The 138,085-nt window shown below is 42.3% G+C and overlaps 1 long non-coding RNA gene across 2 annotated transcripts; it reads right to left on the bottom strand.

Annotated features, from left to right (window-relative positions):
- Nucleotides 1–19,094: 19,094 nt before the first annotated feature.
- On the bottom strand, nt 19,095–108,777 carry LOC113955899. 2 transcript variants are annotated; one of them, XR_003530690.1, is made up of 6 exons: nt 108,720–108,777; nt 101,577–101,649; nt 101,377–101,486; nt 39,863–40,187; nt 29,701–29,801; nt 19,095–19,171 (listed from the first exon to the last, which is right to left on the bottom strand). It is a non-coding gene; the product is annotated as an uncharacterized LOC113955899 (long non-coding RNA). The 2 variants fall into 2 exon arrangements; XR_003530689.1 differs by lacking the exons at nt 19,095–19,171; nt 29,701–29,801 and adding an exon at nt 32,963–33,193.
- Between the last annotated feature and the right edge of the window lie 29,308 nt (nt 108,778–138,085).

Here is a 138,085-nt window from a genome sequence, read left to right as displayed (position 1 = left end):
CAGTTCTACCAGCTCCCCAAATCAAAATGCACCAGTTCTACCAGCTCTCCAAAGCCTCTCAGGGTTGAAACCAAATATGAACATCCTACCTACACCAATACATTTCTCAGAGCAAGGGTAAACAGAAGAGAGAAGTGAGACACGGGAGTTTTAGGCCTGATACTCATTTCTTGGATAATCTGCAGTGCCAATAGAATTTGCAGCATCTCTCTGCTCTTGAGAGCAGATAACATGTGACTGACAGAAATCCATGACACACTGTCAAATACTCAATCTCTTGCCTCTGAATCGGTGGAATTTTATTCAAGTTGAATACCCAAAGGATTCAATGTCACTCTTGACTTATGAGTTTCAAATACCAAATTTTATTTTCTGAAGTTTAATCATCTCAGTTCTCTTCTTCCAGAGACCTGTTGCCTCTTTTTGAGAGCTTCCTTCCTGATTTTCTATCAGCTTTTCAATTCTCCCCAACACTTTCCTGGCTTCTCCCATCCCTTCCTGTGTGTGTTGCCTCAAGGTTGTACGATTTGTAGGAAAAGGGCAGAGGGGGAGGAGAAAAAAACCAAAGGCAGCTGCTCACCACAGACAGAATCCAATGGCTGAAGGAGCAGGTAAGAGTCTACAAGTGGTCAGGAAATTTTTTTGGCTATGAAGTTAAGGCATTCACCTTTTGGATTTATTTTTCATCTGAAGAGTGTCCATTAGTAACAAAAAAAGGCAAATTATAAGAGAGGATGCATAATTTTCATGAAATAATAATCACAAGTGCAAATCAAGTGATGGCAACTTCCAAAGCTCAGCTAAGCCTTTTTTTCCTGTTTGTTGCTCCCAGGGCATCACAAGAAGCTCCACTGTGTGGTGTTTGCCACAGGTTTGTGGAACACAGCTGAGTGTTGCTGTAGCACAGAGAACTGTAGCTCTTGTGAAGGCACTGGAACGACTCCTGTCCAAGCTAAGGCCAATTCCAGGTGCAGTATAACCCTGCAGCAACTGTGTTTAGCACTAGAGGGGCAGTGCCATACAAAGAAAATAGTGGGATGCAAGGACATCCCCCCTTTTTCATAAGCCATCAAAAGAAAGATTCTACACTGAGCAATGTAAGCAGGTACTCATGTATCCTGTATGGATTTCAAGCCATCCCTTGACTAGCAAAGTCAAGGGGAAATGAGTTAGATTCCCACCATCCAGCCAATGCAAATAGTTTAGCATTCAACTAGAATGTATCTTTCTACCTTCTTTAAATCAGTGGGCAGATATGTGGGGCCACTCAGGTACTAAAATACACAAGCTAGTGCAGCACAGTGCCAGCTCACTGGAGTAGGAGGGCATAGAACAGGTAATGCAATTCCCAGAACACAGGGGGAAACTGCAGCTCCGAGATCCAGAACAGTTCTTGTGCTACCCAGGGGTTTATGTTAAGCAAACAGAACTGTGATGTGATGTGATATTCCAAGTCTGTGAGATGTATTCAGTAATTCTGGCTACTGGACATTTCTGAAAAAGACTTGTTACTCCCTGTTCCTGAACCTGCCCCAGGTTTTAAACAGAAAAACCTTCTCTTCCTGTAACAATTGAATGATACAATGGGGGGAAAGGAAGAGCATTTGAGAGAGAAAAGGTGACAACAGTTCAATGTGAACACAGTCACCTACACTCTGCCACCCCTTTGACCTATATAACCTCATCTTATTTTTTGTCTGTCAACTCTTCTGTCTGTCTGGACTGGCTTTCTCAGCACAATGGAGTGAAAAACAAATAGCATGTCTGAAAATTAGCAAGAGCGTGTATCTCTAAAGCCAGAAAGGAATTTGCTTTGGTGAAGGATAAACTTTAATTGTTTCCATTCCTCTTACAGTCCACGGTAATCTCCCAGAGGTCTTGAAGACTATACTTGCCTATTTCTTCATGAATGTGTATCAAGAATGAAGGAAAAGGTTGCAGAATAGAATGGAGATGAAGGATGAGGTTATGGTCAAAATACAGGTTATTTGAAACAGAAAAGGGTCATGGAAATGTCCTCACTTTCATCATCTAAGGGATGAACAGTTTAGCTCCACTTCCTAAGCAAAGCAGTGCCCTGCTCAATACTCAGCCCACTGTGGGGTTGAGATATGAATACTCCCAATATCATCCCGAGGCAAAAGGCTCATGGATACTTACTCACATGGAAACACTGATTTTGACAGTCAGCTGTGCTCTTCAGAGATTACCTCCTATGCACTGCTACCGCTGCTGCCGGAGGGCACGGAAACCCCTTAACCTGAGCAGCTTCAGAAAGCCCCAAAGACACCTGCCCTGAGTGTGCCTGTGCTGGGGGACTGCCTGCAGTGCTGGGGCACCTTGGCAAAGGTGAACCACACCAAACGAGTTCATCCTGAGCAGAGCTGGCTCACAAGGAAGGCCCTTCACTCCCTCAGCCCAGCGCCATCACAGCCTGGCCAGAGCAAAGCCTGTGCTCCCACCAAACCAGACAAGGCTTTGATCTTCAGAACTGCCCTGCTGTGTGCACCCTGCCAGGAACAGTGCACAGCTCACCAGGACCAGCAAGCACCACTCGGTAAAGTGTCCTCTTGTGAGCTGGCAGCCACTGCCAGCCACAGCCAGGACAAGATTCCCTTGTGGCACTTAATGCAAGCCTTGAACGGGCAAACACACCTGGGAATGAATCCAGAGCAGTCACTGCACACTGCAAAACAGGGCAGGGAATCAAGCAGTCAGTGCTAACACGGTCTCAACTGAGGCTGGTAGCAAACAGCAAAGTATCTTCTGGAAAAACCATCATTAGTGAAAAGTGATCAAGAGAGGAAACTGCAATGACAGCAGGAGCTCCCCCAGCCTTCCAGTGGCAATGCAGTTTATGCCCTGGGTATGAGAAAACACAAGTAAATAAACACAAAGCTTTTGGACACCACTCATGGAAGGCAGTAGACCAAAATGCCAGAGTTTTAAAGTCCTGGCCTCAGTCCAGATCCATGCTTCTTCATCAGTTGTTTCACTCTAAGTAGCAGAGTTCTCTGATTTAGCTTAAGAATCCATTTTTCTGCTGTTGACTGTCACAAATTTTAAAGCAATAAAATTAAATTTATTGCTACAACTGTAACTTATTCACCAATGTCTTTATCCTACACGGCTTTCATTGAAACAAGGCTGTTGTTTTTGTTTAAGGAAAACATGACAGTTACAGCTACCTCTCTCTGGATTTTCATAAATCAGAAGTTTCCTTCAATATATTGACTTTTTATAATCCTGCCCTTGATTTCAAGAGTAATGTTAAACATAAGGAGCAGGAAAAGAAAAGCTGAATTAATACACAAACTGCCAAGTCCTAGAATACAGATCTGACTGAAATCCACAAAGGTTTCAATGAATCAGAACAAAACTTCAAGTTTGGTCTGAAATATAAGAAAAAACATGCTAAATTTTGCTTAAGGGAAATAATATAAAATCATATAAAATCAAATTTCACTACCTTTTATAGAAAAAAAATTGCTTTTCGCTTTTTAACATAGTCAGTTTGCATTTGAGTTCTCATGTTTACTAGAATTCAGAGCCCAGAAAGAAGACAGTCTGTATGAGCAAGACAGAAAGTGTTGTGCCAGACTAAAGCTTGTGAGTAGTTTTTAGGTCTGATGCACAACTCTCCCACGTTGACAGCCCAGGTCCTGCCCTTCTGTAACTCCCCTAACAAACCCAGAATGAGTAGGCACACCCAAATGAAATGAGGTTTAATGCTTTAGAAGGTAAATGAGAACCAAAGATTGCTGAGGTGAGTCCTGGTGGCAGGGATCTGTATAAGGAGAGAGGTCTCAGATGAGAAAACCCAGACTCCCAGCACCACAATATTCAATGGTTACCCACAAAGAGATTCCATGCAACACGTGCAATAAATTTAAGCTACAAATCCATATCCATTTGGTTTAAACTAAGTACCTTGGGACAGTAAAGCAGCCTCCCTTGACAGAATTTGTTTCATTAAGGTTTTCCTAAACTTTACACAGCACAGTAGGCATGGTAATTTTATTTCCAAATGAGTTAAAACAGCTTTTGATCTGGAAGAGGTACTTAATTATGATCAGAAGGGCAAGAAACTAAAATATATGTAAGTGTGCCGGCCAATTCATGTCATTTCAGCATAATTATCCTACCTCGGGGTCAGCTCAAGCTGCTCCCAAAAAAGCTAACTTCCTCTGAAGGGCTATTTGTCATGGATGCTTGGTTCTTAATCACCTCATCAGATCAACTGCAGCTCTGCCTGTCCCTGTGATCATCTGGAAGGTTTCAGGCCCCTTCTACTGAAGTTAGTCAGCTCCATTCCAGCTGCCAGGCTAAAAACTTCCTAAAAACCAAACACATTTACCAATGTTTCAGCTGAGGCACAAGAGTTGTGATATGTACTTTCAAACAAAAAAACCAAACAAAAATAATATTAGACAGCAAACCTTCCTTTGATGTGACATGACTAAATTCTGTGACCCAGAGAAGATTTTGGACCTGAGCTCTGCAGCTGCCAACTGCAGACAACAACACTGTTGTGTTTCTGTATCCTGCAGGTCGTGCATTCCCAGCAAGGCTCCAGGCCCCTTCCACATCTGGCCAAGGGAAACTTTGCAAAATTTATTCCCATTGTGTCAACCCTCTGGAGTAACCACAGCCACTCCACACAGGGAAGACTAACAGAAAAGCCTTTGGACAGGATTCCTAAAAGTGATTTTGAACCCACCCAGTGAAGAAGTTTCTGGTGGGGATTGGCTTGTTGGGGGCTGGGCATGGAAGGCTCTCAGGGCAGTGCCCATCAGTGAGCTCTGACCTGGACAGACACACAGAGATTGTGGGTCACAGAGTGCATTCCTACAGGAAAGGGAGAGAACTTCCTCCTGACATCTCTGTACTTTGAAAAGCTGGTATTTTAAATGGTCATATTCCTAACACATTTTGAAACACCAGGGGTGACAGCAATCTGAACCCCACAGTCCTCTGGATCAGACACTCCAGGACATCCCAAAGCACAATGCTGGTTTGCCACCCATCCCCAGAATGCCCCTGGATGCTCTGGAGTGTCACTATTGAAACACTAGTGCAGGGGAAGAGCTGCACTGAGGTACCATACCTCAGTAATAACATGCAGCTTAGTTTCAGCTTTTCAGGTAGGTCATAATTTTTAATTATAGCATTTGTATTTAAGCTCTGCACACAACACCTAAATTTTAGCTCCGCAATATGTGCCAGACTACCTCTCAGTAGCACTGGAAAAATAAAAGGGAAAAAAACATCTAACAGCTGCCTGCATATTCCCAGTAACAAGAAAACATACATCAAGCCTTGACACAAACAATTCTTATTTCTGTTTTATCTATTTATTCTCCTAAAAGCATCATTAAAACAATTCACAAGATTCATAATCCAGAAGAAAAGCAATTTAAGCCCACATCTGCAGAGAAATATTAATTTATAGAAAACAGTAATCTACCTAAAACCTCCTTAGGAAAACACTTCTGCAAATTCATGTCATAAGCCTGTGCCCCAAAAGAACTGAAAAATGTATTATTCAATTGTTTGTGCTTTCTAGGTGTAGAGCTGCACGTGTAAAAGAAGAACACGGGCACAAAGCCAGCAGGACACATTATCAGAGGAACAGTCCCTCAGAGGCAAATCCCAACTGGAAAAGCATCCACAGGCTAGCTGCCAATAACACAGCCCCGAGCCCTGCAGGTACAACCTGTGCTGTCACACTGCCCTGATCTTGGGAGTGAAGCAGTTTGGCAGCAGAGGCAAACACCACAGCTGCCCAGCAAATCCAAGAGTTTAGGGCATTGTCACAAGTCCTGTTTGTTTGAGAGGCAAAAGCTCCATTTGCTTTAGTTCCTTTGCCTCGAGCCCCAGGGACACGCTGCCCAAGGATCGGCCACGACGCCACAGCCCTGCGGTGTCCGCACAGAAACACAACGATCCCAGCAGTTGCAGACAGCCTTCCATCCTTGCAGGGCTCTTTGGCACAGAGTGAACAGCACGTGACCTTCAGGTCAACACTTCAGAAACGTTCAAATCCCAGCGTTCCCCGTGGATGTCTGCAGCTTTGTTCCTGTTCTTCCAACGCTCCCCGCCGAGCTGAGCGGGGCTGGCTGAGCCCCCGCGTGCCCTGTGAGCCGCATACAGATGCAGCTCCCCAGGGTTAAGTGCTGGATTGCTCTTGAACTCATTTCCACTCACATCTCTCTCATGTGAGCCCTCCAACCCCCTTCACACACGCCCAGAGCCTTTTGTGTACTGCACTTGCCTTGCAGAAAACCCCAAAGCCTCCTTTGTTCTTCCACTCTGTTCAGGTCAAAAGACACCTTAAACGTGACCAGAGATGTTACACCCCTGGCACCTTCTAGTCCCCCTTGCTACAAGGATCATTCAGTGACTCCTCCCGAGGAGCCCAGGCTCCAGAAGAACACACAACAAAAGAACTCATGGATGGCCAAAGGCATCCCAAGTGTTTCCTCCTCCTTGAACTGTTACAAACACTCCCTTCCCTTGTATGCTTTTGGATGTGACAGGAATGGAATTGGATAATCTTCACTTTGAAGACAACTATACTTTCAAAAGTTATCTGAGATGGAGACTACTGCATGGCAATGATTTAGCTGAGCTCCTCTGCAGAACATTGTCACATGGTTTTTCATTTTAGATGTTAAAAAGCCCTTAGTCTGTCTCAGTGCTGGGGAGGAAAATAAATATGGATGTGTTAAGGGCACAGGAAATAGGGATGGACACTTTGCATGGCTGTATTCTCTGCACTCACTCTGGATTCACACTCTGGAGTGTGAGTGGGACTCACTTTCCTTTGCAAAACTCCTGGCTTCCAGAGATTCTCAGGAGACAAGCAATCACAGGGAAATATTTCAGTTGAATGGCTCTCGCAGGTATGTTTGCTCTGGAATAATGCACTAAGCTATGGAGCAAAAGAGGGAAGAGCAGACTCCTTGGGTGAGTATACTTGCAGTTTCATGGGCAATAGATCTAAAATTTCATATTTTCATTGATAAGATGAAGGCAATATTTGCTCGCCTGTGTTCCCTTGCCCGGTCCTTTCTTCCTTCTACCCTTGCCAATATAACATTGGCAGCAGTGCCAAAGAAGCACATCAGTGAAATATCAATACAAATACATGCAAAGAACTCATGGAAATATTCATGGCTAACTTTAACTACTGCCATGGTGAACAAGTGACATAAAAATAAACCCCTTCGGGCCAAAGACCCGATGCAGCAGCCACTGGCCATAGCAGTTCTTGTCCTGGGGGATGTACAGAGCTCCCCTCAGCCTAACACTGCACACAAACACACCTGCCATAAAAAGGTAAAGAGGGCACAGAAGTGCCAGGGAAGAGCACAGACATCATCCAGCACAGGAAGTGTTAACCAACTTCACACTTTCTTCCTCTTTTCTAATTAATAGATTGTAACTTACCTTACATGTTTCAGCAGGAACCTGCAGAGTTTTCTAGAAGTTTTTAGCTCTGAAATGATTTTAAAGCACCAATATGATATGAACATAAAAACAATCTTTAAATAATCTGTTAATGCTAAATTAAACTTTCATTATAGTAAGAGGAAGCTAAACTACATAAATGAAACCACAGCAATTAGGCTATTTAAACAATGAACAGAGAGATGGAAGCTGACAGGATACCAAGTAGCATCTAGGCTTAATTATGGAAGACTCCATTCCTCTGCCCACTATGAAGGCTGCAAAGGCTACTTCAAACAACGATTTCAATCCACTTTTGTATAAAATTACCCACTAACAGAAGAAACAGGAAGAAAAACACCACTTGGGGCTGCCTTCTCATCACCCGCACTTCTCTTACCAAGGATGCTCACATCCTTTTCAGATCTTTTGTCTCGAGCTGCCTCTAGCTGCCAGTGCTTTGCTTTACTACACTTCCACTCTAGAAGGAACCAAATTTCCTCTTAAAATGTTCCTAGGCAATATGTTCAGTAATCCAGGCCAGGATGGCAGTACCTTTTGGTCACTACAAGAATGACAGCTCAGTGCTCCCTAGCTGTGCCTTTGAGCATTTCCTGAACTCAAGGATAAAGTCAATGATCTAGATATTCTACAAAGAGTCTCTGTGGATAAAGCATGTTTTTCTTGCTGCTTCCTGAATAGGATTCTCACACTTTTCATTGCTGTAATTACCCATTCACTGTGAGGTAGTAGTGCTTCCCCTATTTCCCTTTCTCTGTCCAAAACGTGCGTTGCAGCCACCTCTCCTAATGAGATGCACATGCACTGAGCCATGCAGCTTCCTCGTTAACTTTCCCAGTTATGGGGAGCAAGACTTTGTCCATCTCTGTCATTCATAAACTGGCAACACATTAACCATGGAAATAAGCACTAACTATGGCAAATGCCTGTTTTCAGCCATCTTTCGTAATACGCTGCTCCTAATCTTTTATGTGATCATTTTTCCTTAATTACATCCATTATGATTATACTCATCCTCCTCCTGTCAATTCCTTAAATTACAGCCTACAATGTCTGTGAGGAAAATTATGTTTTGTAAGAAGAAGGAAGTAGACAAACAGCTTTTCTACACTGCAGGTAGGCACTGTTGAGATAGTCTGGAATGGCACACAACATGCAACCAGGACCAATATACCAACATCCTACTGGGTATTCCAAGACCCTTCAAAAGATAAGGCTTGCTCTCCACTCCTCTCCAACCTCTGCTACTGAAAAGCTTCCTCTCATGCCTTTGATTTCAGGGCCTTGTGTTTTCTCCACTTTCTCACACATTTAGACCTCATGGTCTCTGCTGTTCTCCCATCGCCAGCAATCCTGTCAGGAAAGGAGATTCTCCACCCAAAACTCATTAGCAACCTTTCTGAAACTCAAATTTATCTGCAAGACCCCTAACTTGGCAAATTAATTGAAACAGGTTCCGGCTCCAGCCCCATCCAAACCTAGATGAGTGCTCAGTGAGAGTGCACTCAAACCAGGCTTTGGCCACGGATGCTATTTACACTTCTCAGTGCCTCAGACCCAGCTAAATCAGAGAGCTGATACAGCTGCTCTCCCACTGCTTCCACCAGGGAAGGGAAATAATCATCCACAGAATCACTGGGCTCCCACCTCCCATCTCCTCCTGCTCTTCTGAAAGGCCCTACCCAGCAAGCAGCCTCTCAGGTGAGCTCCAGCACTCCTCAACCACCTCCCTGGCCACGGCCCTCCGGCCTCAGATTTTTGTGTGAGACTCAAACCCTCTTTGCTGCCATCCTGATTTGGAAAGTTTTGTGCTGCAGTTGAGTTCCCCTAGCAGACTTTTCTCCCCTACAGCTCTGCAGGCCGTGCTTGCTCTGCTCACACAAGTGCCATAAAATAATCATCGCCCACCACAGGTGGCTCAGATTTGTCACAAGGCAGCCACATTATAAGGGCTAATTGGCCAGATTAGCTATTCTCAGTTGAAACCATTATCTGAAAAATCTATTCTTATTCTGTCTGTTTATGATTTTGCACTGAACCAGCATATCTATTCCCCAAAATACTTTTTTGTTCTTGCTGATTCTGTATTCCAAAAGCATCTAGAGCAGTTCACATTAATAGAATCTGCAGATTTTCTGATTTCTTTAACTTTTCAGGAGCTGGCTCACAGTGTAATTTAGTTGAACTGACCTTGTTTAGCTTCAAACAGGACACTGACACCAATTCCTAGCTTGTCCTTTTCACTGAAATAGCTTATTCCATTTGCACAGGAAAAATGTTTGTTTTTATCTCAGATCTGGGATGTATCATGTACTCAGCAACATGTCTGAAACTAAACAGAAATGACAGAACTATAAGGCTTTAGGTGCAATACACACAGTTTTCTTTTTATCTCCAGTCACAGAGATAGTTAATTAGAGTCAGTATATGGAACTACCAAGGAGTGTCCAGAATCACCATTTGTGATTTCCAGAGCTGGGAATTATCAAAATAAAGAGTTTGAATGCTTAATTCCACTGACTGAATGTGATATCCCCATATCACACCCGGACTCTGTGCTCTAGGATGCCACAGCACCCTGGGACTCCTGTCATGCCTCACATTCCAGACATTGCCATGTGGCTGCAGGAGATATTGGCATGTTTGGTCCTCCCATCAGTAATTTCACCTCTGTTCCAACACACTGGTGCTTCTCATGAGCAAGACAACAGGAATTGTAGGACACTGCTGTCTGTGGCAAAGTCAAGTGCAATACAGAGGCCCCTTTTGTCATGGTGGGTACTGATGAGAGGTTTCAAAGCATGCTCTTAATTTCTCACCCAAGTTTTGTGAAAGACCATCCAAGACAGAGCCTTCTTAAAGAAGTAATGGCACTGCAGAGCTGCACAAGTGCACTTCTGTGCTGGGAATCCAAAGTGAAAACGAGGAAAGATGGTCTTCACACGCAAGGTGAAGACACAGAGATCCCAGCGCAGGTTTGAGCCCACCTCTAATGTAAATATTGGGCCCAAACCAACTCTTTCATATCTATTGCTGCCAGGTATCGAGAACTTCATTTGCTGAAGTGCCTGGGAGATGTCCAGATCCATCCGAGTGCAAACACAGGCATTCAGGGTATGATCTTCAGAAGTGTTCCATATCCAAGACTACTCTTAAGATTAAGAGAAGATGCTCAGTGCTTCAGAAGAAAAGCTGGGAGACTTGGACTGAAACATAACTGAACACCTGCCACAAACTGACTCATGCTTCAACATTCAGGGGCACAGACTGGTCTCCTTCCAAAGCCAATCTTGTCTACATCATTTCTTCAGGAGGCCAGGGGTCAGTTCAAGCCCAACAGCCACACAACCAGAAACTCTTTCACCCATCAGACAAAGTCTTCCCCACCACCAGGCTCAAAATTTGGACACTGTGATTCCTTGACTTGGAAGGACGTATCTGACAGTCTGGGAGGAAAAGCCTTAACTCAGAATTGCCAGCTCTGCATCTTTCACATTTTCAGATAAAACATTTCTAGCTTTCTGCCAGGTTGCCACTTACATGAGGAAGGAGCTTCCCCAGAAAGCTGCCCAGTCTCCTTTGTACCCTCAGTGTCCACACAGAACTGCAGGGTGAGGTCCCCAGTGCCCTGCATATAAATGCCAGACAACAGGGCACCTCTGGGGCTCAGCCACCAATACAGGGCAAACCCACCTCTCTTCTGGGTGGCACACACCTTACTGATGCACACAATAGCCCAGAGGGGAAGAGAGGCAAAATAAAGCAAGGGAACTGCTGGATACCCCTAACTAGCAGAACTAATTATTCCATGGAGAGCTTCCCAAGGATGTCAGGATGTACATTCAAGGGACAAGGCACTGATCAGTGGAAATGATCAAAAAGGAAGAAAAGCAAAACTGTGCTCTGAAAAGCCAGAAGAGATAAAGACATGGACAACAAGCAAGGATTAACAACATGGCCCCAGGAAAAGCCAAAGATGCAGCTTTTAAGTGAGCTTTCTTGAGTCCTGCTGTGTTCAGGGACACAGGTCTTTGTAAATCCTTTATAAATACATAGGGCTGCATCAAAGTCACCCTTAACTCACCAATTTCTCATCGTAAGTGGAACAACTGACAGAAAACTTCCCTCTCCAGACTTTTTTTATTAGCTTCTTGGGTCAAGAGAGGCTACAGTAATAATTACAGCCTCAGCAAGGAGATGATAGCTTGTGTTACAAAACATTATTTGAATCAGGACTGAAGGGACAATGCTTTTCTAGCAGCAGTTAGGTATAAGAGGAGATGATTTTTTTCTTATGAAATACAGGAGGTTTCCTCCTCTTTTGCTGTTAACATCCTGATATGTGTTCTGGTCCTGCATTTGTAACACACACACACACACACATATATATATAGGCTGACTGGCTGATTTGCTCAGGATTTAAATTGTTCAGGACAATCACTTCTTTTAAACTTGTGATACCTAAAAAAGTACCATGATACTAACAGAGAGATGATTGCAGGGTTTTGCTGCAGTAAGGCTTGCCTTCTTCTGTCAGCAAGCACTGACTGAAGGCACGTTGCTCCAGTTCTCCAGGGAGCAGAAGACAGAAAAAAAGGAACTGGGGACAAAGGGAAGTGTTTTGCACAGCATCACAGGGCAGAGCAGAGGCAAAAAAACCCATGCCACATGTTAATCTTTGTGGCTCTAGCCCTGTAATTTGTCTCTGAGCTCAGCACTGGGGACAGTTCACTCCCTTGGACTCCTGTGTGGTGGGAGTTTCTGTTCTTGCTTTAGAGGTGCCCCCATACATCAGGAACAGTCCTGTTGTTCCCAGTTCTGCCCAAGGAGCCAGCTGGTGGCCAAGGGCCAGCTACCCTGGAGCAGGCTTCCTGCCACCTCCCTCACTGCCCAACAGCTACCTGAGGAGCACCTAAAATACAGGATCCCTGCTTCAGTTAACTGAGTAATAAAATTAATTACCTTCATTAGAAACACAGAGTCCTGCTGAGCTGGGAGACATCATATCCTGGAGGAGTTAGCAGTGAAGGCACAGCCAGTCAGGACACAGCCGCACGACACACGTGATATTCCCATGGGGAGGAATGCTCCCAACTTCATCTTCCCTTTAGGCAGAGTCATGGGTGGGACTGAGGCCTCTAAACTCAACCTGATTGGTGTATCTGTGGAAAAGGACACTAAACTGGGAGCAGAGCCTGCCTCTTGCTTTTTGTTACAAGATATGAAAATATTTGAACATCCAGAGTTGAAAGTATTTATTTTAAAAATACACAGTTTAGACAATAACAGTATGAAGAGGATGTGGATATAACTGCGAGAGCTTGCCTTTTTCAGAGCTTTCCCCAGTTAAAAAAACCATAAATATTCACTTGGAATTTTCCTAAGCTTTGAAAGGGAGAAGCTCCACCACACAAAACTGATACACTGCACTCTGATGGATGGGGGGGACACACGCAGGACACAGCCCATTTAGCAAGAGAACTGAAACACTAACAAATGTTACTGTGTGGGAGGAGAGAACTGAGTGCACACACAGACCTTAAGAGAACCCCAGCTACAGGGTTAAATTAGATTGACCACAGGGAAAACCACAGCACTGTTAATACTGCTTTGCTGCAAAGCTTGCCAGCTGTGCTGCCACGGCAAAGGTCTCTGATGGTGGTGGCCTGTTTAGAGTGAGGCTCTTGGTACCCAGAGTGGGTTTGACCTTCCTCACCTAACTGCTCCAGACACCCTAGGGTAGGTTTCACGATCTTACTCAAGACAAATATTAACTAACTCCTCAAAGATAAAAGTATTTGGCCCCTTCACTCATTCTGACCCGAGAGAAGCATTTCATTCTGCAAAAGTTATGCAGAGCAAAAAAAAAAGAAGAGGCTGATTCATCTGCAATGCAGCTCCCCCTGCACTGCTCACTTGCACTGTCACGCTCTGTGCTGGCACTGCTAACTTGCTGTTTGCTGTTTTGGCTAATTATATAACTTTCAAAGGAAAGACTGTTCTTACAAAGCACTGCAAGAAGGGTGGGAGGCATTATATCAGTCTACTGCACATCTCATATTACATATAACGAGCCTCCAAATTCTGAGATGTCTCAGGAGATTACATCCACTCGTGGCAAGGCTGGATCTGCCCCAGAACACGAGATTTGCAGGGAAGGCACATCTCGTCATCTTTCCTTTCTGCCCTCTGTTGTTAGTGTCCAAATGAAATCCAGCAAAGAAACACTATCTATTGGCAGGACTGACAAGTGCATGTATTCAGACTGTCCAACGTTATTAAGCATATGAATAAAAGCACTGGAGATAGAATCCAAGTCCCCGCTGGCGGAGAGGCTGTTCATCGGCAGCTGGGGACAACTGCACCGTAACTGAGATCTGCATGGCCCCAAATTGCCTCATTTGAGATGTTTAGATAACAGAGTCCCCTGAGTTCTTCTATTCAGCTCAGTGTGCGGCAGCACGACGGCCAAAGAAAAACTCAACACACAAAGGATTAAGAGATGCTGTTCCTACACAATACAAGGGAAGATGGAAAATGCTGCAAGGTGGGAATGGCTTGCCCTTGTCTTTACAGCTTGTGAGCAATCAGCACGGCTGTTGGTATTCAATACTGAGTTTCATCCAAAGCACAAAGTATGATTAAGCCACTATAAAAAAGCTGGAGAGTATCCAGGGTTTAATTACCCTCATATCAGACTTCTAAATGCTGATGAGAGCAAGTGTCAAACAAGAAGAACGGCATGCAGTACAGTACACCTTGGGGACTGCCTGTGCACAGGGCTGATGAGTGCCCAGCAAACCAACTGCCAGAGGGAATTACAGAGCTTTAATATACTGAAGAAAAACAGAGACATTAATTTACATGGGTCCCAAACAGCAAAGCAGATAAAATAAGAATCTAAACCCAAAGATCACTTGCATTAAGTATAACCCAAATCTTTTCTTTCATTTCAAGGAAAAGATCTCCCAGAAACCTTTTAACAAATGTTCCCCCAATGACATTAGCATTTAGGCTCAACTATGCCTAGAAGATCTAACCAAATTCCAGTCCCTGCTGTTTTCAAGTTTATATGTCCAGACAGACAGTGATGTGAAAGGGACTGAGAAGGACAAGACAAACAGTGTGGGAAGTGTAAATATCTATTTCTTTTTGCATAGGGACAACAGAAGTGTGGAGATACGGTGCATGTCTGTACCCAGTGGTGACAGTTGCATAGCTGGGCCTTGCTGTGGACTGTTCCAAAAACATGTCTGTGTCACAGCCACAAAGACTTGAACCTTGCCTCTTCCTACACTTTGTAGAAAGATCATATACAGGACATCAAAAAACCCCACACAGGAAGTATATATAGGTCTTCCTAAGAACAAACCAAATATCTTTATCTGCAGACATTTTCATAGGCAATTCACAAATTTAATATTATGTCACTCTGTATCTTTTAAGCAATTCTGCATAAACCATAATCAGCAAACATTTACCGTTCATCCACTGTGACATCACTCAGCACGGCACTCAGATACATGGGGTTTGCAAGGTAATCTGGGCTAACCTTTGTGAGAACATAATTACTCCCACTCTTCAGTCTGCTTTTATGTGTTTCCCTCTCCACTGCCACAAACACTGAAGAATACTGCACGTGACAGCCCAAAGAAAACAGATTGGTGGAGTAGAAGAATAAATTTCTTTAAGATGTTCAGAGTGCAGGATTGGTCATTCACATAAAGAGCCCATAAATCTCTAAACCCAGAGGAGATTGCTCTTGGATACCTCAAATAGTTGTGCAGAAGTTGAAAACAGCAGTTTGCTTCTGTGTGCATGCAATCATCCAAAGCTCTGTAACACAGAAGCCTTATGGGAATAACTGCACCAGGGTGATTTTGGTCAGGCACAGCTTCAAAACCCAATCTCTGTTTTACTAGCCTGATTGATGCCTGGAGGAAACATTGCAATACCTCCCCATATCCTCCTCCTCCTCCTCTAGAGCTACCCTCAAGTCCAGCACTGGCACTTGAGGGCTCAGTAAACATGCAGCTGCACTATCACTCCAGTACTCTCTAACAGCAAAGAGTCTGGTCTCTCACTAGAGGAAAACCTCTGGATCAACCTGTGACACAGCACTGATGGAACACAACAGAGCGAAGGTGCCGTGGGTCAGCACACCCTCCCTGCACTGCAGCTCAACCTTCCTGCTCCCAGACACCACAAGGCCTAATCACACACAAGTGCCCACACCTACTTTACCACAAGGGCCCAGAACTCCTCAGAGGGCCCAAGCCCTGTCAAAGTCCCTTAAGGCCAAAACAAATCAATATATTTGACGATTCATTTAATCAACGTTTGATCCAAATTTTGCTTCCTCTAGATTGCTCTGAACAACTGAAGAACTCTTTTGACTTGAAATGGGTCATCAAAGCCAACCCAGCTCCCGCCTCTCCCATGGCCAGGGGGTTTAGTACAGGATGATTTATCTCTTGTCAAGGCGATTTATTTTCCTGCTGGGAAGTGCTGATGTAAGTACTCATGGATGAAGTATAGGAAGGGGTCCCATACTCCTCTCTAGCACCTCTGTAGAGTTTTTTTCATCTACCATTCTCTAGGCAGAGGAGCATATGGAGCATCTTGTCTCCAAACACCTACTCTGCTGACACATCACCTCCTGCACTGCAAGCACCCCATTAAAGCTGCTCTTCATATCTGTGGCAGCTAAATCACTTCCTAACACAGGACACCATAGTCAAAACCCTAATCTCTCATTCAGGAGTTTTGATGGCACAAATTTTGGTCATCTCTCTGCATCCTCTAACCACCCATCTCCCTGGTGTCATCCTAGTACAGCAGAGAGCTGGGGAGTGAGGGAAACCCTCATCTCAGTAGGTGGAGTTACTTGCCCCATGTTAGGGAGTAAATAAGAAGCTCCACGTTCAGAGACAAATGCCTACCAACAACCCTCTAAAAGATGTGTGTTTTACTGGGTTAAATTCAACACATCTACTCCATGTGTTGATTTTATACTTCCCCCCCCCCCTCCCCCCTTCATTAGACTACAGGCAACCCCAAATCATTTTTGCTTCTTCTTTTGGTACTGATAACAGACCCTCCAGTATCCAGTTTCTCCTGTGCAAATTTCTATGGACATGATATAATTGTGCCTCCCCATCTGCAGGAATATGCCATCCCTCTCTTTTGTGCACTGGTGATCCCTATCCAGGAATGTTCTCCTTCCCCATATGGCACAGATCCAGTAATTTGTCATGTCACAGTGTTCAGGGAATTCTTCTTCTCCTGCTAAGAAATGATCAATCTGTTTTCATTTCCCTTGAGCCTTTAGGAAGAGATAACTTAAACTTTTAACTTCTGATTAATGTCGCTTCCTTCAGTGTAAGGTACAAAAACGGGGAAAGAAATAGTAAGTCAACAATAAAGGACAGGCTTTATCAATTATTTAAACACTATTCACACATGAAAGATTCAACGAGACTTAATACCTTTTTTTCCCCCCAACGGAATATCCCGTTATGAAAGCACCAGAGCTGTAAATTAAGTCTCTACCTACTCCATGAAGTTATTTAATTTTGGGGGTTTTTTTGAGTCAACTGAAATTACAGCCAAGTTTTACTAAAACATGATCTTGGCTGCCACAGGTTAACACTAATAGGAGGTTATGAAAGGCTGAGCTGTATATTCTGAGCATCTGTTCTCATGAGGAGAGGTTCTACACTTGCCCCTCTCACACCTGCAGAGAGACAGGCACGTGTCTCCTTTCTATAATGCAGCATTTGTACAGGACTTGGACCAAATGTAGGTCAAAAAGGAGCAGCTCACTGGGATGATTGTCAGCTCCATTCCATCACACCCAGCCCCCAGGGAAGTGCAGAAACATCCCATATTAAACCTGCAAGTATTGCCCAAGGTCGCTGTGGCTCCTCCGTCTGTGATGGACATCACACAGAACAGCTGCAAACAGCACATGTTGAAGGCCAGAACCACGTTTTAGGGTATCTCAGGATCTTTCCAAGACTGAATTGTGAATAAAAGATGTTATAGAGGCAGATTAAGGCAAACCCAACGAATCATTGGAGAAGAGGATTTAAGGCAGGAGTTCTGAAAAATTTAAGAATTAAATGTCTCTGGCTCTCAGTTATGATACGTAGCCTCTTGATCAAAATCACCCTGGTGCTGTAAGTGACAATATGATACCTGGAAAAAACAGGGAAAATGTGGACTAATAAGCCTAAAGACTCTCCAAGGCAAACACAAAGAACAAATGTAACATTTGGGGAAAATGCTTCACAGATGGAAGTCAAGCTTCACAGCCCAACTGAAATTCCCTGGACAAGTGAAGAAGAGAAAGGAAATCAACTTTCTACTGCACTCAGCGAGGTCCCCCAGCAGCAGCTTTTGAGGAAATTAAGCAGCCATATAATCAGAATAGAATCAGAGGTCTCAGATGGATACATAATTGGTCAAAAGACAGAAAACTGAGTAGGAACTGGCCATTCCTTGCAGCCAGGAAATCACCAGAAGTTCCCCAAAAGGACACATACTGATATCTGGGTTCTTCAAAACTTTCATAAAAGTTCACAAAAGTTTCAAAAAAGTATGTGAAAAACACAGTTTGTTGATACTAAGTTGCTCCAGATGGTAAATAAGGCATCACTGTGAACAACTGCGGAATAACGTGGATCAGACTCGACTGGGCTAAAACAATGACAGACGAAATTCAGTGTAATAAATGTTAAATTCACTGAGTGGGGGTTATAACCTCCCTGCCAGCTGAAAGCCAGATAAATTGACTTAAACCTTGGCTTAATCTGCCTATGGAAAGTCAGAGTGGCAGAAAAATCCAGAGCTGGAGTTGTCCCCTTCCCTTAAATCTCATCTCCTAGAAAAACAAATACTGTTAAATACTTGGAAACTGCTGGAAATACTCCTTGGGTACACAGATCCTGCTAGAACTGGAGGGATCTAAAGTGCACGTTGGACATCAGGCAGTCTGCACTGCAGCAGCCAGGAAAATGGACATAATTCCTTCCTATCCTTTACTGACAATTAGGGAAGTGAGAACCAACTCAGGGAGCTGAACTTGGCTGACTGGTTCAAGGTCATGCTCAGGTAAGTCATGGCAGGCCTAAAGAAACAGCTATTTTATGTTTGATTCACAACATACCATCTCCTTCTAGTGCTCACGTGAGTAAAGAGCTGCAGGATTAGCATCTGGAGAGAAAAAAACCAACAGAAATTGGCCTATCAGTTACCCCTCATTTTCCACATTACCTCTCTAAACCACCAAAGGGCAATTCCCTTCCCTGTTTCACAGCTGCTGCTCACATACAGTCAAGGTCTGTAGGACTGACCAGAGTCTGACCCTGAAATACTCTTCCTCATTTGCAGTCTCAGTTGCAAACACAAGGTGAGAATCCAACTTTTGGTTTTAATTAGTTGGTTTCTCACTTTTTGGAGGTCATTTGTGTGTTCTCAAATTGAAATACTATGCATATCATTACCTCTGAGGGTGGCCTGGAATGAATTTTGCTGGTCTGCTAGATCTAAGTCTTGCAAGAGGAGAGGAGAGCTCCACATGCAGCAGCGCTTTCAGAGACGAGAATTTGCTGGGCAGAGTGCACATATGCATTTGATGTGACCTTCTCATGAAAAACTGATGGGTTTTCCCTCCTTTTCATCACCTCTTTAATTGCTGTTAGAGAAGTGGAAGATTTCAGGACTGGAGCTATGGTTAAGTGTTTGTGTTAAATTGCATCGTCTTACTGCACTAGGAATTGACTGTGTGTGCTCCTTCCACTGCAGAAGGAAGCAGGTTTTCTTGGCATTTATTTGGGTGCAAGCCAGGCATAAGATGGAGTAACTTTCCTCTGGAACTTGCTATGAGCTGATTAAGTGCAAGTTTCTACAAATAGTTCTACCACTAACGAACTTTAGAAGGAGAAACATTCCTGCATGAGGATTTCCAGTGGGTTGCAAATATGTCATTCAGGAGGAGCAGTCTGCTAACACACATTATCCCAGACTGCCTACTCCAGGGTGTCAGGCACCAGCACTCGTGCAGGCAGCCTAGATGGGATGCTGGCTGCCCCTTAAATCTTCCTCCTTCTGCATGGGAGGATGAGCACTTCCAAGCTTCAAGGCTGAAGACTCAGGCTGAGCTGTCTCAAAGCTTTGTACAAGCACATGATACTGCCCAGAGTGCCCCACATGCTCCTGGGGCACATGCTGAGGGGGGATAGGACATCCAGCCCCATCTTCAGGTGTGAGGCCAGATATTCCAAGGCTACTTCTCACCAGGTGTCTTTTTCTCTATATTTATCCTTTTCATTCTTCAAGCAAACATCCCTCATCAGTTGTTTTTACACTGGTTTTGTATGTTTGTTACAGGGGGATGATGGATGGAATGAGCTTCCTGGCAGCCCAGAAATGGATGTTCCATCTCAGTGTCCCCACCATGCTGCCACATGTGGATGTTTTGAGAACCGTGCCAGAGAGGAAATAAAGTTTAGGGGCATTTCAACAGAAATGTATTTGGGCAATCCTTAGAGAAGACCAAGACGTAACAAGATTATTATATCACTTTTATAGACAGAGTATTAATACCAGATACATTGGGAGAGTTATTAGCAGAGTTGCAAACTGCCAAATGAGCATGTGCTACAAGAAAAATTCCAACATAAACCCCCACCCAACTATACTTCATGGAAATTTGTAACAGCTTGAAGATACTCTGTAAAGTGTCCCCCTTTTCCAGTATTAGAAAATAGTTCCAAGGACGCCTTTGTCAAAGATTTAGCCTTGGTTTTCAAAGCCCTATTTTTTCCCTTTCCTAGGAAATTACCCAGAGTTAATACAGCAAATAAATATATACATAAATTGAGTTCAACAGCAGACCTTAAATTCAGATGTCTATAATGTACAAAAAGGTTTAAACACCATTAGTCTCTGTTCCTGTATACTTGGATGCACTGCTCCTCTGTGTTTTAGGCCCAGATCAGGTGTGCCCCCCTCAGCCAAAACCTTGGCTCAGCCCTGCCCTTACATTTCCCCCTCGCTGTGGTCTCTGCCTCACAGCTCACTCATTTCATAAACAACACTCCCAAAGTTCTGTGATATACTGGATCTAAGTCAGGAAATGGAATAGGACAGAGAAGGGAATGGACCTGGCATACCCAGGGAGAATATTTTAACTAAAAATAATTATATTTAAACCACACTGGCAGCCAGAGATGTTGTAATTAAAATAAGGTTGATTTTGCCCATTAACAAACCTGCTCTTTATTTTCATTGCAGGAAACCATCGATTCTGAACATTAATGCCTTTCAGCTACTGACCTGGCTAGAAACCAACATCCAGCCAACCCCCACAAGCACCAAGCACTTGGCTCAATGTTTTTCACTTCTGCTACCCTGCAGACACACAGAACCTGAAGACAGACAGGGCATTATCATAAGGAGCAGGACCTCCAAACCAAGTAAGTGTTGGATTCTGGGAATTTATTAGAAGCTGCAGCAGTACAATAGGTCATTACCTGCCTGAATACATTACACAGTGCTCCTGCAAACAGAAAATACCCAAGAAAAAACAGTCAATAGTGTCAATAGTCTTTTAAGAGTAGAATTACTCACAGAAGACAACAAATTTTCATTTTAAATCCTTGACCAGATTCTATGCAGCTCAGACACACACCTGCCTGGGCAGACAGAAAGAACAGGTTTGGTTATACAATTTCTGTGGTTGAGGTACCCACAACAAGTGGAAAATCAAAAAAAGAGAACCCAAACTGAAATGTACAGGTGTTATGTCAGGTTGTTTTTTTGAAGCATTCAAAAATAAGCACCCAAGAAGATGTTATGCCCTAGTTTCAGACAAAGTTGGGCAAATTCACAGCATCACTGAACAGCTACATCTTCTCCAGAAACAGCAGGAGGTTTGTTTCCCAAGCCTGTCTTTAGGATGTCATTTCAACAGTTAAACCACTGTGCTGCTTTCTATCAGTTTCCCAAACAACCAGATCCAAGGAAGCTTATGTTCTGTTTGTGATGGGCTTTGAGAAACGTGTCACAGTGAAATCTGAGTGCTGTAGATAACTTCCAAGGGTACTAAAAGAGCCTCACAGCCAGCAGCTTCCCCCCAGGGTGTAACTGCTGCTTCAGGCAGTGCCTTCTGATGCTCCTGTGTGTCACCTGAGACACCCCTGGGACCTCCTCACACCCACACCCCACCAACTGCCTGCCTTTGAACATCTGTGACCACGGCATTTCTCCCCTCTTCCTCACATCTCCCCTGACTGCCCCTGGCAGACACTCTGGCCCTGCAGAAGAGGGGGAGGCACCCACAGCTCTATGGACACCAAGCAGCCCCTGTCACCCACCCCCAACCCCCACGAAGGGAAGTGCTAAAATGCTTGGAGACACTGGGCAGGCAGCTGGGAGAGAACAAATTCCCACCAGCCCTTCCCCTAGGACACACTCTGCCTCCCTGGCATGCAGAGGTGAACCACAGGCTGTGCAGGGGCCAGAGCTGCTCCTCCTGGAAGACTTTGCATGCCAACACTCTCAGAATTGCCAGATCCAAAACTCTCTTCTTGCCTTAACCCGTGGCCAGCAGATCCACAGTGACAGAGCACAAGCCAGGCAGACCAAGGAGGCAGTTTTGCTGCAGCTCACACGTGGTGGGAGGGCAGTGTGACCAAGGTTCACCATCACCTCACTGCCTTCCTGGAACTGGCATCCACCTCTCCCGTGCTGCCTTCCAGGCCTTGGGAGGTACTGGGCAGTACTAAACCCAGAAACTCTGAGTGGGATCAAAACAGCTTCAACACATCTGCCTAATCCTACTGAACACCATTCCAACTCAGCTTCCTCGAGTTAGGACTGTGCCCTGTAAACAACTTTTCAACAGAGAAAAAACAGTTTCTCCCAACAGTGTGTAGTGCCACAGATAACTAACATGAAAAATGTCCTGCAACGCAGGCACTGAATAACAAAATAATCATTTTTTCCACTCAGATGCTTTCTAATATTGCTCATGCGCTTTTTTTTGTGAGATGTGGTGTTCATAATAAATAATTTCAAGACTTAATGTTCACTGGCTCCTTTGTCACCAGCAACTCTTGAATTGCCAAATGAAAAATATTCCCTTTTTTTTGGTATTCTGTAAAAGGACTATATATTTGTCAACAATTTTATAACTCTTAGCAGTACTCCATGAATATCATCAGCATTGGATCCTCTCTCAAAGGCCTACTATATAAAAAAAAATAATTTAAGCTGCGAGTCTGATGACTCCCTTTTTCTCTTTATTACAGCAGCACTCCTTGTGCTGTTATCATTACAAGTCTGGCAGAATTTTTATTAGAAACTGCTACTCCAGGGGTTTATAACTCGGCAGTAAAAATTCACTCTGGAATGAAACTTGTCATGCAAGGGAGCTCTTATTTAAGCCCAAATGTCAGAAAATTATATTTATACATTTTAAGTTATTTTAAAGCACTTTCAATTGTTCAGGCAATTTGATTACAACAGGTAATTTGAGCCCCAGCATTGCAAAAGGAACTTGCTGAACGTGACATTCAGAAATCATTTCCGAAAACTCGTGGCCAGCATCTGACTACCAGGCCAAAATCTCAGTATGTCCGTTTTTAAGGAGTGCCTTAACACAGACAATATATTATCAACAGTACTTAAATCTCTCACCAAGTTCAGTTGCTGTCTGCTCAGAGCTAAAGCCAATCCTTCATATCACTCCAGTTACATCAAAGACAACTATTTAACACAGTTTCACACTGCTCAGAATTCCAGAGCCTCTCAGGGACTTCAGCACTCAGCTCCTATTGCATTGCAGTGCATGCTCCAGCAGAGGCCCAACCTTTTAGCTCCTCTGCAATCCCTAGCCTAAGATACCTAAATAAATATTTTCAGAGTGCTACAGAAACCAGAGGTAAATCTTCCACGACCTTGAATTGTTTCGTGTTTTCTTTATTCTTCTTTAGAAAACAGGGAAAATAAAGCAAGCAGCTAATTGCAACACACAGAATAAGTTATACTTCTTTGAGTGCTCAAGTGGTCATATTAAAACAATGTAAGTGCTTAAAGGAACAGCGATAAAATCCCACCACCAGAAGCATCTGCAAGACAGCAGGAGATGAGAGGGGACCTGGGGCTCAGCAATTGGCAGCTGTGCTGTGGAGATGCTGGGGAATCCTGGAGATACACGAGCAAAGCACGTGTTCAGAAAATGAGGAGTGAAGATCTGAGAACGGGAAAGCTGGAAAATGGGGATGGGCCCCTTGTTAGGGAAGATTGAGGGGTGGACTGAAAGGGAGACTTCTTTCCATACTGGGATTTTGAAATGTGGTTGTTCTGTATAGGCAGATTTTGGGCAATGTTTTGCTGGACAGAATGGTCAGACAAGAGAGATAGGGGAACACTGAAATGCTCCTGCCAGGCAAAGGGGCACAGAACTTCCTCAAGAGGACTGGTTTAATAGCTCTGGAGTGCTATGGAGAAATTTTAATACTCAAACTGCAAACTACATTCCCTTCACTCTGAAGGCAGCAGGACACGCCTGACAAACGCTTCATAGGGCTCCCATTTTGTGCAATAACATTTATTTGATGAGCTCACACTGCACACAAAGCTCTGTTTTACCCCAGTGTGCTCTGTGCAAGTGAATCACTCCAGTGGGACTGAGAGATTGCAGATTATGAAGCAACTACACTTAATACAAAATGTCAGTTCAGCCAAGGTGGGGTTCTGGAGGGTAAAGGGAGAGCTTGCCTCTTTAAAGATGTTTGATTTTGAAATGTGGGCAACGAAACTAAGTTCCAGAAATCCTCCAGAAAAGCTTTTTGGTCTTTTCAACAGCATCAGTTAATAGTTGCACCACTTGTGAATTAATTCTCTTTATTGATCATTAGACCAAAATCTGGCCATTTTAAGTGGAAGGGAACTTTGAGCAAATGATCATTTTTAGAGGAATTCCTGATTTGCCTTTGACCAAGACTGTTCCTTATGCTGCTGTAACCTACAGTAACTGTTGTCTGACAGGAGCTTTTAACTGAAACTGCCCACATTACAGCTGTGATAAAAGCAGAGTGGAAGATGAAGAGCCTGGCTTTATAGGTTCATCCTTCACTCCCCCCTCTTTAGGTGAGATTTCTATCATTCACTGTACTTTGTAACACACTGAAACATTCAAAATCAAGGTTTTCATGCCAGCTCCCACAGAATCAGGCAAAATCTCTATGAGCAGACAAGGTGGGTGAAGTAGCAGCTTTGCTGTCATGGAACAAAAATGGCTCAGGGACATAACACAGCCCCCAGAACATACAGGGCAAGAAGGCTGGAAGCAGCACTTACCCAAGGGGACACTGATAAAGTGAAACACACACTTTTAAAAATCAGGCCTAGCAAATAATTCAGGAGAAAGCAGCATTTCAATAGCTTGCAGTTGTGTTCTTATTTTAACACAAACTTAAACACGGACTTGAAGGGCAGCACCACCATCTGAGAGCTGAAAGGGTTCCTTTGATCCAAGCTGACCATGTTCAGAGGAGGACTCCAGAGTAGCACTGGGATGGTCAGGATTGCATTTCTGGCTGAATTTGCAAGTCACTAAATGTAAGTTAGTTATTGGCAAACAGATGGACCTCCTGACATACAATTATTGTGGTACCTCTTTTACTGCCTACCAGTTCAGTGTTTCAGTAACTTCAAAAAGCCTGCTTATGGGTACTCATGAGCACCATTAAAGCCCTATTGTTTCATCTCAGATCCAGTTTTGTGGTCTTCCGGTTCCAGCATTTATGCCAAACAAGGCATAGATGTGATCTTCTCACTTTTGGAGCACTTTCTTTCAGCATCAGAGCTTAACAGAACCTCTTCTGAGAGGGTGGACAGTTTTCCCGAGGCTCTAGAACAGCATATCGAAAAGACCAAACAAAATAATCTAAACCACAGCTCTGTTCTTGAGTCACACTAAAACTTTGAAAGAATGAAACACATCACAAAGAAACCAAGCGCATATTTTAGCTTTATGTATGTGCTCAAAACTCACTGGCATTGGTTTAATTGCTGGATTTAACAGGATTGACTTCAGTATGTACTTAAATACTTTACTGAACTGGGAATTTTACAGATCTCATTTACCATGAAAAGATTTTAGCAATGAGCCAGGTGTACAGTAGTTATGAGCTTCTGAAACTTTTATGTACTGATGGGGAATTTACAAAAAATGAGCTTCAGATTGCTACAAGCCTGAATTCCCTTTGACTTCCACTGGAAATTCAACTCTTAATGAACTCACATAACTCACCACTTTGACAATGATTTCCATAATCTGGAGTTTGGCAAGTGAAAACATATTCTAGAGATCTTCTATGTCCCTACAGCTCTACAAAGCTTATTAATCCATGGGTGGTATACTAACAGATGTTACAAAGAAGCACTGTCTTAAAACACTTAAAAAATACAAACGAATTTGCAGCAAATGCTACAGATTATGGACAAGTCTCAGACAAATGTGCAAACTCACAGTGTCCTCAGTAAAACAACTGTCTCCTCAAAATTATCCATACTAGGTGGTCTGCAGACAAATTGTCAAGACAAATCTATTTGTGTATGTTTTGGGAGATCTGCCTTTTAATCCATGAAGCAGCTCTGTGTTCTTACATTTAACATTTTCACTATGATAGTGATAGGAAAAAGTTAGCTAAAAAGAAATTCCAAGGGCAGAGCCATTAAATATCAGTGGTGTTGGCAACACTCTCCCAGACATTATATTCCTTCAGCCCTTCCTCACTCAGGATTAGTGTTTTGGAAGAATGTAAAATGTACATCAGGCTGCCAATACAGAGTGATTCCAACAGGCACACGAAATGTTCTTGGGCTGGAATGGAGAGAAATCCCCCGGGGCTCAGCAGTCCTGAGTCAGACAAAACTCCCTTTCACATCACTGGGAAAACAGCCAGAGGGAAGGGTGACCACTGAAATCCACTCCCGGGGCAGTTCATGTCCCAGAGGAGCTTTTCCATCACTGCAGTGATTTCCCTGGGCTCTGGATCAGATCCTGACTGCAGTGAAAGCACTGCAGCTGTGCACATCCTGCAGCAGCTCTTCTCACACAAGGCAGAAAGGAGCAGCCAAACCTGACAACCAGCCCAAGCACCTGGGCAAGATCCTCTCTGCTCCAGCCACAGCTCTGTCTGTCCTCCAGAGTTGCAGCCGCCCAGAAAACTCCACCTCCTTTACTCTACCTACAGATTATTTCACTTTTGGAAAAATACTTCACCTTAATTTTTACATATTAAAACAAATTGTGTTATTTGTACTACATAAGAATATATAAATTATAGACATATATACTGTATTATTAGATATGTTTCTTGAACAATTTATACATTGTACATACTAAAATGATTAAACAAAATCTCTTATCATACCTAATGTACACAGGTATTCAATGTCAAGCTACTTTTTCTGCAAAAAATACTAAAAACTGTCCTTTTACTTCACTAAAAATACAGTTTAAAAATAACAGCAGTCCAACTTTGTCTACTTATTGGTAGAGCTATGTTATCAAGTAGGTCATAAAGTAGTTTTATTTTTAGGTACATTTTTAAACACTCATAAGGGGCTCAGTAGATCCCCACCTATATAAATTGCTGACGCTTCCATGTGATGAATTAGAGACATTTTCCAAGTGCAGATGATAATTACAATTATTAGCATTTATAATAAAATGACTAAGCTGGAGATATTTTTGGAAGGGTAAAAGCTGTCACTGATCAGTTATATCCCCCCTGATCACTCAAAATGTGTGCAGAACGGGAGCATCCAGCATGTTGCAGAGAATCACCTCTGTGTTTGTCCAACCTACAAACGAAGGTGCCAGAACGCCTGCAGATGTGTTCTTCTGTTGTGACACGAAGCCACAGGCAGTGGCTCAAGGAGAACAATTCTGTGATAAAATCGGAGTTGGAAAATCTGAATTCACAAGCCCAACTCAGCTGAAGCACCAGCTTTTCCCTATGACCTTGTAATATCAATTATTTGGTAAAACAGTAAATAATTACCTACTCAAGTTCTGCCTTGTCTGAAAGAATCTGATCCAAAGTGGATGGATGGAGTTTGATGGAATTGAGATTAGGCTCTTTGACCAGACTGTTTGAAAGCAGTGATTTATTCCACACTGGTAGAGCACCCTTGGTCAGCAGAACCTGCACCAAAAGGCAGTTTGAGTGGCTAAACACTGTATTTCTGGTATGAGAGGCTCCTGCTCCTCTGCCTTTCATTTCAGCCAGTCCTTCCCCACCAGATATGGTGACAAAGGTAAGCAAAAGCCTGAAAGGAGCTGCAAGCAGAAAGCCCACAATTCTCATACAAAGTCAGTTCCTGCACCCAACACCTCATTTTAACTGCATTTCCTCTGATACTGGGACTTCCACATGCTATTGCCAACTGCTTCTCACAAAGTAACAGCTAGAGAAGGCCACCAGGTATTTAGGATGCTCTTTCAGAATATGTGATGCCATAAACACTTGGAATGGGCCTTGGAAAGCCTCATATGAAGCACATCTTCCTGAAGCCAGGTGCAGTCAGTCTTTGTATCCTCTTTCCCACGTGCTTATTTGAGAGTGATGTCTTCTATTAACAGTGAGCACAGCAGTCAGCCATGCCCCCAGTCAGGTACAGGGGTATCCAAACACCCAGGCTTGGGATTTGGAGGGGAGGTATATCTTCTTTGTGCTATAAATTTTCCAATTATTAAGTTTTCTTAACGTCTCCCTCTTTTCAGAATACATGAAGGAGTGTCAAGGAAATGCACTGCTCCCACAGTTCATGGTAACGAGCGGACGGAACATCAGGAGGCTGAAACCTCAAAATTTAAAACTATGGGAAGAAATACATCTGTTCTTATTTCTTGCTCCTATAAAAGATGAGGAAAATGAGAAGAATTTGGAGGCTGAGAACCAGAGTCATATGGTATGTATCAAGATGCACATGGGTTCTCTCTTGTCTTTGTCTCTACAGCACACAAACAAAGGGGATCGATCCCAGGATACACTGCTGCATATAAATAACTGCAGGATGACATTATTAGGCCAATTACTATGACCAGCTACAGACTAAAAGGAGATGACATTTTTCTTGTTATGTCTCTCAGCTCTCCAGTAATAATACTGGCTCACATCCAGCCTTTTTCAGTGCAGTTCCATCCACATGGGAGGTGCTGGGTGCTGTCTGCTACCGCATCATTCTTCTCACAACAGCTCCTTGATCTTACCATTTCAACACACTCAGCTTTGCTCCTAAGCCTGCTCTTCCCTTCAAGTGTTTGAGTGCCTGTTCAGTCTCACTCTGCTGGGAGGGCTGGATAACTTGGGAGTTGAAATGAATCCAGCAGTTACACTGGGCCTCCCCAACTGAATTGCCATTTTCATTCCTATTTATCACCTTCATAATGAGAGATGACCACCAAGTTGTCCTTAGAGGTACTTTAAGGTACACAGGGAGATGGCCTGTGCTCTTACATTGAGTTACTCTGCACTGAGTTTCATTTGCAGATGTGATGGATTCATTTACATCCCTTGTGCTTTAGCTCACTCGGCTCCAGGAAATGTCAAAATGAAAGAGATAACAAAATATTACATAATATCAATACTTCCTTCCTTTCCTTTCCCCAAAGTTTATAATGATTTGAATGTAAACTCAGTTTTTGTTTCAAATGTAGTCCAATCTCATTAAATAGGAGTGTGGGATGGTACTAAAGATTCCTGAACCAATCTGGGAAATCCTTTACTGAACCAAAATTCACTGCGTGGCTTGCTCTGGGATCCCTGCCTTTGCTCTCCTGTTGCAATTGCTTCTATATGTACATTTGAGTTAGTTACTAAAAAAAATCCAATTACCTAAGTTACAAAATTGCATCCTGATTTGTACCGAAAAGCTGACCAGACTGAAAACACCAAGTTCCTGAAGATATTGCACTAAAATGAAAATATCTGAGAGGGAAATTCCAGAGTGTCAGGGAAGAGCTGCTAAATGATATGAATCTACAGTAAATGCTTGGAACAGGCAGAAGGAACCTTGGAGTCTATTACCCAACTTTGCTACACTACCAGCTGCTGGCTCTCCCTTTCAAAAACTGCCTGAAGGTGCTTCTGCAGAGTCTGCACTCCCCATGACAATGAACATTGGTAATGAACACAAACTCACGTGTTAATGAACACATCCCATCTCACCCTCTCATACTCCACAGTTGCACAATGACACCACTTTCCAGCGGCCTCCAAGGAACCCTTAACAGAGGAGCAAGCCTGCAGGATTAGAGGAAAAAGATTATTGAACTTTTAAGCCCTATTCTTTCCCCTCATCCAACTCCAAACACAACTGTTTATGCATAAATTTAATTTATTCCAGAAGTTCCAGTTTAATTTATTCCAGCATATTCTCGTGGGAACAGTAATTGGAAACTGGCAATTCCAGCAAGCAACTCAGTTCTGGATCAGAGCTCTGTGTTTGTCTCACTCTGCTCAACCATCAGGGTTTAAGAGATGAGCTGATATCACCAGTGCTCCCTGGAACTGCCACCAGGGCAAGGATTGCAGGGTTTTCATCCCAGAAACCTGCACTTGTAGCCATCTGAAAGTTTCCAATAAATTCCTCTCCACTAAGCCAGCTTGAAGACTGCCAGAAAATTCCCCAAAGAAGTGAGAATTCCTTAGGGCAAGTTTTTATTCACAGAACATCTGACTTGAACAAGGAGGATCCTCCTCAAACTTTACCCCCTAATAGTTCTGCTTATCACAGAGGAAGCCTTTTGCAATTTAAGCAGTGGAGTTATAGAGAAGGAGGAATAGAGAAGCAGTTTGGAATCTGTGTATCCTTCAGATATTCATCATTTCAATATTCCACATCACAATTTTAAGTCATGCTTTAAAATCTTGCATTATCAGAAAACTCTATATATTTTCCAAATTCACTCCTACTATTAAAAGTAAGCATATATTTCAGGGTAAGAGAGGGGATTTGTACAGGTTTTTAAGTTTAATTATTCCAAAAGGCAAATTCGAAAACTCCAAGAAATTGCTAACTTTTTTCCATCACAAATATTTGGGTGCCCAAATAGGAATCCAGGGTCCATCTGTGATGAAGGCTGCATGTATTCAGCATTCTGATGGTGTCTCAGTATAACCCCACTATAGCAGACAATCTAACACCTGAACTATCATGGCTCTCCACACACCAAAAATTTTAATCTAAGGCAATGCAGAAATGGAAGAATAAAATATTCAACATATTCATACACACACACTTTACCTTTCTCTGTTAATCAACAGTAAAAACAGAGATCAGTACTTGGCCCTGGGCAGGGCTACAGTAATTACTGAGTTATTAGCATTTACAAAGAGAGGATGAGGCCAAGGGGAAAGAACCCAAATAACAAGAAGGCAAATTGCAAAGCAGTAGCACTGCAGTGAGGGGCTCACATTGCACCAGGGGCTGAGCCAGCTCTAGATGAAGCCCATTAAACTGAACTACATCTTCCTAGGAAGGGTTGTGTTAAATATATTTGTGCTTTGGTAAACCTAAAATACAGTTTCATCAAGCTTAAAGTCCTCGGTCTGTCATCCCTGTGTGGTAATTGTGGCTCATGTGAACAGGTAGAAGTCCAATAACCAAACAGGCAAAATGGCAATAGCTTTAGACTGAAAAAAATCAGGGCAATCTGGTATATCAAAAATTCAGGGGAAGCCATCTCCATTACAACAGGGGTGTTCCACAGGCCAGACTCTCCACCCCACTACATCGGTGTCACCACATTTCTATCTGCAATATAAAATTAATGGCACTGCAACAGGGAACCCAGGATACCCCTGGGCTCCTCCCAGAGGAGAATTCTGCTCTGCTACCTTGCTTATTCCATGGTAAAGCTTTTGAAGTAATTTAAAATACCTTCAGATTTTCTTAACAGCACTGATCAAAAAGCTCCACATTCTTACATATGCAGTCCTTTAGCTTCACTTTCAGAAAACCAGTGATTTAAAGCAGCACTTGCAAAACGTGCAGCCCAGTGCATGGGTTCCCACACCTACACTGCTGTGGGACAGGCACTCACAGAGCCTCTCCAGGTTCAGCCCTGCTCCTGTTCTTAATTCATGCAGTTTAATCTGAGGTCACTGCCATTTACGTCAAATAATTTTCTGAAGAATTTCCTGTACAACTTATTGACACTGAGTGTTATGGGTTACGAGTGTACGGGAGATCCTTCACAGACACAGCGTTAAAATCTCTCCTAATCCCCTCACAGCAAGCGTGCCCAGAGTACCCAAAATATTCCCATAGACTCACCCTTAAAAAGAAAAAAATTTCAAAAGAAAAGGTCAAACGTGCTTAAGGGAATCTTCTACCAAAACGTAACTGAGAAGGCACAAGGCCTTGCTGTTACCAGCCTCAGGATGAGACAGCAATCAAGTGCTCTGCCATTAGGAGCATCATTCCAACAGGGCACCTGATGTTTATCTGAGAGGCACTGCAGAATATGCAGACAGTTCTCTACAAGCAGGCACACAGTTGTTTCATGCCACAAATTAAAAGGAAAATCAAGACAAGAGTATTTAGAGAATTTGATCAACTGCACTGAAGGATTTAAACGCTCCCCCCAGTCTTTTTAGCTGTTCTTAAGCCAAAAGCCTTAGTTTAAAATCAGCACAAAAGAGCCCAGAAGCTCACTACAAGCAAAGCCAAATGTGTCCTGGGCTGATCAAAAGCAGCATGGACAGCAGGTCATGGGAAGTGATTCTCCTCTGCTCCACCTTCATGAAGTCCCAGCTGGAGTACTGTAACTATGAATCTATGGAATAAATTTGTGGACAACCAAGCTCCACTGGAGCTTTGCACGAAGTACAAAACTGTGACCCCACGGCAGTAATCCCTCAGGAGGTGCTCGTGGTGACATCAAGGGGCCATAGGAAGAAAGCAACACCTAAGCAAGCAGTACACAGCCACTCTACCAGACCCAGTGATAGCCAGCTTTGTTCAAACAAATGTTCTCAAGGTACTGGAAATGCACCTATTTGCAGAAAAAATAGAGAAGGTCATAAAGAGTCAAATTCAACAAGACATTCCAGCCAGGCCTAAACGTGAGTTGGCACTAGGGTTTCCACCAACGCCCTGGTGTTACTGGAGCTCAGGCAGAAAAGCAGAGTTTTCAGCTCTACAGTTGGGGATTATTAGTGTTTTGGAGGAAAAACAAGACAACAGGATTTTGCTGGGAAAGCCACTTGTTTAGATCTCCTGACAAGAATTACATTTTGCATGTACAATGCAGCTTAGTTCAGACGGTCTTGTCAAGAAAAAACTCAGCTTGTGTCCAGACAATCTGTAGGGTTACCAGAGTCCTCTGAAAGATAGATTTTTACTTGTGAAATAGTATGGAAAATAGACACCAGTGAATGAAAACAGGAGAAGTCTGGAATTCCATTATGACACTTTTACAGTCATTCAAACTACAGCTGCAGTGATTAATATTTATGATCAGGTTATCTTTCCCCTCCAAAACAGTCTATTTCGTAATAATTCTTGAAGACAACATGCAGATGCCATATGGTCCCGTGAACATCTGCAGCCCAGAGCCATCTCTGTCAGGAGCACTGAACGTCAGTCTGAGATTGCCCAGGAGTTTCCATCTGATCTGCTGCCTCAGGGACTGGAAGAGCAATAACAATAAAGGGAACCGTGAGTGTTGTTTAATGTTTTCCAATGGATCGTGCACGTTAGAAACAGCAATTAATGATTTGGTTTATAATGCTTCAGGGAATTACTGTCCAACAAAATAATGTAAGTAATTTAAATTTGCAATAAAGTTTAAGTGTGCAGGAATTTCGTGGCAGCACACAGCACTGATTGGCCAGAGGAAAACAACACTGTTATTGCAGCCACATCCAGATAATCCACAGAAAAAGCCATATCAACCCCTAAGTGATTTGACCATACTCTCTTACTGTGCATGAGCCCTCAAAGGCATATTCAAAACCACATACACCTCACTAAAAGACCACAGGAGCAAAATCCTAGCACAGAGTTAAATAACTCTTTTTTTACTCCTTAAAGGCATTTCTGCAGTCCTCTCCTCCAAAATATATTCCCCAACACTTGCAATTATCATTATTATTTTATTTTTAAGAATGCCTGTATCACAGCCCACGGCACTATAAGAAATTAAAAATCAAACCCATGAAATAACCTATATAAGAAACAACTGTGTTTGCCCAAACTTCCCATGGCCATTTCCTCTACGGGTAAGAATACCTGGGAGCTGCAAGTGAAAAATTCAGATTAGCACCACTCTGTCTGCAGCCCCAAATATCTGAACTTTTCCCTCCTAAAAACGCTTGCAAAGATAATGTTGTAAATCATGCCCTGCAAGTCAGTACATCCAAAGAGAAAAAATGAGTTTTGGAGGAAAAGACCTCTAAAACAGAGCTTCCCTACTGAAGCAGACTTGAGCTTTTCACCACCGAGGGGATGTTGCAAAGTTTGGCTGTACACGTGAAATGACTTATTTAAAATACCTGTCCAAACACAAAACACAGACACTTGATCTCAGCATCTCAAACTGATGTTGTGTACCTTCATCTTTCACATTTCCACTCCACATTCACAGTGGGGTTTTTTTTCCCAGTGTGTTTCTTCTGACCTGATCAGGAAAGTCCTTTAATGGAGTTGTTAAGAGACTGGAAAGCACAACTGGAATAATTTTCAAAGGAAACTAAATGTATTTTGGTAATGTCTAAGGATTTTATTGAAATGTGTTTATGCAACCTTGGTCAAATTAATTTTAAATGTCAGGTAATTATTTTTTAATTGGAAAAAAAAATTTTTAAAAATTAATGAAAAGTTTAAAACTTCTGCAGAAAATTCTTAAGCACCTTGAGTGGGCTGATATTTATCGCCAACATCAGAGGTGACATAATGAGACTTGCTTTCTTCCAATATATTCAACACTGATATCTTCAAGATATCTCTGAATAAAGTTACCCCAGTGTCTCTAACAGCTGACAAAAGTGCTCTGATGGATTAAAAAATCCTAAATATTTCTCTCTCAAGAAGTAATCACGGTAAAGTTACTCTTCCCAGGATGCCTCACCTGCAGCAAAAGAGCTTTCATCTGCCCCAGGTTTTTTCAGAAGAGACCTCATCATCCTGGAATGTAAACCCATTCCCATATTTCATGTGCTACTTCTCCCGTCTCCAGGAATTTCCTCCGAGTCAATTCATCACACCACACTATTTCAGTGGTATTTTTTAAGGCAGCTGCACTCACATATCAAAAGGCACCACGTACTCCTCTAGGGTCTCCTCCTCCCCATGTCCACACGTGCACCATCACTGTCTCCCACAGCTCCGGGCAGGACGTGCCCCGTGCTTGGGTACACCAGCCCCATGCCTGGGCACACCAGCCCCATGCCATGGGCAACTTCCCACCCACCTGCACACAGGCAGGGAATGGGAAAACACTCCTGGCAAAATAAAATTGTTCTGGCATTATCCTCGATGCCAAGCAGGACTGAAAGAGAATGACCCCTTCTTCCACTGTCCACCCCCTGGAGCAGGAATGCCTTCCACTGCCATATTTAATTACTAATCATGGGACTGGAGTGAGACCAAGCAAACAACTCGTTCCTCTATAACTTCCTGCATTTCCAAAAAATCAGTATCAAGTTTAATGCATAAATTCAAACCTTGAACACGGAGTAAAATTCACTTTGCTCAAGTCCCTCATTCCAGTGGCAGTCACCTGCATCCTCCTCCAGAACAGTAAAAGTTGAGCTACATTAACACACCTGAGCTGTGCATGTACCTGGGACCTTCCTCACCCAGCTCTCAGATTCCAGCTGTGATGGGCATCAAGGTATTCATTCACCTGATCCAACACATTTTACAGCTCAAGTCCTACCAGGAGAGCACAACCTACCCCAGCTTCATATGGAGTGAAAGGCAGTTTTCTAATCTCTGTAGGCAGGAAGACAACTCTGCCAACATTACCAGGATGGGGTTGTTGGTCTATTTTATGCCACAGGAACTCAGCCATATGTGAGCAGGACATAACTATTACATACAACAGGCACCCATGGACAGGATATCAAAAATATTTAAACCTTTAATGGCACAAGGATGTTCAGTCAATAAAAAACCTGTATGTCAGTAGAGTAGTGAGGGCAACCTTAATACCACAATGTGCCAAAGGACCATTTGTGGCCTAGTCCTCGTTACAAAACAAGGGGTGGGGCATAGGACTTGCTCCTCCTTGACTCTTGACAGAGAATCACTCATCACAAATTAGGAACTCCTAGGAGATCCCTATTTTAGTGCCCAGAGGAAGTGTCTATCCATGTTATCCCACACATTCACCATCTTCCTCTTGCACTGGCTTAGCAAACCAGAGTGTAGAACCAAGGGTTAAACTTTGCTGCCTCACGTGTATCTTGCTGTGCCTATAAATCTGATGTTACAGGAGATATGTTTCTGGAGACTTCCTGCAAACCACTGCAGAGAATCCTGTTTCTTCTTTGTATCAATTAATAATCACGAACAGCCATCAACAATTAAATAATATGGAGCTAATCAGGCATTACCATCATCAGATAGTACCAGTTCCTATTTGTTTCAAAAGTCTATGCTTTATAAAGAATGTATATTTTTGTGCTTTATGTCTATAACCAATATGCACATGAATTATTAATGTGCTATAAAATGAGTATATTTTGGGGTGGGGGGAAATGAACTACCTAAGGCATTTTCATATAAATGACTGCAATTTAACTTTCAAAAACATTTCATTTTTCAACACTCTGCTCACTTCAAATTGAAGTCTGTTCATTGGATTTGGCCAAGCATGTCACAAGAAACCTCACACTTGTAAATGATTAACCCATGAAGACCCAGCAGGGATTAAACAGAGAAGCAGTAGCCATGCAACACCAGGCAGATATCACTCATCCTCTGGAGTTTTTAACAAGTTTCTGCATGAGCAGCTCCAGAGAGCCGACGCCAATTCCTGTAATGCTTGGATGGTCTGTTTAGCAGGAGCACATCACTGCTCTTCCACACCACTGCTCTGAGCTGCACAGCAGGAAAACCACCCAAGCACAGTGTGTGTGTGTCTGTCTGTCTGTCTGTCTGTGTGCTCTGCCCTCGTGCTGCCACCCTGGGAAGGGAGGGTTGCTCCACTGGGCCGATGAGTGCAATTCCCTCTGTGCTGTCACACTCAGCTCCCAGCACCAAACGCTTTCACTGTGGATGTGGAGTGAAGGATTTGAGTATCCAAGGAACCCTTACATTCCTGAGATACTCTTGTAGGAGACATGTTCTTCTTGCAGTCCTCCTTATGTCCATCCAAATTCAGCAATCCTATGAATCTCAAAGAGAAGTCTAGTCTTTCTTTAGAAAAAGCCCCAAAACACTGACATCATTAAAGACTACTGGATATGTAATAGGAAGACTTGTTAGACATTAGGCAAATTAATTCTCATCTTGCCTTGCTTCCTTCCACTGAAGGCTGGACTTGGTCTCTGATGCCCAAGTATCACAACCTGCTATCACAAAGCAAGCTCAGTAGGAAAAAATAAGGAAGGCCAAAATAAGTAATTGTGGATTTGTCTAGAGAAAAGTAATGAAAATGGATTAAAGTAACTGAAGCAAAATTCACACACTAACTTGCAGGTGAATGCTCTAATACTAATTTGAAGTAAACCCAAATTAAAGTAAAATTCTGCGTGCAACAGCAGGAGCTGAGTTGTTCAACCTTGGAGGTTCTTCAAACAAATGGTTTGAGACAGAACATACAGCAATGCTTCCAAACACCTCCACTTCACTCAGGATTTCCTGCAGATCCTTCTGTTCAGTTCCCACAACAGACTTCCTCATATTCCTGAGGATGCCATTCCCAAGATCCAGAGATGTGACACACCTCTGGCCACAGCTGTGTCACGTGGAAACGTCCTCATTTAAGTCTTTAAAATAGTCCTCTGCTCAAGGAAACATGCAAAACTGTGAAGGCAAGAATTTATTTCAAGCAGGTTCCTGCCACCAGAAGGAGTATTCAACAGGTAGGAAGCCCTTCAGCTGCCACAAGGAAGCTGGGTGGGGAATTAAAAAAGGGAAAACTCATTTGGAAAGTCTAGTTGTTAGAAAATTCATTGAGTGTAATTTAGTGATTAAAAAAATGACTGTATATAACCTACACTTCAAGTGATGATTCCGTAATAACAGTGACATAAAAGTTTTATAGGCAGCTTTAGCTGTCAGAGGAGTTCCTACATTATTAAATCAATGTTCAGCAGATAAAGTAACACTTCTATCTATAGAGAAAGCTTTGTCCAGTTTAATTTTTAAACTAGTTCAGCGAACAGCTCTTGCTGTATTTCTTTCCCAGCCTCTCACCTCCAACACGGAATTACTATGTACAAATGATCGTGCCCTCAACCCAAAATTATTGTTTCAAAAAGATAAAACCTGTATCTGCATAAGCTTCTAAAGCATTACAGCTTCTGTTTCCCAAAAAGAATGTATCACAAAGTCAAGCCGTGGATTTAGAAGATTAAACAAAGTCAGAGGAACTGTGATTCTGTGATTTTAAAATATGCAAAACTAACAATCCTCACTCTGCTGATTTTTACACATTTTAACAAATCAAAGAACCATAAAATATGAGCTGCTTCTGCCTGAAGTTCACAACAAATACAAAACTTCACATTGACATGAGCTGTGGTTAATTCCTCATGAGAAAAAGGAACCTCCAACTCAGGCAGGAACGTGCCAGCCAGCACCCTGTTTGCCCAGAAAATTAGTTTCAGAGGCTGAAGAAAATACATTTTTCTCTTTTAAGTTCTCCTTTCTCCCCACATTCAAAGAAGTTTTCTCTTTTGCTATATGACCTTTATAGACACCAGGGCAGGGATTGTTTTACATGTATACGCAGCATTCAGTACAACTGACCTGATTCAATCAAGATTGTAGTAGAAAATGTGATGCAAGTTATCACAGGTGAAATATGTCCAATTTTTTCCAGGGGAAAAAAAGAAAGAAAGAAAGCTAGAGGACAATTCACTATTACAGTTCATCTTCTCAGGAAAAAGAAAAAGAGAAAAATCTGGCTTTGATGATTTTCCCTCCTGGGGCAACTGGGGACACCAGAGGAGTCATACTGGCATTTCCCCACAAAAGACAGTGGTGGTCTAATTTACTGCTGCACAGCACAGGGGAGCACAGAGCCAAGGCTGTCTGTGCTCCCGGCAAAGGGTGGTGATCACTCATCTGATCCTCAAAGGGTGACAAATCTGCAGATTTCCACTTGAAAAGGAAACAAACTGTTCGGAGGAGCAACTGTTAAGTGATAGGTATGGGAATACTTTGATTTCTGCAGGTGAGAAAAAGAGAAATCAAGCACTGTCAGAGTGAAACAGCCTTGTGGCTCACCAGCAAACCAAGTGGCTGGGATATGTGTGACTGAGGTGTGCTGAAGGAATGTGTAACACTATCTGCTGAGGAGAGGCAAATCCAGCCAAAAGGGATGTGTTGAAAGCATCTCAAACTCCCAGGGTCAGAGAGGAGCCAAACATCCATTTGCTTCCTGCTCTGTGTGTCAAGTTGAACAGTCCGTTTTGAATGCTTCGATACTTCTTTAGTCTGCTGTCTTATCAACAAAGCCTTCCCCTTTGAACTGTCACACATGACCTTCTCAAGGGAACCTGCACTTCTGACTTCACATTGGCTCTTCAGTTCTGCTAAGGAGCCCGTGGGGATCTGCACCGCTTTCCTACTCTGAGTGATCCAAAACCCAAGGGCTCTTGCTGTTCACAGCATGGCTTTGGAGAGGGCCTCGTGATGAGCCAGTGATGCACTTAATCAAAGTAGGTAACACTTCCTTACCATTACCATGGGAAGACAAAATGAGGTGCACAGTCAGCAGCTAACAGTGCTCTCCTCCAACACTGAGCTGAGGCCGTGGGGACCAGGGGACGAGTAATCTGCGTGTGCACAGACGGGGCGGAGGGCACTCAGCCAGCTCCTGCTCTGAGCAGGGGGATGGTCCAATGTATTCTTTACCAATTTGAAGTTTTCCTTTGGGTGATATTCACAATGTGCACGGCATGCTTGGTCACCCCCAGTGAGCTGGATTTAATTTCATGAAATTATTTCTCATTTTAATTGAATGTAGCAGCGTACGATCAATAAAGGGAAGCGTTATCTTAACCGCTGATCACTAATTCATAAAGACACCAGGCTTCTCCCAATAACACTGATGGGCTGGCTTGCCTGATTGGTTTTAATGTATGCTAAAAAATGGAAATGGAACAAAGCCCTTTCTCCATACCTTGCAAAGAGCTGTTAGCTGACTTCCATTTGTATCGCTGCACCACTCCACATCCAGATCTATTTGGAGATTGTGCAGCTGTGTAAGAAGTTTCCACAGAAAGACACAGGATAAAAGGTGTGATACAACATTGCCTAGATCCATATTAGAGCTTCATCCAGGAGTCTCTGTGTTTGATTTAGAAACCAAAGTCTGATAAGATCCAGAGACCTCAATATGAAGTTGTCATTCCAGGAGGCAGCAAATGCAGTAACAGATAATTGTGACGGAATTGAAAGGCATGGGAGGTGCAGATGCAAAGCACAGTTCACTTCTGCCAGGTCACCTAAAAAAAAATCAAATAAATAGTGACTTTATGCCAACTTTATATCCAGTACAGCACAACATGATTAACATAAATCTTGTCGGAAAAAATACTGTCCGCTGCTTTGAATAACCCCACAGAAATATGATAATGCACCCATGCTTCATGGGGACAAAGTTCATATTTTTGAGTGAACTGCCATCACACAAATACAGTAACAACAGCAGAACTGTAGTTTCAGAAAAGCAAAACAAAGTGCTGATTACTAACTCTGTTAGATAGGGATTACCAGGCACAAGACATGGAAGACTCAGGACGCTATGAACCTGCACAGCAATATCTAAGGTAGCTTCTGACCAGCTCCTTCCACCTCCTTAGTGCAGCACCTGTGAGGCTGATGTCACATGGAGCTCAGTCCGGCCCAGAGCTCCAACAGAAAGTAAATCCTGGCAAGACTGGCACACACCGAATCTTGCATTCACAGAGATTGGATTTAATGTGCACCACTCTCGTAGATCAGTTAAATGTATTTTCTCTCAGATATCCTCCCTTAGGGGCTCTTCATCTTGTGTGTGGTTCAGAGGAAGTTTCCTGAATGTATTTGAGAAATATTGATTAGAAAGTGTTTACAAATATAGGACCAAAGCCAACTCGAAACAAAGTCAGAAGTTTTCAGTGAGCACTGGATTTAGCTTGGCAACAATAATATTTCCTATTCCTTTTTCCTCATTTGGTATAAATTTAAATTCATGGCTGTATACTGTAAATGGAAAGATTTGGAATTAAGAAGATGAAATAAAATACCATCTTTTAAATATGCAATACTGAGTTTATAGCTCTTTTCCCTCTGGCATCTTGTCAGTATAAAATAAAAAGCTCAGGAAATCTAAATGAGAAAAGCCCCACTCCCATACTTTATCAGTGAAGAATTTCCATGGTAATACTGCTTTGAAGCTAAATGGTTTTATTTATAGATGAAGCAGTTCTCATAGTTCATCTGCATTTTCTCCAGATTACCATAACCATACATGATCAGTTGTTAAGATCTACAGATATTATCTGTGCAGTGCCAGCAATTCACTTAAATATCCGAAATATGAAATGATAAATAAATTAAAGCGCTCACACAACTTGCCAAACTCACAACAGACTGCAGGAGAATGCAGGGATCTCCAGAGCACAGCAGGGTAATGAGCAGAATGAACTCTCATGGTCACTTTGTAGAAATATCTAATGATAATGCTGAGAGCAGTGGGAACAGGGAGCAAATGGAGGCCACGGGTGTGGGAGCACCAGAAGGAACAGCGGGAGGAAGAATATAAGGATGGCAGGTGCTGACAGCATGTCATGATCCAACAACTCCCAGATAAGAAAAATAAAGGATATTGAAACAGAGAGTAAACCCATGAGGAGATGGTGGTAGGAAGACACAGAGAAGAGCCAAGTCAATACCCAGATAAAAAAAAGTAAATCCTAACCATGGAGAGACAGACAACAGGATCACAACTACTGTGAGCTCCTGCAGGGTACAAACCAGGCACATTCAAAACCAGCACATACTTAACCAAGTTTCGAAGGTTACGGGATACATAACAAGGACTAGAGAGCCAGCATAGCTTGTCCTCTTCTCTGTCTCCAGGAATCCTGGCCAGGCCACATGGGAAACATGCCTTGATGCCTGGATGCTGGCCTACCCACTTGGACACATTCATCTTGGTGCTTCTGAAAGTGTGAGTGAAGTAACATTTATTCTTCCTCCATTTTTAATTATCACATTTTTGTGACATTAGTTGCTACACCTTGCCTTGGAGAACTATAAAAAGTAGCTCCAGCTTTTGCCTTCTACCTTGATGCGGGGGAAGGTGGAAAAGAAGGAAGAACTGTACACAAGAAGTCACTTACATTGAAAACAAAAGCAATAAAGATGGGGAAATCTAGAAAGAAATAATCTTTTTGGTATTTATTTCCTGGCAGAACCACTGTCAGTTGCTCTAGCAGAGGCAGAGAACATGTCATGTTTTATTTCAGAAACCTGTGATTTAGTTCAGATATTTGAGTGTTGCTTGCAGTTTTGCAGGAAAGTTCTTTGCTCGTACTCCTAATAAATATTCACATACAGTTAATCTCCCAACGAGATAACTCTGTCACTGAAGCCCACAAATAGGTACATTTTTTTTCAAGAACATTATGCCCAAAAAACTGGAGAAGGCTCAAGGCCAAAAGGCCTCAGCCTCCACAGAGCTGGACCCCAGACTGGGCTGCCCAAGATGGGGAGAAGTGCAGCATACTCTGGCCTTGACTTCATGAAAGTTGGGACTTCAAACTGTACCTGCCAGAATGGACAGGAATATACACCCCAAAAAAGGAATACCAGTAAGGACACAGCTATTCCATCCGAGGTACAAATGCAGGTGGAGGAAAAGTTGCTCCTGTTGACTTCAATCAGTGACTCTCACTCTGGTGTTACACGTCAGGAGAGGGACCTTTAACTGGGACTCACGATGGACACAACAAACACAAGCACCTTTCCTACAGCCAGCATAAGGGACTACTCAGGGTATTGACAGCTAGTCTGTTCACTGCACTTAAAAAAATGTCCAAGAACCAAGAGCTGCTTTCAGTTTTATCAAAGAGCCATCAGCACATACACCTAAAGATTAAGTGAAAACCATCTACTGCAGGATTCTTGCAATAATTTAATGCACACCACAGGGCCATCCAAAAAACTCATGAAAACAACCCATACTCTTTAGCTCCAGTAACCATATTACTGGAAATAGATTTTGCACAATCCTCCTTCAAACAGCCATTTAAACCCAGGCTTAAAGGGGATTATGCTGTTTGCTGATTTAAGCTGAAAGGGAAGCTGGTTCCAGTCATCTGGGGGCTCCAGAGGCAAAAGCTCATCTGCCAAATTCCCTCTTTATCCGAGTACAATGTACAGCATCTAAATTGTGGTGATAATCTTGAAGCAAAATGACTTTGCTTTCAAAGATAATGTTTAAGCCAGTTTCTGAAGCTTTTCTGGCTTTTCAAAGGATTGTTTCAACTTTAGTCTAACGGTGATATACGTTGCCTGATCTGCTTGATCTATGAAAGGTGATTTACTTCAATATCAGTAAAGATAACCCTTCTGGAAATCCTCATCTTGCACCCAAAACACAGAGGCCAGTCAGCTTTCTTACCAGGTACAAGCTGCAGAGAAAGGAAACATTGAAAGCACAATCAAATAACGGGCTGTCATGGGACATAAATCCAGCGTTTCTCTCCAGTTCTGCTGCCCACTCCTCACATTTCCCTGGTCACATGTAGCATCCCCACTTGCAAAGAAGTGGGCTGGGCCCAGCCATGGCTGATCCCCTGGGATGGACCCCACCTGCAGTGCTGCATCCAGCTCTGGGGTCCTCAGCACAGGAAGGACATGGACCTGCTGGAGCGAGTCCAGAGGAGGCCACCAAGATGATCAGAGGGATGGAGCACTTCTCCTGTGAGGATACACTGAGAGAATTGGGATTGTTCAGCTTGGTGAAGAGAAGGCTCTGGGGTGACCTAATTGCAGCCTTCCAGGACCTGAAGGGGGCCTACAAGAAAGAGGGAGAGGAACTGTTTACAAGGGAATGTAGTGACAGGACATGGGGGAGTGGCTTCAAATTGAAAGAGAGCATGTTTAGGTTAGATATGAGGAAAAAATTCTTTAGAGGGTGGGGAGGCCCTGGCACAGGTTGCCCAGAGAAGCTGTGGCTGCCCCATCCCTGGAAGTGTTCAAGGCCAGGTTGGACGGGGCTTGGTCTAGAGGAAGGTGTCCCTGCCCATGGCAGGGGGTGGAATGAGATGATCTTAAAGGTCCCTTCCCATTCTGTGATTCTCTGATTTTGGCACTTATTCAGCCCTTGTGGTTCAGTTGCTGCCATTTACTCCAGAAAAGCTGAGAAAACAGCCATGTTCCCACATAGCAGCAGTGGCCAAGGCACCTGGAGCTGTCCTGGTCATCTCTCTACAAGCACCAGCCCAATGGCACAGGCCACAGAACTTGCTTTCTGCATCACATACTGTTTATTAGGGAGGGCAAACCTTTTGTCTCCAGGCAAATTAAGGTACACACTGTGGAGTATGGCAGAGTCCAGGCCTCGTGCAGGTTCTCCTCTTGTTATTGTCACAGGAAGGAAATGTGACAAATCCCATATTAATCTCCAGGGCTGATGGACACCAAGTGCTGTTCAGACAGATGAACGTAGGAACTACAGCCTATGTTGTCCCTCACACCATTTCTTTGCAAATTCCTCTGTTATTTTTGTAATTTTGTACAGTGAAAATGAAAAAGCAAAGGAGGGATCATGTGGTGAATATGAACATGCTCACTGCTCCCAGTATTTCCCATACCATATACTGCTCAGACACTGCCTTACCAATTGGGGTCTCCAGTGACACACATCATTTTTCTTCCTGTTATCACAGTTGGGATACTTTCCTTTCCAGACTCTAACCTTTATTTTCCACGATTATTAACACTTGATGAAAAGGCAACAAGAATGTATAATACACTACTATGAGAATTTAAAAGGCAATGCAGCGGAAAACTGTTAATGGTTAAATGCATCATTATGTCCAGCAATATTACACAATTAACAAATTTAATCACTTACACTCTAACACTGCAAACTTCCATTAAATGTGTAATTTCATATATGAAATAATTATTCATTTATCAATAGGATATGACTCTACTTCAGTACAAAAGTAAAAAATACAATTAGATTCAGCAGGGCAGAACGAATTTCTGGTGGTAAGATGGGCTGGGGCTGTGTGTACAGCATTTCTGTGAGGCCTCACAGTCAAACTCATAATTCTCACAGGACAATGCCTCTAAATATCTCAGGTCATTAGCAAAATTACATAGCTAATGAAGGGCAAATTAATGGAGCTCTGGAACATTTTATAAGCCTGTAAGAACAGCTACTTGTTATACATCACCAAGAAATAATTGCAGCAGAGTCAATCTCATGAACTCATTAAGTTTTAACAATACAAACTGGGCAAGCTATTCCCCAAGGAGAATCTCCTCTGACTGTGTGGTTGATTTGTCCCCAGGCTCTGAAGGTGATCCTAAGGGGGGCTAGGAAGATGAGACCTCAGGTGTGCAATATAGGCCAGCTTTGGGTGACAGTCCCCACCATCCAGGGCAGGGAATTGGAGAAACCCAAGCTGCCTGCATTAGGGCAAACCACACCTGGAGCATGTTAAGGGACTGCACACAAATACTAAATGAGTTCTCAAGAAATCCATCATATTCCTACTGAGAACATGCAGGAGAAATTATGGGAGGATGACACTGAGGCAGGAGAAAGAACCAGAGACACTTGTGAGGCTTTGCCATATTCCCCCCCAGGGCAGTGCTGGCAGGGCTGTGCCAGCACAGTCCATGGCACACAGACCATCCTGCAGGAAACCCCGATATGGGGCACTTAAACACGTCTCTGAGAGCAGGCAAGCCTGAGTCCCAGGCATTCAGAACCAGCACTGCATGTGCCAGCAACAAGGAACTTCAGGAGAAGGAGTAGCACACCCTGCAACAAATTAGGATGATTTTTTTTAACACCAGGAGCTGAGAGCTGCTGCTCTCAGTTGGTCCTAAAATGAGTGTTTTCAGTATCACAGCACAGAGCAACACACAAGCTGAAAGGGCAAAGATGCTGAAGACAGAAATTCCATGTAAAGGTTTTCACAAGTCATGTAGTTTTGCTGGACCTTCCACACCACCCCCCCAGCCTGTTCCACTACAGCTGTTTCTAGGGGGGCTCAGATTTCCACACAGTTCTCACTGGGGTGGGGACAATCACCACTGAAGTGAGAATTTTCATGATTTCAAACTCACTTAAGCACCTAAAAAAGCAGACCATCATCTGACACACTCCACTGTAAGCACATCGCAGGGAATTGTAAAAGCAGAGTTCAACATCCTGCTGTGCTGTTTTGAACCCAAAATCTTGAAAGATGACCCATAAAACCCGATCCAGTAAGATCCATCTAAAATGTGTTTGAACTAGAAGTGTACTGCAGAATAAGTATAATTGCCAAATTCAAACTTTGCATAATATTAGGCTTTGTCATTACCCCAACATCCAAGCTCCATCATTGCTATTACCACAAACATCTGCTCAAGGCAGCCTCACTAACATAAAGCAAAACACCTTTGAAGTATTTTCTGCAAGTGTTTTCACGTGTGGCCCCTACAAATGTATTTTTCCCTGTACGTATCAAACCTCTTGGTTCTTTCTTAAAAACATACGAGTAGTAGTAGTTTTTTCCATTTCAAAAAACCAAACCCAGTAGTCCCCGAGAGTGACAACACAGTCTGGCAAACAAATATCACTCTTAGGGATACTTGGTGTTTTGCTTTGGGAAGAAATACAGACTGTCAGTACAAACCACTCAAGTGATCACTAAACTGATCCAAATTTCCCCTAGCTTTGAGATGTAGTAATATTTCTAGGGAGTAAAAAAAAAGAAAAAAAAATTAAATTATACCATTCAATCTAGCAGGAGGTTGGAACAAACTTATGGCTTGCAGAGCCTCCTCAAGTCCCAAACCCAATACTTATGGATTCTGGAGAAAGTACACTTCATGTTCACTGCCCTCTGATACTCTGGTGATGCTGCAGTAGGCTGGCAGGTGGTCAATAAAGTTGAAAAAAATAACTAGGTGAAATGACAAAAGTCTTAAATCTGCAGGAAAACCAAGAGTTTTTCCCAGGGCAGGTGTATAATGTAGCATGTATGCTAGACACAGCACTGCCCAACTAGACCAGAAGTAAAGGTCTCAGAGGCCCTATGGAATCCACTGAAGAAAATATAAGAAATTTCAACTGCAAGAGAAATCTTTTGATTTCTCCATATAGCTACTGATTCACATATAACTATTACAATCCCAGGTCTATAGCTTAATAGCCCTCTTATAAAAATTAACACCACAACAGTGACTATATTCCACAGCCCACATCAACGGCAGCTCTCCAGAGCTCCCACCTTCAACAGCTCCCTGGGCAACAAGTTTCATAGGCTAATTCAACACTGTGTTGTCTTTACTAATTTCATTAAAGTTCCTTATTGATTTCATACCAAAACTGCCCCCTCCTGCTCTCAGCACTCCCAAATCTCGTGCAGTTTTTAAACCTTAGACATTGCATAATTTCATCTTAACCACCTAATGAACTGTAAAGGACTCCTATATAAAACAGCCCTTTGTGCATAAGGAAAGACTCCATAGGACCATAAAAAAGGAGCCATGGAAAATAATGATTCATTTCTCAGCTTCCAGGAACACTGCTGGTTTCACTGCTGTCCACAGTGGAGTCATAGATGCTGCTTTGCTGAATTCCTGACTGACTGCAGTCAAATATATCACACTGGGCAAAGGTGAACTCTGGCAACATCACTGGATGCCTTTGCCTGGTGCCCCATCATTTCCCACTGCAACGTGCTGGGGTTTCTGCCAGCCCATTCCCAGCACTTTATTAGGTGCAATGGAAAATGATGCTCTTCATATCCTATGACAAAGGGTTACAGAGAACGAGCAAACAATTTTCTTGCTGGGCCAGTATCAGCACATCTCAATTCAGTTCAGACTCGTAACACCTATAACAGAATTGAGAGTGCAAGATCTGCTACTCATACAGCGTGGTGAGAAGGTCAACGTCTGGTGAGTAGGTTTTATGCTCTCTAAAACATATATCAGCTTTGGAATTCCTAGGCCATTTCTCTTGGTTCCACTGTGCTGACTGCTCCCAGGAGCACAGAACACAACAGAAGATGCTGGCCATGGGTTAGGTCCATGAGCCATCCCCAAGGTTTGCAGTACCATCTATAGCACAGAGCACTCTGCCACCTTAGAGGATAACTTGGTGAATGGAAGCTTTACATGGGGTTCAGTTTAGGCTCAGTCCTTGCATGTTGGAGAGCTGTCCAAATCCCTGGAGCAACTGGAGTCTAAGGGACCACTCTAATGATTAACCTGAACCAGGTTCTTTAAAAGGCCTATACATTTTTGTCTATTCCCTTTTATCCTGCATTCTAATAATCTTTTCAGTGCAAGGACTGTCTCCTATCACATGTTCTCTGACAGAGGTAATTCATATAGTACAACTTCAAGTATTGGTCCTGAAGAAAAAGGTTCAACCTGGTCTCTGTACACAAGATGAAGAGTAGCAGCTACTCCAGGGGCAATTTGACTTTGACCAGGCAATGGCTAATTTATCTCTGTCTCCACACATCACATTTCTTCAAAGGAAGAGTCAGATTTTCAGTGAGACTTAATTACAAATTGAAATTTGCTTTTTTATTAATACAGACAGTGCAAGATTAAGTTAAATTAGCTGTTTTGTTGAACACTTGTGCTATCCAATTAAATTTTTTTTAGAAATATATTATGAGAAGATCACAATCAAAGCTGAATTAATTTCAAAGATGAATGCCACTTTTTATGCATCGAGTATTAATCTATTAGTAGTTCCTGTGAAATCAATTGGGCTTCTTGTAAGGTATAATACACTGCAGAGGAGGGGAAAGTATAACTGGATCCTTTGAAACTCACTACATATTTGTGAAGAGTATTTGATGCTGCTATACAATTATGCTAAATTATTTACACAATTACTAAGAGATTTTTTTATCCCCCATCCACAGGATATTGAAGAACCTTCCAATCTGTCCAAATGTAAATATAAGAACCAGCCTCATCAATAAAAACCCAAACCAACCACTGATTGTGCACAATGTTTGGCACACACTGACACCTCAGCAGTGTTCCCTTCAGCCAGAGTGCAGCAGCTACTGCAAACACAACTGGCAAACTCAAATTAATGTCACTGCACAAGCACTGCAGTAAAACTCTCCCAAAGCTGGCTGGACTGTGGGTGTAAAAAACAGCTCCTGAATGCTCCTAGAGCACCTTGGCTGGAATTGCTCTGAGGTCTCTGCTTCAGTACAGCTTCTCTGACCACTGTCCATTCCAATGTGCCTTAAAAAGTTAACAACTTCTGTATTTTGTCTGTTATTTTCAATCCCTGAGGTTGGTATCCCTAAAAAGAAGACATAACGAGTGGAGCAGAATCCTAACCCAATATGAATCCAAAGAAGTGAATTCAGATAAGCTGAGAACACAGCTGGGAAGCACAAACCTCCTTCCTGGTGGAGGCTGCGTTCCCTTTGCAGAAGAGCTCCCGTAACAGAAATGCTGATGGCAGAAAGAAGCAGCTGCTACATTTCTAAACCTGTAAAGCTCCAGCACATGAGCAGATACAACTGCCCCCCAAAACCAGGCCTAAATGATCATCATGAAAGCTCTGGTCCAACACGATGAAACTTCAATATGGTGATTTTCAAAAACCCATCCAGCACTCACAGCAGCTTTCTGTAAAGAACGGCTGGGAAAAACACAAACTTCAGGAAACTGCCACAAATAGCTAAAAAAAGAACAAAAGAATACTAATGAACTGCAGTGACTCAGATCCCTGAGAGGTTTATTTCTGGACTGCCAGTAAAACTGGACAATCCTGATTATGGGAAGGATATACCCACACACACACCTCTGGAGCAGAAGCTCCTCTGGCCTGAGCACAGCAGTTGTATGAAGCTGCATTCATAGGCCCAGGCTTCCTCCTCTCTCCTTGCCATCCCTTCACATGAAGAACATCCCCCAGCCACGAGAACCAAGCTCTCTGAGATAAAAACCAACCAAACCAACCCACATCCAGTTTTAAGGCCTGAAGTCATGCAAGAAGCCTAAATCCAGATCCCTGAGGCAAACTCTAGTTCCAGGGACTGTTTCCCTGGTTTGAAACACGGCAGACTGACTGGATGGTGGCTTCTGTACATCTGCACAGCACACTCATTCCACGGACTGATCTGAACACTCAAACCCCAGAAAAGCAACTGGGCTTTTGATAAAAATGACATTATGAAAATATAGACAATAGACTTGTTTCTCAGAAACTGAGACATAAGAGACTGTTTCTTCCAGCCCTGCTACAAACTTCTCATCTGACATGGGGTGTCTTGTACTGTGTGATACTTCCTATTTTCAAAATGTTTATCTTTAGTCTCTAAAACTCATCAAGGTTCCAAGGCAGGATATGATCTAAAATCTGTCTGTCCACATGACTCTTCCTCCTTGTGCCCCAGGTAACCAGGTAACCACGAGCTTGGAATCCTTGTTACCACATCGTTATTCCCACTGGCAGTGCTCTGACTTGAGATAAGTAGTCATAATGTGCTCTCCTGATGTACAGGCTGTTCTGAATGGTCAGCACAATGCTATGCTGATATACAGCTTTTCTAGCACTAGGCATCGAAATGCTGGTTCAGGAAATCTGAGCACGAGTTCAGTTTTAGAAAGCAACTCTAAAAACAGTGCCTCCTTACACAACGTGTCTGTCAAGAGTTCCAGAGTTATTTTTTTGACAAGGATAAATTGAGGGGCCTATCTTCTGCTCCTGTCAGTGCTGTGAAAAGCTCTAGGAGAGAGTCAAATGTCACCTTCTGCCAAACAGTTTGCAAATGTGTAGTTCTGTCACAGGAGATATTAAGGGAATCACCCAGGATATCACAACAACTTAGTAAGCCATCTGGGAGAAAATTTAACTCCCTGAGATGTGGCACTATCTTCCTTCAGAGTAGCTGTGCTGTCACCATGGAATAGGTGTGGTGCTTCCACTGGGGAGCCTGCTTCTATGGTGACACACTACCAGGTTGTAGCAGTCCCAGACACATCTTGACATGGTCCCCAGCTCGGGCTGCCTTTGCACCTCAAAAGCTGCTCTGCTTTGTACAGCAGTGATCAGACTCAGCAGCTTGTGTTTGCTGCAAAATCACTGAGCTATACAGGGACTACAGCAGCAACAAGGAGCCCCTTGAGGAGCCTTTCTTGTGGTACTGTGCAAGTCAGTCCTGTCAGAAAGGTTAGCAAGAAGTGAGAAAAACATCCACCCAAGGCACATCATTAGGTGCAGCAGACAGGATTCAGCCAAAAATCTGGTGTAAAGTAGGTAAATGCACCTGCCTTGTTCCAGGCCAAGCACTGGGAATTGGTAAACTGCTTATCTGTGCTGAAGCTGCTTGTTCAACCCTGCCAGCTGCAGCTGCTCGAGAAGTGTGGACTGTGCTTGTGGGGACAGGCTGAGCAGGCACTAATGAATGGAATAAAAAGTGGTCAGGGAAATTGCCCACGTGCAACGTCTCACTACAGTCTGGATCATCTCTGCCCTTCAGCAGCCTGGTGTCCCTGGCAGGCACCTGCTTCCCACTGGATCACTCCAAACACCCACCTGAGAGATGCTCAACCCACCCGACTGTTTCACTTGCAATAGTCCTGGCACTGTCACAGTACCAGCTCAGCTTTTGTGCTCTGGTCATCTAATCTACCTTGCTATCACTGAGAGAACAATCCCAAAAAACAAGTTTTTGCGCCTGAAGAAACCAACTCAAAGAATTGCTGCAAATCACTGCACCGTTTCTACCTACTTCTGAATGGGAATAAAGAGTCAGTTATGCCCCCTCAAAAATTCCTCTGTGTCTTGTATTAAAACACAATTAAAATATTAACATATCCTGATCATCAATTTCTAATGAAGAGAAACACCTTCTCAGTAACAGGAGCTGCACTGCCGTGTCAGGGCCAGCACAGTCAGGCTGTTCTGTACAGCAGGGAGGGTGGCTGACTGTGGGAGAACAAGGTACAGTGTCACCTATGCTGGCTTACGTGGCCTTTTTGTACTATTTAACTCTGGCTGAACCAGCAAGAAATACTGGTGAATATATTTCTGAATGCAGGGACAACAGTAACTGTGTTATTTTAAACAGATTTTGTTGTAAGACTGTGGTTCTCCTAGAAATGAAACAGAAAATGTGAAAGCAACTCACCTGCCTAGGAGAGCACACCTAGCTCTGACTTTAATTCACTTCTGAATAAGGTAGCCTCTTGGAAAAGTCAAGTTAAACACTGGAGTAACACCAGATTTAGGCATCTGAAGGATTTGTTCATAACTATGGAATTCAGACAGTGAAAGCAAAAAGCAGTTAACTGCCTAAATAGGTAGTAAATATGCCTATTTAACACCTATTTAGTGCATGACTTCCACTGCATTACCAGGCTTTTAGTTTACTGTTGCCAGTTTGTAGCAACTTTGTCACAATAGAAAGAAAAAAACAAAAAGAAAGAATTAAAAGCTACAAGAACTGGCTTAGGAAAGGGAATCTCACCAGATTGTGGTTATCAGAAACCATTTGTATGGTTTCAAGTGGGCTTTTATCCTCTTAACTTCTTACATCTTTCTGCATCCCATTGTTAATTCAGTAACTCACACTGTGAGGCTGCTGTTTACAATTACATATAATTTATTTTGCTAACACATTAAATGAAGTGTCTGAAATAAGCTTCTAAATTAGTTTCAATAGAATAGTTGTTATATTATCATTAAATTTCAACATATTCCATGCAGAAAATTTGCTTCTATTTTGACTATTATCCCTAAGACAATTTGCAAAAGATACAGAGGTGTGACTTGATTAAATGCATTCAAATAGCTAAGATGTTTCTGCACTTAATTTCATTAAAGAAAATAGCTGTTAGATATTAATTAGCATATCTACTACATGCCATTGTTTGACTCAAAGATCATCCTTTATCTAAATGCATTTGCTTTTGGCAGCAAAGCACAAATCCAACAGAACAACTTAAATTCCAAGCATTGCACAGATGAACTACAATACTGTCCTTCAAGCTGTAAGTTTGCAACATCCAGCATCTATATAAAAGTCTGTAAAAAAACCCCAAACTATTATAGTTTTAATAATAATAATAGTCAAAAAGAGTTTCAGAACTTATGTATTAGAAAACTTATTTTCACAGACCCTAATGAAGTCACTCTGGCAGCATCTTTATCTTGGTGCCCAATCATTTTCAAGAGTGATTAAGACCCAGCAAAAAGTTAGTGTTCAAAATTTCCATCAGCATCTGTGTGAGAAGGGACCCAGACTGTCTCCTTGCTTAAGACCATAACGTCACAAACCACATCAAACCTGACTCACAGTGACTGACAGTGCTGCCAACTCCAACCCACAGTGTATTATAAAGTAATCACCTCCATAGTAATTAATATGGCAGGAGAAGTGGTGAGGCAGAGAGCAAACCCCTCCACATGGGAAGGACAGTAGGTCTGCTGCCTGGAATTAACCATCCAGTGCAATAATCCACACAGTTCACCAAAGAATCAGGCTGAGCTGCTATTTTCACAGATAATTACACAGCAATAAGAAAATCACACTGATTAGATCTCTACACCATTTTCGAGACAATAATATTCAGATTTGCTTAATACCAACTGTGCTATTTAATTGTCAGGGAGCATCATTTTCTGCAACTAAATTGCAACCACCACAAGGCATCCACGGCATCCAACAACCTGGCAGCACCTTCTGCTGCTCCCTGACGGAGGAAACGGGGCCAGGTTACTCACACCATCTGCTGCAGAGGGGAACTGGGCACTCGGGACCGTTGGGTGAAGGCCCCCTTAGACAGGAGACACACAGTTCAGGAGGAAGTAAATAAATTTTGAAACCAATCAGAAGGAGAATACAAGTCCGGGGAAATCTTCGCTCCAAATTCGAGATCTTTCTATCCCACAGAACAAACCCTGACTTTTATTAACAAAGTGTTACTTTTGGGTACTTGTGCTCATTTTTACTCAGTCAGGGATTGCCAACACTGAGAAACCAGCTTTGACTAGAGCTGACTGGGAAACCAGAAGTGTTACTGGTTTCACATCAGATGACAACCAAAGCAGTAAGCAGCCCAGGAAAGCAAAGAGTCTGAAGACTTTGATTCTAAGTCACCCTGGAACTTAGTTTTGCACTGTCATACACAGGACACCACAGGTTGGCAGTCACTGTTCCCATCCCTCCTGTTATCTTCTGCTGACAAACCTTGCTGGGAAGGTCAGCCCAGCACTAACTGGGCTTTCCCTGATGTCAGGGGCAAAGTTGTTTTCCATGGCAACATGGAAGTCATCCCTCAGCATCTGCAGCAGCACTAAAATGTTACTATTTCCTTATAGGGCTTGACCCTCTATACAATTCTACATCAAAAAGTAAATTCAGTCAGAGCCACTTCAGCACAGCTGGTGCTCATAAAAGGTCCATCTCCTACAGGCAGACCTTGGGACAGTGGAGACAGTTGGAGCTGTGCTTGCCCATGAACTGAACAGGACCATTTCCAGCAGCATCATCTGCTCATGCCCATGCAGTCTCTCTCAAGCCCTTCTAATAGGAATAAGACAACAGGCATTTTAATTTGGGCCTAAAGAAACTTGGCTCCTGGCTTCATTTACAGTCTTTATTAAATATACAAATAGCACTTCAAACGTAACTTACTCGCTTGCCTGCCTTCCATGCCAACTCTCAGTGTAGAATTAATGTTTTGATGGAATAATAAACCTCTCAAAATCTGAGCTGATAATGGACAGTCACGTTAGATGCTTAAATTATAGCAGCATGAACAGCCTTGCAATAATCAACCCCACAACTGCCAAAATGTTTTCATTGTTCATTAACTGGAACCTTTTTTGCATTGCTAATCCTACTGAGCTGCCATTCTCATTACCATTCCAAGCACTATCTGTAGCACATCTCTGGATTTTTCTTCCACCCAAACATACAATGTTATTCAACTGGCAGACTGTTAATGTATTAAAAGCACAGAAATGGCTGCTTTAGAGCAACTGCAATAAATCCTCAGTGCAAGCACCTTGAGGGGAAAGTTCAGTTTAGTCTTAAAGAACTTTTGCTTAAGTAGAAAAACAGAAGATCTTTTACTGAAGAGAGCACAATACTAGAGTTTAAGTTCCAAATCCAAAATCCATCAAAGTTACTGGGAATCTTTCCATTTATTTCTGCATACACTGAACTGTTTTAACTCCCTCCCTTCCTCTTCTGCTCCCCCCCAAGCATGAATAAGTGAATCCACTGCAGACAGTGAATTTTCTTGCAGGGAGCACAGATGAGGTCTGTGTAGGGAAGGCTCAGTATTTAATGTCCTGAGTTACCAAGGCCATTTCCTCTACTCTCACTCCACAGTGGCAGAGGTCAAAGAGTTCAAAGCCTCCAGCAATCCTCCTCAGTCCATAAGCCAGGACCTTTCTTCACTAAATTTATCAAAATTTTGCACAAAATTTACCCCAGACTCTGAAAAGCTGTACTTCATCCCTCCATCTGCACCTTGTTTGCAAGCAAAAAGGAACAGCCCAGAGCCACTGGTTTACACAGCATCCATTTTCTGGGGAGGAAAACATGCAGAAAAGCATCTTCTACAGCAACAGAACCCAGTTCTGGATGTGAGCAGCTCATCCATTAAAGGAGAGCAGGAAAGAGAGACTGTCACTTCACACTCAGTCGAGTAAATAAAAAAGAGTCAGTAACTTGTTAGTGGTGGACAGTTCAGTCCCAGAACCATGAGAGAGGTTTTTTTGTAAAGAAAAGCCAGATGTGGAGCTTGGTTCATTTTCCATGTGAGTGACCCTCCTGTTTTCAAGTCTAACAGCCCCAAAACAAGGAGGTTAACAAACTCTTAGGCATTATCTTCAAGCAATTTCAGCCTTGAAACACTGATTTGTTCCAGAGAGACAGTTGTTTCCTCCAGCTGAAAATCAGGGAATAGATTTCTCTCCGCTTCTCAACAGAAACTGCATCTCCAGAGAATATCACGTATGAAGAAGCAGCATGAATTGTTCAGAGATGGAGCATTTTCTGAGTTGTTCTTACAGCAAAAACTTTCAGCACTGAAATAGCTCTGAATGGATGTAAGGCCTCTGAATTCTCAAATCAGGCAGAAGCAAATACATAGATATAACATTGCAGCTTCTCTTCTTCAGTATGATTTTATAACCAAATAAATACTCATTCCACATTGACAAAGGCTCTGAACATATTAATTAAGAAGGAGTTTTGTATTTGGAGGCAGGTAAGCTGTTTTTCACTAAAGCCCACATAATTTAATTTATTCCATCTTGATGACTTAAAGCAGGAAGAAATGTTCTACACTGGCACAAAGAATCATTTAGTTTTTGTCCTTACTTCTGTCATCTGCAGGGACCAACTAAAGTGTTTCTTTATAGTTTCCAATATAAAATTATTGGAACAATGCATACACTGAGTATCATACATTCCCTTGAGACACTGTCTCTGGAAAATCAAATAGCAGGCCTCAGGGACAGAAGAGTTAAGGGCAGGTGTAGAACATGCCTTTCCTAAAAAAGCTCTTAAAAATGTTTTTCTTAGGCTATGGCACAAACCACCAGCTTATGAAATAGCTATTTTCATGAAATCAGTGAGCTGAAGTTGGACTCTGGGAGTAAAATTCCAATTACAAGAACTGTTGCCCCAAAGCAGCTCATGTCAGGAAGAGCAGCACTAAGGACTTCCTCCACAATGACCATCCCCAACTTGTAGAAACCTCTGGAGTGCCAAGACTCAAGACAAATCTTGTTTTAAAGAGAACTGCTTTTCTAAGTTGGATAAAGAGAAAATAAATCCCCTCTTTAAATCAGTATGATTAAACCAGAAGATCCACAGAAAGTCCCATAAAAACTCATCCCAAATTCTCACCAACTCCCATAGTACTGTATCTGATATTTTGGCACTGTAAGTATTTCAAAATTTTCTAATCCAATCCACTTATTTCAGTACTCCTCAAATATCAAGGTATGAAGAAAGAAAACTCTCTGTTACTGCCAAAGTCTGAAGGACTGGTGGTGACCCCAGCTCTTATCCTTTTGAAGCATCCCAGCCTTTGTACTACAAATTTGAGTTCCTTAGCACAGCCTCCCTAACCTAAAATATAACAGATTTTCAATCACTTTACTATAAAACCTCAAAAAAGCAGCAAAGTTGGTTTTGAACTAGTCAGAAGGCAGACTCTTGAGACCAGGTTAAAACTTGCATCAAAAAGAATTTTCAAGCAGCCTAAAAAGCACATGCAGAGAGTGGTTTATATTCTCTTCCCCAGAGATCTTTTAGCTTAAACAGGCAAGACTAAGGTTTGACTTTGATTTGGCCAAGGCCAGACAGACATTAAACACAACTTTCATGAATTAATGCTCATGAAATTCATTATTAGAATGTATGGAATTCTCCAAGGCCTCAAGATATTCTCCAGTACGGTTCAATTGGAAACCAGTTTCCACCCAGGCACAACTAAGTTCATTATGCAAACTTGATAAAAAGTCTGTAGCAGGACCAATATAATCTTGACAGAACAATATTCCTACTAAGTACACTTAATAGTCCTACACATAAGCACAGACTGCTACCATTTCCAGCCTGCACGACACTTCTGTAGTTAGTAGATCTGAGTTTAAGTGAGGACAAAACTCATCCTTAGCAATGTACTCATTGAGTTATAACATATAACAGCTTTGGTTGGAAAGGGTCTTAAAGATCTTGTTCCAACCCCCTGCCATGGCTGGGAAGAATCACCTCCTGCTGCTCCAGGACATGGTTGGCTTCCTGAGCTGCAGGAACACACTGCTGGGTCATGTCAAGCTTCTCCTCCACCAACAACCCCGAATCCTTCTCCTCAGGGCTGCTCTCAGTCCACCCTCCACCCAGCTTATAAACTTGCCTCAGCCCATATGCAGGACCTTGCACTTGGCCTTGCTGAATCCCATGAGGTTCACCCAGGCCCACCCCTGCAGCCTGTCCAGGTGCCTCTGGATGGCATCCCTTCCCTGCAGCGAGTGGCACCGCACAGCTCAGTGTCAGCGGCAAACACGCTCAGGGGGCTCTGATCCCACTGCCCATGCTGCTGATAAAGATGTTTGCACTGCTCCCAGTGCCATCCCCTGAGGAACATCACTTGTCACTGCTCTCCAACCGGACACAACTCTTGGAGTGTGACCATCCAGCCAATTCCTCACTCACCAAGTGGTCCATCCATCAACTCCTTGTCTCTCCAGCTTAGACAATGCAGATCCTTTCACAGATGCTGAAGAAGCAGGTCAACATGGGATGTAACTCATCATAAGACTCTGGAGACCTTTGTCTTCACACAAGATGATTAATCCATATTCTCCAGAAATACTATGGACACTGGCTGCTGAGAAATACTGGACTTAGGATGATTATGGTATGCCATAATCAACTTCATGTTTACTGGTGTTTCCCCTTTTGTTTTCTTTCTTTTCTTAAACCAGTTTCTTAAATGAGAACTAGAAGAACGAAGGATCTAGAACAGAAAATCTGTGGACATTTAATCCATGCCATCAAGGGCAGACAAAGCCTGGCTGCACTGCCACAAAAAAAACCTACTCAGTGAAGCAGAAGGTTCCATCTCAGTGAAACTCAGCTGATTATAGGGTTGAATAAATCCTGTAATAACAGAGTTGTATGACAAGCAGAGGATAGGCCAGGCAGAGACTACCTTGACCTTCACCAACTGGAGTCCAATGGGCAATTATCCATCCTGTTCTGCTCGCTTAGGGAGGAGATGAGATATATCTCACAAAATTTGACCATCAAACTCCAGGTGAACAGCTACAGAAGGGAGAAGAGAATGACTCCAAATTGAAAACTGAGACAATGTGTTAGAAATAGCATTATAGCACCAAAAAAAAAAAAAAAAAAAAAAATCATAGCTCTCAAGCCTTCTATGAGCTCCAAGATAAGTGATATGTCTGACAGACAAATGAGAGTTGAGAAGATTGCCTGATGTGCAGCAGGTTAGAAGAAAAAAATCGAAACCACTGTTTAACAGAAGTCAGACTCTGATCCCCAAGAGCTCCTGTGAAAGAAATCAAACCACTTCATCACCATATTTTCTCCCCTTCCCTTCTCTGTGCCAGCTACAAGTTGCACTCTGAAAAAATACTTGGCATGAGAAGAGCTTTAAAAAGCCGTGATCTTAATTCCATACTAGGAGGCTAACATTTTTTTTTTAGTGTTTCAGGATGTGAGATTCCATTTAGAGTATAGTGAACCTGAGGTAAATAATGACCTTGGAAGGCATCCTTTCTTGGACTTGACTTTTGTTCACACTGACACTAGTGACCTGTACAGAGCTCCAGGAACACACAGAGACAAAAATCTTGCTACCTTACTTCAGGTAAGAGCACCAAAAGTGCTTTTCCTGCTTTCCCAGGAGAGAGGATCCAGGCAGCTGCTGCTGGAACTCTGCACTCTGGGTTTCCTCAGGGGAACCCAGTGCACAGCAGTAAGCAGAGAGGTATGAGTGTTTCCATACAGCTCTTTTCACATTCCTTGGTTTGTAAGAGCATCCCTTTACATCCACTGAGACGACAGAGACGTGGATTTTCAACTCTTGTTCTTACCCAGATACCTTGAAATACACCAAGAAATTTGATTTGCGTTATGTTTTCCTGCCTAAACCTCAAAAATCTGTAGATTACATTTTAGACAAGTACCACAAGGAATGTTGCTTCCATACCAAGGTCCAGTTTCAGGTTGCCATGGTGTGAAGTCTGATGCTGGGGGAGTCACCCTCTAATCAGTCAGAAGTGATACATGTCTTAATATTGCTTTTTCCAACAGTTCAGTGTTTGTCCTAAGTTTCCCAGAGATTCTTCCAACTAATTTCCTGTCAATAAGCCTGACATAAAAACCCCTGCCAAGCAATTAATCCAACTATTGCATGCCCAGCTTTAAACATGTAGCCAGCACATATGGGAAATGGATCCCTTCTGCGCTTGAACCAGCTCTCAGAAGTGGGGAACATTCCAGGGTGTGCTGTCCATTACAATTCTGATTTAAACACCAACCTCACTGCTGCTAATCTTCTGTCTCTGGCTCTTACAAGCAGGCTACACTTGGCTTCTTCAGTTAAATATTTCAGTTCCCAGTCATATTGGAAATCCAGCCTTTTTCCGTGGCATAGTAGCACAAGTAAAATTGGCAATTACACTGATGTTCTGTTTATCATACAAACATAACCCCTAAGATCTGCAGTTGAGAAAGGAGTATTTTGTTTCCTACGCGGAGATGGGAAGCGTATCATTAGACATTTTACTGCTATTGACAGATTTTATATGTATTAATTGTCTGCTACAAACACTGAAATACACCCTCACAAAGTACAGGAGAAATCCTGCCAGCTCTTGAAATAGGTATTTCATCCTATTTAGACAATATTTAGATGATAATTCAGATCACAGTTGGAGAGTAAACACTAATTTGTGAATTTAAGCACAGATTTCCTTTGTCATTTTATTCAGCAAAATGTTTTGCCGAATAACAAAGGGAAACAAAGAAAAAAAAAGAGACAATTAATTAAATAAAATCACAATAGAGTGTGTCAAATGGGATTGCCTAAATACAACATATGTTGTCAGCTTTGTTCTGACATATTTTGAGGTTTCTTCTTCAATAGCTCTCCAGTTAGAATGGCATGACCTCATTAGAAGAGTGAAGGGGGGACGTACGACTTTTTTCTAGATAAGTGAGGAGCATAATTAAAACTTGCAGGCAATTTTTTTAACAATAAAGATTATAACCTCTCCTATCCCATACATGGAATGTCACAGAATCACAGAATCATAAAATCAACCAGGTTGGAAAAGACCTCCGAGATCATCAAGTCCAGGCCTTGATCCAACCCCGCCGTGGTTCCCAGCCCATGGCACTGATGCCACATCCAGTCTCACCTTAAACACCTCCAGGGATGGAGAATCCACCCCCTCCCTGGGCAGCCCATTCCAGTGGCTGAGCACTCTGTAAAAAACTTCTTCCTAATATCCAACCTAAACTTGCCCTGGCACAGCTTAAGATCCTTTGTCATCTGTATTGTATTGGTGTCTAAGGTGGAGAAAGAAGCAAGATGATGTTAGAGGAGGAATATTAAGTTATTCAAAATTACGTAAGACAGTGACACATGGAAATAACAAATATCTCTGCTATCCACATGGGCATTGCTATTCTAACATGTTAACATTTAAGTTAGCATAGCTCCATGTTCCACACGTTTCCCTTTTGATGATATCAATTACTGTACATGAATATCTCTAGAGCAAAAAAAAAAAGATAATTTAACTTGCAATAAAAGTCTTACAAGTACAAATAAGTAAGTTATTCTCTCTCACTCCACTGAGAGAACTCAGAGAGGTCTTACAGGCCAGCGATGAGAGACTAAGACTCAAAATTGCTCTTTCTTTATGGTTCCTCTGGTTCAAGTTATTTGCCCTCTCTCATTCTGCTTCTATTTTTTAGTTTAGGCAGAAGCAAATTCATCTGTACAGCTATCAGAAAATTTCTCTGGGTTCCTACACACTGTTTGTGACAGAAACACTACATTTACTGTCTCAACTGTTCATACAAACGTTAATAGCATCAGGTGATGGGTACATGAACAGTTCTTGGGCCTACATATCCATTCTCTCCAAGCTTGAAGAGAGCTTATAATCAGCATGAGATTCAAGCCTTTCTACTTTGTCGCCAGTTTGATACAGAATGAAACAAAAAAAAATCCAAACAAAAAACTGCTGGAACTCAAATAAAAAGTTCCAAAGGGTAAAGTCCTCTTCACACTTTAATCATTTAATGCTACACAACAGAAGATGTTCCTCACTGTGCAGAAAGCACACACGTGTGTTACTAGCTCAGGTACATACTCCAGCACTTAGAAAACACACTGAAAACTTTATGCCTCTGACAAATGTTGAATAGGAAATAAATATCTTTAGGCAATGCAGACACCAGTAAGGGGAGTAGGACTTCCATCACAGCAGCTGCATGTGAATTTAATGGTTCAGAGAACAGAACAGAACTCACAAATCATGTTGAATTGCTTCTCATGTTTACAGCCCTGGGCACCAAGATGCAACTTAAAGCAATTGTGCTCACTTTAGTAAGTTGTTTGACTTTGAAGGACTTCAGAAGGCCTCGAATTCTAATGCACAAGGATAAGGAACAAGCATTGGCTTTAGAAAGTCATGTTGTATGCCAAAAGTAGCACACACTGGCCTAAACCTTTAAGATAAGAGCATATATCCAAAACCAAATCAATTTACACTGCAGTGAGGATGGGCCCTATCAATATCAGCCAGGTAAGCAATAATCCTTCCAGGAACAAGGGAAGTCACAAACATTCCTTGAGCAAAATTTGCTCTCAGACACTGCAAACACAACGCACCAAAGGTGGACAAAGAGTAAGATCAGAGGGGGAAAAAGTGATGCAAACATATTCTATCCATCAGCCTGGAGATCACTGTTCTCCCTTTCAGGTAATTTGGCATGTTCTATGTAGCAACTCCTTAAAACCAGCTGTGGAATGGAGTCACACCTGGATATGGCTCAAAGTTCCTGATAGCAGGGGCTAAATGAGACTCAAAAATTTGCTTCTAGTCAAAACAGTTTTCTTCAATTAAAACCACAACAGATTCAGATTCCTCTATATATGTGCTAATAGGCACAGCACAGAGAACTGCAACCTCAAATACCATTGAATAAAAGATACTCCACAATTTTAGTTGGCCTTTTTTGTTACTTGCAAACGCACCTCTCACAAAGCAAGCTCTGGTCACCACACCAGGCAGTAACAGTCAGGGGGACAGGAGCTCCCAATGATTAAATGCAAAGGAGAAACACGACCAGACTGGGAAAAAGAGATTTAAAAGCAAAATGTGGAAGCAAAAGTAATCCCAAGCCTAACAGCAACAGACTGTTGCTTTAGAATAGCCTCAGTGGCACAACTGCTGAACTTCCTACAGCACCAACCTGGGGACAGCTCATACTACTGCCCACAGAACATGAAACCCTCCCCAGCCAAAGGAGATGTGCATCCTGGTCACAGGGGGGGTTGCAGAGGGAATGGCAAAGGGGTGCTGCCTACTCATCTTCCCTTCTGTGGCAGTAAGAATGAACACAAGCACACAATGCATTTCTTATTCAGCTGCTGAACTCTGGTAGTTAAAATTACTTCCACATCAGTGTCTCACTTAACCAAATTCTCCTATTCCTGCCTGATCTGGGAGCCCAAAACTCAGAAATCTGCTGGTGGAATACCTCAGTGAGGGTGGCTCAGAGCATGGAGCTTTGCCCATAACCCATGGTTTTCAAATTATTAGAAGAGAATGTAGCATATATTCTTCCCATCCATCACAAAAAAAGTGTACAGATGCATAGTACAAGCCTCCAGGTAGTAGGGTTGTGGATCTCAGGATACACAAATGGACCACACATTTTCAAAAGATTAAAAATCTTCACACCACCAGCCTCTGATTACAAAACTTCCTCATCCATGTTTTTTTCCTCTTAGAAGGAAAGTTCAAATTTCAAAAAAGGATGTCATTGTAATTGTGTAAAATCTATACAGAAGATTTATGTCTTTGATTAACAGGAAGATATTGCAGGACACACTAACAACTGGTTATTTTTAAGAAACATGAAGACAAAACTACACCTTTAAGACCTGACTCAGACTTTTGCAGCGGGTTTATAAGGCAGCACACTTCAACTATTTGACATCAGAAGCAAGGAATTCCACTTATTATATGTCATACTAGAAACATAATCCATTAGAAACACAAAAGCAATGGTTTGATCTTGCTTGAGATGAAATAACTTTGCAAGTAAAGTTCTAGAGATCTGACAAATGAAATAACTTTAGGAGCAGCTGTATTTTTGAGTTACTGTCAGTCCAGCTCTAATCCCAGTGAAATGACACAACAGCCAATCATGGCAGAAGGTCTCACAAAGATAATATTGTTCAGAGATCTCCTCAAAAGTATTTTTGCCTGAGTTGAAACATGGTGCTCCCCCAGTCAGACAGGATGAACAAACAAGGAGCACATAACACGCCTGGAATGTAGGCCAGTGCACAGACCTCCCTCTGGAGGCAAGTCCAGCTGCAGGGGATAACTCATAGCAGACCCTCACAAAACACAAATATCACCCCACCTGCCAGGAAAGCACTTGTCTTTATTGAGTTGTGCTGTTCTGAGTGAATGCAGAACCCTGGCCATTGTCTACAGCTACGAACATCTCCATCACTGCCAGTACTAACACACCCCGTCCTGAGGCAAGCTGAGAAAACCTGCCAGCCTTTGGTCCAGCTTCCCTGAGTGCTTGTGACCACTGATGCCACCATTCCATTACAGTGCACAGTCTGTCTTTGGTGATTAAAAATCATGCTGGAGAGAAGGCATCCATTGATGATAGATGAACTAAACATGATGAGAGCGGAGCACTTCAAAGCTAATCTGCAGTTCAGAAGCTCTCTGAATTGGACATGGGACAGTTTCCTTTTCACAGCAGTTACAAGTGGCCCCAAGTCAATCTGAGCTCTGCAGGATTTCTATTCAAGAGATGGCAATTGAGTTGATTTGACATTAGAAGCAAACTCTTGTCAGAACTCAGGCACTTTTCAAGCTTTCCCCTCTTCCCTAGCCAAGGCTTTTCATTGCTTCTGTTCTCAAGTTTAGACTCTCTCCCATCAGTGTCTGCTCCAGGTGAGTGTTCCACTAAACAATCTTGGAGGTTTAAAGACATTGCACCAAAAATCTGAAACTAGATCTCAGATGTCAAGATGTGGCCACTCTGCATTGTGCTACCCATGAAGATTGAAGGCATGCCCTTAAAGCCCAGGTATGATTAAGACAGCCAAGGAACAGATCTGAAATTCTGAGTGCATTTACAGTCTGCCTAATCTAATATTCCAAGAATGGACAGGACCAGGCACTTCTTATGATCTGCTTCACAAAAACTCTAATGTGGGTTGCATCTGTCAAATAATGTAATGTTAGAAAATGATACTCTAGACTGAGAAGTCTGTACTTAATTAATTACCAATAGTAATTACTTAGCAAGAATGGAATTCTTTTCCCTTTGACATATGGTTTTAGATAAGAGAATTACTATTTCCACAATCATTGGAAAAGTACACTTCATTATCTGGCATATAAAATTGGAGGGCTTACTTTAATGTGAGCCATATGCAGGGATGTAGAGTCATCACATGGATACTGTGTTTTGGGAATTCTTGTCACAGTTACCCTCCAGTTACCCTCTAGTGAGAGTAAACTATTTAACTTCACATTTATGTTGGTTTTTTTTTTGTTTTCCCTGTTTTCTAAGACACTTAAAAATGTCTAACATTCAGGTACATGTCATACTTGAAACAAACTCCAGATCCTTCCAAAACAGAACAGTACTTAAAAAAAAGATTAAAAAGCACTTCCATTTGCCACTGAATACTTAGGTTCAATTGCAGCATCTGGTTTTTAAGCAGAGATGCAGCTTTGTAACTGAGTTTGCAGCCAGGCTAAATCAAGTCACGAGAGTCAGCTACCCCCTCATTTTCAGAGGGCATCTCAAATGGCTCTGCATGTCCAAAAGTAAGAGTGTGTATAAGTTGAAAGGACAACTTCTTTACAGCAACATTAGGAATGCCAAATGGTTTAATCATTTCATTTCCAGATTTACAACCACAGTGTCCCCAGGCCACCACAGGAAGCTGCAAGGCACCAAGAGCCTCAAATGGAGCTCAAATTGCCCAGGGAATGCCAGGGACCATATGCTACAGCCTTCCAGAGGAGCTGGGATGTAGATGCTGATGAAGTTGCCCTTAAGTAGCACTGACAGACTGGAGTTTTGTGGTTTCTGCCCTGCTCTGCTGTTGAGTCCCCTGAGTGGAGCTCCACTTCCCACACTGATACAGTGACATCCCTCATCTCACACAGAGGTGACTTATTTCAAACTCTGCTGGAAAACTCAGAGTCCTTTTATGCCTAAGCAAACAGTTGCAAGGCTGGAGGTCACGAATGTGCCCATTCCTCCAGACAGCCCAGGATTTCCCAATTTATTTTTAGGACAGGGACACTTGATTTAAGTTAGTGGCAAGCACCATTGGCAAAACAGCTCCTAAAAAATCCAGCCATGGGAGCCTTGACTAAGAGATTATGTGCCTTTCCCTCTCTTAACCACCAGGTCCAAACTATTGCCTGCACTATTCAGACCAGAGATTATTCTGAGTCAGGATCCTGCCATGGAGCAAGATCCCTTTGTCACTGCCAAGCCAAGGTCCTCTCCAAAGCATCACTGGAAACCACAGCACACAGTTTGGAGCTTCTGGAATGAGCCCTGAGGGACACAGCCAGAGAACTGCTCCCCCTCCCCCAGCTCACATTTCCCAGGCTCTCTTAGGCAGACTTTAGTGGCCTCGCTCTAGGTACCCACTTGTTCAGAACCAGCTGGGGATCTCTGGCACTCCACTGCTCTGGCAGCTGGACTAGATGGCCACTGTAGGTCCCTCCTAACTAGAATGATCTATTCTACATCCACCAGCCTTTGCTGAGGTTGTATTCAGACCCTGCAGGACCTTATTCAACTTCTCTGGTTGAGCTTTAAAATCCAGGTGTTTGGAAAAGGAAGAGTAATTCTGCTGCACGTGTACCTTTGGCAAAAGAACATTTTGTTTTCAACCTAACTCAGAGTAAACTGGCAGGTGAGTGAAACAGTGACATTGTACAGATCCTGATGGCCACATCCATTTACACCACCTGACAGTTCTATGAAGTAATTAGTTTGATTTGCATAATACCTGCTCTGCAATAATTCCTTGGACCTTTACCAGCTCATTGACTTTCTTCTGTCCCTCAAACACTGCAGCCTTGTGAAATTCACTCTTCAAGACTTATTTTATTAGTGGGAAGAGAGCAGAGATGGCTCACCTCTGCTCAGGGGAGTCTGAAGGAGCATGTTTGGCTTGTCTACCATATTTTACCATTCAGAAACCATTCAGTTCCATAGGGAACATAACACACTCCGTAGGGAACATAAAGGCACTCTTGCCTTGGGCTCTTTCACCCCCTTATTCCACAGACCTGCTGTTAAGGGTTCTTTCCAAGGCTTTGCTCACCTGTAGGTGGCCAAAGGATTTACCCCAAAAACACTCACTACATCATGCCCAGGAAAGTACCAAGTAACAGAACATCCAGAGCAGAAACCAGGATGCTTTCACCACAACCTTTCAGCAAATGGATGGAACCTTTGCAATTAAGCTGAACATCCACGAGCACGTCAGTGTTTCTAAATGGACAACACCGTTACTGGCACATCTGACACAGCTGCCAAAACAAAGACTCTCCTCTTAACTGTCCTTTGAAACCCTGAACTCCAGATCTACTTCGGTGTGGAGAACAATGTGCTTTCCTCAGCTCAGCAGGCAGGAAGCAACGACGTCAACTTGCCAAACAATGTTGAAGATGGAAATGTAACAGTCAACATGCTTCTGCTGCTTCCTCAGGCTGCATCTCTAGACTTTGAAGTGGTGATTACTTTTGCAAAACCTCGTTTTATAGGCTTGCCAACAGATCTCCACATAGATTGCAAATTAACTAGCACAGAAAGCTGCTACTGGGGTCCTCATTAGCACACAGTCATTTCCAGTGCTTCTCTCCATCTTCCTAGATCATTACTTGAGCTCTGAACTAAATCCAGCATCATAATTAAACTCCCTCTTTCAACTTGAGACCCTATAAAATTGTGGTCTAGTTTACTCAGCAATCTGTTTGTGCCTTATGTTCTGACTGAAGCACAGGTTTGTTTTTTCTAAGACTTTGTTATCTGAATTTTGTTTTTAGAACCCAAATACAGCAGTGCAAAGGGTTTGATTTCATTTTTCCTGGACTGAACTTAGCTTTAGCCCTTCTTTTATTTTCAATGTCAAATATGGCAAGATTATTTCTCAGGATTTGCAGACCCAAGCCAACAGATATTTACTAGAGGAAGAGGAGGAAAGAAAAAGTTTAAAAAGTGCAAATACCAAATTCAGCACCTTTCTCTCTGTAGTGAATCTGAATATAGATCTCCTATCTTCCAGAATATAAGCACTCAAGGTTTTGACCCTTTAATGAGTATCTGGAACCAAACCTCAAAATATGTCATTGGGGTGAAAAGGAACATTCACAAAAAGAATAAATATTTTATCAAACCCACATTCTCAGCAGCTGAACTGGAACTTGCCATATTCCCATAGTGCCATGAACTGCTCCAGAAGGTTTTAAGTTCTGATCAGCACAATCCACAGGAAGGTTCAAACACCTGACCTGCCAAAAGGCATTGCTGACTCTGGGGCAGAAGTTCCAAAGGTCCCACACAAGCCTGAAGGTGCCTTCAGATCTCACACGGAGCTACTCACCCTTGGCAATCCATAATATTGCCCTCACAGCAGCAACATTTACCCTGTTTCCTCTCAAAGTTATCCAGGCTGCTGCTTTATCAGGTTTTTGTTCAGCTCTGCAGAAAAAGTAAACAAACAAACAAAAAACCAACAACAACAACAACAACACTACAACAAAAAATAACAAAAAAAAAAAAAAAAAGCCAAACACTCACACACACAAAAAAAAAGCTGGGCTTTGAGTGGCACTGAAATGATGCTTCCAGTCAGTCAGTGGAAATCTCTATCTCTTGAATGTACCTCAGACCAGGGCACTGGGTGTAAAACAACATGTTGTGTAGTTAGAAGGTAAAAAGAGGAGTTTTTCAGAAAAAGCAACTCTGGCCATATGCAGAGAAAGGGGGTTTGGCTGCTTCTGCTGGGGCAAACAAAGGTTTTGCTTCTGCATTAACAAACTGTTGTCACTTCCCATACTGGAGGCAGCAGATGGAAATCGAGCCAGGCATTGAAATGCTACCTGAGTCAGGATTTTATGCTTTCATGCAGTGTCTCAATTAATCAAAGTTTTGCTATAAAATTCAAGCGGCAACGCTCAAAGCCAAGTCAAGTCATAAAATACAAGCTGATTAATTTTCCCTCTAATTTGTATGATAATTAAAATTCCAACTTTTAATTCTGTTAATTGTCCTCCCACAAGGAGGTTGATTGGGCTTTGCTAATACATGCTGTGAAAATGCACTTCCCACAGGTCTGTCTTTGTTTCCTTTAAAACGCAATGCTTTTATATAATTATCCCTTAACTTCCATAGATAAATGTAAGCTTATCTCTGGCCTGTTTTGACACAAGTCCCTGTGTAACTTAAGCTGTGTCCATAAATCAAATGCTGAAAGTCATTAGGTGTTTCATCAGAACATTGTGGCAGTGTGTGGTTCTCTTTGACTTTTAATGAGCGATTAAACTTGCAAGAGACGGGGGGGGGGGGGAAATCTAGAGTAAAAAAATACACACACATTCCCCTGGAAGTCAAATATCTCTGAAGAGAACTGGACACAGACAAAACACGTGATATAAAAGACATCCTGCTTTCCTCTCACCTTCTGCATTCCACAATCCCAACAAGCTGCATATAAGACCAGTCAGAGGAGAGGTGAGCAGAGCTGGCACCTATACACAACCCAGGTGCTCACTGGAAAACAAAGTTTAGCTGCAGTCAACCTACAGAGCTTGTGTTTCTCTGGCTGGCTACAAAACAACCTCATCCTTCATTTGATATACCTGAAAGGAAAGTCTTACCAGTCTCTTTCTTGGGACACAACAATTATTTGGGGTACACAGGCAACACCTGTCATGCTGTCTGCCATGAACAAATACAGTATGGCCATTGTAAAGAACTAAGAAAAAACTCAAGAGTCATCTGTGGACACTGTTTGGCTCTGGAAACACTCAAAGGTTTTGCACAAACAAGGACTGGGACAAGGCTGGTAAATCCACTGCCATTTGCACTCAGCATCAGTGGTATCAGTGTCCATGCAGACCCTTTGGGTTCCTCAGAGTAAGAAAGGACAATGTGCCTTCAGGCCTCCCATGTGCATTAAGTTTCTTTTCTTTACACTTCCCTGGCTTATGCATTTTGCTGCACAAATGGGTATCACATCATACAACCACCACATCAAAAGGCCTCCCAAAATTGTCTGGATTTTCACTGCCACTTCACAACAGGGGCACTGCCATGTCCCCAGCATTTAGCCACTTAGTAAAGCCCCCTCATTGCAATTATTATATTCCAAACAGGACCAGCAGTGAAGGTGGAGCTCAGGGGATGGATGAGAAGATGGATGAGTGGGAAGTAGAGTCCAAACCTTCCTTCCCCTCAGGAGCAGCAGATGGCACACAGCTCTCCCCTGTTCTTTTAAACCTCAGCAGCACCACACCTTCATTCTGTGTGAGAAAACTAAACACCTTTCAGCCTGAGCCCCTTATCTGGGACTTTTTCCATCTCCCAAAGCCATTTCTTTGACAATCCAAAACCTATTAAATCTTACTTTCCTTAGAGAATTACACTTTCTATCCACTAATTTACCCTCCATTTACCACACTGTATGGGTCCACAGTATCAAGACAATGCCAAAATGTAAAAGGGGGCAAGGAAGCTCTGGCATTTATTACCCTCTGACTCAAACCAATATAGGAATATGCTGAGTGTGTTGCACTAATCATATAGTCCAAACCTTAGCAGATAAGACAAGAAAATCAATTGTAATTTCTTTGGCTGTTTTCTCATACATCCTCAACTTGTTAGCAGCCATTTCTTTTAAGAGTGTGGTCAATGAATATTTAATGCTGGAGTGCACTGCCAATTTTATCTGCCAGCTAATAAAAAAGCTGCTTGGTCATGGGTGTAAGAGAAGAGGTCTATTTTAGCCTCTGTGGCTGGCTGGCTGTAATAAGAAGGATGACAATTTTAAATTGGGAGATTAATGGATAATTTGGAATCACTGTCATTCTGACACAGCCAGTGACCTTTTCAAATTGACAGATAGCTCCATTTCACCCCAACCAGCTACAACAAGAGATTGTTTCAAACAATTGGACCTAAATGCCAGGCTTAAAGGAGGTATAGGGATGTGGCAGGGTAGCCTACAAGTAAAATAGGCCTCACACAGATTAATGGAATAGTTAGGAGGGCCATCCATCCAGCAGTTCCAATTCTCAGTTTTTAGCTACTGCAGCATTAGCAAGGTAAAAGGGCTGGTGTCAGAAAGAAGAATGTTCAGTATTATCTTTTCCAGCAGGGAAAACAATACAGCTGAAACACTGAACATCTAGGGTCTGTCCAAAATTATATTGTGAAAAGATATGAAATAGGTGCAAGAAAACTTCTGCAGACTTTTGTACTCATCCTGTGATATTGGGCAGTATTGCTTCAGCAGTCACATCCAGAAACATAAATTACTCATGAGAAAAATAAAATAAAATAAAATAAACCAGAAAAACTCATTTCCTGCAAGAGCCAAGTTTTGCTCAGAGTCCTGAAATAATGGACCTTAAAACTAAGGTATTACTAACTACAGAAGAAGTATTTTATGCAAACTCATGAGAGTTACCTCCTAATATGTTCTCTCCATTAAACTTTCACACTTTGATTCACAGTGTTCAAGTCCAGTCTCATGACATGAATTTGGAAGGGAAGTAATGTTTATAAACAAGAAAGCCCAAAATGAGTTGTCCCTGACAAACTTGACATGCCATTGTGCAGTAAGTACACAATAGGAGCAGAAATTGATTTAAAGGGGGTACTCTCACATTAATTTAGAATTCTATTTTTAAAACTGTTCCTGTCCATAAGGCTTTATTTTTGCTTGCAGAGGTTTGCTAGGTGTGGATTAGCATTTCTTTTCAGTGATAGATCAGTTGTCACACACCAGAACATACTAATTTTTTAGAACATGCTAATTTTTTCAGGCCAGCAGCCCACCTTTCCAGTGATCATTGCTGGGAGATTTACATTCCCAAACATCTCCAGCCTCTTACCCTTATTGTTACAAAGAGTTTCTGAGCAGTGATTTTAACACTGACAGCTTCTGGGCTGTTTTAAATGTAGTGTGCCACCGAGCACTGCTCATGGGGGGAAACTGAAAGCTGCCCTGGAAGCAGGATGGGGTTGCAAAGAAATACACTCACCTTCCAGCAGATGGAAAAGCGTGTGTGAGGTGGATACATGTCACCAGCCATACAAAAGAAAGGTCCCCCAGTAACTCCACAGTCAGCAGTGGTTATCATCTGTTACAGCTAATTTCAGCCCATGTCCTCAAATCAGCTCCCAAGATGCAAAACCAGCACAAAATAGAACTCATAATGCCAGGCAGATGTGCCAGTGAACCTCAAGAATCCTTATTCAGCAGTGGGGCTAAGCTGAGATGTTGAAGGTAGGAGCATATTTTAGATTCTCTGGGAAGGTTAAGCAGGACAGAGTTCTTGGGCAGTTCTGCTTGTTACTGCCACTGAGAGTCACAGACAGTGTCACAGCCCCTAAGTGCTAACATGGAATAGATTATCCCCTTTGGAAGGGCCTGACAATGATCACAGCTCCTCCAACTGCCTGAGCACTTCAGGGCTGACCAAAAGTTAAAGCTGGTTATTAAGGGCACTTCCAAATGCCTCCCAAACACTGGCAGGCTTGGGGTATGGACCACCTCTCCAGGAAGCCTGTTCCAGGGTCTGACCACCCTCTTCAGTAAAGAAATGCTTCCTCATGCCCAGTCTGACCCTCTCCCTCGCACAGCTTTGAGCCATTCCCACATGTCCTCTCACTGGATCCTGCTGCCAAAAATTTTCCCCAAAGTTTTTAAAAACTGATAATGCACTTATGAAGTACACATAGGAGATTCCTAACTAGCTATATAACATTCCACCTGGCTACTAAAGAACAGGGAATAAGTGTAATGTTTATTAAATTTAGTCAAAGAGAACAAATAATGAACAAGTAGTTCTGCAATTAAACACACCAAGTTCACTTCCATTTTACATATTTGTGAGCACACTGAGAAATACCAGCTAACAGACTGGAAGTCTTGCAGTTTTTCTGAATTATCTCAGTATTTTCAAATTTCAGCATCATTTCTGGAAGTAGGAAATGTTTCATAGACAAATAGGGAATATGAGGTAAATTCATCACCACATTGTTATAAACGAGTTACACATTCAATATGCACTAAATCTTCTAGGTAAGCTAGGGATGAGTAAGTGCAGTAATTCTTATGAATAACAGAAATAGGAAAGCTCCAAATGTTTGATAAAATGACAAGCTCTGTAGTACACAGAGGAGTGATCAGAAAGTTAACTGGAACTGAACCTTACTAGGTCTCAGAATAGAATAAAACATGCCATAGAAGAACTACCACAGAAAGTACTCTATGCCAAAGCATTCAGCCTTTCCACTGTTACAACTAAAGAGAAAACCCTGTTTTCTGTCCCTGGTACCATCCTGCCTGTGCACCTGAAACCAGAACTGGCACAGCCAAGGGCTGAAGCAGAACAACCAAGTCGGTCATTCCAATACGTTTTCAAACAGCACCTTTTAGCAAATGCAAGACAGATAATTCTGCAATTTGAAACAGCTGAAACTCATGATTTTCTTTTTACCCCACAACTAAAAGCAGGGGATTATTTTCAAATTTACACTGCAAAACCAAAGAGCAGCATCCATGACACTCCAATGCTGTGCCACTTAAGCATTTATTCAAAGTCATACAACTAGAAAATGGTCCACTACACCCAAATTGCTTCTTTTCAAAACACAGTGGTTTGAAGATAGTTGGTTGCTAGTAGGCAACAGAATTACACCTTTCATTTTATATCAGAGAGACTGGAAATACTCCACTTTGCTGTTTCTGTAACACATCAGAGCATTTGTGCAATTTCAGCTGAACTAATCTGGCACCCCCTTTACATCAAAACTTTGCATGAGAGCTCTGTGGTATAAAATGACCTCAGTTTGTGATGATTCTTTCATTTGATGGCCTCTGAAGATAATGCTGTCTCAAGTAGACTGGATTACCTTGGCAGTCTCATTTTCTCTTGATATCAAAATACCAAAAACAGGTTTTGAAGAGCAAAAACTGGAATGGATCCTCCAGGTCAAATAGAATCCGCTGTACTTACAGAAGGAAAAAAGGGAAAAATAAAAAAAAGAACAAACAAAAAAAACCCTCAAAACTTAATCAAACAGAAGAAAACAAAGCAAACAAAAACCACCACGAGCTGAGCCCACACTAGAGAACACTGGTAACGTTGGCTGGGGACTCCCAGGCTCCATCAGTGCCCACACCAAGGGTACAGCACAGGGCAGTTCTGGAACTCACAGCAACTGCTCACACCCCCAAAGCCTGCTCCTAAGGTAAAGCCCTGAGCTTTTAAATGTTATAGTATTGTTATTAGAGAATTAATTGGTCTTGGATGCTTTGGTAAGATCATAGCAGAACTTGAACATTTGTTTCCTCCTGGTTTGCATGAACCTCACAGATCATTTGAGCTGAAGGCTGAAACCAACTTATGCTTTTTAAAATCAGAATTTCTTCCACTTTCCCCCCTCCACAGTTTGGTGACCAAGAACAACTACACATTTTGCAAAACCACCACCTAGAATTTGAAACTGGGCATCCAAAATTAGAGGAAGCTTGAGTGTTTTGGCTTTTGTTTAATCCTATCTGGAAAATGGAAAAAACCAGCACATAAACAAATTAATCCTTGCCAAATCTAATGACTCCTATGAAAACAGCACTACATAAACTCACCTAACAGTGGGTTAACTCTGTACTAAGTCTCTTCAAATGACACATTCAGACCTGAATGTTTGATGTGGCAATTTTACTCCTAGGTGCTGTGTCAGTGTGCAACATCTCTTCTCCAGAAGTCCTCAGCAAAGACATCACCTTTTCCTTTCCAGTTCTTGATGAAAAGAAAATGAGATGTGAAAAGTGTCATGTTGCTAATCAAGCAGATGCATTCATACCCTGGACACGCCACTCTGCCATGGGAATACAATTCCTCAGGTAGGAAAAACTGTCTTAATACCATATTAAAATAATGGAGTTAGATGCAAAATTAATTCCACTGAAAAAGCACATCAGAGATTCTACAGATGTATTAAAGTGCAGCAGCATTTTGAAAAATATAAAACAACAGGAGGAGAAATCGATTTTTGGCTTTTTGGTAACTTTTGAAAGCAGAGAACAATGAGATTAGTTTCAGATCTCCCTTTTAATAGAACATTACCAGCCTTTTAGCTGAACCCAATCAGTTACCATCCCAAGGGAGGACAATCCAGGATTTACTCATCTTTAATGAATGTTCAGTAGTGAAGCACAGCAAAGCAGCTTCATGGATAAAAGAGCAACTCACTAAGTCTTGAGAGCACAATAAAATGTTTTCCTAGAGAATTAAAAAAAAATGATACTATTTCACTTACACAAAAGAATGAAAACTCCAAGAATAATAGAGGTGCTTCAAAATACTTTCCCCTTTTGATATTTGATGGGGTTTTTTTTGCCATGCTGAATATAAACACTGTAGACACATCTGACTGGATATTCAGTTATATATCAACAGAAGATAAAATTATTTAATTAGAAATCACAAAAAGGAAAGATTTCCAGCCCTTACGTGTGGTTTTTTGGTATAATATTCCAGAATTAGCCTTTTTTTCCTATATGAAAAAATCATCATCTATTTAAGGATTAAATATAAGCCTCAAATTAATGGCAAATCAGGAAGGCTTAACTGCTTCAGAAATTATAATATTTGGTCTAAACATCGGCCCTCAGATGCAGAAAGCAAGGACAAAATTCTGGAAAGCAATTGAAAGATCTCACTCTCATTCTGAAAGGTGAATTAGGCAGTAATAAGCTGCCATAAAACTTTCACGAGGTTCACTGTGCAATTTCCAGAGGGAAGTCAAGGTAATATCCTTTGTAGAACAGTGCAGTAAAATGGAGCAGCCCAAGGAAAAGGAGTTCTTTTATAATGCTACTACCCCATCTGTAATCTTAAATATTAGCAAGGCTAATGCACCTTTTTCCTGCTGAAAACCCAAGACTGACACTCAGCCCATCACTGAGGATTTATGTTCTCGAGTGGCTCAGTGACAGTACTTTTCTTCTTGTAGAGAAACTTCTCATTCACCTCTGGAATAAACCCAGAGCCCCCAGCTGAAGCCTAGGGAATGTCTCTAACCCAGGCACTGCCCCTGTGCCTGGAGGGACCAACTCGCTCCTCCAAAGCTCTGTTCCCTGAGAGAGGAGGAACATGTCCTGCTCAGGACAGGCAGCTTTATTGGGAAGGCAGTAACAAGAACCCAGCTGAGCACCACTAAATTCATACCCACTTCCCCATGTCATTACAGGCTTCATGTAACAACTCTGCTCTATCATCCAAAACTTCCACAGAGGATAAGAAATTAGCATTTGACAAGAATTGTTTGCTAAGAACAAGCAACATCCTCCCATCCCTCTCTAAATGAGCTGTTTCCATGTGGAATTCGGGCACACAGGCCAATCCCTCAGCATTTTCCATGGCAATCCCCACATGCTCAGCAGGCTGCCCCAGGGTCCCCTCCCAGCCTGGTTAAGCCGCTTTGTCTTCCAGTGGCTTGAGAAGCAACCTGATTGAAGCCAGAAGCACATCAGATCCTAATTTCAGCTGGCATCCTGCAAGACTTTGCTAAGTCATTTGACCTCTTCATGCCTCACAGCACGGCTTGAAAGCTCCTTGGAAAGCCACCGTTTGCATGGAAATCAGATGCCTCACAAACAGAATTTCCAGGGTAGGTATGTGTGCCCATTAAGACTCAATTCCTTGAGAGGCCATACCTGCTGGGAATGGGCTGTGGAAGCTCTAAAACCAAGGTGCAGGATTTCACATTTTACCACAGTCATTTAAAGAAACCCCTCTGGCTAAACAGCTTTATTAGTTCCAATGAAATGAATTATGATTACATCATTTTTGCACATTAGTTATTACATATGTAAAATACCTTCAGAATTTTCATCAAAACTATATCCTTGCCATCACACAACACAAATCCTGTTAAAGTCAACAGGTTATGCTCTCAAAAATCCCTGTTTGGGATTTTGAGGTTTTGGCCATATTACATTTTTCCCATGAGACAGGCATTTTTGCAGTCCCATGACACTACAGTCTCTCTGTATACACCTCTTTAGGCAATTCCAGAAATGTGCATCTCTTTGACCATTAGAGGGAACACATCCAGCAAAGAGGGTGAGAAAGATGTAAAAACTGTATTAAGGGGAATAAATTGTGACCATTATAAGTTTTATTGCATATTAAACTTCTTAAGCTACATGGAAAGTGAGTTGACAGAGAAATAAGGCAGTCTACTAGGAATCAAGGATGAAGTTAGTAAAGGCCAAATCAAATGGGGCTCAACTGGCTGTGTGCCCTTTTGCAATGGATAATAATAGTCTTGGTGGTATGTGGGAACCCACACTTAACATTTCCTGCTAAAAGGCTTCCCACAATTCATAGAAACAAAGGAGACAGGCAGTTTAATGATCTTTATTGGAACAGAATGTGTAGCAGAAACCCTCTTCCCAGATGGAGTAGAAACAGGATGGGTATATACCCCCTTTAGCTGGAACATGCATCAAATCTGACCTACAGAAGCAACTGAGGTCCAGTATAGAAACTTAACTATATGAAGGAAAAAACCTAAACCAAACAAAACCAGTCAACCAAACAAAACACCAAAAACCCCACTACTCAGAAAACAAGATACAAAATAGTCATCAATGCAAAGATACCAAGAGTTAAGCACCTGAATAGCTTTATGGCTTGGCTTTTACATTCCTGACTACCTAGAGCCAAACTGCTCATGCCCTTCACTGCCTGTCCCAGGGGCACTGTCACTGCCACCTGACTGTGCTGCAGAGTGAGATCAGCACAGACACTGAGTTTGTTAATCAAAAGCTACGACCTGGCAAAGCAGGCAGCTCTGCACAGCACAGATTCCTCAGCTTCAGCCTGCCCAGAGCAATGCTATCTGGAAAATCAAGATAGTCATGCTTAATCAAATACATAAATGCACTTTAAGTATATAGCCACCTTGTAATCTAACCTAGGTAGATTTAAGAAAACCAATTACAAAAAAAAAATAAAAACCCCTGACAATACACTGAACAAAACAGAATGCATCAGCTTCCAATAAAAGACACCTCCCAGCTCCTACTGGCAGAACTATCTGCAGCAGATGTTATCTTGCTCATTAGAAAAGAAGCAAATCAGACAGAAATTCCTGTGGCATCCCAGTTATTTTCAAAATATTTTTATTTTTAGCACAGGACTTCCAGCTTATTGGAGGAGGTCAGGAATTATACTATCTCTGACAAGGTAGTTACTGTTTCCTCCCCGCCTTAGTTCTAATTTTCAGCTGAAGAATTTGGGCTAAATTTATTATAACTATGCCCACTAGAGAATTCTCTCCTCTGACTCATGAGAGATGCCTGCACTCATTCCACTCTTCTCGCAAACATAAGTCCAAAAATAGACCAAAATACACTCCATGGATTTGAGACTTTTGCCCCAGGAGTCTCATGCCATGCTGATGAAATCAATGGGAAATTCACCACTAACTTCAAACAAATCTAAGATCAAGCACAAAATTATCTCCTAACATTTCATACTCATATAAACTCTTGCAGAAAATCTGAAATTGTTTTACCACCTTTAATAAATTAAGCCCTACATAATTCTTGTGAACTTGGACATATCCCATATGAGCAAGCAGAAGGATTTTAGAAGTTGTTTTCAAAAGCAGCTACTAAATCAGTACCTGATTGTGCACAAGACCATTGTAACAACATGAACTTCATTTTTAAGAGCACTACAAGACAGTTGTCACAAAGTGGTTTCCAGAAGACCAGGCCCAAATTTTCTATACTGTGGCCTCTATAACTATATATGTCAACCTAGAAGAAAAATCAATAGTCATACTTGGAAATGCAATTGTTTTCAACTTCACCAAGTCATGCCCAAAAATATTTATGGCAGATGTCAGACAGGGCAGTTACTGTGTTCTGTGTACAGTTCATTTTTCCTTCTGCTACAATGGAATTTTTTTCCTGTTTATTCTGCATTATAGCACAGTCAGGACTGCCTGGTTTTACGGGGTTTCTCTTCCCCTGAGGAAAGACTCTCTGTTCTTGAACCGACCTTCGTGGCACTGTGATGATTTGGGGTCTTTCTGCACATTCTCATGCTAAAAAGGTTCAGTCCATCATCTCATGAAATAACATTTGACCCCCACTTCTATAAGCCTTAAACAGAACATTTAATAGCAGATATTATCATACATCATATGTTTTACATCATATCTTTAATTACCTATTGTCCCCAGTAATCCAGTGAAATAGTCACGGTCATTTACAGACTCAAGATAGGAGCTTGGTAAAGTAGACCATGATCCAATTCCTTCAGCAGAGATAAAAGCTTTGCACCTCATCTCTATAGCACTTGCTTCACTTAATCACTTGGACTAGACAAGAATTAAGGTAGAAATCATAGTTGCAGTGTAAGAAATGATCCACCACCAAACTGAGGCAATTGCCAAGGAGAGATTTACTAACAAGGTTCCAAACTCTGAGGGCGAATGTTAGAGACCATGACATGTGGCACTGGGCTACACACAGCAAAAAAAATATCAAAAATGTTTGCAGGGATTTATCCGATTGCTGCTTGCTCCCAGTTTACTTTTCCATAGCTCCATGACAGGCTGTTCCTGCTCAGAGCAGAGTGAAGAGACTTGTATGTTACTGATGTCCCTGGTGCCAATGTCAAATTTGGTGCTTAAATTTTTGTCCAACACTTTGGAAGGCTTCAGTCAAATCCTTTCAGAGCACCTTCAGGAATAAATCTCTACCTCTTGAGCCCTGAAAATACAAGGCATCCGGCAATAAAAAGAGCAAGGAGAGCCCCAAAAGACCCAGAACCATCAGGGGCTGCTTGTGCAGAGCGACTCAGACACTGGGCCCTGAGCAGGAGGGAGCAGCACAACTCAGCAGGTTGGAGCTGCAGGGCAGAGGGGCCTTGGCAAACAGGGCAATGGGCTGATGAGCATCACACCCTTCAGCAGAGCCAAATGCAAAATGCTGAACTTGGACACAGCCCCAGGTACTGCCACAGCTTAGGGATGGGCTGGTGAGGTAACAGCAGTGCAAAAAACACCCTGGGAGACCATTAGTTCAGCTATTAATGCTTAAATACATACAAAACCCAAAATGCTTTCTCTGTAAAACATCATATTCATTTTTTCTTTAACGAAGCAGCATCATGCCTAGCAGATGGTGAGTGGGTGGCCAGGTTATTGTGTGAAGCAAAGGTTTCGAAGCAAACAAGATTTTGCTGGTGATAAATAACTATCACCTAAAGTCGGTGAATTCCCACAGGAACTTTTGTTTCATGTAGAATTAATGGGAGGGCACAGCTTTTTGCTTACCTTTAGGAATTTCTCATCTACAGCCAACGAGACAAGAAATATCCTTCCTCAGAAAAGTGAAGCAGGTTCTCCTTTTGATGAAACCATGTGTGCTCTTTGCACTGATAACACAGCTTGGCAGTCTCCTTTTGCCATCTCTCAGTTAAGACAACACCAGAACAGGAGGTTTAACCTCAACTACGCAAAGCTCTTCCACCTTTCAAACACACAAAACTCCAATGCACAAGCAGCCTGTTTGGAGGGTGAGCAGCCTGTTTGGAGGTGGCAGCAAGCTCCCACCCCAGGGGTTGAATTCCTTCAGCAGTCACAGACACTTCCTGGAGTGACCTGCAACCTTTCCAAGACAAACTCTTGGAACATCTTAAAGCTGGAATCTCCAGAGGAGAAAAAACAGGCTGTGGGGGAGAAACCAAAAACCCCAAAGCAATCATTCAACCCTAATATTTTTGTTTACCACCTCAGGAAGAATTACACTAACCATCACATAAATCTTAGTTTCAAAGAAGATATAATGAACCACTGTAGGAATTAATAGGAAATCAAGGTGCACATGCATATTTGGAATCTTCCATCTGTTGTACAGAGGATGGTATACCTGTGCAGAGGAGTGCATACTCTAGTGGCCAGAGCTTGAACAACTATTATCTGATCATCTGAAATAAAAAAACATTACCATATTTGGATAAATGGACAAAAATTCAATGTCACAATCTTAAATTAGGCCACGTGCATCAGAATAACATCTGAATATTATTAAACAGAGCTAAAGTGCAGAGAGTTAACTTATTTCATCTCAAGAAATCATCATGTCCACTAGAGCTACAAGACACAGATATCATCTCCTAGAAATAAACCTGCATAATTTAGCAGCTATGTATTTTGAGGGTATCCCTTCCTATGCCGTTTCATGCAACTACAGAATCAAAGTAACAGTTCTGGATTCATACACCACAATGGAAAGACATGAAGGACAGCAGAATCAAGTTTCAAATAAACAAAGGCAGAGTGAAGCAGCTCAGGATGTCTGTTCACCGAGATGTCTCGGTTCATCAGAGCAGGAAATACGATCAGCTTTCACTCCCAGAGATGTCCATAATGCCCCAGTGCAAGAAGAACTGGGGCAGTGAAGACTCAGGAAAAATAACAGTGAACTGCACACTAAGGCAGGAGGTGAGAGCACTAGACTTGGGTTAAAGTGGTTTTGCTGCAGGGTTGGAAGAAGGATGTGTTTAGTCTGTAGGTAGGAACATCACTTTCCTGTTCTGTAGAGCCTTTTATCCTTATATGGATAGGGAACACAAGAAATACTGAAAGACCTGGCCTTTCTGCCTTTTGTTCAGAGCTAATCCTAGACCTCTGCTTTGGATCAGCTTGTCTGAGCTTACACAGACAGACCACAGCACTAGTCCAAATTGCTTTCTGTTTAAACTTAAGCACATTAGAGATTCTGCACTTTACAGCTGCCAGCAATTAGTATCATGGCAGAAAAATTAAGACCTATTAATTGGCTATCTTTTTTTTTGCAGTTGTATGTAGCAACAAGAAGTCTCAACCCAACTACAATTCATGTTAATGTGAGTTAGTTGAATGAAGCACTGCTGATGAAACTTCGAGGTACTTACCAGAGGAGAAGCAAACTTCTATTTTTGTAAAATGCATTTTGTTCAAATGATCCCTGCCAGGTTCTGTAACATTTTAAGTCATTTGTCAGCAGGGAGTACAGGCTTGGGGGAAACAGCAGTCCTGTGGCCAGGAAGGTCTGTCCCAGGGTAAATCAGTAAGAATTGGAAAAAAACCCACTTTACAAGAATCTTCGGCTATTTTCTCTATTTATTTGCACGTATAAAAAGCTATAAAATGTCTGCAAGACCACAGTAAGGGCTGATTGGTGTGGAAAAGATGAGCTGTGTTTTGTGATGGAGAGTCTCTCTCTGTGCAGCACAGAATACAAAGTTGGGACAGTGGGCCTGCATGTGGCAGTCCTGGCTGCAGCTCCAGGACTGGAGACACATCCTCCTCCCCGTGCAACTCAACATATCCCTCAGTAAACTGGACACTCTCCTGATTCCTCCTCTTGGTACATCACATCTCTAGTTAGGAGCCCGTGTCAGGGGGATCCTAAACCTTCTGTGATCTACCACAGCACACACACAGCTTCCTGTTTCACAAGGTTCCCTTCAGTTAGTTGTCATCTCTTCAGAGCAGATAAAGCATGACAAGTTATCACCACCTGCCTACTGGGCAGTACCAACCAGTCCATGCAGTGTGTCCTTACTGACTCGGCTGCACTTGCATGCTAAACTTTCTATTTGCAGTGTCAACCTGGGATATGAATTTCAGGTCTACTGAATAATGGGATCTGTGGGATATATCCTTGAAATAGCTCTTGCATTGATTTCTCAGCAGAGCAAATATCTTGCAGTTCCAGAAAGTCCCAGCAGATAAGAAGGCAGCTCCCCACTTCTCCCAGCACTAAACTTTGAGAATAACATAAAAATTCATTACTGCAAGTTTCCACTGATTCTCTCACTCAAGAGGCAAAGCCTGAACCGTGCACTGCAATCAGCCTTGTCCTTTCAGTTTTCCTGTAAAGATTTACTGGATTATTTTTTCATTCTGTCCTACTCCTGTCAATATCATTCCAGAATTCAGTAGAGGAGTGCATATGACATATCAAACTCTCTCTTTCCAGTTTGAGATTAGATGTCCTTAAAATCATGTATTTTTTACTACTGGAAATATATCGTGTTCCACTTGTGCCCCATGAAATGCTACATAAACACAGAGAAGATTGATGGAGATCCAGCACTAACAAAGTCTAAAAGAATAAATAAATCATCTCTATATTTGGATGGAAATAAATTCTTGGGAAAGGAGACTTGGACTGTCATTCCTGATGAGCTCAGGTATCTCATATTCCAGTGTTATTCCCTTAACAAATAAACATTTTTTTAGCACACTTAACCACACATCAGGGTAATAACCTCATGTCAAGCTTTTCTGAGTAGGGAATTCAAGCCTTCTTCAACTCAGAAGAATGCTTTTGCCTCCCTCATTTCCTGTTTGGAAGGATTGTGCCTGCAACACCAACTTTCCATTCATTTCGAAGGCTCAAGATATCTTGAGGCTTCTCACTCCCTCAAATAGTAGGTTCAGAGAATCCCATGGACTTAAAACTCAAAAAAATTAATATTACAGCATTGACTATCAGTTGAACTCTGAAAAAGAGCAATATAGTGCAGTATAAACTAACCCAGCTGAACTGATACAATTCCAGACTGTTTACCTGTATTTGTGCAAGCTGAAATAGCTAAGCTTAATAACTACATTCCTCTGAACTCAGTTACCTACAAGGTCTTTGGTTTCACATTTTTCCACACTCAGCTGGTAAAAATCTCTTCCCCTTTTACCAAGTGAAAGCCAAGCCTGAAGCCCTTCAGCTCACTTTCTGCCATATGTTTCAGCTTCACAAGTTTGCTCTTCTATTTGCAGAGTTTGGACCCGCTATTCTTAGCATTTCTGCCTGATGAAAACCTTGTTTTCTGGCGAGTTGCAGCAGAGAGATCACAAAAGCTCCAAGCCTCAGATCCCAAGCTCTGCAGCACACACTGCTCTGATGGCTTTTAGCTTTGTACAGCTCCAAAGCCCAGCTCAGGCTGGGAGTGCACACGCTGTGCTGACCTAGGGCTGCCCATATGCACTGAAACGAGCTTTCTTCTCCCTGGCAACAATAAATAATCTAATGAAAAAGATACTGCATCTTATAAACAGATTGTTATTCCTTTGCAGAATTCCCCAAGGGCCAGCAAACTTTGACCCAGCAGACTGACATCTCCAGGCATATCAGATTTAAAAATAAAATACCCAGCACCTCTATCAAAATATCTATCACTTGCTTACACAAACCACATGCCACCTCAGCTGTTTCAGAGTACTTTGAACCTAAAGTCCATCCAAATAAGAGTGCAGATGTTCTGAGGTGGCAAGTGGCAGGGTGACAAGGGGCAAGTTTAAATAAGGCCACAGTGTGGTTGCCAACAGGAAAACAGAATGAATTTGTACGTTTTAAAGCGGACTCAGCTGCTTTAATTGATCCTTCAAAGGGATCAGTTGCTCACGGTTTCTGTGTGTAGAAGGGGGCCATCGAATGAAGCTGCATGCAAGCTAAAATCACCAAATGAAGAGGAGACCAGGAATTCAGGAACAGAGCCTAGAATCTCTGCCCCTCCCACACCTCAGGGAGGTCTGACACCTTCCTGTTATATGGCATTATGTCCCCTTTAAAACAAAATCTCACAGAACTGCAGAGTTCCCTTCTCACATGATAAATTCAGCTCCGAAATTCTGTCCTCCATCATACCCAGTTCTAACATAACTGATCACAGGTTTCTCTCCTCTCCTCCCTCCTGCTATTGAAAATATGTTTCAGACTAATTTCCCTACAAAGGTATTGGTTGTAGAATTAAAAGCAATTGAAACTTTTCATCCCCAATTACAAGTACTGGAGACATTTCTAAACAACATGGGCAAACAGTACTTTTGGCATAAAAGAGAGGCTGCTCGCATTTCACTTCAGATTACTGTTTGCAACTTTGGGTTCATTTTACAGCTCACTTCACCAACGTGCTCTGCAGTTGCCAAATACACCCATCCAATTGTTCCTCTATAGAACGACAAATCCAGCTGTACACACAAGGACCCAGGTGTCAAGACATATTTAGAAGGATAGCAACTATTGGAATTGATGGAGTCGCACACTTAAATACTGCAATGAAACTGGGGTCAAATTTTAGACATGAATTAAAACAATGCAGAAGCTAAAACCACTCAAGAGGAAAGTTTTCCATGGCCTTGGCTCCACTGCCACAGTGCTGTGACCCTTTGGATGTTGTCAGTGCTTGAGAATGTCAGGATAAGACTCATTACAGAGCAAGCTGCATGAAATCCAGTGACCTCTGACACCGAGTGGATCAGACTAGACAATCTGATTATGTCTTCTGTGAACCTCCTAAGGGAGATGGATTAGATCCCCCAACGAAAAAGACTTGGCAGGGCCCCCCACTGCTCTTAGAGCAGAGGTCTTGCCATCAGCGCTTCCAGACAGAAATCAAAGTCAACCCCTCAGTCACCTCCCTGAAAGTTGACGATATTGTTTTTTCTTGATCAGTGAGGACCACAAAGCAGCTCAAAATTTTTGTTCTTTATACTTCTGCTGTAATCATGGAGTGGAGAAGCTGGGAATTTGTGTTACTTGGAATTTAGACACGAATCGGCAAAGGCGGGATATTCCATTTGGCAGAGTGCCCTTGAATTAGAGGGAAACTGCAAAGGGAGTGATTCTCAAAGCTCAGGCTATTGAGCTGTGTGCCCTAATTCTGCACAGCCAGGAACAAGATACATGCTCATAGTGCTTCTCAATGAATAGATGGTGCTAGTGATTCCTGGCTCTCCCATCATTAAGTTTTATCCATCAGAAACACAAGTTCCTCTATGCAGCCCTATTTTTATTGTAAGCAATATAAAAGAGTTACTTGGCAAAGAGAAATGGTGGATTGACATTTGCTACATTTGGCAAATGACTACACAGATACAATTTCAAGTACAAACAAAGCAGAAAGATATGTCAGTGCATGAAAAGGGCCAAAGGACAATGAAGTAGGAAAGACACACAGAGTAGAAGCTGTGAATTGTGACAACCACTTCCTTTTGAAATACTTAGAAAAGAATTGCCTGCAATTTCTAGCATTCTCTAAAAATTAAAGCTCAGCAAAACAAACCCTGTATTTCTACAAGACAGAACAATTGTCCTTTTCCACATAGAACAGGAAAGGAAGCCGGTAGGGTCAGGCTACTTCACAGCTACAAATCCAGCTCTGCACACACCAGTCACCTGCAGAGGACAGAGAATTTCCCACTGGGCAGAGGGGCTCAGCAAGAGCAATCTCTAGTACAGGCAGAGGAGAGAAACTGCTGCTACATGAAAATAAAGCTTACAGTGCTTCACAAGAAATCCACAATAAGGGGTGACTGCAGAGACAAAATTCTTACTACAGCCAGCTTTCAACAGCTTGTAACTGGGGATCCACCCAATAAACTGCTCCTGCAAGCAATCTGGGTGTGTTCCACCACTTTCAGCAGAACAGTTCGGAGCTCACAGTTCACTTTGGCTGGAAACAACTTCAGTGAAGGCATTCAAGAGTTTTACAGACAACACGTGATGCCAGTGTCCCTCAGACCTCATTTTAGCCTGCTTATGAGAACTGGTGGTCCAACAACCCACTTCTCCCACCTGGGCAAGCCTAAGGTTGGGTATCCAGTTTACAGAGCAAACATTGCAATGCAGAGGGTAAAGTGCCACGTTTCTGCCCTGTGACCAACCTAAACATGCACAAGTAGCCACTTGCTTTGGGGAGCAAAAGAGAAAAGGAAAAATTGTCCTAACCAGATGACTAAGGCAGCCTTGGCTGGCTGTGCCACTGCTGGTACACCTTGCTGCCAGGTGCCAGCCACACTGATGGTCTAAGAGTCACCACAAGCCGGCCATTCTCAAGAAGCAGCTGTTCTGTTACCAGCAGCAGAATTTATCCCTACAAGTCCAGCTGCTCTCCAAAGCTCTTGCTTCATCAGCTCAGACTGCATGGGAATACCAGCCCCAGCTGTTCTGCCCACCTCCCAGCTCCAGGCCCACCAGGAATCAAACCAGGCCTCTGAACACAGAACAACAAAACTGCTCTGGCTTACTGCTGCTTGAAGTCTCCATCTCCCTGACTCCTTGAGATTGTTCTAAGTGATGCTTTTACCCACCTCTGAGTGCTGAGCAGCCCTAAGGTACCCAGTGTTTAGACAGTGCTTGTGCTGTGTGCTGTGCTGCAAGCTGCCTGCACAAGGGTTGGCAGCCAGGCCCAATGGTCAGCGTCCAAACCCAAGTTCAACTTACAGCTCAGAGTCTTTGCCCTTTAAAGTATTTTCCTGCACTACTACGTGCCAAGAAAATGAGCAAGCAATTGGAGAAAGGCAAGCAGAGGAGGCACTGATTACAAAAGTCTATTTCTGATATTCTTAATGTGCTTAGTGACATCATCCATCAGAGCCAGATGTTTGAGATTTAAGCTGAACCAATTAAAAGCCCGCTTTTTGCCCTGGGCAAATTTTGCTTTGTAGCGCATCTCATTAGTGTGCTTTCCTTTAATGGCTCATTTAGTTTTCGGTCTCAAAATTAGAAATTAAGCAAAAGTAAATTTAAGCGAACATTTTTGTACAGCCACTTGCTGGCACCTCAGAAATTAAGGGGCTTGAGAAAGGCAGGGAAAAAAAGGGCTTTCTGTTTATCCACCTCACCACAAGTCTTTTGATGCTAAAATGTTTAGGTTCTAAATACTGAAAAGGGAATATTTATTTTCTTAAGAAATACTTCCATGAGAATTTAGCGGTCTGAGGTTGATAGATCTACCCTCAGTGGACAATTTTAATTGGCAATATCCCTTTAAAAACAAAGGGCCCTAGCTCCAAAGAGGTGCTTCGAATGAGAAAACAAGTTTCGTTTCGAGAAGTTCAGATGCCTGGAACCTGACATTTTCAAAGCAGAAAGAGCTTTCCCCAAGAGAATAAGCTTCCAAAGAAATTGAAACAAAGGCCAACAGGGTTTGGGGAGGGAATCTCAAGAACTGAACAGAAAGCTTTCAAGGTGAGAGAATCAAGGCTTTAGACTTGAAAATAAGAGCATATATAAGGAAACTAAGTTTTTCTCTGAGAGGCTAATCACTCCTTAAACTGCAGATGCAGAAAATAATAAGGGTTTGTGTTATGCAGTGAACCAGACTAAGCTTTTACCCTGCTGGCCTCATTACACATCAGACAGACACTCACAATTACATTCTAAATACTTCACTGTTTTACATTAATGCCACAATCCAACATCCCAAAGATGCTCCATGGGATTTCCGTGTTTAACGCTGATCAACCTCTCTCCATACGTTGTCATTGCAGAAATATTTATCTCCTCAACAGTGTCAGTGACACAAGCAGCACCTTTAGAGGTGGGCACCAAACAATGATCCTCTTAAATACAAGTCACACAAGTTGTTCCACATCCCTTGGGCTATCCAGTAAATTCCATGATGCTATGGAAACCCAGCTCAGGGCTGACGCTCTGGAGGATCAATTAAAAACAAAACAGCTAATTGCACAGGGAGCTGATGTTTTCAAATCTTCCTTAAATAAGTAAAATTATTGGAACTTCTCCTTATAGGAAGTCACACGGCAAGCAATGTTTTCACAGTGGTGCAAAGTTCTGGTGAACCTCTCCCAGAGGATGCTGCTCATTTGGGTGTGCATTATAACATTTTCAATCTGCATTAATTTATCCAAATTAGGAAGCTACTTGTAAGTGATCACTGCTATCAGCTCCCCTCCTCTGTCTCACAAATCTATCTTGGTAAAAAGCAATTACTCATTTCAGCAGAAAACTCCTTCAAAGACACATTCCTGCAGCTGAATGAAACCTCACTTGCACAATTTCCCACCTCCTCAAAAAAGGCTCAAACACTTGTCAGATTCTAAGTCACACAGCAGAGCAGAAAAGATGAAGTCAGGAGCCTTTCCCTGCTGACTATCTGTAACACGGGGGCATTGCAGGTACAGGAAGGGACTTGTTTACAAAGGCTTTTGCACAGAATCAGTGCAGTATTGATGAAACATCCTCTCTCTCATCACATGCCCAGAGGCACAGCTTGCCTTGTCACAGGTTCCAGAGCTGTGAGTTACTCGCAGGTTGCCCCAGGGTCCTCTCTGGGAAAATAAACCCCGAGCTGGCAGGAAGCTGCACAACTTCCCTGAGGAGAGCGGCACAGGAGCAGCTGGGAATGATTCAGCTCCATCCTCAGCTTCTCATGCTGAGCACAGGAACTGATCTGCTCCAGAAACTGTCTGGAGTTCAAGGCACATGTAGGTAGCAGGGCCACACTCTGCAAGGCTGTCCCAAAACCTGTCTGAAGCTGCAGAGGGCATTTCTATGCCCAGCCTGAGAAGGTGGGGAGGCACAGACTATACTGAAATGAACAAAATAACTTTAGCTCACTTTTTGTCAAAATTTTCTCTGCTACGCTGAAAGCAAAATGAGACAAGTAAGTTCGCCAAGATTTTTTCCTTATTATGTTTGTTTTAAAAACCCATAGTTTGATATCTAAATTTTTCGTATATTTGGACTGAACACAAAGAGTTCGAGGAAGAATTCAGTTCAAAACTTGGTCTTTTTTTTTTTATTTTCTAAATAAAACATTTTGGATACATTCTCCAAAGCTGTTTATGCCTTAAAAATTAAAGGAAATGTTTTAAATGAAAATACTTCTTTAATGTCTGAATATTTTGGATTAACTAGAAAGGATTATCCACCAGTTTCATAGCCAAATAAGAACAACAAAAAAACCCCACTATTTCAATAGCTCTAAAGAATGTGAATTAGAAAGACAGATTGTGTACAGCACTTTATAATTTCTGGAAGCATGTTATGAGAAAAGCTGTAGGAGAGCTACCTACAAGGAAAGCCATAAATAGAACTGGCAACTTGTCCATCACCACAGCCACAGACTGGGAGGCTGTTTCACAGGTCCCTGTGAATAACACTGCAAACACTCAGGTTTTGAGCAGAGGAAGCCACTGCCCTGAAGCAGCCTCAGAGGTACTTTCTGGACATTTTGTGCAACAAATTTTCCATCACAGAAAGGAAGTTTTGGGGTTGTTTTTTTTTTTTTTTTTTGGGGGGGTGTCCAAAAGCAGTAACCCATTTTGGTAATTTTCTAGCACTGACAGATTAATTCAGAAGGCTCAAAATAAATAAGTAATGAAAACAGAGTCTGAGAACTGATTCAGAAGGAGTCTTGTTGGTTTTGTGGTTTGGAAAAGTATTTCAGAGGTTTTGGGCAGAAAGCCCATTAACTGAAACATGCAAGTTAAATGCTGTAAATCCAGATCTTATGCTCAACACACAAATCCTCTTTAAAACAAACTGCTGTAACTGGAATAGTCTTTAGGTATAAGCAGCGTGTTCCCCAAAGGCTGTTGGGTTTATTATGACTGTATCAGCTGCATAAGAAGATTCTGTCCCTACAACTTTTTGCCATCTGAAAGTTAGAAGCACGCCTCTACTCAAGGTAACAACCTGAGGACAAAAAATAAAATATTTAGGTCAAATTCTTCACAAGTTTGAATTGAATTCAGTGCTGTGTTTGCCTTTGCATTTACTCCTTCAGTTCCCATGACCAGCAATGTGGGGAGAGCACATCACACTGGAGATTCAGCCACTCCTGTATGAGCAGAGATGCCAGAGCACACGGGCGTGCAGGACATCCCAGTTTGAGCCAGAACCCAAAATCTGCCCGTTGCAAAGTAATCCCGTGGCTGAACAGCACAAACAGCAGCAGCAAACAGTATGGCTGTGCCAGATCCAGGGGCAGGCCCGTGTGCTGTGGTGCAAAGCCAGAGCCACACAGCCCCCTGGCATTATTTGCCTCACATGTTTCAGTCCTCTCCATGAATGTATTTGTTGCTAGCAATGCCACGTAACCTGGAATGCTTCTTTCCAGCCTCCAGCAAGTTGCACAGAGAAGAAAAAAATTAATGCCAACAGCCAATACTCTGACTTTTATTTACACTGGTGAAAACTAGGGGTAAATTTTGAGTGTGGAACAAGTACAACTAAGAGCAGCATCACAACTCATGTCCCCAGTGCCCAAATCCTCCAGAGTAGTACCATGCGTGGTGAATTGTTTGACATAATATTGAGTGAAGATAAGTTTATAGAAATAGCAGTACCTTGAAAAGGGTTTCTAATACCTGGCTTTTGAAAGTGCCTTTTTAGAGGGTTTTGCTCTGTATCTCAGAAATATGCATTTACCCATTATTTAAAACTCAAACAAGCCTTTAATCTTAATTCTGTTGAACAGAAGGGAGGCAACAACTTCATGTTAGATCAAGGATATGGACCTATAAACAGTAAGCAGCTGAGTTTATTTTTTAGAAAGATCTCTTCTGTTTTCTGCTCACAGACTGCCCTAAAAACATATCCCCGCTCAATTCCCAGTCTGACTGACTTCTAAAGCCAGCTACATTAAAGGTTCAGTCTTAGCTAATCAGGCAGACAGCACCACTGTCCCTGCAGCTCTTCTGACTCCTAATCAAAACCATTCCACAGTTCTTCATTTAGATACACAAGAAAAATATCACATTTCTACAAAACCACAGAGAGACCTCAGCAGCTGTTAGTTTCTAGATTAGTAAACTGTAATTGGAAGGTAGCTGCTGATCCCAACTCATTAGCAGAACCTCCACAAACACTGTGGATGGCTGCCTGCCATGCTCCTCAGTGCAAATGGACCAGCAAAGAAACACTTTCTGAAGACCAGAGATAACAGAGGTCACCAGCATTAGGATCAAGGTTCCAGATAATGTTCAAATTAGAGGCCTTCAGGTGCAATGAAGCCCAGCTGGCACACACTGGAGTGATAATCTAAACATAATCCACAACCTGCCAAACCAAAGACTGAATTAATTTTAACACTGAGGGGCTACATAAAAGACCAGAGATTACTGAACTCCTAATTACTGACTTTGATTACCCTGGAAACAGCATAGTTATTCACTTCATCTTATCACCCTCAGCTCTGCTCTGGACAGACACAGGTTTGTTGAACTGGTGCTGCATCTCAAATTAAGCCTCTGCAAGATTTGGCACGCAGCAGCAACCTTGGCTGAGACGCTGAAAAACTGACAGCTACATAACCTACCCAGGTCTTTTAGTTCTTCAGAATATCAAGTTCTCAGAACAGGCTGCCTCACAATGATGCTGCCATGCTTCCTGAGGTGCTACATAATCAAAGCACAGTCGTGTCCTTACAGGGCTTTGGCTTCTTTATTACTAACTGCATCTAAAATGGAGAGCACTAAAAAAGAATAGGCAAAAGTGACAACTTAAATAAAAATCTAGGAAGATTCGTGTTTAACTAATATCAATTTTAGATTTATCATAACTAGTTTACCCAGGCCTAACACACTAAGTTACTCTATTATAACATAGCTCAGTGTAATGATAGTGACATTCTCTACATCTCCAAATAAAAAGTCTGTTCATGCATTCCAGGAATTGAAAAGCAAACTACTTAAAAAAGAAATTATCAAAAAATACAATACAAGAATGTTTTGTTCATTTTTGTAATTTAAATTGTTACAAAAAACCTTGTTAATATATTTAAAATAAATCCGCATTTGATTCATGTCCTTTTTTACTTAGAACACAGAATTATGCCCACAAAAATGTTTCATTAACACATTACAGTGATGCAATAATCTTCCTTCTTCCACCTGAAATTAAGGTGGAGCCACCCATTTAAAATTTCTCATTGCTTATTGAATCAAGCATTGCTGTTCTGCTCACACTTTCCTCTTTCAATAGAGCCTTTTTAAAACAAAAAATTTGCTCCCCAAAACACAACAACACACCATGATATGCCCAAGTCCTTTGGGCAACCACATCATCAGCCAATCTCCAGAATCCAATTCATTCCCTTCGAGGTTTGGTGGGAACATTTCACAGAACAAAGGTGGAAGTCTGCCTAAATTTTCTACCCAAATTTGCACTTCATTATCAACACATCTTCATTAGAAGCACAAGGTGAGAAACACTAAAATATTGTCTTACTACACCATTTTAACTCAATCTCTGTTCCTACTGATTTAAAGCACCTTCTTCACAGACAGTATGAAGCACTGTCACCAAAAGCACACTGAGGAGCTGGAGGATGGAAAAAAAACTTTACAATCAGGTCCCAAGGATGACAAATCCTGCGTTCAAATGTGAGAGATTAGGATTCAAGGCAGAATCTTTGAAGTTCATTAAGTGCCATACAAAGAGAGTTAAAGTTATTTAGGAGTTAGAAAGTCTTCCTCTCAAAAGTTTACCATCTTAAAAAAAAAGATAAAGGAAGTACAGTTTCTCAGAAATCTATAATTATTCTTTCCATAGGCAAGGAATGTGAGCATGAAGGAATCAGGATTTGTTTGAGGTTATGAGAAGTCGTAGAATAGAGACAAGGAAACAAGTTGAGTCTTCTGAGACCTAACTCACAACTGAATTTTCAGAAAATATGTTGGCAATATACACAAATATTTAAAAATACTTTAGAAGACTCTTATGGGCTACTCCCTTCAAAAGAAAAACACAAAATGAAGATGCTTCCTGCCATGTTCCTCCACTTTTATTGCCCCACCCCATTTCACAAATCCTGAAATTATCCAATTTGAGCATTGCTCATTCTTTAAAAAGAAAGAAAATTTTGGCACAGCAAGTGTTCTCACAAGCAATCTCACATATTTTCAGACTATCTCACAGTTTGTAAAGTCCCCAGGGCAAAAACATGGAAATAAAAAGCACTTTAAACAATCAAACAAACACAAATATGCTGTAAAATGAGCACGGCCTTTGCAATGATTATGCTTATAATTTCTTTTTAAAAAGCAAATGTTATGGCCAGATTCATCCTCTTATTTTGATAAAACGCTCTACAGCTCTGAACTGCCAGTCAAAAATTCACATCCCATCTCCAAATTCCATGTTGATCCCTTCAGCTTCACTTACTGAGATTAAATGCCCTTCACAGCAACCACAAGCCCGAGATTCAAACATTTTCCCCACCCCCTTGAGCAAGGGCAATCCTGTAGGAGGACCTGCTGGGCAGGCAATCCCCCTCAGCCCAGCCCAGCTACAGGTGGGACTGAGCAGAGGACATTGCTCCCTCTCCCCTACTGAAGCCTTGCCCTTTTCCTCTCTAAGGGCACATGCAGGTCTCAGGTTTCCCTGGAGATCAGGCCTAGTAAAGTATAGCCAGTGTCCTACTCCAAACCAGACCACCCTCTGGGTTCAAACCCTGCTCCTTTCTCCGCTGACCCTGGGGGTTCTGGTGGGCATCAAGTTGAATGCGAGCCAGCAGTGGGCTCTTGGCACAAATAGGGATTATGGTATCCTGGGCTGCACCAGGCAGAGCAGCAAGATCAGGCCAAGGGAGCTGATCCTTCCCCTCTACTCAGCGCTGGAGTGCTGGGTCTGGCTGTGGGCCCCACAGTGCAGCAGGGACATGGACATACTGTAGGGAGCCCAACAAAGGGCCATTAACATGATGGCCTGGACTGGATGTGGAAAGGCTGAGAAAGCCTTTCTGTGGGGAGCCCAACAAAGGGCCATTAACATGATGGCCTGGACTGGAGCACATCACATATGTGGAAAGGCTGAGAAAGCCGAGACTGTTCCACTTGGAGAAGGGAAGGCCCGAGGAGTTCTTACCCACACATACCAATACCTCAACAGGAGTGTTGAGAAGATGGTGCCGTGCTCTTTTCAGTGGTGCCCAGTGAAAGGACAAGAGTCAACAGGCACAAACTGAAACACAGAAGGTGTTGAACATAAGGAAATCCTTTGTTATCATGAGGGTGACTGGCACAGGTTGCCCATGGAGTTCATACTATTGGAGGTATTCAAAAGCCATCTGGACACGGTTTGGGGCAGCCAGCTCTAGGTGGCCCTGCTTCAGTCCCCCTGCCGAAGATGACCTCTAGATGCCCCTTACAGCCTCCACCACTCTGTGACATATCTCAGTATCCTTGCTCATTCCAAAGCTGAAAAAAGGAAACCACACCCTCAGACACTTCAGGAAAAAACTGTGGTGCCTGATGCCTGAGAGCCACTGCAGGTATTCAGAACATTGCTGAGTACAACAAAAGGTTATGTGGGTGCAACAGCCCACTGCTGCTGTCCTACAGGCTCAAGGTCTCACCCACACAAGTGCTATCAGGAACAGTAAAAGACCCCTTGCACCACCAAGCTGGGCAGTAGCAAGCTGAAATCTAGTTAGACTCGAGGCATGCACCTGAGTACAATATGGGAAGCAGCTCACTGCCTAAGGCTGCTGTAATGAGCCAGGAGTATCAGAACTGGAAAGAGAATCAGCCAGGCTGCAGAAAAACGTTCTTTCAGGCTCCTCTGACCTATGGAAGAAATCACCTTTCCCACTAGAGGCAACTTCCTCGCAATCATATGGAACTTAGAGAGAGCAATGCCCTTTACCACAGGACTTTACAAATATCAAGTGTCAAAATGCTTAAAATTATATATTCCAGAAACAGTATAAGGTATAAGAAGCCAAATTTTCCATTGTCTTGAAACTCTAACAGCCACTTAAACCAAGTAAAAATGGAAGTATCTGAAAAACTTCGTATGTGAACATACATTGAAAACTGAGCCCACTAAGGACTGTAAAACAGCAATGATTAGTCTGAAGTACACATGGTTTGTACTGAATACTCATTCTGTCCCCATTTGTCATGCAATCCTTCATGTAGCTGCTGACAGCAACACATCATAATTCTTATTGAACAGGAGCAAATTCCTCTTCAGACCTGAGCAAGACAAAGTCAACAGGCCAGCAAACTAAATGGAGGTCACAAAGAAACACACCCCTCCACACACACACACTGTCCCTAACCACTGGGCAAGAAGAGATTTAAAAATGCAAATTAGATCTCCAGATAGAAACAAATCATTACAAGTAGAAAACCTTTCAGCCCAGTACTTTAACTTCAAAATGACATATAGTTTAATGTTGGCACTATAAAACCTCAGTGCTGTTTTTAACTTGCCATTCTGCTCTCCCCTCAGATTTACTGCAGTGGAATTGAACCAGGGTTATAAAGAGCATGAGTAGTTAAAAGAAATTCTATTTGATCCTGGAAATAGTTTCAGAATGGACAATTAAATCCATTTTTCCAGCAACTTAGATAGTCTCAGCAGTCAGTGTTGTAATTTGTTGTAAAGCCTACCACACATGAAATATCGTGGCTATCAGCTTCTGGCTTTTTAATGGTGTGATGCCAACCACAAGAGCTCTTTAATAAAGCAAAGCATAAAAAGACCAGAAAAAGAACATTTTTCATCTTCATTTTTCAAATCTGAAAAATCCTCAGACTCTCAAGATGAAAGACACCATGAAGAGGACTTTTATATTAATTGTCCATGATACGCAATTCAAACATTCCTACAGATTTGCTAATCTTAGAGTGATATTAATATAATAATGATTTAGGACAACCAGGAAAACTGAATATGGATCAAACAAGGCTTTCAAGAAGTCTTCTGTGGTCTGGGCAGGGGGATGGGACAGAAACATCTGACACTTGTTTGGCTTTTTCAAATCTGGATGGAGCATTTTGTTCCTCCCAGACATAACCTCTGCTCTCCTAACGAGGGGTTCTGCTTCTCTCACTGCATCCTTTCTCTCACCTGGATTGAATGAAGACATACTGTGGATTTCTGCAAAGTATCAAGTGAAGGCAGCTCCCAATTTAACATGTACTATAACACTGCAAAATCGGAAGAAGAATTCCAAAAGGGAAACACAGCTTAGTGCATGAGGAAGATTCATTCTTATACACACACACACATATATAGAATCACAGAATCATTTAGGTTGGAAGACCTTTAAGATCATCAAGTCCAATCATTCCCCCAGCACTGCCAAGCCCACCATTAAACCATGTCCCCAAGTGCCATATCCACGTGTCTTTTAAACCCCTCCAGGGATGGGGACTCCACCACTGCCTCAGGAAGCCTGTGCCAGTGCTTCTTTCCATGAAGAAATTTTTTCTAATATCCACTCTAAACCTACCTTGGTGTGATTTGAGGCTCTTTCCTCTTGTCCTATCCCTTGGGAGAAGAGGCTGGCCCTCACCTCACTACAACCTCCTGTCAGGTAGTCATAGAGAGCAATAAGGTCTCCCCTCAACTCCCTTTCCTCCACGCTAAACAACCACCCTCAGTACACAGGTCATGCTGACAGCAGTGTAGTTCCCTAGATCCTCCTTCTGACCCTTCTTGTAGATGGGGATCACAATTGCTCACCTCCAGTCGACTGGGTCCTCCCCAGTGAGCCAGGAGTGCTGGTCAGTGATGGACAGAGCTCAGTGAGCACTTCTGCCAGCTCCCTCAGCACCTTGGGTGGATGTCAGCCAGCCCCACACACCTATGTGTGTCTAAGTGGTGAAGTAAGTCACTGAGCATTCCCCCCCTTGGATTATGGAGCTTCCTTCTGCTCCCTGTCCCTGTTCTTGCAGCTCAGGGGGCTGCATACCTGGATAAAAATTGGTGTTACTATTAAAGGCTGAGGCAAAGAAGGCTTTAAGTATCTCAGCTGTTTCCTCACTCTTTGTCAGTACATTTTTCTCTGCATCCAGTAAAGAACAGAGATTCTCTTTAGCCCTCCTTTTGCTGCTAATGTATTTACTTTTTACTGTCTTTTATGGCACCAGCCAGACTGAGTTCCTGTTGGACTTTGGCCAAACTACATAGTGCATATATATGTGTGTGTGTGTGTATAATACTGCAGAGGCAGAATGAACCCACATTCTTCCTCTTCCGTTCTTCCAAGCCTGAAGCTTTTAGCAGCAACAGATGAAGAAGGTGAACAGGAGAGAACATGAGAGGCAATGCCAGACAGAATTAGTGTGGACAGCCATGCCATGTGTTGGTGTCACACTGGAGGGTCACACTAAGTCTACAGACTCCAAAGACATTTGAGGTCAACTGTAGGGGAAAAGGTTTATAATTGTAACTGGCAAGCTGGTTTAATCAGGCCTATCTGAGCAGATACTGCCTTAGAAATATTTACTAGATACACTCCAGAACTCATGTAATTAACAAAATTGAGTAAGATTTTTGTAACAATTTAATTTTAGAAACACTCCAACTCACACCAGATTAGCAGATCAGAGTCTGTCCTTTCATAACTGACACATTCAGCAACCTGTTTAGTCCCTTGTCTGACACACAGGATTTCTGACAGCACACAGCCTTTCCTCTTCTATTGTGCTTTCCAGCTGAAAGAGGGATCACACAAAAGTTGCTCAGCTGAATTTTACCCAGAGCTGGTCAGCTGTCCTACCCAGCTCCCTCTGCTCACTGATGGAAAATACCATCACATGCTGGTATTTTTCCAGCTGGGTTTGAAGGTTACCTGTTGTCAAGCACTGCAATAGTCAGGTATGACACTGAAAACTGTAACCTCTGCAGGATGGCAAGAAATAAAACAACACAGCTGTCATTTTCAGAGCTTCAGTTCTCCACCCCACCTTTAGTTCAGGAGTTTAAATTCTTTTAGTTGAAGCATCTTGGACTGCCCTAGAGCTGCTTCTGAATCTTAGCTGATGTCTGGGTGCGGTTCACTACTCAAAGGGCACATTATCAATTCCTGATGTCCAGAAAGAGAACTGTGCCTGAAATTTTCAATCTCCATCTCAGGACAAAAAACACAGTCAGGAGCATCCTGAGGGAAAAAATATTACATAGCAGTCCCCATGTATGTACTCAAGGCTCTGACTGCTTGATGTCTCTCACTATGCATTACAGAATCTAAATTTATCAGTAAAAGCCATAACCTTTGGCTAAAGAAAATTTAAGGATCAAAAGAGCAAAGGAAAGGGATGATAAATTCAGTGAGACATCAGACAGGAATTTTGCTCTACACCTCCTGCAGCCAGTGGGCTGCCTGAAAATGAGGTTTTCAGTGCAGATATTACAGCCACAAGATTAACTCTTAAAAATGTGCTTAGTTTCAACTTGTCCACCTTCAGTACTCAGCAGCGGTCTGTGGTGTTCAGAAAGGCAGCACAGCCATAACATTTCTCCAGGTGACATCCATGCACACACACCAGTCATGGCCCTGCTTACACACATGCACAGCACAAACCCAGACGTGCCGGTGTCTGCCTGTGTCCACAGCATGTGAAAAGCTACCACTAATTCCGTGAAATATTAGAGCAGATGACAGCACCAGTCAATTTGAAAGCTTCAACTGCCCAAGCACTGGTATCCAGCTACCATGCTCATTCCTTACCACTCCTCTCTTGACGACTGCTCCATCATTCAAGGGTCAAAGGATCTGATTTAACCCGACAGAGAACAGAATGAAACCTATCTGCAGAAAATGTAAGTGGTAAAACTAATTCACTGTCCTAGTGCAGAACACTGGAACATTTATTTTTTAAACTGCACTGATTCAAAACCTCTAATTTACTGTGACATACAAATGCCAGGATCTACTCAGCCTTAGATTCCTGTGTTCTACAGACCACACAAATACTGGCCAGAGCATTAAAAAATGTAGGTAAACACCAAGACAAGGAAGAATCAAGGAATGAGAGAAACTACAGCAGCCAGTCTGACACTTATCAAAGCAGACTGCAAGGCAAAGCACTGTCAACAGAATTTTTCGGGCATTGAGGCAAAGTGTTTCAAGGTCAGAAATCAGAAAGTGGCTCAACCAAGCTGCATTTGAATGACTTACTAGAAAAACAACTTTACAGAAAATTTGCAAGGAATAATTTGGTGAAGTTTGTCGTCTTGCTGCACGTTGCAGCAATGACTATGTGTCTTGAGTACTGGTCACACTGGAGAAGCTGAGATGAGGCTTTATTAATTTATGCACTGAGCTGAGTCATTGCAAGATTCTGCCATGCAGAATATTTGGTCTCAACAATCCCCTCCTAATCCCACGTGCCAAAAAATGTTTGTCGAAGGCTGAGTTTGTTCTGTAAGCACTAAAACACTGGCTGCCTTTATCGTGCACAATAGAAACACACACTTTTACTGTGAACACAACAGTGTTTCCAGCAATTGTGTCTCATCTTACTAGACAGAGCAGAAAATGCTTAAACAGTCCTTTACTTGCTGCTTCAGTGTGTTTCACAACTGAATTCCCCTTCCTCCCACTTCACACTCACTGCTCATTTTCTTTCTAAGCTGATCACGCTAATGATATTTAAAGTCATATCACATTTTTCACCCTCGTCTGTTTGTGTGGGTTTGAAACTGGACAAAGACTCTCTCATACCTACTTTAGGAACATTTTATTTCTCTTGTCTTCGTAGCATGTGTTAAGAGTGTGATAAAGTGGATCTCTATCAGCACTTTCCTCAGTATTTAGATGAGATCATTTTGACAAGTGAGGCAGAACTTCCAGAAGAGATCATTAAAAATGATGCTGTTGAATGCCAAGGAAATCCATTCTAAACAGGTCTCACTGTCACACAGGCTATGGACCATCATGAGCAAGTCTTCACTATATACATTACCAGCTTTCATTTTAATAGCCTAGATGCTGACTGTCCCTTTGCTCATCCTTTCCTCCCAAAGTTCTCTATTTTTCAACAAATCTTACCTTATTCCAGAATTTGGTCCACCTCTGATCTCAAGCCATCATTATGAGGAAGGTTATCAAGATAATTAGAGGGATAGGGCACCTCTCCTGTGAGGAAAGGCTGAGAGATTTGGGATTGTTCAGGCTGGAGAAGAGAAGGCTTTGGGGTGACCTAACTGGGGCTTTCTAGTACCTGAAGGGAGCTTGCAAGAAAGATGGAGAATATTTACAAGCACATGGAATGAGAGGACAATAGGGAATGGCTTCAACTTGAGTGAGAGATGATTAGATGAGATACCTGGAATAAATTCTCCACTGTGAGGGTGGTGAGGCCCTGGCACAGGTTGTCTACAGGATGCTGTGGATGCCCCATCCTTGGAAGAGTTGGATGGGGCTCTGAGGAACCTGTTTTAGTGGAATTTGTCCTTGTCCGTGGCAGAGGGGTGGAATAAGATGATCTTTAAGGTCCCTTCAAACCCAAACCCCTCAATCATTCTATGATTACTTTTATTGAGATCAGCAATCTGAAGCACATTAGACTGACAGCCCCAGAGAATCAGCCTAATACACCATTGTTAAGGTGCATGATAAACAAACCATCACTGCAGTCAGGTTTAGCCTCAGCTATATTCTGAAATGTTACCTTCTGGGATAGGTTCTCTATAAGCCTTCTCTTCAATGGGTTCTCAGAAACCCTTGGAAACACAGTAAACAGAGTAAAAGCAAAGTAAAAGGCAGATAGTGTGCACTCTATAGCATCAGTCCAGCAGCATGTGTTAAATATATATTGAAATCCAAACCTCTGGGAAAATGATGTTATTGGGCAAGGCACTTGCACACACACATGCCAAGGAGCACTGCATCCAGCAGACATCCTGTGCTGGCACCACAGCTGAAGTGTGAGGTTATCCTGGATGATGGGCAAAATGTATAATGTGAGAAAGTTTAATACTGTCAGGTACAGCAGGGACCAGGACAGAGATTACACATTCAGCCTTACCTTTGTCACTTCCCCAGTGCTTTTGACAGCCCTTAAAATAGCAGTCTTTGGTGAAAAGCATAAGTCTTCACCTCTGCAAAAAAAAAAAAAAAATTGACATTTTATTACTGATGTCCTTTTCCACAAGAGGTGGAAGAATGTCATGGCAGATCTAAATACATTCTGCATGTAACTACGGTTGTGCGACTGTACATTTTATGATTTAAAGAACAGTTTTCAGCAAAACTACATCTCAACTATTCCCTTTTCCTTTATAAGGGAAGAACTGCAAACCATGTGCCTGCCCCCATAAAAGTGTAACTGGTAACAGATACTGCACACAGAACAGAACTTGCTGAAAACACTTTCAAATTACTTAGAAATATAAATGCCATACCCTTTGTCTTATTTTGTAGTGGCATGATTGTGTCAGAGCACATAAATTCCTTTCCAATTTCTTTATTTACTAGTACCTTTGCAGATTTTAATTTTGTTGACACCTGCACCTAAAAATGATAGAAGCACACCCATTCTGCCTCTCCCACGAGCTTATTCTAATGCATATGAGGGCAATTACTCCTTGACAACTCTCCGATGAATTACTGTGCTCTTTGCTAAGCTTGTCACATTGATCACTGGCCAGCAATACAATTAATAAAGTATTGCTGTCCACACAGCACATTAATAACTAACCTGAACTAGAGGTGGCAAGTCTGATAGATCCAGTACATTTTAATCTTTCATACCCTGCCACCTTGGGAGATTAAAGGAAATCTCCAAGACAGTCTCCACATGCCAGCACTGGGTTCCACAACATCCCAGCCAGGGTTACCAACCTGAGACCTGATATCGCATCAATGAAACGCAGTTGGACACTTTAAGCTTCATTTCCAAATGTTGCACTGCCTTGTGGTCAAACCATTATTTATTTATTTATTTCTCCTTCCTATTTATATTTCTGAAAGGTAGAATTGATTAAAATCGTCAGTTCAACCAGAATTCATTAGAAAACAATGGCCATAAATTCAGTGCACTCTGAAGCATTGCTTAATAATTCCATAACATTTAGAATGCAAACAATCAATCTAGGAAAGGTCCCACCTCTTCAATACAAAAAAAAAGGATGAATTAAAGCTCAGTCATGAGCAGCAAGTCTGGAGCTTTCCCACAACATTTTAGAGTAATTTTAGTTGGTGCTTTTAGAGTTGTGCTAACAAGCAGGCTTTAGGCAGAATATTTTTGGATTTCTAGGATATGCGTTCTTTTAGTCAAGTTCTCAGAAGAGAGAAAGTTCATTTGGTATAAAAGTGTTTTCAAAAACACCAGCAAATTGCTCTGTCATCCTTGGAAATATCTCTGCTTCCACTCTGCATTATGAGAAAATTTCAATTGCATCTCAGGCCTTGGACCAACACCCAAAATATCCACATCAGGATCTCTCCTATTGTCTGTCCTCAGCTTTGGCTTAGCTTCCAATCATTTGAGGCTGATCACTCCTGGCAGCCACCAGGAAATATGGCACAAGAGAGAATCTCCACTGGGATCAAATAATCACCCCTCAGTTGCACTGGTTTTACTGAGCAGAAGCAACACAGGAGAGTTAAAACACTGTAATTTAAAAAGAATGTGATATTCTCCCTTCTTTTAGAGACATGAAAGGTAAGGAAAATGCTTGAAAGCACCTCACTAGTCAATGAACCCAGACCAGTGAAATGGCATGAAAAAGGGATCCCTATCTCTGCCAGAGCCCAGCAGGTGGAAGGGCACTGATTCACAGGCTTCCAGGCAACAAGTAGCAGGTTGTCCCACCACTGGGACTGTTCATCCTCAAGAGGCATTTCAAATCTTCTGCACTTTATTTCCAAATTTAGAGATTTTGTAACACCAACACCTGGCACAGATCTGTTCTTATGCACACATGAGGATATTTATAACTCATGAGTCAGTAAAAGAATTACCAAAGACCACACACAAACTGAAAAAAAAACCCCAACTCACCAGTGGGATTCAGAATATCTAATGAATCCACTTAGTTGAAATTCCTTAATTGCTTTGCTAATGGGTAAAAAACCCCAAACCAACCTAATATGAGAACTTCAATTCCAGAAAAGATATGTAGCCACCTAAAGACTACAGAAAACCCAAATATTAGAAAATGTTTCCTTTCCCAAAAGAATATACCAAGTTCCATATATATCTGGAACTGTTTGATAGAAATTAGACAAACCTGACATTGTCTCTGGAAAAATGAGGATATACCATATCACTCAACATGGACTGAGGACTGTTACCAATACATTTGCTCAGTACTTTAAAGGTGCATTTTTCAAAACTGAAGAAAAAAACCCAAAAACAAACAAAACAACTTAGTGCAGTGACAAAGAGAATTTATAAGCACAAGGCAACCTCAGACCTCTAAGTGATGACTACAATCCAAATATTGCAATTCCATGATCAAAAGGATTAGTTTGTCCAAAACATAGAAACAGCATCAAGATGGGACAAAAATCAAGGGCAGGAGGAGTAACTAAGATATATAAAGTGCTACTCTGGAATAGTCACAGCCCACCAGAAACACTCAGAGGAACCCATCAAGAGTGTATCTTCAATGCCTGCAACAACGTGCCCAGCACCAGGATCAGAGCTGTTCGTTGTAAGACAGTTACAGCAAGAAAGCTGGGGAGGGGAAGCTGAGGCCAGAGGCCACGATTTATTTCAACATTATGAGTAATAAGTCTCTGCCACAAGTTACCACCTGAAGACTTGGTCACAGTGCAGACCCCACGCGATGTCCTGTGACACCAAGGCAGGATCCTCACGTGCACTGAGGTGGTTCTGCACTAGCAATCCCTAGCAGTGCACCTCCAGTAAATTAGGACCCAAAGAGGGCCTCAAAGGAGGTGCAATTAAACCCCCTGCAACATCTCACTAATGCACCCACAACCCTTCCCCAAGCAGAGGTTCCTCCCTGCACCGTCTGGCGCAGCCCACGCGCTGCTCACATCTCCAAAGAGCCCTCAGGTGGGTCTGACCTGCGCTGTCCTGCGTCACAGATATCCTCTTACTACTCTCCCTTTTTGAGTGGTCTGCCTGACATCTCTCTACATGAAACCGTTCCAACTGTCAAGTGTTTCCTAAGCACCAGGACTGCTCAGCACACCACCTCAGGCAAGGACCAGATCCCCCCTGAGCTCTCTGTTCCAGCTGATAAGCACAGTCCCACTGAAACACCTGTTCCTCCTCAGGCTGTCAAGGTACAGAAAGCCTTAGGATAAAGCTTCCTAGGCAACCTGAAATGCTGCAGTCCTGTCCCAAGGTTATGGCTGACAGCAGCCTGCTCAGCTGTGGAGAGAGATTTGCTGTCTATTAGCTTATCTCATTGTGAGCTAAGCCCAGCTCATGGTCCAGGAATGGATTATACCCACAGGCAGTTTGCTAAGGATGTTCTCAGCCCTCCAAAACCCTCCAGTCTTCAATACTCTGCTTCACAGTGCTGAGAATGGACGCTGTGCCATCAGGCTGTCTTGCTATAGTATTTTTAATTATGCTTTATTTTGCCTTTGGTTTCAAGGGCATGTTTAACACCTTTAAGCTAACACAATGGGATATCTTATTTATCTATTTACATTACATTAGAATAAAAGTGCCATAGCAGAGGCAATGTGGATTTTGGAAGCTTCTTCTCATTCTGTTTTAATAGAAAAGTTTAATAAGGGAATCTTGACTTTCAGTAATGAAATGAAAGTCTATCGAAGTGGCATAATATACTGGCAGTGGATTGAATCACAGTTTGCACTTAATTACAAAGATGGCATTGATAAGATTACCCATGCAAATTAGTTATCTTTTTCCTATGTGTTTAAGGATTGCAGAACCAAAAGACATTTGTACTGTAAATTGTGAATGAAAATATAGCAGCACCCAGCCATAACACCGGTTAAAATCATCTGTTAGGAGTGTGCCTAAAAGCATTTTCGTTATAATGGACCACTTTACCACCTTAGTGTACCAATTCAGCTGCAGAGATTCATTCTACCACGAAATTTTCCATGCAAAGTCTTTTGGAGAAAATAATATGCATGTTAAATGTCACTGGAAAGGATTATCATGGGAAACAAACTTAGATGGCCCACTGAGGATGGATAGATAGGAGCTGGCAGAAGGAATAACCAAACTGACAATCCTCTAAGATGGCAGAAGCCTCAGAAAAAAGTACAGCATTAAATTCCAGACATTCCTATCAGGTGTTGAGAGCACAGGGAGTACAAGGGCAGCAGGAACTGGTGAGATAGCTCAGTGCCAAATGCTGGTGTTCAGAAAGAGGAGTCTGTTGGTGCAAACCATTTATCCATTGGCTTGGAAGTCTTGCCATCAAATTAGAAATGGCTAAGTCCCATACCTAGTTTTATACAGCCTGTTCTCCTTATTTGGCTAATTTTTTTTTCCAAGGGAAGAGAAAGAAAATCTGACTCCAGGAGATACACAGGAAAAGCAACATTTACAAACTTTTCCAAGGGGGCAGTTAAAACAATCTCTTTCCAAATGCATTTGTTCTTTTGGTTTTCTGAAAGGGCTGTTGAAGGCAGTTGTCACAGCAGGAGAGTCACAAAACACTCTCTAGCAGTCACTCCTGCAACAGTCAGAGGAAGAATTTTTTCTGAGTGCAAACAGGTAGGATGCAGTGATGACAAGTGAACTAGAAGGTGATGTTCTACTTTCTATCAACATGTGTGCTCTCTGTGTGCTCTCTGCAAGGCCCAGCAGAAGTGGGTCCTATCAGCTCCCGGGGGGGGGGGTGTTGTTGCACTGTCCCACTCAAGATTTTTTCATGTAGGGACACAATTTTTAGTCAATAAAATGTGCTCAGAGAAACCCAAACCAACCCACTACTACTGGGAAGGCACCGTCTTGAAAAGACTTTATGGGTATTGCAGAATGCTTGGGACAAACTTCAGTTAAAGCAGACAATGAAGGAGTAGGAATATATGCTTGAGTTTATGTAACTCTCCCTTGTAATCAGCTACCAGTTGTTTCAAATGGGAATACTCATAAGAACAGGATATTTGAGTAACAGAACCTTTGTCAAACATCCTGTGTCTGCAGGAAAGCAACAGACCACAAGAACAACAATGATTCCCACCGAGCCACTTGTCCTGATAATTCTCTGGCTTGAAACTCGTGCCTGAGGCATCTCTAGGTCTGGGGTAGCTTAGAAAACATTAAGCATTCTGGTCCAGCTACTAAAAAATGCATATTTTCATGTCTGTTGCCATGTGCAAAGAACTGAGAGGCAGAAGGTGCCCCCTCTTTGGCTGAGACCTGGAGTCACTACGGGTACTGTTCACAGCAAGTACTAAAATGCAGAATAAAGCACAGCATCTTTACTGTCACAGGACTCTGATCCCCAGTAGCCAGACTAGTTCAATTTTGGCAGGGCTCAATGAGGCAGGGCATGAGAGATGACTGGCATGACCAGAGATATTACCCATGGAAGTGCCTGGATGCAGCTGACACAAGAGCTGCATGTGGAAGGAAAGGATATTTTGGAAATAACATGCTTTTAATCACCAGCTGAAGTAAATTAAAAGGGGCTAGCCTTCTAGGATTCCTTCAAGTTATTTTTGGTGAGCAAATGCCCTCATAGGCAACAGGAATTCTTCCCTCTGGAAGAATTCCACTCTGTAGAGATTACTGAAAAGAGGTCTACAGGAATCTGTTTTATTCTGGGACACCCTGGTGATTGCTTGAACAGCCAGACACGTTATTCCAGCACCCAGGACATGAAAAGATGGGAGCAAGACCCAGGGTCAGTGAGGTATTCAGTTAGGTAGATGCTGCCCAAAATCTTTGTCTCAGTGCCTTGGGAAGAGGGAGGCTGTGGGCAACATAAGGAACAGTTAACATTTCTGAAAGGAGGAGAGAAGTGAAGTGTGGCAAGTGACTCAAAAGCAATAAAATCAAGTGTTTGCGTCTCAGCCTGTGATGTGTACTATTCACTGAACCTCTGATAATGACTGGGGAATGAAGAAAACTAAACTGACACAAAAGCCATAGATTTCAGGAAAAAAGGGGCATGTGGTGGTTCAGGTACCTAAGAAAAGCACAGCCCCCCCATGATAAGAACTGGAATTGCCTCCTCTGTCTTTCAAGTTTAGCTCAGCATCAGTCAGAAGCAGTAAAATAAATGCTCTATATTTAGTGTTCATGACTCACTATAAATTGTGATAGTTTTGATTACATATGCTGCTCCCTGCCTTAAAAGTTGCCCCTACACAAAGATATCTCTGCAGGAACTCTCACTTGGTTAAAGAGAAACTCCACATGATCTCTTGCAGTGGTACCTTCCCCCCACAACCCCTCTGGGCTGCTCTATGATCTCAGGAATTCCTGCCAGGCCTTGGCACCCCTGTAAGGAGCTGGGTGGTGAAGCATCCCGTGGCTGCACTGGGAACTCCTGCATTGCTGAGGTGGGAGCAGCACTGACTGTACTGGGGTCTCCTGTCACCTGGCGAAGGTGGGGGATGAGAGTGGGAATAATCAGCCACCCCTGAGAGCCTTGGAATGTTCCTTACCAGAAGTGTAGCCCAAGTGGAACGAGACCATTGTTACCTGAGCTTTGGAAATTCCAGTAATAACCAACCTGGATTGTGATGAGGGTGGAAATTCACTGTGACTGAAGCCACCCACCTTGTGACCCCATAAACAGTGCCCTAAGTGAGGCTCTTTGAGCACTCCTGGACCACAGTGAGCTGTGACCAGCACCTCCCTCTGAGTGGGGACTCTCAGAGCTCCCAAACCCTCAAGTCTGCAATAATCAGAGGACCCTTGTTGAAAGCTGACAACGGAGCCTTGGCTGATATCCCAGTGCCCAAGGCTCAACCCTCGGCCACCAAGAATTGCCCACACCCTTAAAGTATTTCACTGAAGTCTAGGGGAATGTTTAACAGGTACCTTTCTAAATATATACATATACACACACACAAATATATAAATATAAATATATATATATATATATACAAATATATACATATACATATATATATATATACACACACAGAACTATCTTCAAGAGTGTACAGGTAAAAATCAGAGCAAAACTTTTTGGCTGTTTGGTAAAAAAACCCTAAAAGATATAATATATATGTATTGTTTTGAACAACTCACCAGCTGCAGGCAGGTAACAGCAGACAACAGCTGATCCCATTTCTTTGCTTGAGTCCTGAAAGTCAAAATGCAAAAAAAATTACATAAAAAAAGAATCTGAAAAGAACTCTACAAGCTACTTTGATAGTCTGGGCAGCTATGCAAGCACACTGTTAGAGTGACAGGTTATATAAGTGTCCATATAAGTGCGCAGTCTGCCCAAAACTTAGAACTCAGCAGCCAAATACAACAGTGAAAGGGTAGTGTGTAGTTCATGAGCATGGATAATTATATCATTGAGTAGGACAATTACAGTAGAAAAAAACCACACAGGAAAATAAGGTATATACACTAGGAAGCCTGCAATAGAAAAGCATCCACTTCACTCTGAGAGACTGATGTTTGCACAGGATGCTCAAGCAGCACTGCTGCTCATCAGTGTGGGTCAGCAGCTGGGACAGCAGTGTCCTTCCTGCTGCACTTCAGCTCAATGGCAGCTGGACATCCTCAATGGAAGGGCTGGACACTTCATCTGTGGAGATGCATGTGGAGAGGACTGCAAGGATGCTGATTGCACTGTAAGACAATGTCCTTGAAAAAGAAAAAAATATCCCTTTGGTAAAGTGACAAACTAGGACTTAATATCCAGGGTTCTTGTAAATCACTGACTCATACTTTACCTAAAAATCTTGCTCTTTGACAAATTTTAGATATTTACATTTTGGAAAGGACCATCCGCCAAGACAACAAAATCTAAGTGCTTAAATATGGAGTTGCAGATCTCTTTCATTTGAGAAAAGCTGCCTAAGTATAAATGAGTGAAACCAAAACACAGCAAGGAGTGAAGCAAGTCAGTCCCAGCTACTGATGGCCACACTATTAGTCACACAATTAATGTCTATTTAGTCTTTGGAATAACTGGAATCACCTATACCTGTCAGTGTGCCATGGTCCAGCAATCCCCAAACACTGACACCCAGCCAGAGCCACAGATTATTGCTGCTCAGTCCCCATGTACAGATAGCAAGGAAAGCCTGTGGCACGGGTGGAGCCTCTGTTCCTGACCCAAATAGAGCAAGGCCAGTGCCCAGGATCCACTATCAGTTATTTTTTTTCTATCACTATTTTTAACACTTGTTCCCCTTAAATACATTTACAGGCACCATTTAAAAGTCACTTCTTTGTTCCAAGGAAATGGAACACAACAGCAGGAAAACATTATGCACTAACACACCGGGGCAAGCTGCATGCAAAGGAAACCTGCCAAAACTAGTTTTTCCTCCTTTTCTGCAAGGCAGCAGTTTTTTTTCTTAAGCTGTCTCACTTGAGGACTTATGTGAGTATACAGTAAAGAACCAAAACCCATTTCATTTTCCCCACTTTCAGGCTGTCATCAGCTTTGTTGCTGTGACACCAAACCCCTTCTGACACTGCTCTGTGAGTACACAACTGTCACACGCTGAGGGCTGGCCAGGCACAGCATCCCAGCAGCATTTCCATGGCTTCCAGCCCTGCTGCTCTGACTGAGCAATGGAGACCTGACTGCAGCACCACAGAAGGCACTTTTCCTCTTCTTCCCAGGGCTGTAACCATCAGAATCCCCAAGTTTTCCTTTGTGTCTCTTCCATATGTGGCTTTCTTCTCCAATTTATCATTTGCATCATAGGAGATGCCCCTAATCCAAATACCTCAAGTCAGGTAAGGTAACAATACAATGCAAATGCAAGTTGTCTTTATCTTCCCAGGGCCTCACGATGTGTAAAAAGTTTTATAGCTCCAGATGCCTGTATTATTGAATTTAAAATAAAAGCAGCATTATTTCTAGTTCCAGTGGGCAACTGATGTGATTTATCCTCACAGAAAACCCCGTTTTTCAAAAAGAACATTTTCACTTCAGTCTTAAAAAAAAAAAAAAAAAACCACAAACCAAAGAACCACACAGATAAAAATCTGTTTTGAGGCCCTACAACATAAATTAAGTTAGCACAGCAGGGCTTTCACTGTAATAACTTAACTTGTCAGTTCACATCATTGACTGACATGAAGATTTCATGGGGCTTAACTGATCAATATAATAACTATTTGGATGGCTCCACAGGAATACCTCGGTCTTAATTTGAGGTCAGTTCTTATTCTTTTTAAGTCTCATTAGCAGAAGCTAATGTAAATCCAAAGATGTGAGGACAAAAGCAAAAGCTTTCCATCAACAGCAAGGCCAGCAAAAGAATCCTATGTTCAGTTGAATTGTGTGCATCCCACTACAATCTCTTCCAGGTCTCTGGCATGGAACAAAAAGCCTGTGTCACACTGGCAATAAGGAGGGAGAGTGTTAGTTGCTAGGAACCATATTTTTTCTAGTTTCAAGCTGAAAATCAACCACGAGTGTATCAGAACAGATTTGCAGCAGGCACAGAAAGCAGAGAAGGCCAGTCTCCATCAGCTGAGATGTTGGAACACCACACTTAAGGAACCGTTGCCCTTCACCTTCCATTTTCTCAAGCAATTCCCTGAATGCCTGTCCCAGCCTGTGACTTTGTAACAACATACTGCAGAGACACAAGACAATTTTGCATGAGCTGACTGCCACCAGGAGCAGCACAGCAACACCAGCTTTGGCACTGAGGCACCACAAAACCCTCTGTCTGAGTCCAGCCATGCAGACATCCCTGGAGTCCCAGCCTCACATGCTGACAGGCAGTGCAGCTTTAGGAAAATAGAGCTATGCAGGTTGGGAGAACTGGAGCCCACTGCCCACCACCAGCCTCAAAGTTGGCTTCAGAAAAGAGGTGGCTTTGCCCAAACTATGGAAGAGTCCCTCTGAATCCTGATCTGTTTGTCCAGTGTGCAATGGACTGAAGAGTGCTGCTTTAGTCTTTCCTGTCTCCTTCCAAACAGCTACATTTCATCACTCCCAAAGGAAAGGAACTCCCCAGGCCAAAATGTCCATGGGCTTACTGAAAGACTGAGTAGAGTAGCAGCATGTGAACTCCCCTAAAATTAGGGAGGACACTGAAGTTGCCAGGTAATTAGTGAATATTCTTTTTCCTTAGCCAGTGTCAGAAGCACTACCAGCTGGAAAAACTTGGAGCTAGAACTTGTGGCCTACCACCTTCACCCACACCATGCAATCACCCCAAAATGGGGTCCAAGAAGGAAACCAACACACTAACTAGCTGTGAATGCTGACTCACAGGAAAATCTTACTGTGTAGCCAGATGAAGTAGCACCAGATGCACCCAGGAATCGAGTTCAGGTGGGGTCATCAGCCTGTGGACAGATGCTTCCGCAGCACAGTGAAAATGGAAGAAATATGCAAAGCACTTCTAACTAAAGAGCTCATTGAAGGCCAAGTCTGTAGGCTTAGCATCTGTAAAGAAAGAATTGAACTCTGTAAATTCAAAGACTAAATCTATTGTTGCCTCAAGAGCAAGTCAATGAAAAGCAATAGTGCATGGGAGTGACAATGACCTGTTAGAAACCCGAATGCATTCAACAATCCTCCCATTTTCCCCACTTACTTGTTCTGTCATTCTATGGGGTAAAAAACATCTGCCTCACAGCTGAGACGTTCAATTCCTCAGAAAAAATGTCCTGAGCCTGATTAAAATACAGTTGAACAGGATAGAAAGATGACTTCCATAGCCTGTTATTCGGGTGCACAGAAAATATTAATGGACGGTTAAAAAAGTGGCTGAGCTTCAAAGGAAGAGGGACTCCTTAAAGATGTACCAGGGCATCAGCTGCAGCAAAATTCCCAAGGGAATTTTGTGACTATCATTGCATCCAAGCTCTTTATTTTCTAGTGCCCGAGACTGAGCATTTTAACAGAGAGGCCACAGAAGGATTACAAAAAAATCTTCTCTCATAATTCCATATGGAACAGAAGCATATTCAAGATATGCTTCAAGGTGCCTGCTTCCAATTTCAACTATGATAGACTGTTTACTCTGTCTCATCTGCTGCAGACCAACTGTCAACCTACAGAAAGATTGCTGAAGCCAGTTCTGAAATATCACTTTGCCCAGCTAAATCAAACACCATTTATTTTCTGAAGTGAGGCTGATAAAATCATTTTGATGATCAGAGTGGCTTGTGCTGTAAATGAGCATAGTTTCAGTCCATGCCCTTACAGATGTGCCTTCCCCCCAACAACAGGATTCACAGCTCAAGGAGTGTGTCATTTTTCAACCACACAAGGACTAAGAGCAGAGTGTACATCTTACAAGTGGTGCAGAAAGAACATTCCAAGAAAGGCAGATCTCCACAGCATTCTGAGTGGCACCACCCTCATTCAGGTGAAAATCAACACCTCAGTAATTAACTTTGGACTATCACCACATTCATATACACAGAAATGCTAATTCCTATTCTAAACTGTTTTCCTTATTCACACCATGTCTACATCTGACCATCTATATCCTCTGTGTTTATCACCATGAAGTCCATCCCAGCCACTGCTTATCCACACTGTGTTCCCAGCCTCTGCTGCTATCTGCACACAAACTCTTACTTTGATACAGTAGAGTTACAAAAAAATATTCCCCCCTGCCAAGTGTTGAGACACTTGTTCCAAATTTTGAACAAGGAGCACTAAACCCAGTGCCTCAGCTCTCCTCCTGTCAATTCACACAACACAGGTGCAATATGAAATGGACTGTCACTTAACCTGTTAGCAATGCCTGCAGTGAGAAAACTGCATGGGGACCTCATCTGAAATTTCTCATGATTAAGATGGAGAAAAAAGGCATGGAATAACCTCATATACCTGCACTTTTAAAGTGAAACAATTCTGTGATACACGGATTTCTAATCTTCCAGTATAAAGTGTTTAACATCTAACAGAAACAGAAAGATCACTTGATTGCACTACTCAAAGCCATGGGTTTGTAAGGTATTTTGCTCCCAAGAAAAAAGGCTTCCCCTGGTAAATGGTGCTTCTCTCTGAAATCTATTTCCCCTAAAGTGACCACTGCAGTTAGAAAAGAAATCAAAATGAGATATCTGGGAGGAGGCTTTAACTTCTCAACATGAAAGCTCCTAGATACACAATTTGAGACAGAACCATGCCTCCCCAGGTATAGGCACCTTTATAGAAACAAGAACAACTTTCACATGGCCAGTTCTCACTGGCTGACTTAGTTCACAACTTCCCCATGGTGGAAAGCCCCATCAGCAGATATCTGCTCTGATGGCTTTTGTAACAGGGAAAAAGGTTTGCTTTTTTACTAGAAATAACCCCTATCCAGAGCTTTCACTCTGGTTCTTATTCTATCAACACTAAACAAAGACTCAAAGGACACATGTGCCTATGTGGAACAGCTCAATATGTCCAGTGAACCCTCCCAAAACTACAGGACAACTCTGCTCTCCAGACTGCTTGCACTTCCAGAGCTGTGTGACCCATGGGCAACCAAAGCCCAGCAGTGCAATCTTCCTTCTGGAGCACCTGAACCCCAGACACTGCTTCTTCTTCAAGATACTGTTTGTCAAGTACTAAGGTGTCCTGCCTGATACTCCCAGGTTTTTTTCCCTACACATTCCTAGAGGACCACCAGCATGCATGGAAGGCCTCATTCATGCAGGTGTTAATATTAGCCTATCACCACATAATGGTGCCGAGGCAGAGGTTTAGCATTAGTTTTATTCACCATCAATACTGTTTACATTCATTCCTTTTTGATAAACAATATATCTTTTGCAAGTTCCTATTCAGCACATTGCCCTTCAAGTCATAAAACAGAAGGAAACAAATCAATAGCATCTAATCTAAGTATGTCTCACTTCTGTGCTTTTGGTTAAATGAAAATTAACTAGTTTGCAGTCATCTAGTTGTAGATGGCATATCAAATATTGCCAAACAGAGTTTATCTTTCAATACAGGTAGTCCAGATCCAATAAAACACTTAAAAATATAACAGTACAAAAAATAAAAAATCCGTTCATTAAGTTCTATGGTATAATTTGAAAATAAAGGAGTTCTGCAGATAATTACCAAATTTCCATATTTATAAGAAGATGGCACATATGGGGATAATAGCAAAAATGGAAGTACCGCTTTCCTATTAATATGGAAATTCAGAAATTATTGGAGTTATCTGGTATAAATCAACCTTCTCATTTTTTGCTGATGGAAACGCCATTTATGCACTACAATAAATTCCCAAACTACTAATGCAACTCCCCTTCTACTCTGATAAATCAGTGTAATGGTTGTCATGCTTATCCTCAAATCTGGCAGTTCTGCTCTTAGATTAAAATGGGTCAAACCAACACTTGGTGCAATATCACTACAGGGGTTTTTTTTGGAATTAGAGCAAAGAAGGATTTGCTCTCACAACCTTGTGAGTCTCACAACCTGCTTAGTTCAGCTGCCCCAAACAGATGCTTCCCAGCCACGGGGCAGCTGCATTATTCACTTACACTGACCAAAGCAGGCCGTGCAATTCTGAGGCAGTATCTGATGTGCCTGCACTGTGGGAGTGACCTAAGGGAAACTGTCAAGAACAAGAGATTTTTCAAGGATTTGTTTTCGTAACAAGAATTGCACACTGCTTGATATTCAAGGCAACGTTAGCCTATCCTCTTCCACAGAGGAGTGCAACAGTGGATGCCTTCTTCTGGAGCAGAAGAGCCATCTATCCTTATCTAGAAATCAGCTGGTAGATGCTGAAACCACAGTTTGGCCCCCCAAAAGACATTGTTCCTCTTTCCCAAAAGTTGTTTTACAATTCTGCAACACCTCTAGAAGATGTAGCAGTTGATATGAGATAACAGCTTATACCAGGACCTGACATGGATCTGCTCCCTCTTAATGCCAAAGTTCTATGTCACATAAAGGGTAATCATTGACACTTAGTGTTGTTCCCCCAGTTTCTCCATGTATCGAACTTGTCCTTTCTCAAATGAACAGCAGAGCCTACCTGGGTTGGTTATTTGCTGTTTAAAATGAAGGTGGATTCTCAGGCTATTGACATTGTGCCTGTATTTAGCTCTTTATAAGGTGAACCACAGATAATGCAACTGAGAGCTCAGAAGTTCTCAGGCTTCAGAGTGGGGGTTCACATACCCAGAATAACCTATCTCCCAAATGATGCCACTTCAATCAAATGCTGGAAGAGAATCCCACCAGGCCCTTTCAGGCAGCACCTGCTTGCTGCACAGCCTGTGAGGCAGTTGGCTGGCAGGGCATTCCACAGGCATGGCACTGTCAGAAGCAGCAGCAACTAAATGTGAGCAGTAACACCCTTCCCTGTTTTTCCACAGCACTAATTCACACATAAAAAGGTGAAATGCTAAAACTGCATCCAACAACATCAGCTTCACAAAACTGTCTCTACAGGGGACTTTTCCACCCAGAAAAAGTCAAATGAGAGACTGCTTCACCACTTAGCAGTAGGGTCCTGGTATGCACAAATGAGATGGTTCTTACCTGTTATGAGAATAAACTTAATCTTCCCAAGGAGACACCCAGAAGAAAATTTGACTTTTATGCTGTGTGTTATAAGTTCTAAGTGCATCCCAAGATCTTTAGAGGGCCCTCAGTCTACCTGCTCAGAAGAAAAGCTCTTCCATCAGTGTTTCCTGCTCCTGCCAGACTCCAGAGTCTCTTCTGCGTAGCTCACACAGCACAGAGCAGGCAGCTGGGGCAGAGAGCCTGAGAGTGCTTTATACAGCATTGGGCAGATACATTCTCCCAACTAAACCAGTTCCACTGGCAAGGCTGCAAACAGCACCAAAGCCCAATCAGCCACATGCTTGTCACCACTCCATACCTCGGGTCAGTAATCCCATTGGGGATACTCTTCCTTGTCACTCTGGGTGGATTTTAACTGTGTGGTTTCAAGCTCAACCATTACCTTTTCCCAAAATCACTTCAAATGCTTCTAAAGCAATGTTCACGTTTGAAGAATGGAAGATCCCGAAAAATCCCTCGTGCACAGGTCCATGAGGAGCCAGGAGCCCTGCTGACACCTTCTGCCACTCTGCTGCTCTGCATTCGGAGCCACAGAGATCCCTCTGCCACGACCATCGTGGCTTCCCCTCCTCCCACAGCACCCTACACCCAAAGCACACACCAGAGTTCAAAGGTCAAACAGAAAATACTGCAGAATGATGACATGAATAATTTGTTTCAGTAGTTTAGTAACATTGGTTTGTTGTGATTACTGCTACAGATTCCTTTTATATTTACAACTGTGATCTTTTTAACATCTGAATAATTTCTATCCAGTGATCAGTGGTGCGTGTGTCAGAGAATCAGAAAAATTAGCTTCTCTAGTGCTCCCTGACTTTAAGAGAATATATTTTCCTACCCAGTTACATTGTTTCTCTGGGGTTTACCTCTTGAATGAACAGAAACACCAGGCCAAGAGATCCTGAACAAGAGCAGCAAGATGATCTGCACTTGAGATGTAGCGATACAGACACACCTGTAAGACATGCCAAGAGATTCCACCTTCCTTACAAGAACCTAGAAAGTGCCAAGAAGATGGGAAGAACTGTCTTTTTCACCAACTCACACTGTGCTGCAATTTAAAACCAAAACACAACAATAAACAAAAAACCCCCGAACCAAACACTTCACTCTACAACAGGTTACACAATAAACTAAACAAAGAGAAGGAGCTGAGGAAGAAAAAAATTACACCTCGTGATACTCACTTTAACTGTATGCAGGCAACAGGAAGCCTGAAGGACATTCAAGGAAGTCCTGTAACTTCAGAGACCCAGAATAAGAGGTGTTCTATGAATATTGAAGACAAACCAGCAAATAGATGGGAGATGGGTAGTGCTAAAAGTGAAATAAAGAAAAAAAAAGCAGAAAAAGTAGAAAGGAAAGTTTTATTAAAGGACTTTAGAGCCTGGGGCAAATACCAAGGAACTTAGCCATTCCATGGGCTTACATCTTCCTACAGACCATCCTAAGCATGCCAAAAACTTCCAAGAAACAGCAATCAACAAAGCCAATACAGTTTACCGATAAGATAAATCAAAATTCCTCATTTTGGTTAACATGATCTACCAAAACAGGGGCTAATGTAATCAAGCTGCAATCATGGCAAGCAAGGCTGAGGGGACCTTTCCTTAAGAAACAGCAATATCTGGAATGACATTGACAATGATGCACTTGAGGGACTCGTCCAAAACGTCCCTTCCAGCTTAGAGCTGCCATGTCAAGGCTTGCACCAAACAGCTCAAACACGGTGTGTGCACTGGGTTACAATTCAGCTCCTACAAGATCAGGATAGGTACAGGGACAACCTGGCCTCCAGGAAACCCTTGCAGACACAGGACCTCAGACAAAGCAGAATTTTCCAAAATCCATCAAGGTGTTCAAAGAAGAAAACACAAAAAGTGATAAAAAACCCCAGGTCTGCTTCCCTGTCTAGGTGTGCAGAACACAAGCAGCACAAGGTTTATGGATCCTGCCTCAGGAAACCACCACCTCAGCAAAGAGGTTGCACAACATTCCCCAGTCCCAACCAAGTGACAGATGTGAGCCAGTGCTAATCCCCCCTTCCAGGAAAGGCAGAGACAGAGACAAAGCTGCTCTGGCTGGCACCAGGCTTCACTCAAAGACAAGATGAAGCATAAAAACTGCTGCTTGACTTGACCTTCACAGCTATTCCTTGAGTCTCTTCCTTCCTGGCAGGCTTAGGTCAAAGCTGAGTTGCAGGTTCTGGAAGGCACTTTCCCAGTTAATGCTGGATTGCTCTCACACAGCAGTGCATACTGAAGAGGCCAACCCTATAAGCACAGTTTCCAGAGACTGAAAGCTGGAGAAGGTGCTCTCAAAAATTCCTTACAAAGAGATATTAGAGGAGCATTAAGGTATGATCCTGTTACATTAGCAAAGCAGGAGAGTTTTATCATACGGAAAAAAGGCCAGATATTAAGATGCTTATGCTTTAACAGATGAAAACCGGAAAAAAATATGCTGATCCCAAACAATCTCCAACATAACAAATAGAAAAGCAAAATACATTATGTGTGGCCTAACAGCTGCAGTATTTTGAGCTGCCAAAGCCAAAACTTATAGAATATTCCTTTTGCTGATTGAAATCTGTAAGACACTTCAACATCTGTTAGAACAAGATGTTTGTTTACCACATTCCTCTACAAAATGGAATGATGTTTCTTACCTAATGTACTGAAGAATTTTTAGATGAAAGAGGGATGTTTATGAGATCCATGCAGGATGTAATTGAAAGAATATTTCCGGATAAAGATACCATATGTTTTGTATTTCTATCAAACCTATAAATATCTCTGTAACAGTTTGGGGCCCATAAATATCATGATTGGGAAGAGTTTTATGCATTTGCTTAAGGCTTTTATTACTTTCAATTATCAGTTTGCTAACAGCATCTCATTTTCCTCCCACTACATAGCAGTATTCCCAAGGATAAATTCTGAGCCGTCAATAAGGTCACTGGAATGTGCACAGAACTGAGCAGTGCTGGGGCACAGACAGCAATTCCTCCCCCACCCCAAAGGCCACGTGTTCTCTGCAGTGTGTGACCTGCAGGATTTATTTGCTGCCTTGCTTGCAAGGTATGATGGGGAAAGCCTTAGAAATGCAAACCTCCAGGAAGTCCCAGCTGCACAGCAGAGCTGTGTAATGTGATTCTTCCTCACAGCACATTAGCAGGAATAGTGGAATGTAAGTGCACAGAAAGAAATCTAGAGAGACAGAAATTATGGTACCTTACAATTGACCACATAAGAAACTCTTATTGGCTTTATAAACAAAACAATAAAATAAGAAACATCAGTGCTTTCTAAATCCTACCATTGGAAGAATTTTTTCCTGGTTGAACAGGAGAAACTTCCAGTGTCTTACTGGGAAGGTGCCATTGTCACTATTTTTCCCCCACTGTATTATGGTAGTACAAGAGCTCTGTTTGCCCTTGTTTCAAGAAAAACTAATTTACTATCAGTCTTGTTAAAATCTGATTTGTGCACTACTTTTCCATTCCCTCAGAAAGATATACCCCTAAGAAAAATGAACCTTTTCAGCCTCTGCTTATTGCTTTTTCAGCTTAACTTACACAATAGTTTTATTCCACTGACATTTCATGTAGTTAAAAAATTAGAGAATGTCTCTGCATAATTAATACAAGCCTTGCAATTCACATGTGCAATGTTCCGTGGTGCCAATAATGTTATTCAGATGCATGAACATTAAAACGAGGTTTAAAAGTTGAAGAATTCAACAATATGCATTTGCCCCACACAGAAGCTATTGAAGGCAGCTGAAAGAGTGCACAGTTGTGTGCTTCTCTGAATTCTTTCTCCTGCCACTGTCATCTGAAGGCTTTGAAGCCCTGCTGATCTCTCCATTTTGCACACAGATCACTACATGCCCCAGACCTTTACCAGGTGAAAGCCAAGAGCACTTTGTGGCACTTGCCCAGTTGGGAGCTTTGAGGGATATCAATAACTCCACCAGTCAGGAAGACAATATGCTGTTCCCAAACAATTCCATAATCAGACTTTTACAGCTTTCTTTAAGCTATAAAGTTGAAAAAAAAAGGTAGGAAAAAATTATTTCTGGAATCGAAGCCCAAATTCAAATTCTTCAGCCAGATTCAATGGCAAGTGAGGAATTTAAATAGGATTCAGAGTTCAAGAATAAAATTCTCTGAGCCTGTGGCCCACAGCACCAGTTCAAGTCTTCAGAAACTCAGTAATGAATATACAAGTTCATTTCCCAGAGAGTGCAAAACTATATGCTGCTTTTTTTTACTTTTTACTTTTTCCAATAATGCATTTATTTTAGGTAATAGTATAGCAATATACCAGGGATAAAGAAATTTATACATGATACAACAGCTATTCAACAACCAATTGTTAGAGACAAACCCTACCACCACTGCTCAGACAAAACAGCAGCTTGTAAGTGGCTCTTGATTTCCTACTGCTCAAAGTACCTACTGATCATGAGGACACAATATTTTCACCTCACCAATTTAAGGAGATTTTTATCAAGTGTTTAGGTCCTACTGGAACAGAGCTCTCACCCAATCTGAGTTCTGCAGGGTGAAGATGTCAGTGCCAAGCAATAACCAGTATCCTAGTCCATCTTTCTAGAGTCCACAGGAGCCATCAAATCAGACAAAAGACTGATTCAAAAAGGACTTCAAAGTCCCTCCAAGGGGGAGGGACTGCCCTAACATCTGGTTTAGGGCAGAATTCTTCTCACTGATTAGCAGGAGATTTACAGTTAGTGCATAAAAAGCAGGAAAAACCCTTTGGAATAGTGATTTTCCAGGATAGTCCAAGTTTCCTAGGGAAAAAAAAACCACCTGACTAAACTGACCTAATGGCAGAATATTACAATTCAGCCAAGATCTCCCTGGGACACAGGGCAGCTGACTCCCTGAGCCTTCTGACTCACAGCTTCCAAGGGATGAGAAAATCCACATGGCCTAGGAAACAGTGCCATTATCAGAGGAGTGTGAGGTAATTCCCACAGCCCTCACGTGAGCCAGGAGAGACCAAATCACAGCGATCTGTGTAAAGCAGCACTTGGAGCACAGAGCCAAGGGCAACAGCCATGCAAAGGGTGAGGGAGAGAGGCAAGAAGTGCAACTGGGCTGTGCTCTATATTGTTAGCTGCAAACTATTGTGCTACAGGACAGATGGAGGAGTGTACAGGACTGACTTAATGGGAAAACTTTGAGGGACCAAAGTCAGCACAGATGGCTGGAAGTGCACAGGTTAGAAAACAGGCTCTCCACAGACCTTGGGTTCCAATTATGCTGTTCCTCTCAGACTTTTTCCATAGCTGAAGACACTTCTGGAAATATCTGCAGCAGCAGTGAAGCAATGGGCTTTTCCCATTTTCTAACTGTTCACTTCCCGTGCCTACTGCACCAAAACCACCTGGAGACTATTTGCTCTCACAGGACTGAATGACACCAACATGGATGCTCACAAAAGCCCTCCAAAATGAGGTGCTTCTGACATTTTCCCAGTGGCCTGGACCAAACTGCAGAGTTATGAACACCCCATGTTACAGCCCTGTTGCCTCACAAATGGATTTCAGGGCACTGGGAACCACCAACAGCAGCTAGATACATTGTGGACATGTGTGCAGCAGCTGCCCTTGCTAAATATCACTCCACTCAACACTTCCCTGCACGAGCCTGTGCACAGGCTAAACCCAGCAGGGTGTCTTCAGTTCACAGACAATTCTGGAGAGGAAACGAGTCCTGGACACCTACGGCCAGGCAGAGCTCACACAAAGGGCAAAGCCTAAGGCAGCTTTGAGCCACTGGTCTGATTTCCTGTATTTTGGTTTCCCAGACACAATATTAAAGAACAGTTTTTATATTCTGTCTTACATAAATCCCACCTCAAGGAATTAGTCTTTTGAAGTAGGCTGTTTCAGTGCAATATTTCAGGACATTTTCTCTCAATGTTAGATCTACTTTATGTTATTCATCTGCCATATTTTCTTCCAGTGTATTTTGAAAGCTTTTTTCCCCCATCAGTTGTTGTAAGTCCGTGCTTTAGGACGTCTTGAGCTCTGGGACAGCACACAGTTGGCTTAGTCTGACTTTGTAGCAGTGGTGTTGTACTCAGATATCTAGAGCAGAACCAGGTAGGCTGAAGGTGAACTGCAGAGCACTCAAACAATCACTTCCAAAATGAAGGAGGAGGAGCCAGTGAGAAAGTTACAGATTACCTATCAGATCTGGACATCTGGACCTCAGAATAAGGAGTCTCAATACACAGCTGCCATTCAGAAAAGAGTGCTCCTGTGCTGTTTGCCAGGCTAATGGACAGAACTTTTTGCATGCCTTGTTTCAATAAGAGGATTGATTTTCTGAGAGTGCTTTGGTGTCATGTGTCTACAGTCTATTAGAACAGTTCCTCCTTCATTTTTACTGACTGCCTTAGACAAAACGTTGGAGAGAAGCCAAAGAGGAAATAGGATTTCTAGATTTGCCAAAATCTAGAAGCTTGGGTATGGAGGAAAACCATTAGTGTTGTTTTGCTTGCTTAAACTTGTTCCACAGTTGATACACAAAAACTTGCACACCCTTTAAAATAGGTTCAAAACTGCCTGCAAAAGAAGAATGGCTGTTTCCCAGACACATTCTTTGTGTTAAATCTGAAGGGCTCACATTTTCCAGAATATTATTTTTATTCATCACAGTGCAAGACTTGACACTGCAATGACTCAGTATTGCAATTGCCTTGGTGTGACATGCTCCAGCACCCATTATTATATTCTGATCTGTTATGCCAGGTTAAGAATCTGGAAGAAGTTTGTTCCTGTAAAAACACCTGGATAAGGATTCAACCTAATGGCTATTTGCTGCAATTAGACTGGAGATGGAGCGGACCTAGAAAATTCTGTGGCCTGAGACAGAAACATGGTCTTGAGAATAGTTTTGAATCAACGTTGCACAGCAGTTTGGGCTTCAACGTGCATGGCTTCAAAAATTTCTCCTTTAAGAACAGTATTTATGGAAGTTACAAAAGCACTACCCCAACAGCACAGTTTCCAAGTACATCACTGATCCCCTTGCAAGAGTTTTGCAGAACTAATTTACTCCGATAAAGAGCTCGATGAAATAACTCCTAATAGGTTAAAAAACTTGAGCATAAAACTTAAAACATACTGAATTTAGAACGTACTTTTCTATTTCTTTCCCTTCTGTCTGTAGATTGAGAAGCTTCAGGAAAGCAGAGAAGATTTTTTAGTAGAGTTTATCTGCCTTCCAACCACCTCCTGGAATGGCCATCGGTTGTACACTACAGCACAGTGATTACACAGGGAGGACAGTGGCCAGCAGATGGTCAGGACCGTAAAAGAACAAGCAGAAGTTCTATAACTGTTTGAAAAAATTGCTTTCTGTAATTACAGTGCTGTAAATAAAAAAGGAAGTTCATCTATTCCCATTTAAATCTGGGGCTCCTTATACAACCTTTTTTAGTGCAGTATAGTATTACTTTTTAATGGCCAATACCTCTCACTGCCTCTAGTGAAGACACTGTTCCAGTACTGCATATAAATTTAGGATGGCATATAAGAGGTACCACCCAACTCAGTTTCAGCTCTAAAAGTTTGGATTAACTGACTGACAAGTGAAACTTGCCTTTGACCCATTTTTAACTAAGATTTTCTCAGCACCAAATGCTTTCACATAGGATGTCATTAGGCCTAGGAAATTCATCACTACTTCATTTCAGAAAAGCTTAGCTAGAAGTGTTCTAATTAAGAAACCCTTCCAGAAGTCTAACTGCAAACATCCCAGGAAACAGAAGGACCTGACCCAGGATAGCAGGGGACAGGAAAGCAGCCTGGTTCTGCTGTTCCCAGCTTCAGAAACATGACCCTGCTGTAGCTCTGTCCCTGTACAAACACACCCACCAAGGAATAGAGTCAGACTGTGCCAGTGGCAGCCACTCACCCTTCCCAGAAAGAGCTGGTAGCCAGTACAAGTAAAGGACTGAGCTGCTGCTGGGAACACTGTTGTACTGAAGCTTTTCTGCTCACCACACACACATTTTTCACTTCTACAGAACATGTCATAGTCTCAAGACCCTTACCAATTTCAGTGTCCCTTGAAGACTGCGATTCACTGTGTGAGAAATGATGGGACGGATGAAGACAAAATTTGAAATATAAAAGTTAGAGAAGAGACAAATTGAAGTTCCACCCTGAATTAAAGGGAAGATTACCCAGCACTGAGCAAGGAGATGAGGGAGAGTTTAATTGTCAGTCCTTACAATAGCTCTGAAGTCCTCTGTGAAAGGCAGTAACAACACTGAGCACTACCACATCATGTTCTTCACTTCCAAGGTCCAAATCTTGGAGAAATCCTAAGCAAACACTAGGAAGACAGACTAATAGCAAATACATTCTAAAATGCACGTTTTACAGGTTTCAAATTGCATAAAAGCATTTTGCTAGAACGTTTTTACAGCTTATTATGTGTTCAAGGCAAAAGCAAGAAATGGTTGTAAATTTAAGCATTGTTCTTACTTTGGAGATGGAAACACACCTTCACGTGCCTGGAACCTAGAACCAACAGAAGAATATCTGAGTACGGGGGTTTTTTTCACATCATAATGCAAAACTCAGTACTTTAGGCCTAAAATTACCAATTGCCAAATCCTGGGAGAGGTGATAAGAGAAGCCATGCCTCAGACAACACTGTGTCTCATTCAACAGTGTAAGTGGCCTGAAGGGACTCCCCTTGTTGATGCTGAAGAAAAAACCATAATAATGTCTCCTCAATAACTGGGGGTCACCAACAGTGGGGGATTCAGCACTGACTCTTGAATGTGCAAGCTGAAGAGTTTTTGAGAAGGGGTCAATGAGAAGTTTTAAATGATTGCTTGATAAATCACAGTCCCAGCTCCATCTATCCCATGTATGTCACAGGCGAGTCGAGCCAGGCACGAGCACCACAGGGACTGATGGAGTCGAGCACAGAGAGCTGAGGATGTTTGCCTTGCTTTGCAACACACCAGTGGACCTGAAAGTGTTATTTCATCTATTAAGCAGCTGGCTGGGTGCAAAGGAGAATAGATTCTCTCTTTTCTTGGATGGCACTATACCTCCCACTTCAGTGATTCATTCCCCTTAGCCTTGAGAGAAGCAGCTTCTTTCCTGGCTCATAAACACATTTGTGAAGTATCTGGCAACACTGGTGATCTCTGCTCAGAATCCCTTCCCTTATCCTGCTTCCTCCTCAACTCAAACAGGCTCTTAAAAATATCAGTAGCCAACCATAAATATTCTTATTCTTGTTTATAACTTTGTTGGGGAAAAAAAAAATTTAAATCCTTAAAAGATAACCTGCCAGGTAACATGGAAAGTCCAGGAATTCAATGGTACAAATATGTCACTGATGCCTGAGAAAAAACTCAGACACAAGATTTTCACCACAGATTACAGGAAAGTAGTACCATTTCTTGAAATTCAGATGCTAGACTGAAAGTGTTTCTTAATGGCATATTTACATGCTTGATGCTAAAATAAGAACTAACCCAAATGTCTGCATTTTTAATGAAAAAACATGATTGACCCAGTTTTTAATCACACAGTCTGGTTGAAATCTCCATGTTTTTCAAAAAACATTGTGCTTTCTGAAGCTGTTTAAATTTACATTCAATGTACTTGGTTATTTTTTCTCTCTTTTTTTTGCAGTTTTCCTTTCCACTGTTTTCTTTTACTAGGAACTGGATGATATCATAAATGCAAAAAAAAAACCCCAAACAAAACTTCACCATGAAACTCACTGGAAAGATTTATGAAAGATTTTGAAAAAAAAATGGTTTATAACTACTTTTATGAGTTAATTTAAAATGTTAAAATGCACACACACTATATATAGCAAAGAACATATGGTTAAAGGTACTTCATTCTCATTGGTCAAACAGGGACCAGCAGAAAACAAGAAGATACTTCTCCTAGGAAAGCAATTTCAACAAGAGATTATAATTTCTGAGATAAAGGAATTGCTAAGTATAGAGGTTTTTCCAAGTTCTTCAGGACAAATGCCATGATTACAAAAAAAAGGCACTCTCAAATGACAGATTATGTTGTGACCTTAGTGACTGTCAACATTAAGATAACTGAGGTTTGCTTTCAGGTCAACATTCAACCCACTGAAATGACAGGTTCTGTATATCCCTAATCAAACACAGCTCCTGCCCTGACCTTTGTGAGGTGTGAATGTTCTGCTTTCTGTTAATCAACCTGCTAATTATACTTAGTCCCAAACAGAAATGTTCAAGTACCACAAGACTGCTGTTCTAAGAGAAAAAAAAATCTAAATAGGCCCATGGAAGCCTGAATTAGTGGCATCTACAGTCAACCTTCACCTACAGAACACATGAACAGGCAGCAAAGCCAAACACTTCAGTATAAATATGTACTTTGTATATTTAATTGGTACAACTTTGGTGTTTTTCCCCTAGATGCCCACGTTAGGAGATCAGAAACTGATTGCATGGCTGAGCAGGAAGTGCAGCCCATATTGAGAGAGATGCTCCTTGCAGTCTCCTGATGAATGCCTTTCCAGAGAGGAAAATAGGGCACTGTTCCCTTCAAGCAGACTGTGTTTATAGTGCATGAAATTAAAGCACAGGCAAGCCACATCCCACCATTTACCAGCAGTCCTGGCTAACTGGGGAGGTCCCAGTTGACTGGAGGTCAGCAAATGTGATGCCCACCTACAGGAAGGGTTGGAAGGACCCAGGGAACTACAGGGCTGTCAGCCTGACCCTGGTGCTGGGGAAGGTCATGGAGCAGATCATCCTGGGGGCATCATGCAGCACGTACAGGACAAAAGGGGATCAGGCCCGGACAGCACAGATTCATGAAAGGCACGTCCTGCTCAACCAACCTGATCTCCTTCCACGACAAGACAACCCATTTTAGTGGATGAGGAAAAGGTAGTGGATGTGTCTGCTTGGAATTCAGCAAAGCCTCTGAAAGTGTCTCCCACAGCATTCCCCTGGAGAAGTGGCAGCCCATGGCTTGCATGGGACCACCCTTCACTGGGTAAAAACCTGTCTGGGTGGCTGGGCCCAGACTGTGGTGACTGGAGTGACACCAGCTGGGGCTGGTCACCAGTGAGATACCCCAGGGCTCAGTGCTGGGGCCAATTCTGTGGTAACATCTTCATCCATGATCCAGGCAAGGAGATCAAGGGCACTCAGTTTGCAGAGTTGTGTGGGAGTGTTGATCTGCTGCAGGGCAGGAAGGCTCTGCAGAGGGATCTGGACAGCTGGATCAATGGGTCCAAGGTCCATGGTATGAGGTTCAATAAGGTGAAGTGCTGGGTCCTGCACTTGGGTCACAACAACCCCACACAGTGTTACAGCCTGGGGGCAGAGTGGCTTTTCCAACCTAAATGATTCCATGATTATCCTTTCTTCACCTGGAAATTTTCTCAGCTACCAGAGGAACTATATAGCCAAAGCTGTGTAATGGCATGATCTGTTCTTACCTCTGTTGCCGTGGGATTTAGGTGCTGAAAAAATCTCCCGGAGCAGTTAATTAGGGGTGGGATAAGAAAGGGTTTATTTGCCAAGGCAAAGATGTTACAAGACATGCCCCTGTGCCCGAGAGGTTACATTTTATAATACCATCCATCCAATCCCAGATGTGTCCACCCTGTGGCCTTCACTCTGGACTGCCCTGGGTCCACCCCTGAGAAATGGGTCTGGAGGTTTTGGGACCCTCTGTTCATCCCATCTTCACCATCATCAGAGCACAAAGGGTACATAGTAACCCAGTTTTTGACCATATTCTGTGGTTTAGGCCCTGATATGCTGTTCTGCCAACAATCTAGGCCTTGCCTTGACAAAAGACTAAACATTTCTGTTGTATTCAGGGGTAGGAGTGATATAGGGAGCATAGAATGGGGTAAGAGGGTTAAGGAATGTGTAAACTAAGGGTGCTAGAGGGAAAGGGACAAAGGACAAGGGAGGGAGGGTTGGTGCTTTTAAAATCTACTTATAAAACTTACAAGGCTTAGAAAAATAAAAACCATTAGGGGCTTAAGGTATCACCTCGTTAAATTTAAAATACAGATATATTTAAAATATTTGCTGTTCTGGCAGTTGTTTGGTATGATTTAAATGACCACCTGTCTTCTGCTGTTCTTGAGGTTTCAGGTTTTTGGCTGTATGACACACACCTACCTGGAGCCCAGTTCCAAAGAAACAAGAGTCTGCTTTTGCCATCTTTGCACAGGTAGTGTTTACCTTGTACTGCAATGGGATTGATGGGATAGGTTGACACACAGTGAAGGTTTGCTTGAATTGGACTCTAATGCAACTTAACATGAATGAAAATCAGAACAGTCACAGCTGGATTTCAGTTCATGCCTCATTCAACACTAGTCAAGCACAAACTGCAGTTGGCTTTTATGTAGGCTATAAAAAATTCAAATTGTTTTTGTACTGTGACCTCACCATACTGAATTTTTAATACTTACAGACAAACTTTAGGTAAACAATCATAGAAGATACTTTAATTTTCTATGACTGTTCAAGAATGGGAGGTGTTCTTGCCACTCCACAAGTACGTTTCTGAAAAATTAATCAAAATGTTTGTGACTAAACTACACTTTGAATTTAATATATTTATCAAAATTAGTTTTGCAAGATGTTTATGCACTTCATTTGAAATATTAAAAGCCGAATTTGTTGGGTTGGAAAAATCTCAAATATATATTTTATACTTTGCAATTTCAGGTTTTTAATATATTTCCATTTGCCTTTTTTACTATTAAAAAAGTGCAGAGACTCTTCTGACATTCTACAAAGGGCAGTCAGTGTGATCAAATATAATGATAAAATATAAGTCTTATTTTAAATATTTGACTTCAACTTTCTGACTTCTGAGATCCAGATTACTGGCCTGGATACACTATACCTAATTTTATGGCTTCACCATTGTAAAGTCATAGTATCTCCCAAGGACACAGGGTTTCCAGATGCACTGAAAATATCAGTGCTACAACTTTTTTTATGTTCAACAGATTGTAAATTTCCTAAGATTAACTACTGGTACTCATAATAAACTTTGCTATCAGCATAGGACAAATTAGACTTATAAATTAAACACTGAATCAACTCAAGTTCTTCTGCAGATCAGAGTAAACTGTTCAGGTATTTAGGCATCTGCAGAGTTCCCCTCTTTGCTCTGAAGTTGTTGTCTCCTGGAACTAGAGAATGCAGGTATACCTTTTGGATAGGCAGATTTTCAGAATAAAAAGAAGTTTTGCACAGTCCATTAAACACAAAAGTGCATTAGCAACAAGCTCTTTTTAAATCCACATCAAGCAGAAAGAGGAGCTGGCTTAGACTGTCGTTATTCCCTGGCATCTTCAAGAAAGAAATGTGAAAAGCTGCTCAAAACTCTCAGTTTGCCTCTATTTCTCCCCCAAGCCATCTGTGATGGCACAGGGTGCCTGAGCCAAAGCTCCAGTCAGGCTGTGTCCCTTCATTTCAGCTGCCTTTGACTCATGCTCCAAAGGAGGGAATGACACCTGCTGTACAGAGCTCTCAGCCACAACACCCTGCAAGGGCAGGTCAGCAGCCCCCTGGGAACTGCAGGGAGGACTGGCCATCAGCTTTCACACAACGGGCCAAACACACCCAGAGTTTGACTGCAAAGAGGGCAAGGGTGGGTTTCTACATCTTAAATTATGCTTGCCCTGTAAGCAAAGAGCAACAGACTGTTATCACACAAACAGCTGGGGAACCCATCAGCTCTTCAGCAGTTCTGATCTGCAAGGCAAGTGCACCTGGTTGGGAACTTGATGCCTGGTTTAAATCACAAAATGGTCTCCTACTTTAGTAAAATATTTACTTACTTTGGAGTGCTCTACTGCAGAGCACACTTTACCTGGGAAATTCAGGTTGCAGCCACCTCACCTGGATAGCAAACAGCCTCCTTTCATCTTGGTGATGTAAGTTTGCCTTGAATATCTTGCTCTTAAATCTGAACTTGTTTCTATAAACTAGCAACTCCTGAATTTGATGGAGCAGCTCATCTAATGCTAGGCTATCTCAGAACCAGAACTTTGAAGCACTTAGCTTTTTTCAGCAGCTGAGCACCATTCAGACATTGCTTCTTCAGCTCATTCTCAGGCTGTCCCTGGGAGTGAGCTGTCTGACTGTGTACTGGGAGTGGCATCCCGCTAATATCTTCCACCCATAACTAGCATTTTGCTTTTTTGGATGCTGTGGTTCTTGATTGCCACTTCACCCTCACGGGGCACATCTGCTACAGTCCAAGAAAAGTATGCTGCAAATGTCCACTATTTTCACAGATATTGGCCCTGTACAGATCTGCAAAAATAACTTTATCCTAAAGTCCTTTCAAGCTCTTCAGGCCCTCCTTGCTTGTTTCTTAGACTGAGGTTTTTCTGTCCCTAAAACATTTTGACCACGTTATGTGAACAAAGCATCTAAATCAAAGTACAGAACCCTTTGGCTGTCCTAAAACCTTGTCCTCCTCTGAGGCCATCCTGTTAAGGCAGCCTTGGACAATGAGTTCCTTTTAATTCAGTAGATAGCTTTAGCATATTAATGTTTATGAATATAAATATGTTATATTAACACCTGCTTGGATTGTCCATTAGCTGCCTCCAAAGATGAAGCGTGACAAGGTTCCTCTCAGCTCACAGCTGATTGAAAGCACAGCAACCATTTGTTGTACTTGGCTTATAAAAATCAGCATTCACAGTCTGCACAACGATTTCATTAAGCGGCACAGCAGGAGGATGAAGTTCAAGCAGCACAAAAGAAAGGAGTATCCTCCCTTGTGAAATAGCTTTGTTGGCATCCTAGAGTCTGATTCAGATATTAGGTATTTTAAAAAAAGTTACCTTTTATATCGCTTTTGGTACAGTATCATGCAGCCAGGTAAGATCTGTAAAGCTGAGAACAGAACAAGGAGTTATTTATGACTCACAACAATTGGCAAGCTGATCACTACTTTGTACTTTTCTTGTCCATTGTCCCAAAGATGGAGGTTGAGCTGGATGCTGCACTGGTAGCTGAGAAGTCAATTGTTGATGGCCTTGCCTAGAAGGTCCCTCCAAGGAAGCACCATTATAATAACAGGTCAGCTAAAAAAAAGAAAAAAATAATTAAAAAATGGCTTTAAAATATTCTCAAGTCTCCTTATGCGGTTGCTTTCTCATAAAATACTAATATCATTTTAGCAGATGGTTACAGCTGTTAAAGGCTGAGTTGATTATATAATCAAAAAAATTCAATTCTGCTTGAACATTATCCAGAGAAGTCATTGGCTCTCATGCAAGACCTCAATGCATCCCTAAAAAAGGAAAGATTTGGACCTTAATTCCTGTTCTTGCTGTTTTATTTTATGGTGTTATTTTCATACCAGTCACATTCAAACACCAATGAATTTCTGCACTGCAGGTCTACATTGTTTGTAGGGGTGGTGGGAAGCTCTCAGGCCATCAAGTGAGCTCAATATTAATCACACAGTTCATGCCACAAAGCTGTGTGACATGGACTTCAAACACTTTGACAGACAGCACTCGTTTTGTAGCTAATCACAGACTTGGTGCCCTCTTGCTTCAAGGCTGAAAACGTGATTAAGTCAAAATTGTTTCAGTACATTCAGTACATACAGCTCTTCCAATCTCCTGCACAACTACCAACTACTTCAGCCATTGATCTGCACGTGGGATATTTGATGCCTGAGGCAGACAAGGTAAATTACATGCACAGCACAATCTTTTTTTTATGGTTTTGGGTTTAAAGCCCTCCATACAGAACATGGGGCAGAAGGTCCTGAAATGCTATGCTTGTCCCTGCGGGAAACTAGAGAAGCTGGAGTAGATTGCTTTGTAAGGCAGAAGCTTATCTGGTTGTTTGAAGGGTCTAGAGGGGACTACTAAGCATCCCTGAATGGGGATACCCTTAGAAAGTAGGTAAATTCACCACTGCACCAAACCTCTTAAGTGTTTACTTTACATATAAGCCAAAGGATCCAGTCACAATTCCTTTATTTTCTTTTCCAAAAAGGCATTTTCAGGTTGGCACTATGGGGTGAAAGCTGGATAGCTTTTTCTCTAACTTTAAGATAAACAGCAGACAGCTGGCACTTGCAGGTCCCCTGATCTGACACCTGCACTACACAAAGCCAGCATCTGACAGCTCACCTGCTCCACAGCCACACTGCTCTAAGAGCCACCCAGCTTCAGGTGAAACAGGTTGGAACTCCTGGTGTTCTGTGCATCTGAGGCAGCCCCCAAACCAGGAAGAAAGCTCATCCACATTAGAATGCCTTAGCAAAATCTACCTTGGATTTAGTTCTACAGGAATGAGTTACTCATTGCAGTAATATCTTAATTTTTTCAGGTATAACACTCTGTCCCTACATTTGCACTTTTTTTTTTTTCTGCTTAGTTATGCCAGAAGCCCTGGAAACCAGACCTTTACTGGAGCAGATAATTCCCTTGCATAATCTAGTATCCATCTCCACAAGGCTGCTCTTCCACATCACAGCTGTGCTCGGCAGGCCGGGGAGGAAGACAGCTGATGAATAATGAATGGCTGCCAGAGCTTCCCAATAAGTGCACTGCTGGAGGGAGATGAGGGGAGATAAACCTGCACTCCTGCACATCCTCTCAAACCCCACGTATTCAGCACTTTGGCCCACGCAGTTTTCTTAGCCCATACACAGGTATCTAGGGAGAATGCATGGAAGGGCACGGTGAGGGCAGTGGGGGGTCTTTCAGTGTGACAAAGTCAGATGTCTGTAGAGGCCATTTGAGGCCCCATCTTCGAAGAAACAAACTAAAGCACTTTGTTGCATTCAGAGAAGGGGAGGCACAACACCATCTTCCTACATGAGAAGTAGCTGTAAGCCACTCAGAAGCTCAGGGTCCTGAACACAACTTGTTTTCAGAACTACAAATAGTTCCCAGATTTAAGGATCCAGCCAGTGGGTGTCCTTTAGTCTCTTAGCTTATTTAGAATACTCTTAAAGTGACTTTCAACACACCATTTAATATGGTTAACATGGCTCAGTTTTGATATGTAGCAACCTCAATCATTTGGTTTTTGAACATCAGCCTTCTGAGGTTTGGAGAGCAGCTGCTATCCAGACTGAAATCTACTTTTATTTCCAGGAACCCTTTTCTACAGTTCACCTTGTCCCTTACTCCTCTAAGCCCACTTACATACTGCAAATCTCACCTTGCTATCTCTTCCTAGCTGCCAATTTTCTGTGCAATGGATGCATTTCTTTCCTCCCTGTAACAGTCCTTGTCTCTTATCCCCTCCCAAGGGACGTCTTAAGTTCTTCCTAATCTTCCATCATCATTCTCACTCACACATTTATTCTTTTCCAAAAACCTCCTTCCAGTGAAAGCAATATTATGGAGATCTACCTTCACACTGCCCCCTTGAAACATGTCTGTTCACATTTTGTTCTACTGATGTGTTTTCTGCTAATTGGTTTTACATAGATTGTGAAGGGAAATGGTACATTTACCAGGAATACAATGATTTCTCTGGATAGCAAACTAATACAAATAATCAAATAACCTCCCAGAAAAAGTACTATTATTCACAAGCATATATAGGTGTGTTTAGGCATTGAAAAATTAAGTGACTAATAAATGTCCTACAACATGACATTTTTTTGTCTTGAAATGTGTCCTTCCTTGAAAGCAACCATTTGCTCTCACAGATCAATGCTTCTGAAGATAAATCTGGGTTCCAACCCAGAACATGTTTTTACAGACTTAAAGCTCAACACAAACTTTTAACAGCAAGTTTGGATCATGCAGTTTGTTCTGACCAGCTAATTAGAGTACACTTTTTGAGGAAATACGACCTGGTAATAGAGTGCAGTACAGTACCCAGACAAAATCCAAGGCAGCTACTGCTGTCCAGAGATTTATCAAATCTAACTGTCTTTTGAAGCTGCTCTAGTTCAGATTTTCTGCTTAAAATCCTATTAGGGCCTCGAGTGTTTATTTGGCTTCAGCAACACTCATGCTTAAGAAAATCCAGTCTCAGACCATTCTGCACCTTCTTTTGTTTTTAATCAGAAAATGTTGAGAGGTTGAAGTGACTCTCTTGTTCCAACAGTGCTTCATGAATTGTTACATGTCTAGAAAGGCTGACAAAGAACATTACACAGTCTGTGAATTTAAGAGGGATCCAACAGCAATGACAGTATGTTCAGATTTCGGGAGAACTTGTCTCACTTGCTAAAAAGGGCACTGCCCTCCATTTGCAAGCACAGTCCATAGATCTCTACTTAAAACTTTCATTAAAGACCCAGATATTCTAGTAGTTTTCTTTCCAAGTTCACCTTGATTCACATCATTCAAATCTGCCTCCTGTCTCCCTTCCCCAGCCTTGTGTCTGCACAAGCCTGAGCTGTCATGGCAATGTTACAGGTTCAGCCTTCCTGTGTTTGCTACCACAACAGGAGCTCCCCCCTGCACTAGCAGCTGCAGGAATTAATTCAGGCTCCTGTAAGACTCTGGAAGCACCCAGGCAATCCAACACATGCCAGTCTGAGGCTTAGGATTACTTACATTACTCTGATTCTCTTATGTAGAAACTATCAACATTTCCCCACCTTTCTCTGGCTTAGGTAAAGAGGATTTGCTTACTGCTCCTACTTCAGGGGAGAGAATACTATGGGAAAAATGTGCCCTTTGTGTGGCCCAAGGCAGGGATATTTTCAGTTCAATGTTTTGGAAATTATTTCCCAATTTCATTATTTAAAAATACAGCATTCTTTTGAAAATGAAGTGTCCTGTTTTTCCAACAACACATGGGAGAATGGCCCTGAAGATCTTACATGGCTCAGTGGACACAAGGATACGTGTCTTGACCACAATCTCTGGTACACTTAAGCATAAAACCATGACTGAACCCTCACATGGGGCATTACAGCCCTTCTTCCCACTTAATGAACTGAGCTTGCCTGGGTGGTTCTCCCAGTGTCAGCTTGTGGAGGGCAACACTGACAGACCACTTTTGAAACTGTACCCTACTAATGCTTATGTGTGGAATCCCTGTGTTTCAGATCAACAATCCTGAAGCTGAAGCCTGACCAGAGACACTGGCAAAACTGAAAAGACCAGGCAATTTTAGTAATTCCTGCTTTCTGTAATATTGTTTTGTTAAAGCTGTGAGGGTTATTCAGACACAGAAATGGATGGCACACTAGAAAGAAACAGCAATTATTCAGTCTGTAAGTCCAGACCCAAATGGTTACAGAACCTTCCTTTGATGTGACTAGAGCTGTGTAAATTTATACCTGCAGAGAAGAGTGTGTAGTTCATTTTACAGCACAAACAGGCCTCCTTAGGATGACAGCACCTTGGTAACATGCTGTAGGTCCTCTAAGACTGACCTCCCAGACCATTCAGCACAGGAATTTTTACTTACAGACTTCTGTCAGCATCCCATCAACTACAGTTTAGGAGCTGCAATGACAGCCTCAGCTATCCCCTCCAGCCACTCTAATACAAGTTACTATGACTTCAGATTCTTTTTATGATAGACTTTAATCCCTATCTGCTAATGTGAAACAAACAGAAATCTTGGCTAATCTGAGAGAGATGCATTATTTACTTGTTTCTGAACTGCTAAGTCTCCTCTGTCTTCGTAGGGTATCTCCTCCAAGTGTGTTTTAACACAGGCCCTTATTCAAAATTAAATGTCTCTAACACTGGGACCATTTATACTATTCAATCAGTTTGAATATTCAGAGTTAGAGGATCTGAGCTTTTCTTCAGATTTTCACTCAAGATCAGAGAAGCACTTCTTGGCTGATCCTTTACTTTGCATGGACAACACCTCTGAAATCTCTTACCTTTCATGCAGCTACTCCATATTCCCCTTGAAAAAGAGCTGGCTGCTAAAGCTGGCCTGTCCGTGACTGAGGACAAATGGAACAACCACAGGTCTGCAAGAAAAGATCAACCAGTTTTCAAATTATGCAACTGTTACTTGTGCAGGGAGTTTATCTGCACAAATCCTTCCCTGTACTGCTCTCCCAGAGAGCAGCAATATTCATTTGGAGCTCTTCTAACTCAGTGACACTTATCAGGCAGAATATTCTACCTGGAAAATAACAAAGGTGGGTGTAGACTCATTTGGCAAAGAATAACTTTTTAGCAGTCTATTGTTTGGGTCCTCTTTGGAGGTAAGTTCTCCATACAAATAGGATCAGCCCTCACCTTCCCATGGATAAGAAATAAATTGCTTTTGACAGATCCAGGCAAGGTCTCCCACCATGTTAAGCCTCATGCTTAGATCATCTGCCAATGGATCCATCCTTTCAGCACAAGTGGGTTAAGCACTTGTGAGGATAGATGGACAGAGATCCAGCAAAGGAACTCAAATTCCCAGTACAGAAACACCACACTCTGCTAACAGGTATCTCTGGAGAAAAATTCTCAAGCTTGTACCACTGCAGCAACCTACAGTTATTCTAAACAAGAGGAACTCTTCAACAAACCCTTCTTGCCACCTTAATGACTAATTAGTGTATTTGCTTAAGACAAGACACACATAAAAGCCCCAACTGTTGGAAGCTGTTTTAGGATGACTCCACTGCTGCTCTAAGTTACTGCACACGCCAAACAAGACATTCAAGGTATTCCTCATTCTGGGGTGCATCTTTCAAAGGACACTGTATTTAATTTGCCTTTTTCACTAGGACCAACATTTAAGGGGTTTCTGTCAGTTAATAGCTGGGATATCACACAGTAATTGCAGAAAAATCCAAAGGCTGCCATCACAGCTACTCCAAATATCAGTCACTACTGACTGGGCTCAAAAGCCAGTGACAAAAAATTGCATTTTAATCCCTCACCCCCAAGCTGCCCAGCTCTTCATTAAAAGCAAGGTAAAAAGACCAGTCAGACTGACACATCTGTGTGTGGTATTCCTCAGCCTGACTTTCCTTTTCGTGCATCACTGTTTGTTTTGACTGTGCTATTCCTGCACACGCCTCATTTCATGCTAGAGTGAAGTACTGTTACTTTTCCTTCTAATTTCCTGATTTTAGGAAATTGTCCTTCCGTTCCTCGCCTTCAGATGAACTCGTTCTTTTTTTTATCCCCAGTAGCTAATTTTTATTTGTCATTTCTTCTTGCAGCTGTGTTTTGGGTTAGTTATATGCTATCACCTGACAACCAAAATTACTTTTTTTTCTGTGCTATTTTACCTCCAAACTAAAATTTTTATTTTTTTTTTGCAGAAAACTGAGAAACGAGTGACAGGTAACAGTAATAGATTCTAAACCAGCCAGGACAAAGCCAAATAAACACAGCTATTTATGACAACCATTTGCTTCTCGTACACACTGGAAAAGCAGCTGTGCTCCTATTTCCAATTCTATACAAACTTCCATTTATAAATTATGGGTAGAGGGAACAGGTATTGCCTGGCCCTACCACAACATACAAAGAAATAGAAAAACTGACTGATAAAATCCCATAAAATCAAAATGTTTCCAGCCTAGAAACAAATTACATTGGAAAAGCCTCAACTAACCCGGCCGTGTGTTCTCCTTTATCAAGAGGTGAGAATCTGCCCCTCTAACAGTGATGTGCAGCATCCTCTGCCTTGGGACACCCCACACACAGGCAGGTGCTGGCACCCCACACTGCCAGTGCTCCCATATCATCTGCTCAACTCAAGGCAGAGCATTCAGCACGAAAATATAATTAACTGGCACATGGACAAAGTTCAGCATTACAGGTTTAACAATTCAAACAGAAATAACGTCTTATACACTAAAAGGAGTTCTAGAGCTGATATTTAAAATACCAGGTAGGGTGACTTCAAAGAATCAGGTCATAATTTAAAAATGCCTATATGAGTAGCTT

The sequence above is a fragment of the Corapipo altera genome, unplaced genomic scaffold (genome assembly GCF_003945725.1).
Source record: "Corapipo altera isolate COAL_440 unplaced genomic scaffold, ASM394572v1 175, whole genome shotgun sequence".
NCBI classification, from domain to species: Eukaryota; Metazoa; Chordata; class Aves; order Passeriformes; family Pipridae; genus Corapipo; species Corapipo altera.
Note: the sequence above shows the minus strand (reverse complement) of the source record. Positions and strands in the feature narration are given on the sequence as shown.